At 38.7% G+C, this 132,301-nt stretch overlaps 6 protein-coding genes across 9 annotated transcripts; 3 read left to right on the top strand and 3 right to left on the bottom strand.

Annotated features, from left to right (window-relative positions):
* Nucleotides 1-789: 789 nt before the first annotated feature.
* On the top strand, nucleotides 790-16,693 carry pold1 (polymerase (DNA directed), delta 1, catalytic subunit). Its single transcript, XM_079822130.1, has 27 exons — nucleotides 790-956; nucleotides 1,792-1,989; nucleotides 2,475-2,588; nucleotides 2,681-2,821; nucleotides 2,914-3,039; nucleotides 3,547-3,715; nucleotides 4,357-4,471; nucleotides 4,553-4,682; nucleotides 5,102-5,268; nucleotides 6,051-6,155; nucleotides 6,272-6,412; nucleotides 6,509-6,619; nucleotides 6,731-6,922; nucleotides 7,010-7,098; nucleotides 8,615-8,731; nucleotides 8,848-8,961; nucleotides 9,084-9,231; nucleotides 9,312-9,407; nucleotides 9,493-9,630; nucleotides 10,019-10,194; nucleotides 10,393-10,545; nucleotides 12,190-12,292; nucleotides 12,371-12,503; nucleotides 15,875-15,988; nucleotides 16,095-16,147; nucleotides 16,242-16,339; nucleotides 16,455-16,693. Exons 1-27 carry the CDS (start codon nucleotides 806-808, stop codon nucleotides 16,540-16,542), a joined length of 3,480 nt encoding a protein of 1,159 aa, XP_079678256.1. The 5' UTR covers nucleotides 790-805; the 3' UTR covers nucleotides 16,543-16,693.
* A 671-nt stretch (nucleotides 16,694-17,364) lies between these two features.
* LOC307130433 (GTPase KRas) lies at nucleotides 17,365-25,975 on the bottom strand. The gene is made up of 5 exons (XM_079823398.1): nucleotides 25,667-25,975; nucleotides 24,945-25,056; nucleotides 23,064-23,242; nucleotides 22,498-22,657; nucleotides 17,365-18,745 (listed from the first exon to the last, which is right to left on the bottom strand). Exons 2-5 carry the CDS (start codon nucleotides 25,053-25,055, stop codon nucleotides 18,632-18,634), a joined length of 564 nt encoding a protein of 187 aa, XP_079679524.1. The 5' UTR covers nucleotide 25,056; nucleotides 25,667-25,975; the 3' UTR covers nucleotides 17,365-18,631.
* A 1,053-nt stretch (nucleotides 25,976-27,028) lies between these two features.
* On the bottom strand, nucleotides 27,029-63,371 carry slc17a7a (solute carrier family 17 member 7a). The gene is made up of 13 exons (XM_079817826.1): nucleotides 63,218-63,371; nucleotides 44,184-44,436; nucleotides 42,905-43,023; nucleotides 42,404-42,518; nucleotides 42,171-42,258; nucleotides 41,887-41,973; nucleotides 35,376-35,518; nucleotides 35,068-35,217; nucleotides 30,948-31,080; nucleotides 30,093-30,203; nucleotides 29,118-29,245; nucleotides 28,935-29,004; nucleotides 27,029-28,792 (listed from the first exon to the last, which is right to left on the bottom strand). Exons 1-13 carry the CDS (start codon nucleotides 63,277-63,279, stop codon nucleotides 28,503-28,505), a joined length of 1,749 nt encoding a protein of 582 aa, XP_079673952.1. The 5' UTR covers nucleotides 63,280-63,371; the 3' UTR covers nucleotides 27,029-28,502.
* Nucleotides 63,372-66,739: 3,368 nt separating this feature from the next.
* On the bottom strand, nucleotides 66,740-88,092 carry slc6a16a (solute carrier family 6 member 16a). Its single transcript, XM_079823251.1, has 12 exons — nucleotides 87,818-88,092; nucleotides 79,601-79,832; nucleotides 79,362-79,519; nucleotides 74,697-74,823; nucleotides 73,703-73,878; nucleotides 73,260-73,370; nucleotides 72,919-73,160; nucleotides 71,079-71,262; nucleotides 70,742-70,943; nucleotides 70,497-70,656; nucleotides 70,223-70,385; nucleotides 66,740-69,592 (listed from the first exon to the last, which is right to left on the bottom strand). Exons 2-12 carry the CDS (start codon nucleotides 79,830-79,832, stop codon nucleotides 69,263-69,265), a joined length of 2,085 nt encoding a protein of 694 aa, XP_079679377.1. The 5' UTR covers nucleotides 87,818-88,092; the 3' UTR covers nucleotides 66,740-69,262.
* An 8,070-nt stretch (nucleotides 88,093-96,162) lies between these two features.
* eps8l1a (EPS8 signaling adaptor L1a) lies at nucleotides 96,163-111,081 on the top strand. 4 transcript variants are annotated; one of them, XM_079820585.1, is made up of 17 exons: nucleotides 96,193-96,277; nucleotides 96,604-96,648; nucleotides 98,331-98,418; nucleotides 98,545-98,597; nucleotides 99,051-99,102; nucleotides 99,206-99,293; nucleotides 99,383-99,471; nucleotides 99,598-99,672; nucleotides 99,803-99,951; nucleotides 100,194-100,338; nucleotides 100,418-100,461; nucleotides 100,542-100,653; nucleotides 107,727-107,864; nucleotides 107,956-108,082; nucleotides 108,730-108,895; nucleotides 108,975-109,107; nucleotides 110,550-110,862. In XM_079820585.1, exons 5-17 carry the CDS (start codon nucleotides 99,082-99,084, stop codon nucleotides 110,634-110,636), a joined length of 1,374 nt encoding a protein of 457 aa, XP_079676711.1. In that variant the 5' UTR covers nucleotides 96,193-96,277; nucleotides 96,604-96,648; nucleotides 98,331-98,418; nucleotides 98,545-98,597; nucleotides 99,051-99,081; the 3' UTR covers nucleotides 110,637-110,862. The 4 variants fall into 4 exon arrangements, with proteins under 4 accessions (XP_079676709.1, XP_079676711.1, XP_079676712.1 ...); XM_079820583.1 differs by lacking the exon at nucleotides 99,051-99,102 and having other exon boundaries at nucleotides 96,163-96,277; nucleotides 99,152-99,293; nucleotides 110,550-111,081; XM_079820586.1 differs by lacking the exon at nucleotides 99,051-99,102 and having other exon boundaries at nucleotides 96,199-96,277; nucleotides 98,331-98,428; nucleotides 99,152-99,293.
* Nucleotides 111,082-118,333: 7,252 nt separating this feature from the next.
* Nucleotides 118,334-130,482, top strand: LOC307127633 (uncharacterized protein). Its single transcript, XM_079819018.1, has 20 exons — nucleotides 118,334-118,483; nucleotides 118,594-118,678; nucleotides 120,041-120,455; nucleotides 121,024-121,117; nucleotides 121,942-122,062; nucleotides 122,522-122,626; nucleotides 122,792-122,848; nucleotides 122,959-123,027; nucleotides 123,119-123,208; nucleotides 123,310-123,419; nucleotides 123,742-124,249; nucleotides 124,851-127,271; nucleotides 127,355-127,502; nucleotides 128,384-128,489; nucleotides 128,667-128,826; nucleotides 128,901-129,008; nucleotides 129,287-129,373; nucleotides 129,628-129,733; nucleotides 129,836-129,909; nucleotides 129,993-130,482. The coding sequence occupies exons 1-20, from the start codon at nucleotides 118,467-118,469 to the stop codon at nucleotides 130,053-130,055; spliced, it is 4,944 nt and encodes a 1,647-aa protein (XP_079675144.1). The 5' UTR covers nucleotides 118,334-118,466; the 3' UTR covers nucleotides 130,056-130,482.
* Nucleotides 130,483-132,301: the final 1,819 nt, after the last annotated feature.

The following is a 132,301-nucleotide window of genomic DNA, read 5'->3' as shown; positions in this document are numbered from 1 at the left end:
TAATGAACATGACTGATACCTTATTGCAGGGGTTTTCAAACTTAATGATGCCAAGGACCCCCAAATATGATGAACATTTTACGAGGGACCCCCTTCCTAAAATCCATCAATTTATTTGTATGTGCGAAAAAAACATTTAAACTGTTTGATAAATAGTAAGTGTGACATTATAAATACAACATACTTAAATTGGCTGTACTTAAATGTTGGATGTGTAAACCTGAAGAACATTTTCAATTAATAATTATTTGTATGAGCAGCTTTCACAATAAATCTATGTAATCAGCTTACGTACTGCATTAAGAATACTGCCTTACAACCCCAGTGAGCGAGATAAAGGGGACTAATAGTGAGAAAAACTCACTAGAAAGATACAAAGCAAACATATACAATTCTGGAAAGTATGCATATGGCAAGAAAGAAGAGAAAAGTTTAGAAATTAAACAGTTTAAATGTTCGGTAGACTTTATACATTTTGCTTTGTCTTTTTCATCTCTGAAATTTTCTGGGAACTCCTTAGAACCTTCTGGAGGACCCCTGGACCCCAGTTTGAAAACCCCTGCCTTATTGTATTTTTTCTTGTGACTGCTTTTAATGCGTATATTGATGCTTTGGCAAAATTGTATGTAAAACACTCATGCCAAATTAAGTACTTTGGCTGTGAAAAAATATAACTTGCATAGTATATAATAAGGTAAATCTAACTATCAATTAAAATTACAGTTTTTAATCACTTTTCTTAATCACGACCTTCTCAACATGGGAGTTTTCGTCGTCCATGCATTGCAGGCGAATCACTTCCTAAATGTTGGCCAATTGCAGTCCTCGGTGGGCCCTACGCAGATTTGCCGGGAAAACGGATTTCCGGTGGAAACTGACATTCAACAACACTGTGAAGTGGCGGGAGATTTATCTAGTGCATATATGGTGTACTAGAGCTCGAGCTGGAATAAAAGGTGAAATATTGTCTTTGTTCCGTGTTTAGAGATCACCTCAGTATCTTAGACTGCCTGATGCAGTTAGTTTTGCGATGTTGCATGAATTTGCTTGGCGTTCTTGTTGTTTGCACATTGCTAACATGTTCTGCTAGGTTTCTTGTTTGCCCAGTTCGCCTAGTAACGTTATATTTAATACGCAATGTGAAAATAAGCAGCATATGAGCCTGAATCATGTTTATACAATCTTATTGTTGCTGTATGTTACTTTTGATTGCTGAATTAACAGTTACGTTTAATTATAGGTTAAATAACACGTGTGTGTAAAAGTTAAACACATTGCTTGGCAAACGAAATATGAATGCTATGATTTTTAATAATTGTGTTGCCTATACCTACTCAGATCATCAAAATTTGATTCTAGCTGGAAGTTGAAACAGTGAAAGGAAATAGTTTTCCAAATCACTATTTTATAAATAACGTGTCTCGAAAAACAAGCAGTACGTTTGCTTCGTTAGCCCCGCCCCTTTTATGTAAATTATGTAGAGCTGTCACGCGCTCCATTTTAATGTTATTTCTACGTTGTTTTTGTTATTCTTTACCTTTGAAACGTGAGCTGAGATGTTTAATCATGTGACGTGTACTATATCTTTATTATTCCTTTATACTCTATAAATATGTTATAGCTGACATATTCCACACAAATTCAGTTGACCAGATTGAAGTGATCCTAAGTGTTTTGTTCAGAATCAGAAATTGTTGTTGTTGTTGCTATTTTTAAAGAGTCATCTCAGGAAGTTTTAAGTGTTTTTGAGTGTTTAATTTGCTCATAAAGAGTTTAAATTGTTTCTGCAAGGCTGCTTCAGAATGGACGTTAAAAGGCGCAATGGAGGCCCAGGAATGGGCGGGCTTTCACAGGCCAAGAAGGTGAAAATGAGCACAGAATGGGAGGATAGTCCCTCCCAGTTTGAGGAGGAACTTGCTCTATTTGATGAAATGGAAATGGAGGTGGAGTCAGGGGAGGGGCAAGCTGGCCATGATGTCATTCCAGTGGGTAAGTATATTTTGTCTGTTTTTCTTAATTAAATTTAATTCATTATTATACACAAAAATATCTACAAAATATTCAAAACAACATACCAACCGATGCATACAATTACAGTACAAAACAAAAAAAGAAAAGAAGCCAGTTCCATAACAATATATTGGACAAAGAAAATACATGCAAAGTGGTTGTATGTGTATATACAGTTTATACTGTATATATATAAAATCATAAACTAATTGACATTTCAAAATAATTAAGTTATTCAGCACAAGGTTCCATTTTCCACATCTTGTTAAAAGCTTCTTCTCATGGTATTGCATCTTGGATCTGAATTTTCCACAATTATATGATATCAATTTTCTTTTATATTTCCAGTTTCGGTGAATAATTCTTTTCACAGACTTTGTCGTCTTTTTATTTTGTTCTTTGAATGCAAGGACTAACATTACTCGCTTTGTGACCCTTGACATGACCTGCCCTCTTTTGCTCAGGTGACTTATTCTCCGCTGATCTTAATCCACGTTGGAAACGACCTCATGCACCGCCTCTTCAACCAAACTCGGACACGCTCATTTTCCAGCAGATTGACCTGGAGTATTACCTGGGTGAGAAATGCATGCTCTCTCACAAATGCACACATAAAAATTCATGATTTCAACCTGACCTCTCCCTCAATGTGCTGTTGTCTGGTGTTTAGGATCAGCGGTAGCAGGTATGCCCGGGCAGGTACAGGGCAAAGTGCCCATAGTGCGCATGTTTGGTGTGACGGACAGTGGAAATAGCGTGTGCTGCCATATTCATGGATTCGCCCCGTATTTCTATGTTCCTGCCCCCAACGGTGAGCTGCCAATTACAGGATGTTGCTCAGTGTCATTGAGACGTAGTAAGTACGTCTTTCATGATTTCTCACTATGTCTGTGTATCCCTTAGGCTTTTCAAATGCACACTTGGCTGAGTTTCAGAGAGAGCTGAATTCTGCTGTATTGAAGGACATGCGCTCCAATAAAGACAACATAGCGGTCACTGTGCTGGCAGTGGACATCACCAAAAAAGAAAGTAAGTCGTTTTAATGTAAATTTGTGTGTGTATAAACTACATTTCAAAAGATTAGGGTCGCTAAGATTCTTAAAAAAAAATTTCAGAGAAGTCTTTTCTGCTCGCCAAGGCTGCATTTAGTTAACCAAAAATATAGTAAAAACTGTAATATTGTGAAATATTATGACAATTTAAAATGTCTTCACTTTGAATATATTTGCAATTTATTCCTGTGATGTCAGCTGAATTTTCAGCATTACCAGAAATTATTCTGATATTGCTGCTCAGAATACATTATCTTATTATTGTCGTATGCTGTAACAGTAATATTTTGTGCAAACCCTGATACATTTTGTCATTTTCTTTACTGTCCCTCTTGATCAATTTAATGTATCCTAGCTGAATTAAAATATTAATTTATTTTTTCTCAAAACCAAAAAAGAAGCCCCAAACATTTAAAGGCAGTGTAAATGCAACTGTTTGTATGACCTGTTTGTAGCTGACTAATTTTTCCATATTTGTGCTAAGGTATGTATCATTACCATGGAAACCGACCTCTTGACTTTCTGCGCATTACCATGGCGATGCCGCGTCTGATTGCCCCAGCGAAGCGTATCCTGGAGCAGGGATTTAAATTTGCCAATTTCACCACCCAGAGCTACCAGGCTTTTGAAGCCAACATTGACTTTGAGATCAGGTGTGTGTTGTGTGTACTTGAAAGTTTCTAAAAACTGGTGATTGGAGCTACATGATTAATCGTCAAAAGATCGCAATCTCGATTCAGACTCCCACGCAATCTAATTCCTAAATGACGACAATTCAGCCTTTGACAAGTACAATCATAGCGAACATTCAAATCTGACCCAGAGAGAGCAGTTGTCATGTAGGCTGTAGGTATAAAACAGCTTCACAAAGGTCTCGTTCACACAGCAGCGGAATACGGTTGTCAGTCCTATATTCAAGTCCTTAATACGGTTACGATCACACACAGTTCAGTTATTTACGGGAGTGACGACCGCATTTTATAATCACACCTGTACATTTTCAGGACTTGCAGCCACATTCTCAGAAACCATGCACTGTGTGAACGGAACCGGACCGGACAACTAGAGTTGCTTTCTCATTGAATCATTAATTCAATTATAAAAAAAAAAGGCTTAATTCAAATGAGTAAAATAACATTTAAATAGACTGCAGCAATGAATGTTTTGTCAGAACCTCAAGTAAATTGCATGTTGTTTCTTTAGTTGTCTATTCAGAATCGTTGATGTGTGGTAGACATTGTTTGCTTGACCTGATAAAGCATGTAAGGTCTGCTGTGTGTACATGCGACTGCAGGTTCATGGTGGACAGTGATGTTGTCGGTTGCTGCTGGATTGAGCTTCCAAAAGGGAAGTACATGCTGAGGGAAGAGAGACGTGAAGGACAGACCGATTCAAAACATCCAGGAAAGGTAAAAAGAAACCAAACAACAACAGTCACTTAAGGCCTTAGAGTGATCCATTGAATTGTCTTTAATTGATTTCTCTCTCAGGTTTCCCTGTGTCAGTATGAGGTGGATGTGGCATGGAATGATCTGGTCAGTCATCCAGCTGAAGGAGAATGGCAGAGGATCGCTCCACTCAGAGTCCTAAGCTTTGATATTGAGTGTGCTGGCAGAAAAGGTGTTTGTTAAGGCATCATACCTTCTGTTTCTGTTAGCTTAGCTTATTCTAATTTCGCTGCATTGGATTGTTTGACTTCCCATAAAACCATTTGGTAGAAAGTTGTGAAATTTGGCACACTTATATCAATATTTCATTTGGAAATTGTGGGGTCAATTAAACTATTTAGTGCCCCCACAAGTTGAAATTTGTATTGTTTTTAGTTAATATATATTTTTAAAGATTGTAAACAAACTGTATTAGGTTTTGTTGAATTTGTCCTTCATATTATTTGAGATTTCTGATATACCAAACCATTTGTCTACGTAAAGTATTAACAAACCGCTTACTGTGTGTCACACTTGTTCTTGGCCTTGTAATTGCCTGCAAATAAAAGTATTATATCCTGCTGCATGAGTAAATTTTTTTGTGTGTTACAGGTGTGTTTCCAGAGCCGGAGATCGACCCCGTGATTCAGATCGCCTCTATGGTGCAGCGTCAGGGAGAGAAGGAGCCATTTATCCGGACAGTCTTCACCTTACAGAACTGTGCCAGTATAGTGGGCTCCCAGATTCTCTGCTTTACTCAGGAGAAACAGCTACTGCAGGTATTGAAATTTGTACATGTGTATTGTCTGTCAAATGTACATAGTTCCACTTCAGGGCTGACCCTAATAGTCAACTTAACGTTAGAAAAAGGTTAGTTGCAGAAAAAAAACTCTGCAGGAATAGTGAAGTCATGTAGTGACAGTTTGTTAACACGACTGGTCCATGCGGTAATATGTCGGGCAGAAAATCCAAACTGTGGAAACATTTCGAGAATGACGTGCAATCTTAAACATGACGAAACATGTTAGTAGCCTAACGCTAGCCACTTTACATGGCTGCTCGCTCTATTGTCAACGTAAACTATGGTTCGTGCGGAGTTTGGTAGCTAAATTTGCACCGCGATTACTGCACTACATGTTTAACTTCTATGTCCACACCATTGGAGCGCATCTTCTCAAAGACTGGCTTCATTGTGAACAAAACGGAGCTTACTTAGTTCTCTCTGACAACATGTAATAATATGCAAAGAAATTGCGACTGTGAGTCAGGTATAGCCTAATTGTCCATATTGTGGTAGGATTTTAGTTTGCAGCTATTTATTTTGTTTATTTGTTTTTATATAATGCACATTTATTTTGTTTGTTCAGACCTTTTCATTCAATGTTAAAGCGGCTTGTGCATTGGCTTGATTATGTTTGGACTTTGGTTTTCTGTATATTTATTTATTCACTTTTTGTTGAATTTTGTTTTTGTATGATAAGGCTGTTTTTTATAATATAGGTATTATCTATACACACAAACTCACAAATATAATGTAAAAAATATGTGTGATTTATCTCAGAGTTGGGCTGAGTTTGTGAGGACAGTGGATCCTGACATCATCACTGGCTACAATATCCAGAACTTTGACCTTCCGTACCTCATCAACAGAGCTGCCACCTTAAAGGTAAAGTGATTTTGTATGTTTTATCACAAACGTGAAAGTGAACACAAACCTAAAGGCTTTTTATTAAAATTCAGGTAGAGGGATGATCGGAGTCACTCGTTTTTCTGTCTCTGTAGGTGAAATTGTTCCCATATCTGGGCCGTGTGTGGGGCATCAAATCAGTTTTAAAAGACTCCAGCTTCCAGAGCAAGCAGATGGGCCGCAGAGAGAACAAAATTCTTAATATAGAGGGACGTGTGCAGTTTGATCTATTACAGGTATGCACACTTTAACTCAGACTCTCACATTGTGCCATTAGATTGATTCATGACTGCTCTTGCTGTGACTCACCCAGTTTTTTTTCTCTGTTGTAGGTGTTGCTGAGAGATTATAAACTGCGCTCTTACACACTAAATGCCGTCAGTTTCCATTTTCTGCAGGAGCAGAAGGAGGATGTGCAGCATTCTATCATCACAGATCTACAGGTGCAGCCAATCAGATCTCTCTTCTCCTCTTATAGCCAATCAGATCCCTCATCTAAGACGTCCAGTAAACCAACAGAAAACCCTGTTTCCTCTCTCTTTGTTTTTGATTAGAATGGGAATGAGCAGACCCGCAGGCGTTTGGCTGTATACTGTCTGAAGGATGCGTATCTGCCCCTTCGCTTGCTGCAGAAGTTGATGTGCGTCATTAATTACATGGAAATGGCCAGAGTAACTGGGGTGCCCCTGACTTACCTGCTGTCTCGTGGACAGCAGATTAAAGTGGTTTCACAACTCCTGAGACAGGTCTGCACATGTCTCTCTGTAACGTGTTTATGTAACAAACCTAGCTACGATTTAATGTGTATCGCTTAATAATTGTTTATTGTGAAGGCTATGAAGCAGGATCTGGTGATGCCAGTGGTAAGGGCAGAGGGAGGGGAGGACTACACTGGAGCCACTGTCATAGAACCAGTGAAAGGGTTTGTACCCACTTTTGCATATATTGACTTCTAGAAAGAAAACATCAAAAAGTACACGCTTCTGTTCAAGTTTGGGGTCAGCAAGAGTTTTAAGAAATTAACTTTTAATCAGCAAGGATGCATTGAATTGATCAAACATTACAGACATGAAAAGACATTTATACAGTTACAAAAGAATATTTTTTAAATAAATGCTGCTATTTTCCACTTTCTATTCATCAAAGAATACAGAGAAAATGTATCATGGTTTCCACAAAAATATTAAGCAGCTCAACTGTTTTCAAAATTGATGATAAAAATGTTTTTTTGAGCAGCAAATCATCATATTAGAATGATTTCTGAAGGATCATGTGACACTGAAGACTGGAGTAATGATGCTGAAAATTCAGCTTTACCATCACAGGAATAAATTACATGTAAATATATAAAAATAGTTATTTTAAATTGTACACAATATTACAAATGATTACTTTTTACTGTATTTTGTATCAAATAAATGCAGCCTTGGTGAACATTTAAAAATCTTACTGACATCAAACTTTTTACACATAAATAAATGAAAATCTTTAAAGGGTTAATTCACCTAAAAATGAAAATTATTTAATTAATTACTCCCCCCTAACTCATGAGACCTTTGTTCATCTTCGGAATACAAATGAAGATTTTTTTTTATGAAATCTGAGAGCTCTCTGACCATCCATAGACAGCTAAGCAACTACCGCTTTCAAGGCCCAGAAAGGTAGTAAAGACACCGTTAAAATAGTCCATGTGACTCCAGTGGTTCAACCTTAATTTAATGAAGTGACGAGAATACTTTTTGGGCGCAAAAACAAACCAAAATAACGACTTTATTCAACAATTTGTTGTAGCCTGTGTCAGACTCTTACGCAGTTTACATTGTAAACGGTGCAGCGCTTTCGAGTTCTGGCAGCCGATGCTGTTCACGTGAGCACCACGACGCATGCGTGTGCTGTATTTACAATGGAAACTGCGTTGGAGACTGACACATGCCGGAACGAAATTGTTGAATAAAGTTCTGTTTAAAGTTTTTGTTTGTTTTTGCGCACAAAAAGTATTCTAATTGGTTCATTAAATTAAGGTTGACCCACTGGAGTCACATGAACTATTTTAACAATGTCTTTCCTACCTTTCTGGACCTTGAAAATGTTAAATTGCTGTCTATGGAGGGGTCAGAAAGCTCACCGATTTAATCAAAAATATCTTCATTTGTGTTCCGAAGATGAACGAAGGTCTTACGGGTTTGGAACGTCATGAGGGTGAGGAATGAATGAATGACAGAATTTTCTTTTTTGGGTGAACTAACTCTTTAAGTCAGAATTATTTATTCCAAAAACGTTCTAGTGCGTGATTTTTTCTTCTGATAGTAAATAAAAACAAAATTGACATTAACTTGGATGTTGGTAGTATGTAAATTAAAGCAACATTTAGATTTTGCAGATGATTCACTTTGTAGATGATTCACAAATGCAGAAGCTGTGTGTGTCTGTGTTTACAGGTATTACAGTGTTCCTATAACAACTCTGGATTTCTCCTCACTGTATCCCTCCATCATGATGGCTCACAACTTATGTTACACTACACTCCTGCAGAAGGTCCAGGTTGACAAACTAGGGTGAGAGGAGAGTGTGTCATGTGATGTGTTCTTTGATTTACATTCATTTTAATTGTGATATACTCCATTTTGTGACTAATTGAAGCTGGACTTCTTTTTTGTGTGTGCATTTTTAGTCTGACTCCAGAAGATTTCATCAAAACCCCTACAGGTGATCTGTTTGTGAAGAGCTCCGTGAGGAAGGGCCTTCTCCCTGAGATCCTGGAAAACCTGCTGGGTGCCAGGAAAAGGTGATAATTTCAACAACAAAAAATGAAGATTAAATAAATGTCTTGTATTCATTACCAAATAGTTCTGCATAATAAAAAATGTATTATTGTACAAATAATTGTATTATTTGTTGTGCCTCTAGGGCGAAGGCAGAGCTGAAAAAAGAGACAGACCCCTTTAAAAAGCAGGTGCTGGACGGAAGGCAGTTGGCTTTGAAGATCAGTGCGAACTCAGTGTACGGGTTCACTGGGGCTCAGGTGGGCAAACTGCCCTGTCTGGAGATCTCACAGGTCCGTTTCAGCGCTCCCACATGGGTAAATACTGTCAGCTTTAGACAGAGATGCTTTAAGTTTTTCTCTTTCATCTGTAGAGCGTCACAGGCTTTGGTAGGCAGATGATTGAACAGACCAAACAGCTTGTGGAATCAAAATACACAGTCTCTAATGGTTACCAGGCAGATGCAAAGGTATTTCATCGCTTGAATGTTTTTGTTTTTTCTTTAATTTCAGTGCTCCGAAAACATGCAGTGATGCAAATCAAATGTGTTTCAGGTTGTCTACGGAGACACAGACTCTGTGATGGTGAAGCTAGGTGTGCCCACAGTGCAGGAAGCAATGAACCTGGGAAAGGAGGCAGCTGATTGGGTCTCCTCCCACTTCGTTCCACCAATCAAATTAGAGTTTGAGAAGGTACAGGAAGCAGGCCAAGATTTTGTAACAGACCCCATCTAATGTTAGGATGGTAACACTTTATAATAAGGTTCCATTAGTTAGTAACTACATCAGCTAACATGAACTAACAATCAAACGAATTATAAAGCAATTATTATTCTTATTTGATGTTAATTTCAGAATTTACTATAACTTTATTTAAATCAAAAGTTGAATCTGTTAATATTATTGAATGGACCTGAGCTAACATGAACTAACAATGAACAGTTGTATTTCTATTACCTAATGAATACTGTATCAAATGCATTGCTCGTTATTAATGTTAATACATTAACTAATGGAACTTTTTTGTACAGTTAATTATTAATTATTCTTAATAACCTCTGTCTCATTTACACTTTTTCAGGTTTATTACCCATATCTGTTGATCAATAAAAAGAGGTATGCCGGACTGTATTTCTCTTCCAATGCTGAACAACATGATAAGATGGATTGCAAAGGAATAGAGACTGTCAGACGGGACAACTGCCCTCTAGTGGCCAACCTTATCAACACATGCCTCCAAAACATCCTCATTGACAGGTACAAGCATTGCCACATTCAGAAAACCACCATGCGCTCAGATACGCAACAGTGACGCACAAACTAGCATGCGTAATAGTGAAGACATGACTCTACAAGCCTTAATAAAAGCCTTTTTTGTTTGTTCTGATGGCAACACCATTCATTTACCAACATGCACATTAATTCACATGAATAATAATGTGTGTTGTGTTTTAGAGACCCTGATGGAGCAGTAACCCATGCTAAAGAGGTGATCTCTGACCTTCTGTGTAACCGCATTGACATCAGTCAGCTGGTCATAACAAAAGAGCTGACACGCACTGCACAGGAGTATGCCGGCAAACAGGCCCACGTCGAACTAGCTGAGAGGTGCGTGTGTGTGTTATTGTCTAGACTGTATTTATAAAAAAGTCGCCCTTCCGACATTGAAATTGGCCATTCTCATGAGACATGCAAATCCAAGTTTTTATTTAGGGTGGGGGTGGGGGGGGATTAAATATGGAAGCTTGTTTACGCTACTGAATAAAACATTTTAAAAGACAATTGCGACTTTTTATCTCACACTCGCAATTGTGACTTTATATCTGCTGCTGCTGATTTTGTTCAGACTTCAGATAACCAGAGGCCCCTGGACTATAGCATTACAGTAGGACCCCTTCCTCGAATAAAATTGTCACTAGGCCATTAGTCATTTCAAATTGTGCTAATGTATGAATATTAAAATGTCATACCTTTAGAAACTTTCTTTAGAAAAGTCCTTGATAACTTTCAATTTATAAAATCCAATTTCTGGAGAATGTGACTCTTAATATACATTAGTAGCTGTTGTTTTTTGTTTTGTTTTTTATACCATGGCCAGCTTTGGAATGACCACTGGCTATGTTCACACTGTCAGTGTTTGGAACTGATAACCGCATTAGTGATTCTTGAAATATCCTGTTCACAATCAGCTTCCAAAAGTGTCTCAAATACTGTCTGTATGAACATGCAATGGGATCTAGCAACTGTAACCGTAGTGACAGTAGCAATATCAAAGACGGAGACCGATATAAAATGTATCACATTTAAAATGACAAAAGTTGAGGCGCAAGTTCATTGGTCAAATTAACCGGCAGCAGCTTTAATACCCGAGTGAGAGTTGGAGCATTTCATTTGTGTGAAGACTACGTTTTAAATCAAATCTTTTTATTTCTGTCAAAGCTTATTTTAATTTAAGTTGTTAAATGTATAGTTTTTACAGTTTAAGAATTTACTACGGATATTATTGTTATTACAAAAGCTTGTTAACGGCAAACTTAACAGCACATGAGCGATTTAATCAAATTTATTTTCTCAATATTTCACTTGTGGCCCAATGTGTGAATTTTATTTTTGAAATGAGGAGTAAGCTGATCTAAATAATATTTATATCCTCACAGCGCATCGGTTATGCGTTGATGTGCTGTGAAATATTGCTGGGCAAATTAATTGTAATATTAGTTTAATAATAAAAGAAGCTTAATCATAATAATAATTTTATATGCCTTGCGTGCCCACTGTGAAAGGGCTAAACGGTGTCCACAAACACGACATCAAAGCGATTAACTGTTTTATCTAAATCCACATGAATGGCCCATTCAAGTTTCAGTAGCTTACTGCAATGTCCGAGAGTCTCATAGTGTTTCTCGTTGTGTGTTATCAGTCGTCGCAAGCAAGAAAAATGTATTTCACACGATGTGGTGCTCATCCACACAGACAAGAATAACTTAAAGAGGTTGCCGTTTACTACTGTAGACTAGCTTGACTCTCTGTAAATCGAGTTTTTCTTGCTTATGCTCTGAACGGGCCATTCATGTGGATTTAGATCTCGCTCAGAGTCAGGACACGCGCTGTCTGTGGAGGCCTGACTAACCGCTCCAACTGGTAGCGGAGATGACGGCTCACATCGGGAAACTCCATGACTACAATAAATATAGGGGCCCAATGTCACCCATGCTTGCGCATATAATCACCTTCCACCAACATGGGTTTTAGGATGCGGAAGCGTGATGCTGGTAGCGCTCCAAACCTCGGAGATCGAGTTCCGTACGTCATCATCAAAGCAGCAAAGGGAGTGGCGGCATATATGAAATCAGAGGTCAGTATTGTGTATTGTCCGTTTAGATGTGGTTGATTTTATGTACTGTAGTTATAACCACTGAGTTCTGTATCTCAGGACCCAATCTATGTGCTGGAGAACAACATCCCTATAGACACACAGTACTACCTGGAGCAGCAGCTTTCCAAGCCTTTGCTGCGCATCTTTGAGCCCATACTGGGAGAGACCAAAGCTGAGAGCGTGTTACTGAGTGAGTAAACATCCTCTGTTTGTAAGCTTAATAGATGATAAAATCGGCATGAAATGAAAATGATCTAATTTGTGAATAATTCATCCATGTATGTTTAATTTCTTGACCTCGTAATGTTTATTAATCAAAATGTCATAACTCAGTCTTCCAGTGGAACAGCAGACTTCTCTCTGTTGTCTGTTGATCTTCTCTAATCGTTTAGTCCGCTCAAACCAGGGGTGTCCAATCCTGATCCTGGAGGGCCACTGTCCTGCAGAGTTTAGCTCCAACCCCAATTAAACACCTGAAACAGCTAATCAAGGCCTTACTAGGCATACTAGAAACTAGGGCTGCACGATTCTTGCTAAAATGTGAATCACGATTTTTCTCCATGGGAATTGAGATCACGATTCTCTTACACGATTCTCATTTTTTCTTATACTTAAAAAAAAAGAATCAATTTTAAATAAAAGTAATTAGTTACAATTAAATTAAAATGTAGAAACAACAAATGTAGACAGACTAGATGTAAATATATGCTTATTACTGTTTATTTCTATTTTTATGATTATTTAATATCTTGCCTTGTGGAGAGAGGGTGTTTTTGTTGTCTTATTTCGTTGTTTCATTTGGTTTTTGTAAAAAATGAAAACTATAAATAAAATATTTAAAAAAAAATGTTATAAGAAAACGCTTAACGTGGCTTAATGTACTAAGACAGTGTTACAGACATCCCAAAACACCCCCCCCCCCCCAAAAAAAAAAAAACATGACAGGAGGAAAATTATCCCGAATTTCACCACAGAACATGACTTTACTTGTATATTATAATATAATATATCATTAATATATAATTTCTATAGGCCTATGCAATTATTTGTAAAAAAAAATATGTAAAATTATGTAGATCACTTTTACTATTTACGCTGCTTATACTATTTATGTAAACTGCTTTTATTTATATTTCATTGCAACTTTAAACAGGTCTAAGGAGTTTGTTGTTTTCATGTAGCCTTGGCAACTAGCCGACCTGAAAAATATGCACATGAAATGAAACTTGTTTAACTCAAACATAACATGTCAGTAACAAACTGTACAGCGTGCAAGATTGTCATTATGTTTATACTTTATAATTTCGTTTTTTGGGGCACTCTCCCTCTGCCATGGCGCTCCAGTTTCTAGATATACTGAACTGATTAATTCGGTTCGGGAGAAGAGATAAAAGCCCGCCCACACTGACAATTGATTGGTTGACTTACCGAAACAAGCCAATCAGGATGCTCTCCGTCTTACATGCGCTTCATTAGGTGCACACCAGCACACACACGCAAGGTCTCTCGCTCTCTCTCCCTCTCTGCCGTGCGCGCGTGCACAGTTTGCGGTTAATTTTTACATCTTACCGCTACAAATCTGACTCCGTTTAGGTCTGCTCTGCCGTCTTGTTACACGTCAGTAACAGCGAAACATGGCCAATGAGGGAGAGGAGAGAAGTGGAGATTTATGATTGATTGGTTAGTGTTTTGTTATTGTGTGAGTGTGACGAGCTCTGGTGTGACCAATAACGCGTGAACGCAGCATGATCTGAGGGAAATACACGGAAGTGAATCGCCAACATTAAGAAATGAGATCGCATTTATGTTTGAATCGAGATCGTGATTTTTTTTCGATTAATCGTGCAGCCCTACTAGAAACTTCCAGACAGGTGTGTTGAGGCAAGTTGGAGCTAAACTCTGTAGGACAGTGGCCCTCCAGGACCGACTTTGGACACCCCTGGCTTAAACCTTCACAATTGACTGTAATGTCGCAAATCTGTCTTAATCACATATTGTCATATGAACAACCTGTCGGTAATGATATTGATTTAAGTTTCACAAACCTTAAAGGGTTAGTTCACCCAAAATTGAAAATTCTGTCATTAATGACTTAGTCTCGCGTAGCCAGACCTTCAGACTGACGGCAGAAAGTCTGGACTCCACCGCAGCTTTCATTGGCCAAGGACTGCCCAAGAGGACGTTTGACTGACATGTTACACAGCCAATCACAGTTCGTTTTGTCCCGCGTCATGTTTAGGGGCGTAAAGTCGATGTCCCTGCAATAACAGGCTGGCGTGCATCTACAAATTATTAATTCAAGAACGTTGTTCAAGTTTACTGCAACAATGGAGCCGCAAACTTCACATACTTTTGAAAATTCAGCGTTTAGTTGATCCTGGTATGCGCTCATTGTCACTGTTGTAAACACAACGGCGTTCTTCCACGAGGGAGTATGGAGTCGCGGCATTTGTTTCTTGGTGGACCATTAAAGAACGCAACACCCAAGTCTCATGGACATCCTGTAGAATTCAACCAATCAGATGACGACTTCGAAACTCCTGAAGTGTTTCATATGCATCAGACGTTCAGCCAACGGTCCGTTGTCGTGACATCTGAGGCTGAAACTATTAATGACTCACCCTTGTGTCGTTCCAAACATGACTCCACATAGACAGCATCCTTATTACCACTTTCAAGGTTCAGAAAGGTAGGAAAGACATCGTTAAAATAGTCCATGTACAAAGTGTTTTTTATCGTCACTTCATAAAATTAAGGTTGAACCACTGGAGTCACATGGACTATTTTAACCTTTGTGAACCTTGAAAGTGGTAGTTGCGTAGCTGTCTATAGTGGGGTCAGAAAGGGTTCATCAAAAATATCTTCATTTGTGTTCTGAAGATGAAAGAAGGTCTTACGGGTTTGGAATGACATGAGGGTGAGGAATTTTACATTTTTGGGCGAACTAACCCTTTAAGTACACAAAGCAGTTCTTGCTTCATTTCAAGTTGGACATCACCGAAAGTAATGGTGTGCAGTTTCATTACAGGTGTGATCACATTAGCAAAATTTCGAGGGCAAAAAATGTTTTATTGTCAATAATGTAGCCATATGAAGAAAAACTGCAGCTTTATTTTGGTCAAATCTGCACAGAAATCTTTCACCATCATGCAAAATTCTTGTTTATGTGAATTCCTACTGAAATGACTGGTTTTCGCCTGTGAAAATTCACAGATCATAAATGCGTGACTGCATTTTCAGTTAGATATTAGTTTAGCTCTGGCCAGTTCAGCAAGTTCATTCTTTGAAGGATTTGTCAGAGTTTGTGTGTCTTTCTCAATGTTAAATTAAAAGAGCTGGCTCATGAGTCATTTATTTGCGAAACTACACTGTGTATTCATGTTTTTTAGTGCAGTCAGTAAGAACTTCACAATAGAAAGACATTTCTATTGTTTTGTGATGTGTATATAACCTTTTTATCTCATCACATTCAATTCAAACTGCAAACTCCGGTAAAATAGAATTTCTTTCACCGTGCCTCAGAGCTGATGATAAACTGTTTTTTGCTGTGTATTGTTTCAGAGGGAGATCACACACGCTGTAAGACGGTCTTGACATCCAGGGTCGGGGGTCTCATGGCTTTTGCTACGAAACGAAGCACTTGCATTGGCTGCAGAGCTGTGCTCAAAACTGATGGTACGTATCGTGTGTGTGTGTGTGTGTGTGTGTGTGTGTGTGTGTGTGTGTGTGTGTGTGTTCAGTAGTATCACAAAATTACATCTGATGATTTTCCTCTCTACAGCGGCTGTATGCGACTTCTGCAAAAAGAAAGAGTCAGCGCTTTATCAGAAAGAGGTGTGTTTTTTTTATATATACACAAAAAATATTTGGTAAGTGGGGCAAAATATGTTCTTACTGTTGCTAAAGATTGTCTGTGTGTATCTTTTAGATTGCTCATCTGTCAACTCTAGAAGAGAAATTCTCTCGTCTGTGGACTCAGTGTCAACGCTGTCAAGGCTCTCTCCATGAAGACGTGCTTTGTACCAGGTGTTTGCACACATGCATGTTAGCCCTACACAATATATTGAATATTCACTATATTTTGAATTTTGTTGGTGATAGCTGATATAACAGTGGTTATAAAAAAAATTCTCTTTTTCAGTCGAGACTGCCCCATATTTTACATGAGGAAGAAAGTGCAGAAAGATTTAGATGATCAGGAGAAGCTCATTTCCCGTTTTGGCTGGTGATGGATTGGGATTTTTTTTTCTTTTTGTCATCAGCTCTCTCAACATTCATTAATCCTCTTACCTCAGTGAAGGAGTCTGTCACACTCCAGATTGTAAAGAATCTTAATTTTCTAGTGGTTGAATAAATAAAGTGCATTTTTGTAAAATGGTTGATTTCTTGTCTAATTTAACATTATACATACAAGATGTAAATTTCTTTTAAACTAAATCCATTTTAAATGTTCGGATTAAAAGCAATATAATTTCAAGTCATGGACATTTCTATGTTTAAAATTTTGTCAGATAGAATAGTGATTCTTTACCATAAAAAAAAAGATGCTACAAAAAAACAAATTAAAATGGCCCTAGCCAATATTTAATATTCGATTCATGCATGTTTGGGTTTTAGTCATAAGTCCAATATACTGTATATTAAGGGTTACATATAGTATTTGAAATACCACATGGATCATACCAGAAAAATAATCTTTCTCAGGCAACCTAGATCATATGGACAAATTAGAAATATAGGGTAATTTCTTGCTCCGTTCCTCATTGTTTAAACTTGTTTTTGTTTTTTTTTTGTCTCGTCTTACCTCACTTGCTACCATATGGGGCCATCTAAAGCCGATATATCATCATAATGACATTGTGAGAATGGCATTTCAAAACTACACAATCTGATTATATCAGAGTATATCCAGTAAAGATGATGCAACTGCCCCAGCATTCCCACAATAGGTGTATCAAAACATACCTGTTGTAACACTTTATAAAGCAAATAACAGGTTATAGTTTCAACTCCAATTTGAGGTTTGAATATTAAGGAAGTCACACAGTCGTCTAGCCAAAAGTCTCTTTATTCACAAAACATATAACTACAGATGTCGATGTGGCAAAGGGAATGCATCAATCACAAGTTTTGGTCACATGTTTAATCTGAACCAAAACTATTACTGTCTCCTGTCAAACTAAGGGGGGGGGGGGGGGGGACTCTCGCCTTCCTCAACCAAGCCTCTTCACTGGTGGGAACATCTGGCATTTTACACACTTCATCATAATACATGAAATTGTAATGTCCAATACAATGCCGGTGTGTGTAACGAAATCCAATAAAATAAAAACTTTTACAAAAATACAGAACTTTACCATAAAATACTGCTGGTAAAAAAAAAAAAGTTAGAGAAGAGAGCTTGATTTATTTGAATTTCATAATTATAGAAGGGCTACATCAAGTGAAGGACAGCTAAGTTATAGTCCAAGCCATAACAGAAACCTGGGGATAAATGGATTCTGGGAAGGTGATGAATGTATGAAATGTACATTTTTGTACAAACTCCCCCAAAAAAACATAAGGCAAAAACTACAGAAATCCCCTTTGATGATGAAATGACAGCATTTTTAGCAAGTACTGAAAATCTTTGCTGGATAAATCCCACAATGCGTGAGGTGGAAACACTTTTTAAGGTGTGCAATACATTATGTTAGTGGTTTTGAATGTGGCGACCACTTGCTCTAATGTGCTTTCCCACAGGCCACAGAAACTTTAGGGGACTTCTTAGCTTCCTCATTCCAGACCACCGCTAACAGAAGCACGTGGACATGTGATTGGCTCACACAGTTGGAGATGAGACATAAGGCTTACTTAAAAACAGTTACCCATTACCAACTTAAAGTATATCCCTTCACCACCTAATTAATTTGTTATGAAGGTCAAAGTTCCTTGCTGCTGTGGTTCTAAAGTACAACTGTAAAACTATTGACATACGTCAGGTCTTTTTAGCACAAAAGGGAAGCAGCAGCGCAAGGTGGACTAAATTATCCAGCCGAATATCATAATGTGGTCAAAATATGTCTTTTCCAAAACAATTCCACAGTTGCATGGTTCTCCTTGAGGTCTCATGCGCACATACACACACATACAACGGCCAGTCAGGTTCTTATTCCTCAAAGGCCGGTGGTGTAAGACACAGGGAGCGGTAAGAAAAGGAAATAGGGTTTGTGTATGTGTGATGCTACAGTAGTGTATGTGTGTATGTGAGTATGTGTGACCTTGAGTGCATTGCTTTCACAGGGGGGGGGTGCAGTGCGAGGCTGTACGCGTGTATCGCTATAAAAGAGTGCAGCGTCTCTGTGTGTGCTTTTTGCTCTTCTTATTGCTGCGGTTCGTCTCCTTGTATCTTCGGATCTCCCGCACGAGAGAGTAAAATGCCTCCTCAACTCCCTGTAGACAGAAAACAAGAATTAATGGTGTTAAAGGGTTAGTTCACCCAAAAATGAAAATTCTGTCATTAATTAATCACCCTCATGTCGTTCGACACCCGTAAGACCTCTGTTCATCTTCGGAACACAAATGAAGATATTTTTGTTGAAAGCTGATGGCTGAGAAAGGCTTCAGATAGGCCTCCATTGGCATTCAGTACATTTTCACTCCCAAGACCCATAAAAGGCACTTAAAACGTTGTTACAAAGTCCATCTCACCACAGTGGCTCTACAATAATTTTACGATGCGACGACAATAGTTTTTGTGCGCAAAAAAAATCAAAATAACACCTTTATCCAACTTGTTATTGTCTTCCGTGTGTGCCTCCACGACGCATGCGCGAGAATATGACGTAGCGCCAGCGTTCGGGAATCCATGAAATGCACACTTAAGCCGCATTTTGAGAACTATGCCAAGACCTAAAGCACGATCAATGTAGAATCCAACAGCTTATGTGGCGTTCACACCGGACGCGTGTACATTTTGAGTTTACTCGCGTGAAATTCGCGTGAATCGCGCGTGACATTCACTGCACAACAGACGCGAATTCGCGTCATGGGCGGGGCTTCCGCCAGCAGCTCGTCTCGTTGAGAAATGGCTGACATGGGCTGTGTTTACATGTCTTTTTTTTGTTAAAATCTACTGTTAATGTGTGACAAAACGTAGTTTTAAGACTTTTTCAGTCGATAATGTAGTTGTTTAAAGCTCAAATCTGGGATTTATTTATATAAAGAGTGCCTATTTGAACATTTTATCTGCTGTTGTCGGAGTTGTGAGCTCCAGCAGACAGCGGCGCTCAGCGCACGTGAAAGCCGGCGAGGGCATCCTTTCCTCGGCCAGTCCTTCTGCCGTCTACCGCTGGCTCTGATGTTTCTGTGGTGTGTCTCGAGCTATAATTCGTCTTGTAACGGCCGATCTTTGGTCTCATGGATCTATAATTTGTTCCCTGGCAAATCGTTTAGGCTGAGGGCAAAGATAAGTTTCATTACTTTATATTTTTAGGCTATAACTGTGCGTTGCAGTTGTAACGTTAGCCTACTAGCACTGACTTTGAATGTTTGACTGCATTGTTTGCTTTATTTCATGTATAGCTTGTTATACATTATACTTTTGGATTATTGATCATACATAAACTTGCATTTAACAAAAAGAGACTGGGTTGTGTTTCATGTCATTTAATGTTATCACAGTGATAATCATATTGTCTGAACCAGATATTAATATACAGATTTTCTCCTCATTGTTGTCACTACTAGAGCAAGCTCCTGATTGGTTAACGTGGCGCGAAATATCCGCCAAAGTTCAGATTTTTCAACTTGAGCGTTTCGCGCGTTCAAAACGCTCAATTCGCGCCGCAGAATGCCATTTCGCGTCTCTGCATTGACTCAACATGTAAATCACTCGCGCGAATCGCGTCCGGTGTGAACGCACCATTAGACACGCGCGTCTTCCTCTGCTTGTAAACAAATCGCTTCTGGGTCATGTGTCCGAACGCCGGATCTGCGTCATATTCTCGCGCATGCGCTGTGGAGGCACACACGGAAGACAATAACAAGTTGGATAAAGGTGTTATTTAGATTTTTTTTTTTTGTGCACAAACTATTGTCGTCGCATCGTAAAATTATTGTAGAGTCACTGTGGTGAGATGGACTTTGTAATGACGTTTTAAGTGCCTTTTATGGGTCTTGGGAGTGTAAATGTACTGAATGCCAATGGAGGCCTATCTGAAGCCTTTCTCAGCCATCAGCTTTCAACAAAAATATCTTCATTTGTGTTCCGAATATGAACGGAGGTCTTACGGGTGTCGAACGACATGAGGGTGAGTAATTAATGACAGAATTTTCATTTTTGGGTGAACTAACCCTTTAATTAAGCGTTATGAATAGGGATGTGAGTACTTGGACGTGACAGCAACGTTCAATTATGACATACATTTCTTTTTTATGGTTGGTTATTGCGGCATTTTGGCCGGTACCTGAGGTCTGATTGGTTAGCGTTAGGAAAGCATGCCGTCCAAACAGGCGAAATAAAGTGAAACTATGGATTTGAAAGCGCGCAGTGATGCTTGGAATCACTTTGATCATGAAAATACAGTTAAGTGCCATATATGTAACATAATGAGAAGACTTTAGTGCTTTAGTTGTCCGTGTTGTTACAGGAAGAGCGCATCCCCTTACGGGAGTAACACTTTCTGGCTAGCATGTAACTTATTACAAGTTCACTTGCTTTTGCGTCCTTTTGTGCGGATACAAGTTGTAATGCCATGTTTATGTTGTGTCTGTCTAGAAGATATCTAGTATATCTTATTAATCTTATATAGGATGTGTCATATAGAACAGGCTTCAGTTTACTGGTGTCCCTTCACTCTTCAGCTTCACCTCATGGAGCTATTCCTTTTCTATGTTTTTTTATTGAAAACACTGATGCACTCTTGATAATCTAGCAGTTATTTTTCTAGTCATATTTTCATGTCAGATACATTTGTCAAAATTAAGTGTTTTAATCAAAATTAGAGATGCACCAATTGCAATTCTTTGGCTGATATCCGATTGTTTTGTAAGTGTGACCTACCAATATTGATTCTAATTAGGTTTGTTGTTTCGAATGTTTTCGTGGTGGTTTGCTGAAATATTTCTGGTGGGTTGGGTTATGGTGAGCCTGGGAAAAGTCTTGTTTTAAAACCTCTAAATTTAACCAACTGCTGTGAATATTTCTGATGGATTATTAGTGTGGCGAGGTTGGCGAGGGACATGGGAGGAGCAGGTGGGACCGGTGGGCGAATGAGCACCACCTGCGAGTCACACCGGTCTCGAGTCCTCTCATGAGGGAGCCCGGAGACATATAAGGAGGAGCGACATCAGTGGAGGAGGGGAGAGGGCCAGGCCTGGAATTTTATGTTTTGTCCGTGAGGGGCTGCCGCCAATTATTTTATTTTGTTTATTTATTTTATTAAAGTTGTTAAACGTTCGCCGGTTCCCTCATGAGAGGACTCGAGACCTCGCAGGTGGTGCTCAATCTCAATCACCCACTGGTCCCGCTCGCTCCTCCCATGTCCCTCGCCAACCTCGCCACAATTAGTGTGCCACAACTAAGTCTAATGCAGCAACATTCATTCATTCTTAGGGATCATTCACACAGAACACATTTTTGCTTTAACCAGGCTGCTTTTCCATTGTTTTCCCATGTAAAATGTACTACACTGACACGTTTGTACGTTGCGCTCACATCTCGCGCATGACACTGTTCTAAAATGTGGTAGTTCAACTTTTAAAAAAAGAGGAGGGGGGCTCTAGGTTTTGGCACTCTGTGTGAATCCCTCAATGTTGTTGTTCTGAATGATATGATGGTATTCAGATCAACAGCACATTCTGTGAGTGTGATATTGCTTTTATACACCAGTTCAATAAACAAGAAGTTATTATTGAGTAACTTATGCAAGCACAATATTGCCAGTTATCTCATCCATTTTTGCTCCGACATCAAAAATGATCCCAAACACAGTCAAAGCAGAATCAACTGGAAGTGGCCATTCACACAGAACACGTTTTTCATTTAAAAACACAAGGCACAGGGCCGTGAAAAAACTAGAAACAAAATACGCAAGCACACAACGATCAAACATGTCTGTCTAGAAAAAAAACAGTGGAAAAGCAGCTCAGTGGAATGCGTTGTGGGGAATGGTCCCTTAAACTTTCAAATCAGCTTCACCCACCTGTCGCGTCTTTGCAGATGTTTCAACGAACGGGACCCCGTAACTTCTGGCGAGCTCTTGAGCTTGACGTGACTCTACAGTACGTGAAGCCAGGTCACTTTTGTTCCCCACCAGCACCATCGGGACATTGTCGCTGTCTTTGACACGGTTTATTTGCTCCCTGCACAGACAACAAAAAAAGGTTAATTTCTTTTTCACACAGCCTGACTTTGGAAATTCTGCTTGGTCCTTCTCTAATGCCACACTGGTTTCCTTACTCATCAATTTTAAGGGACAAAAAAGGAAGTTGGTACATTAATACAGTGCAGTGACGTCATTCTGCTGAATCGACATCTCTGAGCTGTCATTTTTAGCTCAAATCAGTCTAGCAACTTTTCCATTTTCAAGAAGCAAGAAACTTTATTGGAGGTTATATGACACCGACCCAACCAATTCCTTTTTCCAGTCCAAGTCCACAAATCTCAAATATAATATGGGAGTATTAAGTCTGAAAGACTATTGGATGGTAACTGATTCTGAATATACATTACGTTTATTAGTTTGTCCATTTTTTTTTGACTATGTACCTGTAAAGGTGTACGTCCTCAAAGGACTTGGCGTTGTTGATGGCAAACACACAGAGAAAGCCCTCTCCTGTCCTCATATACTGGTCTCTCATGGCACTGTACTCCTCCTGACCTGCAGTGTCCAGGATGTCCAGCAAACACGTCTCCCCATCAATCACAACCTGTTTTCTGTATGAATCCTGCATGGAATAGATGAAAATAAATAAATAAACTAAAAATTATCCATTTTATGTTCCCAAATAAATTTTTTCCCATTTAAATTTTTCTGCACTCTGACTTAAAGCTACACTATGTAACTTTTCCGTCCACTAGAGGTCGCCTGTTCAAAACAAAGGCGTAGTTTGATGACGCCACGTTTGAGCGCAGAATCTTGGGACATGTGGTCTTCACCTCACAGCCGGTGGAAAACAGTCAGGAAGGATAGGACTCGGGCAGAAATCATGTTCATGGATGCGATTATTAACATTACTGTAGTCTGAAGCAGAGCAGGAGCGAGTGTTGTGGAGCTGAGCAAGGCCGCAGGAGCGATTGAAGAGCGGGACTGTTATTATGGCATAGTCGCCTGCGGGACTTTTATTATGACACGGTTGCCGGCGCCACTTCCTCTTTTCCAGTCATGAGTATGAGGTAACGCAATTCTGTTTATCGTATTAGATATATCTGAGTGTGTTGAAAAGGACGTTATGACGTTCGCTCGGCAGCTGCTATGACACTTGTTCACACTGCTGTGAGAGTAAAGTGTTTCACTGAATAAAACCGGAAACCGAGGGTGACGCAGATATGGCGCAATCGACAGGCGACTCCCTCACACGCATAGCTCACAAGTCCCGGTTCCTTGGTTAAAGTCCTCATGAAATCAAAATCGGTCTTATTTACTTTGTTAGCCCACATTACAGGTCTTAGGGTGAACAATTAATCCGTGCAAGTTAATACACATAAAAAAATTGTTTGCCGTGGTAATCTTTAATCAAAATCTGAAAAGTAACTTCCGGTCTTGAATGGCGTTCCCTTTCCGATGACGACTATGCGCCGGCTTGGGTTTGAATATCCTTAACCACTCCCCTCCAACCGTTAGTCTGCTATGAGCGAGAGATGGGGAGGAGGAGCGCTGAAGTGAAACCCTGCCCTCTATTCAATATTCCGTTTCGCTTGGAAATACGTCACAGCACTGAAATAAAATCAGTTGCAACTTCCGGTTCACTGGGACTTTAAAATAGCAATTTCTCATGATTTACAAATAGTTGGAAACATTTGGGATATTCTAAGTACTCAACTGAACAAAATATATAACACTGGCCCAGTGGTTTCTGGATATTTTACTGCAAAAATCCTACATAGTTCACCTTTAATGGTAATAAATGTTAGCAATAAAAAAAAAAAAAAAACATGTCTAATTAATTGAAATCATGAAACTTACAATTTAACAACAAAATTTTTAATGGTTTAAATAAATTTTAATAATCAAAAAAGGATGTCTAATTAATTTAATTCATAAAACTGGATTATTTATTTTTACAAAGATAGGAACATATGAAATGCTTTATTGTTTTTCCAAAAATTCTGTGTTTTAATTTTTATGAATTTAATACAAAAGGTATTGTTAAAGAATATTGGTAAACAAATGAATTTAATCTTTTAAAGTGTAATCAAATTCAAATTGAGCAATTCCTTTTATTTTTGGCACAGAAAAATGATGCACAACAGCGGTTTACTGTTAAAACAGAACAAATAGTGTGATTATTCCTTGAAGTTTTAATAATTGTATATTATTATTAATATTTTATTACTTTGAGAGGTACATTCTACTGTACAACAGCAATATGTGTGTGACAATTTCTTATAGCCAAAAAAAAGATAATTCTAAAGGTAATGAACTCTTACCTCAATAGTGGGGTCATACTCATCTACAAAGTGGTTTTGAATGAGCTGGATGGTCAGTGCACTTTTCCCAACACCACCAGCACCCACAACTACCAGCTTGTATTCTGTCATTCTGGATGGAAGAGTGAGAAAGTGAATGGAAAGGGGGTTAGAAACTGTTCTGACTGGATTTATTCAGGAGTATCTTGGGGAAAAACATAACCTTTAGTGATACAAGCTAACTACTCGGACTGGTACACTTGCATATAAATCATGGCAGTGTTAAAGGGCTGAACACAAAAGAAGATCTGTCACTGTTCACTTTCATTGTATGGAAAACAACTGCAGTGAAAGTGAATGGGGACTTAGGCTGTCATTCTCTCTCTTTTGTGTTCCATGGGAGAAAGAAAAGTCATACTGGTTTGGATCAACATGAGGGTGGGTAAATGATGACACAATTTTCATTTTGGGTGAACTGTCCCTTTAATAACCGGAAAAGAACATACACATTACATAAGATGGTTAACTGAGATTTTTTAAAGTCGGTGCATCAAGACAACAAATCATATTCAAATATATTTAAGAATGAGGTTGAAGATAACGTTTAAGTTACTCAGTTCTTATCTAATTGTTACTTAGCCGGCAAGTAGCAGACTGAAACAACAGCAGTTTTTACCTTTAGCCCAAGTAACGTTACTATCAACAGGTAAGAAGTTATTTATCAGCTTATTTGTGTATTTTACCTCGCGTGTGGTTGTTAAATCAGTTCGGCTCGCCCAAACGAAGCGCTTCGGGATGAATTAGTATTGAATGAAGTCCAAGGATTAGCCCCTGAGCCACATTACGATCGACCAGACAAACTAAACTCTCCAGAGAGTCGAAGACGGGGTGGAATTATTCGGGCTGATGGAACTTCAACCGTGAGAAAAAAAACCTAAAAAGCTTCGTATTTTAAATATGTTTCTCCACTCTGTTCAAATTTTACGATAACCCAAATAAATCCGCCCGTGGAGTCATTAGCTCCTCTCGGCTAAGACTCTCCCAGATTCACTGAGGGCGAGGAGGAAGGTGGGATTAGCGGAGGAGATAACCAATGACATTCAGCCGGTCCGTCGAGTTTTTAAATTCTATTGGGCGAAGAATAAACGGAAGTAAGAATGGACCAATGGTAGTGCAATGCCTCTTTCCAATTTCTCCATCATGTCCCACCCCGTGAGAATGGGCCAATCAGGTTCGTTTAACATATTAAAAGGCCAGAGATGCACGTCAAACATCAAATGTCTCTGTAATCTGTGGTGGATCCGTTCGTACAGGTATAATGTTATTGCTGAACCTTTCACATCGCTCTTAAAAAGCATAAAATACACATTTAGTGCTATTTTTGACTGTCAACGCACTTGCAAATAACGTATTTCACAAATGTATTATCGGTATCATTTAGTGTTTACTTAATGCCTTCCTCAGAGGTGTAAGGGATTCGAATGAGTAAGGAATTAGTCAAGGGTTAACGTATTCAATTGGTAAAATCTAATAAATAATTAAAAAAATAATTGTGTAAAGTAATAAAACAAATAATTGTTTTTGGGTTTCCCCTCTTGTTGAATCATCTAGCTTTGTTCTTTGTGTTAATGTGTATGTCTGTAACAATGCTTGGGCAATGTGAAGCCTTTTGCCAACAAAGCTACTTGAATCTAAATCTGGTCAATTTTAGCTAGAGTTTATGTTTCAATGTTTCATTTTACCCACTAGATGTCACCGTCAACACGACACAAATCCCTCTTGTGCTTCCTCTATGGATGTCTGACAGATGGATAGTGGGATTATCTTGGTGATTTTAGGCAAAGATTAAAGGACAGCAGATGCCCTCTGTGGATAGATAGGAGCATGTGGGAGTGGAGAAAGGAGAGATGAATAAAGGTATAAGCAGAAAACCTGATGAGCGTGCACATGGGCAAGTAATCAGAGTGATGCTGATGGGGGAAAAAAACTAACATTTTTTTCTTATTTTACAAAGCAGATTCATAATAACACATTGCATAGTCTGCTGTCTATAGCAGTGTCTTGTGCCTTTCATTATTGCAATGAATAAATAATACACAGTTTATACATTTAATTTGTTTTATTGTACACAGGGAGTTTTCACATATACAATTTGTACACATTTTTTACAATTATATATTTTTTCTATAGTTTTTTTTTTTTTAATCTTTTTGTTGTTTGATGACAAGTCAAGTAACATTTAGGCAAACCAAATAAGAAAGAAACAAATGAAATGTTTAGGAAAGAAGAGTGAAAACAAAATACAAACACATTAAGTAGAATAACATCAGATTATGTGTCAGAATCAGAGAGTCACTAATTTACCATCATCCTCTCTCCATTCCCTAATGCTGTTCTCTGATTGGTTCCCTAAGCTCGCACTGCACTCTGATTGAATGGCCTCTAAATGGATGTACATGATGAGGAAAAATCTGCACATGCTGGATTACAACTCCATTCATTTCTCACACCCATCTAGAATCTCTGAATTTCGGCACTTTCACCTTGAAATTTACCTGATATTTTGTATATTTCTGTGTTTGTGCGTGTCTATATATTTGGCATTCCTGTAGCTGAGACAGCAGAACATGACATCAGCAATGCCAAAATAATGGGTTCCCATGTGTACATCTGGGATAAAAGCATCTGCCAAATGCATACATGTAAATGTAATGTATAAATGACTCTGAATTAGCCTGGCAGTAGTACAAGGAAACCTTCAACGTGCATAAAACAGACTCACCACGGATTTATAGAAAGTGTGTGTGCATCTAAGCTTGTGAAAATGTGTGTATGCAAGTATAATATAGTATGCCAGAGGACAAAAACACGCTTGTGATCACTTGTGCACTGACCCAATGATGAGGATCTGGGTCGTTTGAACTCACACACACATTCAGTCATGTTTTAAAGGAACAGCTCACCCCAAAATTTTATAAATATATATCCACAGAAAAAAAAACATAAAACATATGACATGTGAAAGTAATTAATGGCAGAATTCTCCTTTTTTGGGTGACTGTCCCTTTAAGAATATTGTGTATTTGTGCACAAACCTATGATCAAATAAATGTCTACACATCCATAGATTTGCTTGAACCCTTTTACCATATTTAAAGCACTGGATAAAACAAAAGGAATTGAGCACAGTAAGGAAACACACATACACACTCACCATGAGCACACACACACACACACACACAAGCTCATTTACTGTATACTCTTACACGACAACCATGAACATGTTTAATATCGCTGTCATTTTAAGTGCATTACAGTGATTTTGGCAGGAAGCCTAAAATACTGAACATATAATTAACAGAGCACCGCTGTATTCTCAATCTGACTCACACAAAAAAACGTACATTTACACACACACCTTAGTGTGTATGTTTATAGAACAATCATCACATAATCTGATTACCAGTTTGGAAACGCATTTGTTCTTTTACTCACTCACTCACTCACTCAGTATAGCCTATTTATTTATTCTGTATTGATCTTTATTCCTTCAACTCGACTCATATGTGTTTCTTCCCACTATGTGAGCTCTCTCTCTCCCTCTCCACCATATAAATAACTATTTGTCCCAACCGGTTGAACATATTCTTCTGTTTTATCCCAATCCGATACCCATCCTGCCCCAGCGCCAGCTCCTCCCCCATTCGGACCACCAGCATGCGGATTGTTTATAGCTCCGTACTGCCCGCCAGTCCTGTACAGCTCTTCCGTTTCATTGGCCAGTTCGTCCTCTCCCAGAATGCCACACTTCTCCTCACTGGTATCCTCAGCATCCGCCCACGGCTGCTTCTCACCTGATGCAAAGAGCCCTGGGAACATGTTCAAATGAAGTAAGCGTCATTTTATGAAAGATATGACAAAAGAAATTTAGAATATTCATTATTTGTGAACTGAAAAAGAGATATAGCTAGATATGTTTGCATTATGTTACTTTAATTGAACACAACATACCATAAAATATCACACCCCCATAATGCACAAGTGATGCAATGAGGAAGACATATTGCCACTCTTCACGTGTCTACAGGCAAACAAATAATAAATAAATCAATGAATAAAAATGTAATAAGTTCAATAGTACAAATCATTTCTTTTTTTTGCATGTGAAGGTTGTGTGATATTATTTGTATGTACCTTATGTTTGGTCATTGCTCCAACTATGAGAGGACACACCATTCCTGACAAAGTTCCCACTCCATTGGAGATTCCCATCAGGATGCTGGCATAACGTGGAGCAATGTCTAGATGATTCACATTAAACCCTGAGAGGGAAAGAATGTGAGAGGAAGTCTGCCATACATGTATCTTAACAAGTATTTAAAATTGTGAATTTATTTATATCTTACAAATGCAACTTGATTTTTTCATAATTGCGACTTTATATCTTTCAATGTAACTTTCTTATAATGAAACTTAACAATTTTGTAATTGCGACTTCATAGCTCATAATGTGACTTTTATTTTTGGTAACTTCTTACAATTACCTTTGTATTTTTTTTTTAAGTTGTGCAGAAAAAGTGAGAAAAAGTTCCCTGAGAACTAAGGTTAATATTGGCCTCAATGGATGTGGCGCAGTGATGTACACAACAGTTTGTTTAAAAAATAGTTTTATACTTTTATTCAACAAGGATGTGTTAAATTGATCAAAAGTGAAAAAAGACATGTATAAGGTTACAAAATAATTCTATTTCAAATAATGTTCTTTTGAACTTTCTATTCATCAAAGAATCCTGAATCCTGAAAATATTAAGCATCACAATTGTTTCAGATAATAATAATATTGATAATAATAATAAATGTTTCTTGAGCAGAAAATCATCATATCAAAATGATTTCTGAAGGATCATGTGACACTGAAGACTGAAACAAATCACAGAAATAAATTACAATTAAAAACATGTTTTACAATAGAAAACTGTTATTTTAAATTGTAATATTATTTCACAATAATACTGTTTTATATTATTTAATCAAATAAATGCAGCCATGGTGAGCAGAAGAGGCTTCTTTCAAAGAACATTTACAAATCACACTGAGCCCAAACTTCTGGACAGTAGTGCTAAATGAATTATTTAATTTGGTTTGTCTTTGTTCTTTTCTGCTACTTACCTGAAATTGCAAATCCACTGAAGCCAACAGCCAGTACAAGGAAAGAAATGGCTACTACTTTGGTATGTGAGAAACCAACAACCAAGAGTAGAGTGGCTTCCATGCCAAACCCTAAAACACATACAGACACACACAACATTATTGAATAAGGAAGAAAACATACAGTACACAGCCTATTGTCGCTCATGGTGTACCTGTGTACACCTGAGCTCTGTGCCGTCCATTTCTTAGATGCTGTGGTGCATCTGTCTGTGTGGGTTTGTTTGCATGTTGTATGTGCAGATGATTGTGAGAGAGTGAGTGTGCCATGCACTGATGCCTCAGTGATTATTGGCCCAGCTGCCATTGCAGGACCAGACAAAACAGCAAAATAGGCAACTCACACACATGCAGTTTCTGACTCTGCAAACCCTCTGTTGTTAAAAACTTACATTTTGTGCTGGATTCTATCCCCCAGTTTCACAGACAAAGCTTAAGACTAGTCTCAGACTAAAATGCATGTTTGTCAATGTCAGTGCCATTGTTTTTTCTTAAGATTCACACTATGTTTTGTTGTAAGACATGTTTATATTAAATGTCCTAACTGAACTAAGGCCTAATCCTGGCTTAATCTAAGCCCTGTCTGTGAAACCGGCCCTATATTTATTTCCTTTTTTAAAGGGGAAGTTTACAAAAAAGAAATGTAATTCTTTCATATGGCTATTTATTCAGGCTCATGTCATGCTGTTGGTCCTATAACAACAAAAAACGCAGGTTTGGGACAACATGAAGTTGAGAAAATAATTGAAATGTCTGAATGAAATTTAACGTGTTTTTGTTGTTGTTATTGTCTTCATCATTTTGTCTATATCTTACCTCCACAGTTCATGAGTTTACGGACATTTGTTGTGGTCATTAAGTTATGTGTTCTCAGGTAGTCGGCCAGTTGTCCTCCGATAGGCACAATGATGGTCATTACTAAATGAGGAAGTGCAGACACCAGCCCCACCTGAGCCACAAAAGGAATAAAAAGAGTAGCAATTGAACAGAACATTTTAATCCAGATGCATAATACTGCATTGTATCTGTGTGTAATTTTCACCTGTTCTTGAGTAGTGGTTCTCTCTGTTTTTTTTATTTTTTATTTGACTTACTAAAACTATTTTCAGTCTATCAAAAGTCAATAAAATTGTTCTTAAAAACCAAATGGTTACACTTCATTTCGATAGCCCACTTGAGATATTCTACTAACTGCAACACAAAATAATGCTGGATTAAAAACAACCCAAGTTGGGTTGAAAATGGACAAACCCAGCAATTGGGTTGTTTTAACACAGCGATTAGGTTGTTTTAAGCAAACATTTAACCCAACCGCTGGGTTAAAACAGCCCATTCACTAGGTTAAAACAACCCAATCGCTGGGTTTGTCCATTTTCAACCTAACTTGGGTTGTTTTTAACCCCGCATTTTTTTGTGTTGTAGTTATCTAATAACAGTAGAATATATAAAGTGGGCTATCGAAATAAAGTGTAACCATTTGGGTTTTTTTCAACTTGGGTTGTTTTTTATAGTGAAGTAACTTTGCAACTAAATGGCAACTAACTTGCATTAGAGTATTAGTAGACTGTACCCAGCAAGCAATTTTGCATTTAAAAAACGTCTAAGACATCTAGGCTAAAACAAGGCAAAATTTGGTAACTTGCATACTGCGTACTGCTGAAATCTGTCATGTTGCGCCACGTTATCGGCCAGGCAGAACAATCCTTCCAACCACTATAGATAGATTCTCAAATAGCTTACCGGATCTGTCTCAGCTGCTAAGTGAACCCAAACAAACAGATGAACTAGAGGAAATGACTAGCAGTATGAGCACCATTTTCTCTAGTACATTAGAAATTGTAGCACCAATTAGATTGAAAAAGGTTAGAGAGAAAAATAAAGCACCATGGTACAACAGTGCTACACATGTTATCAAAAGAGAAACTCGTAACTTAGAGCGTAAATGGAAACAAACTAATTTAGAGGTCTTTAGAATCGCATGGAAAGAAAGTATGTCACGTTATAAAAAGGCCCTAAAAGCAGCCAGAGCTGAGCATCTCCGCAAACTAATAGAAAATAACCAAAATAATCCAAGGTTTTTATTTAACACTGTGGCTAGACTAACAAATAAACAAGCATCGCCTGAGCAAAATATTCCGTCACAGTTTAGTAGTAATGATTTTATGAACTTCTTCGCTGACAAAATAGAAAGCATCGGAAACAAAATTGTAAATGTACAATCATTAATGATGTCTTATGATTCAACCGCAATTATCGCCCCTCAAGAAGTTCTACACCGCTTTACAACTATAGGACAGGAAGAGCTAAATAAACTTATCATTGCATCTAAACCAACAACATGTTTATTAGATCCAATACCCACTAAACTACTGAAAGAGTTGTTACCTGTAGTGGAAGAGCCTCTTCTCAATATTATTAACTCGTCTTTATCTTTAGGTCATGTTCCAAGAATATTCAAGTTGGCAGTCATAAAACCTCTCATTAAGAAGCCACAATTAGATCATAATAACCTAGCAAATTACAGACCAATTTCAAATCTTCCATTTATGTCTAAAATACTAGAAAAAGTTGTGTCCGCTCAATTGTCCTCTTTCTTGCAAGAAAATGATATCTATGAAAAATTTCAATCAGGATTCAGGCAGCATCACAGCACAGAAACCGCACTCGTTAAAATCACAAATGATTTACTTCTAGCTTCTGATCAAGGCTGTATCTCAATACTAGTTCTACTCGATCTTAGTGCTGCGTTCGATACTATAGATCATAAAATACTATTAGATCGACTTCAAAATTACACTGGTGTTCAGGGACAGGCATTAAACTGGTTTAGATCGTATTTATCAGACCGCTACCATTTTGTCTGTCTAAATGGGGAAAAATCAAAGATAACATCAGTAGACTATGGGGTGCCGCAAGGATCCGTGCTAGGCCCTCTGCTATTCTCAATATATATGCTGCCACTTGGTAATATTATAAGAAAACATGGAATTAATTTCCACTGTTATGCTGATGACACTCAATTATATATTTCATCACGACCAGATGAAAACGCTAAATTATCTAAACTGACAGCGTGTGTTGATGATATTAAACACTGGATGACATGTAATTTTCTGCTATTAAATTCAGATAAAACGGAGGTATTACTTATTGGTCCAAAAAACTGCCCACAAAACCTCTCACAATACAACTTTAACTTGGAAGGATGTCCTGTCGCTTTATCCACTACAGTAAGAGACCTGGGTGTTATATTAGACCGCAACTTGTCTTTCGAAAGTCATATTTCATATGTTACAAGAACAGCATTTTTCCACCTTAGAAACATTGCCAAGCTACGTAACATGCTATCTATTTCTGATGCAGAAAAGTTAGTTCATGCATTCATGACCTCGAGACTAGATTACTGTAATGCTTTATTAGCTGGTTGTCCTGCATCATCGATAAACAAGCTACAGTTAGTCCAAAACGCAGCTGCTAGAGTTCTTACTAGGTCAAGAAAATATGATCATATAACACCAATTTTATCATCTCTACACTGGTTACCTATTAAGTTCCGTATCAATTACAAAGTATTGCTACTGACCTATAAAGCCCTAAATGGTTTAGCTCCAGTGTATTTAACTGATCTTTTATCGCCCTACAATCCATCGCGCTCTTTAAGATCACTAAACTCGAGGCTTCTGGTCATTCCTAGGATATCTAAGTCCACTAAAGGAGGGAGGGCATTTTCACATTTAGCTCCTAAACTCTGGAATAGTCTTCCGGATATTGTTCGAGGTTCAGACTCGCTGTCCCAGTTTAAAACTAGATTAAAGACGCATCTCTTTAGCCAAGCATTCACATTATAAATAAGTTTTATACTACAGTTAAATCGCACCAACAGCATTAATATTCTGAACAGCAGCTATGCTAATTATTTCCCATCTGCTTTTCTGTTGTTATCTCGGGACACTAGTCCCGAGGTAACTAGTTCATCAGCTCCAGTTTGTATCCAGCCTCTCATGGAGACTTCAGATGCCCCTGTGATGAGACGACTCGACGCCTGTGAAGAGACGACTCAACGCCAGCGTTGTTATGGCCTAAAATAATACATGATTGATTAACTTATCCTAACATTTTTCTTTAACATTCTCTTTCTAACATTTTTCAATGTACATTTATGAAATGCACTTTCTGTGAAGCTGCTTTGAAACAATGTGTATTGTGAAAAGCGCTATACAAATAAATTTGAATTGAATTGAATTGAAAATTTGGGTTGTCAGTGAAAATTTTATAGCCGTCCAACCATAGTCCAAGAATAGACTAGTCATATTAGAACATGAACATGCCAAAGAATTGAAACCAAACACCTTGTAATCACTGTTGACTTTGCTTACATGATGGAATATCATACATCTAGCCACATATATCATGCATGTAACCAAATTCAAGGTTATTTTGGCTAGAAGTGGGTTACTCATAGCCGGACTATATCAGGTCTATAGTTAACTGAGGCGGTGAAATGACGGCTATTGCTTGCTGGGTAGTAGACTGTTAGGTCACTAATGACTGCTAGTAGACTTACTGTAGTTGTACATTTACTTATAGTTAGTAGAGTGTCTAAAATGGACCATCAAAATAAACTGTTATCCATCAAACATTGAAATACATGTATATTACCTGCATGCAACAATATGCTAAATTAGCAACATGACACAGCAACCATTCAACATTGACACAGACAGATGGTTGGCAAAAAACATGTTGATTCTGATTTCAACCTTTATTTAGTGTTGTTTTCTTATATATTTATTGATTATATTTAGCATTATTTTGTCCAGTTTTCCGCAAGCCTTCAGAACAGATCTGATTTATTTTTTGGTTGCAATCTGTCAGTTGAGAAGCACTGTTGAAGAGCGTAATGAAAATTGCACTAATTTGAGTGTGTGCGTTTCACCTTGCTGATTTCAAAGCCGAACACCTCTTCGAAGTAAGCAGGCTGACTGATGAGGAGAAGGTAGAAGGTCCAGCTTCTGCAGAAGTTGGCCACGATGATGGCATACACCGGCATGGAGGTAAAGAATTGCCGCCAGGGAGTCTTAAATTTCTGCAGGGTGGTGAAAAACCAGAGGTCAAATATATCCAGAACAGTACAGCACGCAGCAGTTAGAGATGAGAAATGAGAGAGGATTTAGAGTGTTTGTGTATGAGGGGGGAATGTGTGGACGAGTGATTAAGAGATAAAAATAATGCCTGTGTTTGTACCTGAAGGGGGTTGACCAGGCCGGCGGTTTCCCCGATGGCATCCTCAATGTACTTCCTCTCCTCTGGTGTGATGGTTGGGTGAGCAGCTGGACTCTCATAGGACACTAAAATCCAGAAGAGATACCAGAATATCCCAACACTTCCTGTGAGACGAAGAGAAACGTGCGATAAGAATGATTACAATGAAAATTATATATTATATATACACACTAATCTTTACAAATTTGGGGTGAGTAAGATGTTTTAAATTTTTCTGAATGTTTCTGAAAGTCTCATACTCACCAAGCCTGTATTTATTTGATGAAAATACAGTAAAAACAGTAATATTGCGAAATATTATTACAATATTTCTATTTTGCTATATTTTAAAATTTAATTTATTCCTGTGATGATAAAGCTGAATTTCCAGCATCATTATATGTACCATTATTATGATTCTTCAGAAATCATTCTAATATGATGATTTGTTGATAATATTAACTATTAAAAACTGCTTAAGCTGCTTTATATTTTTGTTTATTAGAAAGTTCATAAGAACAGCATTTATTTGAAATCTTGTGTAACATTATAAATGTCTTCTCTGTCACTTTTGATAAATTTAAAGGGTTAGTTCACCCAAAAATGAAAATTCTGTCATTAATTACTTACCCTCATGTCGTTCGACACCCGTAAGACCTCCGTTCATCTTCAGAACAGAAATTAAGATATTTTAGTTGAAATCTGATGGCTCTGAAAGGCCTCCATTGGCACAATGCACGGTTCACTCTCAAGACCCTTAAAAGGTACTAAAGATGTCGTTACAAAGTCCATCTCACTACAGTGGTTCTACAATAACTTTATGAATCGGCGAGAATAGTTTTTGTGCGCAAAAAAACCCTAAATAACGACTTACGTATATAGTGATGACGATTTCAAAACACGGCATCATGAAGCTTCGAAGCGTTATGAATCAGTGAGTCAAATCATGATTCGGATCGCGTGTGAAACCGCCAAACTGCGTGACTTTGGCGATCCAAACTGCTGAATCGACTCACTGATTCATTACGCTTCGAAGCTTCATGATGCCATGTTTTGAAATCGTCATCACTATATAAGTCGTTATTTTGGGGTTTTTTGCGCACAACAACTATTCTCGTCTAGCCTGGATGCCAGCCGAACTTAGCCCCGCCCACAACATTTTTACTCGGGCAGTTCGGTCTGGACTTGATCCATAGAGAAGTAGTTATGCCCGAACAGAAACTGTTCGGACCAATGAAATTGTCAGGGCGGGCTTTAGACGATGATGGACAGATGATCAACATTAACGTAATCATCCACGTCATCAAAGGCGCTTGGGTTGAGTTTGTTCTAATCCTAAACGGAGAACTTGTTCGTATATGCATTCACCTTTACTATTTCTCTCAGAAATGATGATCGTGTGGGTAAGTACTCTGTGTATCCTAAAATTATTTTTTTACAACACCAGCAAAGATCGTTTACACTCATCTTTTTCTTCTAACGTTAGACTACTTATTCCAGCGTGCGTGCAGAGTGGGTTGCCAAGTTTTTACAACAAAATCCGCCCAATTGCTAACATTCCTCAAAACTAGCCAAAAACAAGCCCAATAGCTTTCCAGGGGGGTTCTCTGGGAAAAAAGCATTTGGGGGGTAAAATATGTGTTATTTTGGCAGGGCTGGCAGCTAAAAATCGCATTCCTGGGTCTGTATGTCACATAATTGGGCGCAGACTTGGCAACACAGTGTAGTTGAGTTCTGTTGACATTTGACAACTAACGTTATGCGTCGCTCCGTTGCTCTGATTGGTTGTAGGTCTATCCAATTGAGGTCTTTCCTGGTTCGGTTGAAACACGCCCCATAATCACAGCCCAACGGAGCAGTATCAGACTCATATTCTGACTAGAATTGAGTATGACGACGTCAGGCTAATTCTCGTCACTCCATAAAGTTATTGTAGAACCACTGTAGTGAGATGGACTTTGTAACGACGTCTTTAGTACCTTTTAAGGGTCTTGAGAGTGTACCGTGCATTGTGCCAATGGCACATCAGATTTCAACTAAAATATCTTCATTTGTGTTCCGAAGATGAACGGAGGTCTTACGGGTGTCGAACAACATGAGGGTAAGTAATTAATGATCTGATCCAAGATGGCGGCGCGAGTAGTTCGCGAGGCTCTGGGTCTCTCCAGATTCTGCAATTTTGCGGTATTTTTCCTGCTCATCTCGGGTCTGTTCGTTCAGAATAGTTGTGCCTTAACATCGTACACCCGTGGTGAGATTTTGGATATTGGTTTGCGAATTTCCGACAGTTTTATGGACAATCTTCGACTCCTTCCTGAGATCGCTAGAACACCCGAGGCTATGCACTCTGCCCGGCCGGGCGGAAGTGCTCGCAGGCGGCGCCGAGATCGTAAACAAAGGCGGGGAATACGCGGTGGTCTGAGAGCTAAGCTAAGGCTAAAGCTAAAGCTTACCCCACATCGGCTCTCTTTACCCAGTATTTTCCTTGCCAATGTACGGTCGCTAGTGAACAAAATGGAGGAGATTCGACTCAGCATCACACACAGTAAGAAACTTTTGAACTGTAACGTCCTAATCTTCACGGAAACCTGGCTAAACGGCGGAATACCGGACACCGCTATTGAGCTAGCGGGATGCCACACACTCCGGGCGGATAGAACATTAGATGGCTCCGGTAAGACCAGAGGTGGTGGATTGTGCATTTACATTAACAAAGCCTGGTGCACAAACTCTGCTATTGTTGGGAGTCATTGTTCAGCTAACCTCGAGTTTCTCATGGTTAAATGTAGACCGTTTTATCTGCCGCGAGAGTTCACTTCCACCATTATAACTGCAGCCTATATTCCCCCGGATGCTGATGCCAAGCTTGCTATGAAAGAACTTCATGCAGCCATCAGTAAACAACAGACTGATCACCCGGAAGCTGCTTTTATTGTTGCAGGTGACTTTAATCATTCAAACTTAAAGTCAGTGCTACCCAAGTTTCACCAGCATGTTTCCTGCCACACCAGAGGAAACAAAACCTTAGACCATGTTTACACAAACATGGCTGGTGCTTACGTTGCGACACCCCTCCCCCACCTGGGACAGTCAGACCACATCTCTTTGTTCCTCATCCCCAAATATTCACCCCTCATCAACCGTGTGAAGCCATCAGTAAAGACCATCAAGGTGTGGCCTGCGGGGGTTGATTCCACACTCCAGGAAAGGTTTCTACACACAGACTGGAGTGTGTTTGCTTCTCAAGCCACCAGTGGCGCTCACACGGACATTGACTCCTACACCTCCTCTGTATTGGATCATATCAATACCACCATTGACAGTGTTACAACCCAGAAACAGATCACCACATACCCAAATCAGAAGCCATGGATGAACAGGGAAGTGCGACTCCTGCTGAAGTCACGCAATACTGCCTTCAGATCAGGAGATGCACAAGCCTACAGCGCATCCAGAGCTAACCTGAAGAGGGGCATCAAAAAGGCCAAGCACTGCTACAAGCTAAAGATAGAGGGTCACTTTTCCAACTCTGACCCTCGACGCATGTGGCAGGGCATCCAGGCCATCAGTGATTACAAACCCCCCCACTCCACCCCCGCAGCCACTGATGTCAACTTCCTGAACGAGCTAAATCACTTTTATGCTCGCTTTGAAAGAGACAACAGAGAAACTGCCACCAAGCTCAAACCCTCAGCTGACCCACCAATCACACTCTCCTCCACAGATGTCTGCAAGTCACTGAGCCGGATCAGCGCGCACAAGGCTGCTGGACCAGACAACATCCCTGGTCGTGTTCTCAGGGCATGTGCGGAGCAGCTCGCTGAGGTTTTTACAGACATTTTCAACCTGTCTCTTGCCCAAGCAGCTGTACCTTCATGCTTCAAACGCACGTCCATTGTGCCAGTGCCAAAACACTCTAACCCGAGGTGCCCTAACGACTACCGCCCTGTAGCACTCACACCCATCGTCATGAAGTGCTTTGAGCGGCTGGTCCTGGAACACCTAAAAGACTCTCTACCATCCACATTGGACTCACACCAGTTTGCCTACCGCAGCAATAGGAGCACAGAGGATGCCGTTTCCATGGCACTGCACTCTGTGCTCACTCACCTGGACAATAAGAACACTTATGCACGCATGCTGTTTGTTGACTTCAGCTCAGCATTCAACACTGTCATCCCAACCAAGTTAATAGCCAAACTTGGAGACCTGGGCATCAATACCTCAATGTGCAACTGGATTTTGGACTTCCTAACTGACAGACCCCAGAATGTTCGTTCAGGATTCACCTGCTCCACATCCATCACACTCAACACTGGTGTACCACAGGGCTGTGTGCTAAGTCCGTTTCTCTACTCCCTCTTCACCTCCGACTGCAAGCCTGTGTATGGATCTAATTCTATCGTCAAGTTTGCGGACGACACAACGGTGATTGGGCTCATCAGCAACAACGATGAGACTGCCTACAGGGAGGAGATCCAGCACCTGGCCACATGGTGCACCGAAAATAACCTGCTCCTCAACACCACCAAAACGAAGGAGCTCATCGTGGACTTCAGGAAGGAGCCAAGAGGCACACACGACACCATCCACATCAATGGAATGGCTGTTGAACGTGTCTCCAGTTTCAAGTTCCTGGGGATCCACATCTCAGCGGACATGTCGTGGACGACCAACACCTCCAGCCTGGTCAAGAAGGCTCACCAGCGCCTCTTCTTCCTGAGGACACTGAGGAAGAATCAGCTCTCCTCGGCCATCCTGGTGAACTTCTACCGCTGCGCAATAGAAAGCATCCTGACCAACTGTGTTGCAGTGTGGTATGGGAGCTGCTCTGTTGCGGAGCGCAAGGCACTGCAGCGGGTGGTGAAAACTGCCCAGCGCATCACAGGGACTCCACTGCCTGCCATCGAGCACATCCAGAGGAAACGCTGTCTGCATCGAGCTCGCAGCATCCTCAAGGACTCCTCTCACCCAGCCCACAGACTGTTTTCTCTCCTGCCCTCCGGCAGGCGTTTCAGGATCCACCGGACCAGGACCAGCAGACTTAAGAACAGTTTTTTCCCCAGAGCTGTCTCTTTATTGAACTCAAACCCCCGCTGATCCACTCCCCTCATATACTGATAACTCTCCTACCTCACATCTTCCTTCACTTTGTTATTTGCACTACCGACTCTTTATTACAGTAACAACTGTTTACTTATTCATCTTGCACTACCACACCGTAACTGGATTATGCTCATTTGCACTGCCGACTGTTATTTACAGTACCTACTGTTTACATTTGTATTTTGCACCGTACTTCTAACTGTAATATGCAATCACTTCCACTGCACTTTACACTTTTTTTCGGATAGCTTCTGTCCATAATTTATTGCACTACCTTAATCCACTGCCATATTCCTAATTTTAGCCTAACATATCATTGTATACCTCTATCTGTAAAATTCTGTTTATAGTAATAGCCATCTGTATATTATATTATATTCATAGTACATATCCACCTGTAAATTCTGTTTATAGTATTAACCATCTGTATATTATTCACTGTACATATTCACCTGTAAATTCTGTTTATAGTAATAACCATCTCTCTATTTATAGACATATTTATATATATTCAGTACATATCCATGTCCTGCACTTATGCAAACGTTGTATATCCTGCACTTGCTGCTATTGCACTTCTGGTTAGACCTAAACTGCATTTCGTTGCCTTGTACTTGTACTTGTGTAATGACAATAAAGTTGAATCTAATCTAATCTAATCTAATGACAGAATTTTCATTTTTGGGTGAACTAACCCTTTAATGCGTCCTTGCTGAAAAAAGTATAAATTAAATACAAATTTGAAGTGTAGTGTATGTTATATACTATTTATTAAAGTGTCTGGGTTTACTTGGTTTATTAAATAAACAAAACATTTCTATTAAATAGTATTATGTATAATTAAAGCTGCAGTCCGTAAGTTTTACCTCTTTGTCGCCATCTCTGTTTGAACCCTGAAATTGCAGTTATTTGTAGAGTTATCTGGGTTGTGCGTTGGCACGGCTCCTCAGCGCGGAAGAATCTAATGTTTTGAGGAGGATGTGTGGGTTGTCTATCAACGCACCAGTTGTCAATGATGATTGTCATTTTGAACTTTCTGGATTACAAGCCGCCATCGAAATGACAAGTTTAATTACATTCCAGCTGCTGTAAGAAGAAGCCACAAATGATCTGCCACCTGCAGCATCCACACACACAATCTAGCCTACTATCCAGGACTCCTTCTTTATGTATACAGATATGACGTAATGGCGTAAAGATGAATGGCGGAAGCTTGTATTTCCCGCGGAAAGCTACCAGTACCACTCAAATTATAACACATTATTACAAGCTTACTGTTGTGAATCAGGCTAAGTTAAGGAGATCGTTTTGAACACTTGATCATGTACTTATGTACTTGATCAAAAATGGATTTTGGATCCTTTTTAATAACGTGTATGTTACTTACCGTACACATAAAACACTGAGGACCACCCGGTGTACTGGACCAAGACTCCAGCCAAAGGCATTGCAACAACAGCGCCAGCATATGAACCTAGAACATAGAGACATCAACATACAGTTCTTAGCATGCTTAGTATTCTTATTAGTACTAATCATTAACATTATCATCAATTTCAGCTTTTCACAGAATCAAAACTCAATTCAAGGTTCAAATAATCACAAACTAAATTCTACCGATATTATCGCAAGGTTGGTATATTTCATGGATTCAAATGATTGACATCTCACCACAGAACGCTGTTGTTGCCAATCGACTTCTTTCAAGGGGTGGAGCCCATTTGGCCCAGATCCCGTGACATGCAGGATATGACACGCCCTTTCAGTAGAGAAATTAGATGAATTCATATTTATATAACCATAATGGTAAAAAAAAAAACCTTTCTTAGCATGATGCTATGCTTTTAGATAAACAATACACAAATATTACAGACTAAATCCACGCATGCACACAGATGGCATACCTCCACAAGGCCCTGGCAGATCCTGACCATGATAACACACCCGTAGTGAACTCTAGCTGCTGCTGGGATCAGCATGTTCAGTGTCGACGTGGCCACAATGGCGAAGCCAAACACCCTGACACCAAACACAATATAATATGTTTCTCAGAGTATTTTTTATTTCATTTATTATTATTATTATTATTATTTTGGACAGTCAATCTCTGTATATACCATAAATTAAAGTCTTTACTACAAAATAGTTTTTAATAATTTCCACCAGGGTCAAAAAAAAAATCCTTTTCGAATTTAACTGAACACAAACTGGTCTTTTCTCATAATATATGACATAATATATGGGATAAGTTGCCAATGCAACAGTCAACACACAATTGTGTAACTGGACATTTGACTCAAACCCCTCATAGGAGCCCTTGTGACTCCTCACACCTAAATAGCACAATTTGCATTCATAAACTCCAGAGCGTTTGAGAAAACATGTCAATTCGCTGATCACATTACCGGTTAGCAGCAAACTTCTGACAGATGAATCCCCCGGGGATTTGTGTGACAATGTAACCCCAGAAGAAAGAGCCGTGTATCATCCCCACTGTCTCGGGGTCCCATGTGAACTGAGCAGCCTGTCAGGAAAAAGAGAAAGTCAAACTCTTCTCATCCAACGTAAATTCGACAGCATTCTGTGCAAAAAGCTGAGAATATTGCAGTCAAAGTGCACTGCTTGTATATTAGAAAATGATTACGCATCATTCTTCGAGGCATCACATAACCTGAACCATCTCTTTTTCTGTGCAAAAACAAAAGTATGGAGGGAATGTGAGAAACGAGAGAATTAAGTAATAAAGTAGTCAAATCAGTCGCTAAAAGTAAAAGATAAAGTAGCCTAATATAATAAAATAAAACTATTTTAGGTAACACTTTAGTTTAGGACCTCACTATTAACTAGTTTCTTATTAGCATGCATATTATAGGCTATTGACTGTTTATTAGTGCTTATAAAGCACATATTAATGCCTTATTATACATGACCATATTCTAAATCCTTGATCCTATACCCAATACATACTAACTATTAATAAGCAGTAATTATAAGTTTATTGAGGAAAAGGTCATAGGTAGTTAATAGTGAGGACCCTAATCTAAAGTGTAACCATATTTTATAATAGTAATATTAATTGATCATAAAATATGTTTTTAATATGAATAATTTTCTAAAAATCGTATTTCTCTGTGCGGTTTCTGAAACAAATCGCTGTGTGGGGGTAAATTGCTTTGCTGGGTGAAGCCCTGCACTTTCTGATGAAATACTACAGGGAATTAATCAAATATGATCCCCTCTCACTGTGCAAACTGGGTCGAGATGCAAAACTAACTGGCTAATGATGGTAAACTGGGATTTGAGGGGGCCAGATTGATTTGCATATATTTATGTATGCATGTATTTAGATATTGACATTATACTTTCTATTCTAAAAGCTAGAAATCTTTTATAGCATATCAAACTATTTGTTGTTTTACCTTAATTATTAAAAAATAATAATAAAAAAATAAATAAAATTGTGTTGTATTTATCCATGCTGAATGCATCTCATTTGAATGCTAAATAAAATAACAACAAAGCTGCCTAAAATATGCCCATGCAATAATAAACTCCAAAATGCCCAATATATCTTCATTCGGATATCAAATAACATCTAACTCCTATCAACTCTTTATATTTATTTTCTTCAACTCGAGGGGATGCTCTTTATTTGTTAAGTTGAATTCCAGCACTGATACTGACCACTATGACAGGTTTCTTTCCAGCGTAAACCGTGTGTTCGTTGACCATGCTGACGATAGCCACACCCAGGTTACAACGGATGCCGAACGAGATGCAGAAGCCCAGGCCTGACAGGATGGCGATGATGTAACGGCGTGGCAACCCGAAACACGTGCAGTCCACGACGGGAAGCTCCTTCTCCTCCACCAGCTCTGGACGCCCTTCAGCTGACAACTCGATCGTCTCGCCATTCTGCTGACGTTTCTCGAGGAGTCTGGATGTGGATACAAAAAGTGTAAGGCCAACGTAAGTAGAGTAAAAGTAACAGTGTGCAAAGATTTTCTCAATTCATATAAAAACACTAAAAAACTTTCAAATTATCTGGCTTTGATTAGTGAGAATACTTTAAGAGGTTCAAAAGGTCAAAACTGCTTTAATCCAAAGCAACTTTCAGGACACATATTATGAGGAGTCTTGGATTAATCTGAGGTTAAGTGTCTTACTCCAGGACACAATGATAACAGTTCATGGTCAAACCAGGTCCCGCGTTCTACCCACTACAGCTCAAGCCAAAAAGTTACTGATTGGGGAAATGTTGTCTACTGCAGCTAGTTTAAGAGTTTAGACACCATATTATTGTTTTTTGAATATTAAAATATTTTATAAGCCAGATCAGAACTGTGTTTTATTACACTTAAAGTCACCATGAAATCAAAACCGACTATTCTTGTTTTTTATGGAATATGGCTAGCCTGACGTCGTCATACTCAATTCTAGTCAGAATATGAGTCTGATACTGCTCCGTTGGGCTGTGATTATGTTTCAACCGAACCAGGAAAGACCTCAATTGGATAGACCTACAACCAATCAGAGCAACGGAGCGACGCATAATATTAGTTGTCAAATGTCAACAGAACTCAACTGCACTGTGTTGCCAAGTCCGTGGGTTGAAGCGACCCCAATTATGTGATATACAGACCCAGGAATGTGATTTTTAGCTGCCAGCCCTGCCAAAATAACACATATTTTACCCCCCAAATGCCTTTTTTCCCGGAGAACCCCCCCTGGAAAGCTATTGGGCTTGTTTTTGGCTAGTTTTGAGGAACGTTAGCAATTGTGCGGGTTTTGTTGTAAAAACTTGGCAACCCACTCTGCACGCAAGTTGGAATAAGTAGCCTAACGTTAGAAGAAAAAGATGAGTGTAAACGATCTTTGCTGGTGTTGTGAAAAAAGAATTTAAGGATACACAGAGTACTTACCAACACGATCATCATTTCTGAGAGAAATAGTAAAGGTGAATGCATATACGAACAAGTTCTCCGTTTAGGATTAGAACAAACTCAACCCAAGCGCCTTTGATGACGTGGATGATTACGTTACTGTTTATCATCTGTCCATCATCGTCTAAAGCCCGCCCTGACAATTTCATTGATCCGAACAGTTTCTGTTCGGGCATAATTACTTCTCTATGGATCAAGTCCAGACCGAACTGCCCGAGTAAAAATTTTGTGGGCGGGGCTAAGTTCGGCTGGCATCCAGGCTAGAATATGGCAGTATTTATTTAAAAAAATGATCTATCTACATAATTAGCATCAATTCTGGCAGGTCATGTTAGTCAAGCTCAAATCAGCTGACTGTCAGCTGATCACGTACCTATAGGGATATAATGTCTATCCCAGCATGCATATATAAGCTCCTTCAGTACTATCAGGAGCTATCGCGTTTCTCCAGAGCTCATTTACCCTCCTTCATCCCCAGCTCCTCCTCTCATCCAGTCAGGAATTGGTATTCTTATTCCCCTTGAATCAGACTAAATTCCCAAATTATTTTGTAAATTATGGTAAAATGGTAAATATATAGCGCTTTTTAACAGACCTACGGCCATCCAAAGCGCTTTACATTTGCCTCACATTCACCCATTCACACACATTCACACACCGACCGAAATTAAATATTGACATAAATTATATCTGCAATACATTATGTTTACCCTTAGGGGGGTTATTGCTGCTCTCCCTGCTCGTATCCATGCTAGGCTGCATGGATGCGCAGGGAGTTCTTGCCCAGAACAGAACCATACGTAGGCTATGTATGATTTTTGGATTAAAATATCCAAAAACCACTAGAACACTGTTATATACAGTATTTTGTTGACTTGTGTACTTACATTATCCCAAATGTTTCCAAAAATGTTTAAATCCAGAGAAATAAGCTATTTTAACCAGGACACGGAGCGTGTCTGTGCGTCACCCATCAATGACATCATACCCGCATTACCCTCGATTTTTATTTTGTATAAACCATGGAAACACTAAAGACGCTTTAATATATTGTGTTTTATTAGACAGATGAGCAACTGCTTGGATACATTCATTTACAGAAAACGAATCACTGTTCTATAGCTCAACACAGTTAGTCTTTTTGTTTAAATCTTGTTTTATGATTTACTTCGAGTTTTACCATATATAATATCGATCTCGATCTAGCTTCCTGCAGTGTGCAACAAATGTCTCATAGTAGCCGCCGAGCGAATGCATAGTGTAGCATTATAACATAACTTTCAACACCCAAACAATGTATCTAATATGATAAAACAGCGCTGCATTACCACACATACGCATGACCGGAAAGTGGTTGTCTGTGGCATAATAAAAGCTCAGCAAAATCAAGGCGCCATCAAGCTACGCCTTTGTTTTGAATAAGCGACCTCTAGCTGTGAAAATATACATTTTGTGGCTTTAATTCATGTGCCCTCATAATCTTTAAACAACATAACTTCCCCTCCTACTTGCAGTCTCTTCTCTTCTCTGATGACGTGTTTACTGGCGTGAGGGCAGGACAACCTGTCACTCTCATGAGATCACAGCAATAGCAAACCACAGCCATCCAATTAGTTCCCAAATTAATAGTTAAAAAATGTTCTTGTTTGAGAAGCCATTTCACGCGGATATATGTTACAAAAGTGAAGAAAAGACTATCGCAACTTCCGTTTCATGCCAACTTTAACAGGCATGGAGCTAGGATATGAGTCACATACACTAGGGAACCCTCATAGGCCATGAAACTACATCACATACACACCTAAAACCAGGTGGGATGCAGAGGGAAGACACAGAGGGAGAGAGGACATGGAACAAGAATGAAGTGTCTCACTGGATAGCAGTACATGGGAGTCCAGCAGAGACCATCTGCGTATGCAACCTGTCTGCAACATCTACAGCCAATAAAAACACGCATACATACAAGAACACAAGCAAACACTTTCACAGACATGCTCTGAACCTTAAAAATAAATATATGAATTTAATGTGCAAATAAAATGAATGCTCACAATTAAATGTGTCCTTTACACTCAGTGTGGTTATATATATATTATAAATATGTATAAAAACAAAAATTACTATTACTATTTACTATAAAAAATGTATCTGTCACGATTATGCTTAGTTTCACCCTCATTGACTCTTAGGCCTTGTCGACACTAATACGTTTTCGTTTGAAAACGCATATTTTTCTCTACATTTTGCCCTTCCATCCACACTGAGACAGCGTTTTTAGCAAAAAGCTTTAACAAAGCTTTTTGGAAAATGATCCTGCCAGAAGAATTGCATGATAACTCTATGATGTCTGTTCTGTCTGTATCATCTCAGTGAGCTGTTCTCAGTTTCCCACCACTTGTTCATCTCCTAGGTTACTCGTTGCATTCTAGTTTGTTACGGTTACTCATTAGTTCCCTCATTTGTATCACCTGTGTTTATCCAATCATCTTTGTGTCCTCGCAGTATATATTCTGCCTGTGTTTTAGATCTCATGGTCGGTTCTCGTACAGTGTAGTATGCTACACTGGTTTGGTTTTGTGAAGACTGTTAAATAAAGTCTTTCATATGATTCTTCTTCTTCTTCGTGCTCATTCACTTACTATAATAAGCAAGTGTGACAGTATCACAGTTTCCACCATTGATAATAGGAAATGTTTATTGAGTCGCAAATCAGTCAAATGAGCCGCAATAATTTCTGAAGGATCATGTGACACTGAAGACTGGAGTAATGAAGCTGAAAATTCAGCTTTGCCATCGCAGGAAACATTTAAACTGAATTTTTGCCGACCACACACTTTTGAATGATAGTATATACACTCACCGGCCACTTTATTAGGTACACCTTAGACCTTTCTTGAGCATGCCATGAAGAACTGCATTCATTCTCTGTGGCATAGAATCAACACATTCCTCTGATATTTTGGTCCATATTGACATGATAGCATCAAGCAGCTGCTGCAGATTTGTCGGCTGCACATCCATGATGTGAATCTCCTGTTCCACCTTATCCCAAAGGAGGCCATTTGAGTAGAGTGAACTCACTGTCATGTTCAGAAAATCAGTTTGAGATGATTTAAGCTTTGTGACATGGCGTGTTATCTTGCTGGAAATAGCCATCAAAAGATGGGTACACTGTGGTCAAAGGGATCATGGGACATGATCAGCAACAATACTCAGGTAGGTGTTTAAATGATGCTCAATTGTGCAAAAACAAAAAATCCCCAACACCATTACACCACCAGCCTGAATCGTTGATACAAGGCAGGCTGTCATGTTGTTTATGCCAAATTCTGACACTACCATCTGAATGTCACAGCAGAACTTGAAACTCATCAGACCAAGCAACATTTTTCCAATCTTCTATAGTCCAGATTTGGTGATCCCATGCAAATATAGCCTCAAGTTTCCTGTTCTGACAGGAGTGGCATCCACTGCTTTAAGGTTCTAGGTGTTGTGTGTTCAGAGATGCTCTTCTGCAGACCTCGTTGTAATGAATGGTTATTTGAGTAACTGTTGCCTTTATATTGGCTCAGACCAGTCTAGCATCCTCTGACCCCTGGCATCAACAAGGCATTTTCACCCACAGAACTGCCGCTCACTGGATATTTTCTTCATTTTTTGACCATCCTCTGTGAACTCTGATGGTTGCGCATGAAAATCCCAGCAGATCAGCAGTTTCTGAAATACTCAGACCAGCCCGTCTGCACTAAAAACCATGCCATGTTCAAAGTTTGAACTTCAGCAGATCATCTAAATGCATTGAGTTGCTGCCATGTGATTGGCTGATTAGATATTTGCGTTAACGAGCAATTGAACAGATATACCTAATAAAGTAAGTATATATATATATATATATATATATATATATATATATATATATATATATATATATATATAAGTGGCCAAAATTATTAGAACACCTGACAGATCGGAAAATATTGACCTTTTTTTGTCTCCAAAACATGATTTCATTTCATAATGTTCATGAAACATGCAGATGGCTGCTCAGTCAAATATCAGATGAAGTGAGTCATACTGTTTTCATCCACTTTTAACTTTAATATTTGGTATGTCCATCTTTTGCAGCAATTACAGCAGCTCATTTCTCTGGCATAGTGTCAATATATTTCCTCTGAGAACTTCAACACTAATGTTATCCCATGCCTTCTGCAACTGAAGCCAAAGGCTTTCCTTTGAATTTACAATAGATCTGTCCAGTTTATTTTCCAATTCGCCCCATATGTGCTCGATGGGGTTGAGGTCCAGACTTTGAGGGGGCCAGTCCATCGTTTTCAATGTTCCAGCAGATTCCTTCCATTGAAGGTATGTTTCGGGTCATTGTCCTCTTGGAAAATAAATCCATAAGATGACTCTCAGATGCCAAGTGTTCTAATAATTTTGGCCACACATATATACATTATATACATTATATATATATATATATATATATATATATATATATATATATATATATATATATATATATATATATATATATATATATATATATATATATATATATATATATATATGATAGATATCACAATACTGAACTCGCAATACTGAACTCACAATACAATATAATTGCGATACTCCAAGACATATGGTAAAAGGTTAACAAAAAATGTACTGTTGATTAAAATGCTAAATTTGGCATTACATTGGAGTTAGAAATGAATAGGCTTGGACTTGGTGCTGGTAACCCAATACACAGAATAAAAATATTCATGATTCCCAAGCTGAAAATACAGAATTATTTTAGACGAATATGCTTACACCATAGTAAACTTGAATTTTTTCTCACACAGTATTTTCATTTTGGGTGAACTATACACAATACAGATTGTCACTAACCACAATACATATTGTTGCATTTTTGTATTTATCACTGTGTGTTTGGGTTTTGTTCATGCTTCCTGTTTGTCATGTGATCATTGTCATGTGATTCCCTTGTCCTTATGTTTTATGTTAGGTGTGTTCGACATCGGCTGCGGCTGGATGCAACTGATCGGCGAGAGTAGCCGCGTGCAGGCGGGGAGGAGCTGCAAACACAGACGTGAAGTCGGACACTTTCTGCTTCCCGCGGTGACGCTCGCGCTGTGTTTGCACACTTTATCAGCTGAAGTGAAATAAATGCAATATCTGGCAATACACAGATGTTTCAGAGACATTATTGTCATGTAATACTTTATGCACTGCTTAATACAGCGTGTGTTTTTACAAGAATAAAGTTCAACATATAAGCCTACACTATCAATGAAGTGGGGTCTATGTTTTTAATCAGTTATATTTTGATAAACATGACAATATAACATCGCGACTACATGAAAGGAGGTTTTACTGTTATAAAAAACAGATTTGTGCGCATTAGTGGAGCTGAAGGTTTTAGAATAAACACGAAACACACGTGATCGCTGTCATGCGGTGAATCTGGCCAATCGTGGAACGGCTGTGTCGTCATCAGAGCCTGTGCAGCCTCATGCAGTCGCTCTCGAGAAACTGCACCGGCTGTATTAGCCGGCTGCTCTCGAATCGCTCTCGCGGCACTTTGTTGACATACGTCACTGTCACGTGGCGTCGGCGCTGCCTCAAGTCGGACAAAATTTCTAACCGGCATGCACTGCTTCAAGTCAGCCGCCGATCGGTCTGCGCATCGCTGGGTGAAGTCGAACAAGCCTGTTCTCATTGGTTTTTTAGTCATGTGTTCTCAGTTCAGTTCTGCCATTGGTTCATTGTCTTGGTTGTTCACAGGTGTCCCGTGTTTTACTCATTAGTCTTTGTGTATTTAAGCCCTCATGTTTGCCATGTGTCCTTGTTGAGTATTGTTACCTGTAAGCGCTGTTGGTGAATGTTTGTCATGTTTCAAGTCAAGTCTTAGTTTGTTTTGTATCTCTTCACATTTGTAAATAAAACTGCACTTGGATTCACATCAACTTGCCTCCAGTGGACTTACAGAATTATATCACGATATATTGTGATACGATACATTGTTACACCCCTAATATATTTTGTTTCTTTTTGTTTTAAATACCCACAACAGTATAAAATAGAATAGCCTGCAGAGAACTACGTCTGAGATCCACAAATCTCATATACACGTATCACAATATTAATCTCTCTCTCTCTCTCTCTCCCTCTGTACATCTTTCTCTCTATTTCTCTCATTCTGTCACTGCTCCTACAAAAGCAGATCCCTTATAATCCCTTCAACCTCAAACAACATACAATCAGAAAGTGAAGTGAAATAAGCAGGAGATGACTGCATATGTGTGTTTGCATGTTAGGGAGCAGATTCATTCTGCAGCCATATACTGTGTTTTAATGTGAAAGTAAAAAGGGTGTCTCATGGAAAATAGCAATGTGTTTTATTTCTAACTAAAAACCTCTCGCACCCGTGATTCACGCAAGTCCCTTCCCTTCAATTTCCCCCTTCCATCTCTTATCCACTGATAATCTGTAGCCCCACCCTCAGATTAGGATTACAGAAATTATAGACTTCCGGAGATAAATATGAGCAAGAAAAAAAGAGTCACTGAGTGGAATGAGAAAGAGAGATGGACAAAGAGAACGAGAGGGGAGGAGCGTGTTTGTCCACAATTTAACGCACACACACATTCACCCAGGAAGATGTGTAATTAAGGTCAAAACTAGTTAAAAACAGATTGCTGCCAACAGCGGCACATATGCTACCTACTAATGAGAATGACTGTTGGCTGTAATTAATATTTATTTTACAGTGTATTTTAGCTCTTTCTCTTTATCTGCATTTTACACCATGTTACCATTAAAAAAGGGGGGATTACAGATCATGCACTTCTGCATCTCGTTCCACGGTTCATGACGCACCAGTTGACCTGTATATGTGTGTGCGCGTGAGTTTAGGCCATCTACTAAGAGACAGGTGTACCGCAGAAGGGGGTGGTACGAGGACTTTTCTACGACAAACACGCTCACAGAATCCTGTCCAATAGTATGTAGTTCTATGTCAGCATATTATAAATATCTTACATGGGTGCCAACTACCAAGTTTTATCATAACCTCCAATGCACATCTGCTTACCCATTATAACAGCACTATCTCAGCAAATGTTTAATAGTTTTATTGATCTCATATGCATATTATACACTCGACCTCTCCACATATATCAAGGTCAGTTTACTCTTTCCAAGTATACACACATCACATTCACTTTCCCATCAGCCCTGCCACTTACCTGATTTTGAAATAAATGTTAACCAAAATAAAATAAAATATTTTTAAAAAACCAAACATTTTATTTCAGCTAGTTGCTAATTATGGCAGCATTTCTCATTCAACTTAAAGTACTAAAATAACAAAAAAACGTTTACAAAAAAAGTAAAATAAATAAATAAATATGAAAACACACACACACACACACACACACACACACACACATATATATATATATATATATTTTTGTTACTTTTTTGTAAAACATTTTGTAATAAATATTGTTTTCGTATTTATTTATTTTTGTTACTTTTTTTGTAAAATTTTGTGTTATTTTAGTACTTTAAATTGAATGAGAAATGCTGCCATAATTGGAAACTAGCTGAAATAAAATGTTTAGTTTTAAAAAATATATATAGTAAAAATAAAACACACAAAATTACTATAGCTAAAATTAAACGAGAATTTAATTCATAAAAATAATACTTAATTCAAAATACTAACAAAAACTGAATACAAAAACTAGTGTCCTTCAGCATCTTGGTGAAAGTCCGGTTAATTTTCGCATACTGATTTCTGAATATTGGCTGCATCTGAATATGCATAATTCCCTACTAGTAGATGAAAACAGTATATGAAAAGAGTATGTATTCATCAAACAGGATAGGCGGAAATTACCGGACTACTTCCGACGAGACTCTGATGTGTGCCTCTGATGGATGCTTTATTATCCCATGAGGCCACAGGAGAGGAGTTTTGAATATGCAACTGATGCTGATAGGTCACATAAAAATGACAACATGATGAATGTAGTACATCTGGATTACGCAGTCTCATACCACACGCATACATAGAATATACTTTTTTAATGGTAACAAAGTGCTTATTCAAAAGAAGTACCAACTCGAAGAGTATACGATTTCAGACTAGCCACTGAGTACTGAATTATAATTTTTTTATGTGATCCTTGATTAATCACCTCTGAGTATAAAGGCTTGGTGGGTAAAAACTTGTATTTGTCTGACGAAGAGCATGCGAGCTTGAAATGTTATTTGTGTGTGAGTCCACTATTCATTTTTGGAGCCTTGGTCTTGGTGTGCTGACGTTTTTAAAATGATTATTTTTTAAATTATTTTCTTCTTATTATTAGCACCCAATTTAAGTAATTTTTGCCGGTTATGTGCATGCTTTGATGCTGTTTTTGTACAGTTTTAATTTATATCATATGTGATCTTATTGGGTTGCCTGTAATTACAATTATTTAAATAAATATTTGAATTTTAAGCTGCAGTCCTAAAGTTTTGCCTCTTTGTCGCCATCTCTGCTTGAAACCTGCAATTGCAGTTAGTACTACTATCGTCACGGCTCCTCAGTACGAATGAATCTAATGTTTTGAGGAGTATGTGTGGCTGTCAGTCACCTCACCGGTGTGGATACTGTACTTCGGAATCGCAGATTCTACGTCTTGGAAGTATAACCAAAATAATACGTTTCACCAGAAAATGTCATCTGAACAAGTAAGTAACATGTCTGCCACTTTTGTCCTGACCAACTGTGAAGAAAAGCATAACAATAAATTGCGCTACCAATGGTGATCAAATCTAACGATCGTTTAGCTCATATCACATCTTATTATTGTTATACTTTGTTTTCAAATTGTTAATGTTAACAACAACAGCATTGCGTGACTGTGTATTTAGTGTGTATTAGCGTTACCTGTAGATTTCATTTTCTGTACAGTCTAATCTTTTGCTTTTGCCTACGGGTGAATCTTCACTTGTCACCAGTGTTGGGCACGTTACTTTAAAAAAGTAATTAGTTATAGTTACTAGTTACTTCTTACAAATAGTAACTGAGTTAGTAACTGAGTTACATCATTATAAAAGTAACTAATTACCAGGGAAAGTAATTAATGTGTTACTTTTTTTTTCCTTCAAATGTTCAAATATGTCAAATAACTTGGATGCCCCCAATATTAAATATGTTAAATGAATGAATTGGACACTAAATAGAATAAATTATTATTATAAAACATTGTACATTAATGTACACTATTGTAATGTTGCTGTGGGACAATGTGAGAGACACCTGTCAAATTCAATATATTATTGTAAATATTATCAGTAGACCTACTATAGTGTACATATTGTGTAAATATTATCAGTAGACCTACTATAGTGTAAATATTGTGTAAATAGTATCAGTACTTCTTTACTACTCCTCTGGTAGTGGAGCTCACGTTATCACCTGGGTTTTTAGCCACTAATGTTGTGGCTGTGATGACGTGAGGCTTCATTAGATTAGAAATAGAATTACTTTCCACCGACGTGGAGAGACTCTTTCTTCTTGGGCATAAGCTGCACGTTACAATAAACATTCTTACCTTTCACCTCAACGAGGGAAAAGTAGCGTTTATACTTTCAGTTTGCGAAAGCTACCTTTGAAGTCGTTGGACTGCCATCGCTGACTGGGCATATGCGTGTGCGTCATAGGTGTGTGTGTGTGAACTCAACCTATCAACGCGCGCGCGTTGCACGTTGCAGGTCCGACTGACAGAGAGCCTGTTCGGATGAAAACCGCTTCAATGAGCTCAATTATAGTAACGCCGCATTTTTTTCCCTCAGTAACGCTAACGGCGTTGTAACGGAAGAAACAATAATTCGTTTGATTACTCGTTACTGAAAAAAGTAATTCCGTTAGTAACGCCGTTTATCTATAACGCCGTTATTCCCAACACTGCTTGTCACTGATGATTGTCGTTTGGACCTTTCTGGATTACAATCTGCCATCAAAATGCTAAATTTAATTATTCCTGCTGCTGTGAGAAAAGGCTATAAATTATCCGCCACCTGCAGCCTCCTCACATGCGATAGCCTACTAGCCGGACTCCTTCTTTATGTATACAGACATGGGTGTCGAAAACCATTGTATGTGGGTGGAACAAGACCCACCCACTTTTTAAGACCAATGATATTGGACCCACTCACTTTCACCATCTATATGTCTGTTCACCGACCCCCAACCAATAAACACTTTATTATTAAACACACATAAGATGATTTATTTACACTTTTCGAACATTTTCTTCATTTTTATGAAATTAATGCCTTTCCGATTTGATATGTGATGGGAAAATAGCCTGGCTCCGCCCTCCTACGTACTTCCGCTCAATTTTTATTTTCCTTCAGTACTCCGTCTGGGACTGCGGTATAGTCTTAGGTTTTCTCCGAACAAATTTTTACCAGTCCAATCAGCGAACAGAGGGAGTGGTTGAGAACGATGGTGTTGATGTCGTGCGCTAGTTTGAGTTGTAGTTCAGTAATGGCGGCGGAGAAAAGATGCAAGCGAAGCCATTCTTTCCGTTGTGGCACCGCTGCCGAATATCCAGAAGTTAAAGCCGGAGCAAGAACAATCTTTGCTGAGTTTTGTTGGTGGCAATGATGTTGTGTCCCGGGAAAAGTTTGATTTTCCAGCTCGCTCCGTTAGTGGTGAAGGAGTTGGCTGAAGCCCTATTCGGATGGTAATTGTTTCTCGTGGGGTCGGAAGGTATTGTCATCATTTACAGGCCGGGGCAAATCAGTGATTTTATTGCCGTCCGTCTCCCACCACCCGCGTCAAAATCCCTGGTCGAATTACCTACTGTTTTAGACAAACATCAAGGTCGTGTGGTCATTTAATTGCTGTCCGAATCCACATCTGAGTTTTCAAGAATATATCACTTCAAAATTCACTGTTTATATCCTTTTTGACCACTGCAGAGCACCATACGGCTGCGCTTCGCTGTAATTTGGATGCATTTCTAGACTTGTATTTCTTTAAATGCGGGCAAGTATTTTCAAGAGCAATATATTTCATCACCACTCAAAAAATAAACAGAAGAAAAGCACGTTAACATTTGAATTGGGCCGCTATTTACGGCAGCATTTATTCTTATCATACCAAGCGTATGATATTTTATTTACAGTATACAGTCATGTTATGGACCACAAACATTACACACATGCACAAGGTTTTATCACTGAGTTGGTGTGCACATTTATTTTTACGGACTTCCATGTGAGAAATAAAGGCGAACGGCGCATGACATACGTCACGACCAAACATTAGCGATTGGTTATGGCAGATCTGAGTGACTCAGGGCAGATCCAATAGTTTTAAACTTCAACAGTGTACCGCCTTCAAGGAAGTTAACGCTTGTCAATGGATAGTGGCCAGACTCTCTGTACAAATGAAATGTACGAGAGTCTGGTAGGACCAGGCTAATAGGAAAAGGGAGTAGAGCGAGTTCGGCAAAAGGCGGATTCGAACCTCGGGTCGATTTGCGTCAAAACTTTCTGCCAAGTGCCCTACCCCTACTCTATTGTAATACTGTTAATGATTTGGTGACTTTTGTCATTTTGTCTGGCCCAACCAGACGTTTAGTAAACAATGCAGACTATTTGCACTGTAAATTGCATATACCCCAGTAAAAATTTCGGGGGGACCCACCCACATTTTTTTTTCTTCCGACAACCATGTATACAGACGTGATGTAATTATGCAAAGACATGCATTAATTTCCTGCAGAAATCCAACAGTACCATTCAAACTATAACACATTATTAAAGGCTTACCTATGTGAATCGGGCTACGGTAAGGAGATCGTTTTGAACACTGGCTGGTTATGTACTTGTTTAAAATTTGATTTCGGATCATTTTTAAATAAAAAAGTTACAGACTGCAGCTTAAAAAAAATTTTTAAATAGCATTTTTTTAATTATTTAAAAAAAATTATAATAATAATGACATTTTTATTATAACTGACTTTCATATTAAATGTTTTGCAACATATTCACCTGTCAACATATACATAATTTTCAACAATGTTGCAGGACGGCAATATGTTTATTCATGATGAATGTGTCAATGAATCGCAGACAAAAAAAACAAACAAACTCAGAATTACAAATCATGCACTTCATGCATCACGTACCGTAATGCAAGTTCACATTCCATGGTTCATTATAGTTGCAAAATTGTATTTAAGTTCAGAGATGAGATGTGTAGATTTCTGCTGACACTAAACTCACACAAACACATCAAACATTCACTGACACACATGCACTTTTCCCCATTTAATCTTGCTATAAGAGGATGAAGGCACGACTGTAAAAAAAATGACATAATCCTATGTTATCTTCCCCCTCTTCTATGACCATCACTGTGACAATTATGTTCTGTTCATCCTTTTAACATCTTGGCTCACTATAGTCATTTCATGTATGGAGAGGTGTTATGAATCTAGTCGCCTCTCTGACCTTTGGTTAATTTTATGAAAAATTCTGATGACATTGTATAAATGTAACAGATTAAATCTGATCCACAAATCTCCCCCACCTCTCCCACGTTTGTTTCTGTTCTATAATCAGTGTTGTTCTATGATTTTTATGCCAAACTCCTCTGACTCTCCCCTGCGTCTATTGAACAGATTGGGTCTCAGTGGGACCGTGTCACCTGGGGAGATACTTCCCCCCTCCTGACACACACACACACACAAACGTATACACATCCCAGCAGCCTGACCTTCGCATGCTTTCAGATAAGCAGCCTAGTTAACATGCAAAATACAAACGACAAACAAGAATAAAAAATCTGAGAGTGAAAAACGGTACAGGAGAAATGACCTTATCGCCATTAGCTGAACACGTCATATTTTTGTTAAGTTTTACCTTATTGTTTCTCTTGGAATTAGAACGCGCCAGAAATCTGAATGAAAATTGTATTTATAGAACAATGCAATTGATGGGGCACTTCAGCTGGGGACACTTGCTTGATTTTAGTTAAAACGGACTCAAAAAAATCTTAAAACGTATGTATTCATATTTAAAATATGACAATAATAAAATGTTAATTTAATTTAAAAACTTTTTTTGGCATCACAAATCACATTTTATCGAAATTTATTGAAAGTTAGTGAACTTGGTTACCAATGAAACTAAAGTGTAAGTAAAGAGCCTTTATTAAATCGTAAATATACCTATAAACATAATCTTTAATTATGTTATGTCAAATAAAGCTGTAATTTTGTCAAATTATTGGACATTCACATATAGCTGTTGGACATTGTTAATAGACAAATAAACTGCGAGAGTGAAATGTGTGTTTTAAGAGAATTTACCTTATAAAAAAATACAAAATACCACAGGGCTGAAATAGCATCTATTCTTCAGTGAGGAATGGCAGAATGAGAAGGAGGAGAGATGGAGTATATGACACAGGGAAAACTGCAGGTGTGTGGTGTATTGCTTGCTGGCGTGTGAGGTTGAAACAGTAGGAGAAGGAGATGCATTGCTGAGCTTTAAATGATTAATCAGCTGCTGATGCTCTCTCTACAGTGACGGCGCTACACCGGGGCTAGGGGGGGCTAAAGCCCCGTCAGAATTTTGAATAGCCCCGGTTTAGCCCCCCCAAGCAGTTGAGAATCAAATGGACCGTTTTTTGATAAAGAATACAGAGTGCAGGCCGAAACCCTGTCTCTGATGGGGTCCAAAAGGAGAAAAGAAAGAGGAGTCAGAGAGAGAAATGCCCTTATCGAAGGCCATTAGGCTACAGAAAATACACACAGTGCTGCCGCTCCCACCATGCATCACACGCGATGCGTAGGGCACCACAAGAAAATGCTCTCTCTACCTAAATGACTCTAAGTGATCACGCTTAGGGCATCAAAACGGCCAGCGGCGGGACTGTGTACACACTTTAATCTAACTACCGGTAAATCTAATCTAATCCGTTAATACGACGACGAAGTGACTCCGCAGGATTTGTGACATACAATGCGCATTAATGGCACTTACTGACGACCACTGTCGTTATTGTGAGCATGTATACAAATAAAAGTAGACAATCTAGCCTATAATTTATAATTATGTCTCAAGCACAGTAGGCCTATGGCCAAAAATTATGCAGTAGGCTAAAGTGAGTTTTTCCCGTAGAAAACGTATAGCCTATTTAGTTTCATATTTATGTTTAAATAGTAGCCTATATTATAGAGCCCTGCATTTCTGCCCAAGCCCGACGGTCCCGACTTTTTTACACCCCTATAGGGCCGGGCTTCGGGCCAATTGTCCCGTCATACCTCAAACGCGGGCCGGGCTTCGGGCCTTTTTAGGCTTCTCCTTCATTTTATATTTTAGACATTCAAGAATTAAAAGAAACAATGAGATATGCTGCGCTGGTGGAAACAACATGAGACCATGATATCGCGAGTCCGCAGCTGTCAAGACTGACTCGCGCAGTGTTTAGAGGACGGTGCTATGCCTACACGTGCCCACAAATGAGTAAAGCAAGCCAACACGCAAACTGCCGCAAGTGATACTGAAAATAAGCCAAGTCTGAGATGTTCAAAAACACAACCATCTTCATTAAAACTAATGAGACTAAAGGCTCTTACCAGTGTTCAGGTCGCTCTTTCCCATAATGCGGTCTTTGATGTTGAAATGAGCTGATGAATAAAATGCTCATATCTGTTGCTTTCGTTGACATGAACTCCGTTAAATGTGCATATAGCGCTGGAATTGAAGATCGGATTTATATTCATTTCACGGAGAGGTAGGCAAGACAACCATGTTTTTTTTATTTATTATTTGTTTAGATTGTGTAGCCCGTTTCATTTGCGCGCGCCGTTGCGATCTGCCTGCCTCATCTTTTTATTGTGATGGTGGTGATAGTAGGCTAAACGTTTAAACGATGCTTTAAGTGTTTATATGGATTTTATAAGCAAGAGAAGTCAAGTGTTGATTTGAGAGGCTAAAGTGTTGGGTTAACTCACTGTCGGCCAGGGCCGCTTGGTCGTCACTTTAAATAACAAAAACTTTAATTTAACAAGCAACAAAATGCTTCAAATATTTTTCTAAATAAACTTAATAAAGAAACAAAACGAAATATAACTACTTTGACATTAATAACAAAACTGAAATATTTTAATGGCTGCAACTAATGTGTAATAGGGAGGATAAAAAAAAAAACACGGGATCCAGTCGGGCTGATCATTTTGATGAGCTGTTGGACACGGGCCGGGCTAGGGCTTAGTTTTGAGGCCCGTGCAGGGCTCTACTATATTAAAAAAATATATATTATTTCATCTATGTTAAAAAAGTGAACAGCTTGAGCAAGATCACTACATCATAAGACTAAGATGCCCAATATGTCGGGGGACATGCGGATCAGACATGATTTTGACTTCATTACGTTTTGTTATGCAGAAAGCCATTTTTTTAAAGTGAATTTCGTTTTGTTTAAATTGTATCTTTACTTGAATCAATAAAGAAGCAAACCAACCAAGAGTGTTCGGAATGGATTGACATGCTTAACGAAACCTGCCTGTTTCCGCGGCCTTTAAGACTGAAACAATATGTCTTTCTGTTTTTAATAGCCTACATTTCTTATATAGGCTATTCATCTAAACGCAATCGTACTGCAAAAAATGTTCTTCTTAGTATTTTTGTCTTTTTTCCTAATCTAAATATCTAAACATTCTTAAATCAAGATGCATTTACTAGATAAGTAAAATGACAATATATTTTTTCTTCTTTTCAAAATTTTGTCACCTTTGCATGTAAAAGGTTTTTGTCGTTGTCTTGTGGTCACCTAAATAAAAAATCTATTTTGTTGAATATGCCTATTCTTTGACCATATATAATTTTAAACTACACTTCTGATGAATGTGGTGTGTACCATAGCTGCTTTTATTTAAAAAAAGAAAACGACAATTTCTTTATGAAGTAACTATGACGTCATGAATACTGATTATTTTCTTAGCACCCCCACATATTGGTCTAGCCCCCCCTTAGCACCGGTAGAGAAAATATTCTGGCGCCGTGCATGTCTCTCTAAAATATTACCAGGGACACAGAGTCTCACAGCTAAAGAAAAGAGTCAGAAATCCATATCAGCAGTTTAGTTTTAACACAAACATTTGCACACATATCATAGGCTACCTTTAGTTTCACACTACACTTAAAGGTGTGGATTATTTTAAGAAAAAAAGAATCTTGTATTCAAAAAGTTATAGCTATTATAACTACAACGCATCGCGAAAATGCCCTTCATTTAATCCCGCGAGCTCGCGCACTAAGGACGGAGCTGACTGGTGTGCGCGAGAGACGAGGAAGTGATGGGAGGGGGCGTTCGGGGATTTGTTGAGCCGACAGCTGTGTGTGGGTGTTTTAGGCTATAGGCCTGTGTGTGTTTCTGATGGGCTATTTCGGAGCTGGATTTGAATGTTTAGTTGTTACCTAAACGCGTGGGACTTTGCGTTTTAACACTAAACTAAAAACGAAACTTTAACACTAAAACTAATTCCACCAGTGAATATTGACATGACTGTAAAAGGCTACAAAAACGTAGCTACGCTATATATTTTGTAGAATATAAAACTTTTAGAAAAATATCAAATCCAGTATTAGTAAAACACTGATGCTAGTGGTTATCAAACATTTTTTCCAAGCAGTTAAACTTGTTTGAAAGGGATGTACTTTGACCTTTGGGATAGTCCATCCTGTCTGAATGTGGGCCTAAGACTATCGAATTAACAGGATTTTACAAGGTATTTAAAATGCTCCCCCGCCAGCTAAAAGTGTTCAACACCAAATCAGCCACGACAAAATACTTCCTGGTCTTAAATCGGTTTAAAATGATACATTTCAGTTGTTCAAATAAATTACGTTATATCATTCTAATTATAAGCTTTTTCCCCTCTAGCATGCATATTTATGTGTGTTTTACACAATTTTGTGTTTTATAGACATTTTTTTTTTTTTCATTAATAATGTTGTTTTAACAGGTATAGACTTGAATCGAATAGGCTACGCCTAGAAGTACTTGTCGTATGAAGACCAAATTTGGTCAGTGTCTTCCTGTTCTCTGAGCGCGGTCTGCTTTGATCAACTAGGGCGTGGAATCAGAACTTGTGTCCCGGGACGCGCGAGCTGTGTGCAGTGATGCGCGCGATTACCTGACGCTCAGGTGGAATAATGAAGTTCATCTGATTTGAACTTGCTCACGCGCACAGATAGCCTACTAAAGTGAGAGAGAAAGCGACCAACGCCACGCGTCGGATGTCTGTGGCACCGGGTTAGCCGCGAACTAATCTGATCCATCTGGACAATCTTCTCAATCGGACAGAGTGGATGCACTACGTGCAAACACATTACATAAGAACACATTTGACTGTGATTCAGTCACGACAAGGGCTTGCACATGCATGACATCTTGAAGAAGAAGGATAGACGCAAATATGAGGAACAGAATAACTTTTTGGCTATAATAGAATTTCCACTAGCATTTCCACCCTCACTAAATGTGCTGTCAGATGCAAACTGACTTCGCATTTTAACTCGACGCATTTTAATTTTAATATTTTTCAACACCTCAGCTTCTACAAAAAAAATCTCCTCTGGGCAATATTTATTTAGGCCTAATTAAAATAAACCAAGAGAGAAATTTAAAACAAGTAAATGAAAAGTTCTCATAAGTACAAACGTGCTTTGAGGATAGTAAGATGGTACCTGTGTATTTTTCCCAAAGTTTTTCCTGCCTGAGCCTTAAAGCGGTCCGGACGGATCTCCATCCTCGCGACTTCCGAGTCCGACCGGTGTGCTCCTGTCTCGTGTGCCTGCCTCTCTCTCTCTCTCTCTCTCTCTCTCTCTCTCTCTCTCTCTCTCTCTCTCTCTCTCTCTCTCTCTCTCTCTCTCTCTCTAACATCCCCTCCCCGCTCTTTCTTTCTCTCTCTGTCCGTGGTCCTGATGATGAATAATTATTCATTCATTCAAGTTCGTTTTTGTAATTATTTTTGCGTTGTGAACTTGTGAACAACACATTACACAATACATTTTACACAACTACACATTACATAAAATAAGTAAAATAAATCAAACCATAGCAGGCTATATAGGCCTATGTAATTAAAGGAAATATTTTGGCTATATCATAAAGCACACATTTATTTAAAGTCTGGTCTATTGGCACATTTATAATTAATCAATAAAACCTTTTCATAGCTTATATTAGGTTATACCTTATTTTTACCTCGATCATGTAACTAGTCTATAGCTAGCCTATAGGCTACATATCACAATTTGTCACCTGTAGCCTAAAAGGGCGCAGTTTCCCAGCATGAACGTTTTATGCGCAGTCTGTCGCCACCTTGCGTTTCCTACTTGCGTTTGCAGTTCATCAATGGTATTGGATAATAATAGCCAAGTCAAATTCTTATTTTCATAACAACAATATACTAACAGACTAAATTAGCCTTGGTTTGTAGGTTACACCAACAAACATATATTTTAGGATAAGATTAAGGATTATGTCAGGTAAAAATAGCTCGGTATCAGCTGCACGGTTTCACTTTGTACAGGTGAGTTTTTTTATATATTTCACAAGTGGTCGCTATGGAGTCCATGGAAAATTTTAGAGCTGTGGAAGTTCACATTTTCCCCTTAACATTGTATAAACATTGATCTGAGACCAGGGGGGTATTCCAGAAAGCAAGGTTAATTTACCGTCACATACTTGAACTCTCGGTTGATTAACCCAAACCTTGCTTACCGGTACTCGAGGTGTGCTGGTTCCAAAAACGCGTCTATGAGTAAGTTCAGACAACTCAGAGTATGTTCACGATTAACACACAAGACATTTTCAACAGAGCAACAAATCGATGTTTCACCATGGAGACGATCAGTCTTTAATTCTATTTTGTTTAATGGCGATTTACAAAACCTAGCCTAGTGCACGTCTCCACCTATTTGGTGGTTGTGCAATCATTTTTTCAATCTTTTCGTTTAACCCTTAATCGTCCTTTGGGGTCCAGCTGACCCCGCTGGAATTTTCCTCCATTTTTAAAAAGTGTTCTCTTTATCTCAGGGCCATTAGACTCTGTGACTTTTCCTAAATCATCTATCTAAACATGCACAAAAAATCTGGGCTTGATTTGGTTGTTCTAAAGGTGTGTAAAAAATTTTTTTTACCGTTTAAGTCCCTCGGGGTCAGATTGACCCCACATTGAAAATGAATGGGAAAGTGTAAAAAATAAAAAAAAATCACTTTTTTTTGTCAAAAAATTAACTAAATCCAGTATAAATCTGAAAATGTCCACATTTATATCAAGGTCTGGTCCTAGAGCATAAACACAAAGTAGAACGAACTTTCTATCTCATACACACACGTACACACACACACAAACACACACATGTGTGTGACTGCAACAGAGAGTATTTTTATTGAAATTGGCAAATAAAATCAACAAAACTGGCATAAATCTGAAAGATTTTCATACATAAACGAAGTACTAATACTAGAGCACAAATGCAATATGGAACAAGCATGTTCACTCACTCACTCACACACAGGCACGCACGCACGCACACACACACACACACACACACACACACACAGGTGTCTGGAGTATTTTTTTGAATTTGGCAATGAATGGGAAAATGTAAAAAATGCTTTTTTTCACTTTGTTTGTAAAAAAAAATCAACTAAATCCAGTATAAATTGAAAATGTCTACATTTATATCAAGATCTGTTCCTAGAGCATAAACACAAAGTGGAACGAACTTTCTGTCTCATACACACACACGCACACACACACACACACACACACACACACACACACACACACACACACACACACACACACACACACACACACACACACACACACACACACACACACACACACACACACACACACACACACACACACACACACACACACACACAAACACACACACATGTGTGTGACTGCAACAGAGAGCATTTTTAAATCAACAAAACTGGCATAAATCTGAAAAAATTTCAAACATAAATGAAGGACAAATACTAGAGCACAGATGCAACATGGAACAATCATGAGAAAGAGAGGGAAAAGGGCAAATAAAAGAAAGATGAAAGGCAGCTTAACTTTTGCATGACCTCCCTATGGACCTCTAGTGGATAATGGGGTCATTGCACTCTCTTTTTCTTTAATCCTAAAGTTTTTCCACAAACCTACAGATGGCGGTATTCTATCCCTAACACATAGAGCAATGTCCAAAAACTATTTATATTTATTTAAGATCATCATTCAAGTGATTTTTTCATAAAAAAAATATTTTTAATGAGCCAGTTTATGACATAGTTAATTATTTGTGCAGTAAATAGGTAAAAAACTACCAAATACCCACAAAAACACAGCATAAATGTATAGTTGAGAAGTAAATAAAAAAAATGATACATAGTTTTCCATGTAAAAAAATTATATTTCCTTATGCAATCGCTCTGTAAAAGTTTGGAGTCTATCTGACCACAAGGGACTCAAACGTAAACCCTACTTGAGGGACGATTAAGGGTTAATACGTAACCTTTATTCACTGAGAATAAGGATTGTTTGTTTGATGCTAATTAAATGAATGCAGATCCATGTGTGTGATGACAATAAAATAATAAATATATTTGAATTGAATCAACATTTAAACTTATTTTGAATTACTTTTCGGTATTCTAATTCTTTAGAATTAATATATAATATTGTATATTATATAACAGAAACAAATGTGGTTATATTAATAACTATATTAATTATATAAAAATCATTTTCCTTCTATTCTGCTCTACACCCTCCCTACCCTAGCGTGTGATGCTCTGTGTAATGTCCAAATTTAGTATTTCAGGCACTTTTTGTGTTTCGTTGCCTCTTCATGACAGATTGCTTCTTGTACTCCTCCGTTGTAAATCGCTTTGGATAAAAGCGTCTGCTAAATGCATAAATGTAAATATAAAACACATCTGAATACCTCTTAAGCAAACTAACCCTGGAACATGAGCTGCTTCGGAGTATGTTATGTTACTTACTTACCCTGAAAGTTACCCCCCCCCCCCCCCCTTCTCTGTCTCTCTTCCTCTCTCTTCCTTTGGAACAACATTTACTGTGAAAACTGAAGAAATGTATTTGAATTGGACTTGGTTATCTGCAATTTTATACATAACATTGCTCTATGATATGCGGTCAAACTAAATCAATATTAAGGAAAAAAAGAATGTGCTCTATGTGATCTATGACCAAAGAACTTTTTATTTGGCATTGACTAGATATACAGTGATTCCTCAGCATGGCACAAAACTGCAATGGTAATTACAAAATCTTTGTTTTAACACACATAATACACACACACACACACACACACTCAGAAAGTACCCAAATGATACTGTATACTGTCATGTTACATTACAACAGAAGTGCATGAACAAAGAGAAGTGAACATGCAAACAACCCCTGCTGTAAACACACAAATCCAAGTAAAAAAAAAAAGCTTTCATGTTTAGTCTAATGACTAAAACCTCACATGTGGATCAGTCTAAAATATAGACTAAAATCTTTAAGGTCAGCCTGAAACAGACCAAAAGCATTCTGAGTTTTCCCACCCAAAAAAACCCCCAAACAAAAACAAAATGAAATGAAATGGAGCTGCCTTCTGTATTTGTGTTCACACAGCGGATGTAACCTGAGGCCCCACATAGCAGTCATTTTTTGATCGGTTCTACATTGTTCTTCTATTATCACAGTATAATTCAATGTTATTGCATATGAATGTAAACCCTTTTCTCCCTGTGCAGTCGTAGTTTGGCATTGTAGAGTAATGGATGAAATTGCATTGTATTGAGTGTTATGTTTTAAATTGCAGCATGTGTGGCAGTAAGTTTGCAAACGTCTCACTCCTTAGTGTTCATGCCTGTCTCCTCAAGCAGCACATTGGCTAAAGACACAATGACATAATCTGCAATAATTATGTGGTGTTGGACTAGTTTATCTGCTGGGTGTTAAAAACCTGAAAATGAAAACATATGTAGATATTCAGAGCTGAAGGGTAAGTGATGTTTGGCTATAAATTGTGCTTCCTCCTTGACATAGTACCTTTAACCTAATATTTGTTCAATATGCAACATTTTGTTAGGCCGTTTATGCTAGGACCTGTGGCTTTAACAAAAAGAAAAAAAAATAATGGCATTTTACTGTCACTGAATACTACAACAATCATTTACTAAATTCATGTCAGTAATAACTGTTGACATAACTCTATCAATAATAAACAATACCATTTTCTTTTGATATTACAACCAATTTTAGGCTAAAACTAACTTATTAATAAAGTTAATGGCTAATAGTTCCATACTCAAAGAACATTTTTTAACCTAAATACCATTTCTTAAAATATTAGTATTCTATTAATATGGATAATTCTGATATTTTTTTAAAAAATGTCTAACAGTCTTCCACCATTTACCGTATTTTCAGTAACACTTTACAAAGAGGTTTAATTAGTTAACATTAGTCAACTACATTAGTTAACATGAACAATACATCTACAGCATTTACTAATACATTTTTAAGATAAAAAATGATAATGGTTAACATTAGTTAAGGCACTGTGAAATAAACAGTATATAAACAGTTCACGTTCGAAGTGGAACTTCAACACTGCATCTTGGATTGACACTATGGGGACTTAACCTGTGTTTGAAGCATGTCATTGCCTGGCAACAGTCCATGACGACGTGAGTATAACACCGTGTCAACACTGGACGCGAGCGGTGCGGTGCAACGTAACAAAAGACAATAATGATGTCTACACTGGATGCAGCGCGGCACGACAAATACCAACAGTAAACTGATGCCTCGTTCTATTTATGACATTATGACATGTCGCTTTGACACGTCCACTGTAGACAGCTTCTAGCAGTTGCGGCGTGGAGTGTCAACGGTCACGTCCGGTGTAGACACGGTGTAAGAGGGCGCCCATAATACAGGTCATCAGCTTTTTTTGTCTTCAGGAGCCGTTTGTAAGTAGCGCATGGTAAAGGTGAATTAATTATGGAGAATTCAGGCAAGCGTTTCAGGAAGTGTGTGCCTCCGTGTCCCAGGTTTCTGGCACCTGAGGACACACATGACCTGCGTAAGGAGCACGCACGTTCAGTTCTCCAAGCAGATCTTGGCAGCCATTGACTACCATAGTGGGGGGAAAAATACTATGGTAGTCAATGGCTGCCGAGATCTGCTTGGTTACGAACATTGTTCCAAATATCTTCCTTTGTGTTCAGCAGAACAAATAAACTCATACAGGTTTGGAACAACTTGAGGGTGACTAAATGATGAAAGAATTTAAATTTTTGGGCAAACTATCCCTTATTCTAATGTTAACAAATTGGAACTTATTGTAAAGTTTTACCCTATTTTACTCAAGTAACTGTAGTAAAAAAAAAAAATGTTTTACTCTAGATGACTAGAGTAATCTGATATATAATTAAGTGTGGATACTCATTAAGAGGCACTTTTGGTACAGTCCACATCACTTAGGCCAAGTAAATGTGGGGATTCAAGAACAAAGCAATTCAATAATTGGTGCACTCGCAAAAAGTGTCCCTCTTAAATAGGGCCGCAGTTGACACATCGGTATTTTTCATGAATGTTCATTAGCATAATGAGAATAAACGGAGTCTGTCTACCTCCACTCCATTAAACAAATAAAATACTGATGATTATCTGCTCAAACACCTGTTTATATCCATGTTTTCCCTTACACCCTAGTGTCTTCCTCTTCCTCTCCATCTTCCTGTTGTGGAAGTAGCCTGTAGTGTTCAGCACCTAGTGGAAGGAAGGTGGACCGGGGCCGATTCCTGTCTTCATCCACTGGGGAGTGATGGTTATTTGGCTCTGGCTCATCAGAATTGCATTTGGAGTATCGCTCTCTTGGAGGCTCAACTTCGCCCTCCTCCACTGGTAGGCTCCGCCCCCCTCTGAGAAAGGAGAGCAGGTAGCCAATGGGCACCGGGAGAGATGCTACGATGATTAGCATGGACAGCATGATCAGAGCCCATCCAGGATACTCGAGGCTAGCTTCAGAACCCTGTCAGAGAGAAATGCTGCTCATCACACCGGGGTAGATAATCTGTAGCAATATGATGAATATGTTTCAATGCTGTCCAAAACAACACTGGAGCCCACTGACTTTCATTGTGCATTACAGTTTCATTTTACAATTAAAAATTCATAAAAGAATCATTAAAATGTATCAAAAGTGGCAGTAAAGACATTTATAATGCTACCAAAAAATAATATTTCAAATAAATGCGGTTCTTTTGAACTTTCTATTCTTCACAGAATCCGGGAAAAAAAAGTTATCAAGAGTTCCACTAAAGTATTAATCAGCACAACTGTTTTCAACATTAATAATTAATGTTTCTTGAGCAGCAAATCAGCATATTAGAATGATTTCTAAAGGATCATGTGATACTGAAGACCGGAGTAATGATGCTGAAAATTGCAGCCATGAGCATGAGACTTTTTTTCAAAAACTAGTATATGTAAAAAACACCAAGACATTTTTCAAAATATATATCATACAGGTTTTTAACGGCAGGAAGGTGAGTATAAATGATGACAGAACTTGTATTTTTTAAGTTATCTACAGTCATCGTTCTTTTTTTACACTTAAGTTAGTTCATAACGTCCCAACTTATTTCAGTTAGTATAATACCGTGGTGTGGTTCCAGGCTGTGTAAGTGGGCCGTTTGAAGACCATACGGAGAAGACTAGCAGCCAGGAGTCCCACCATGCTGAACAGGCACACATACTTCCACAAATAGCGATAAACCACCGGAGGGCGCCAGTGTAGCATCACCTCCACATCATCCAAGAAACTGCAGAACAGTGAGCAAATACAAGGATAAAAAAACAAACAAACTGCTAACTGATCCCACAAATGGTATTAACTTCAGCATATAAATAAATTATTTGACATTTCATCTCACCGATCAGCACCGTAAACCCATGCCACGCTGAAAGTTTCAAAGATGACAACGATAATCAGCGGCAATGTTGCAGAATAATCGTCAAACATGGTCACAAAATAGTTGCCACTTCTTTGAGTGAAGAGCAGGCCAATGATGAAGCCCAGGATACAGCAACACACTGCATGTTATACAATGACACAGCCAAGTTACGTAACAGCTAGGGCACAATATCCTATAGTATTAGCACATCTATTTGAGTGTACCCGTCAACATGGTCTTGTGGCGCCCCAGCACTCTGAAGTTGTCCATGAGTGGGGTAAGAATCCCCTGCATGGTGCCAAACATGGTGGACAGGCCCAAATTCAGCAGCATGAGAAAGAACAAAGCAGACCAAAATGGACTTGCAGGAAACAACGCCATGGCCTCCGTAAATGCTATAAACGCCAAACCTGTGCCCTCCACTCCCTGAGAGAAAAAGAAACAGTATAGATGGATGGACTCGCATAACCAGAAATAATTTCACTATGACAGTTAGATACATTTAACTGAGTAGTAATAGAATATGCACTGAAGCGCATACATACAGTACGTTAACCCTACCTTGCTCATTTCTCTTTCCAGGTCACAGTCAGTGATATTCGACCCTAGCATGCTTCCATAGTGGCTGTACCATTCTCTGTAGTCATGAAGAGACACTGATTTGGGGTCAGAAATGTTGAACCATGGCCACCAATCCTGCGATGAACCTGCTGTTGTCGTCATTTCCGCCATCCTGGCCACATTACTGCAAAGTGACATTTGAAATACAAATATGAGGAAATTATACAAATGTTAATTTTAAATTGTAATAATATTACACAATTCATTTTTACTGTATTTTTGATCAAATAAATGCAGCTTTGGTGAGCAAAAGAGAAAAGAAAAAAAAAATCACACCGACCACAAACTTTTGAATGGTAATGTGTCCTGCAATGGACCTTTTCAAGAAACGTTCATAAATGTAATTAAAGGGTTAGTTCACCCAAAAATGAAAATTAGTCGGCGAACCGTCTTCTGTATTCAACTTACGGAAAAAGTGTAGCGCCCGCGCCTCTCGCAGTTCAAAATGCTTACGCTACATCTGACGAGCGTAACTGGTGTGCAATGCATTTTGAACTGTGAGAGGTGTGGAATACAGAAGACAGTCCGCCGGAAGTTAGACATTTTACTTTATAAAGTATTAAATATGGATATTTTCCTTACACAAACGCATCGCTTCGCTTCAGAAGGACTTTTTAAACCCCCCGGAGCCGTGTGGAGCAGTTATGATGGATATAGATGAACTTTTATGGACTTCAAAAACAGAGCAACATTCACTGCCATTATAAATCTTGGATGAGCCAGGACATTTTTTAATATAACTCTGATTGTGTTCGTCTGAAAGAAGAATGTCATAGCCTCCTGGCACCCAGGAATAGACTTTTGTCCACTGTAGTGGACATTATATGTTAGTGAATTTCTCTGACATCATACATGTCACAGTCTGAATGTCCTGTAAAGAACACATTCGGGGCTTTGCAGGGAACTTGTTCTTGGTCTTTAAAAACGGCTGACATTAATGTTTAGCACTCAAGAAATATGATAATATTTTGTAATTATAATTTAAAACGGATTAATTTTCTAATTGTTTGTTATAAATCATAAATCTCAGGAAAATGTTATGGGGTTTCTAATCAAAATATGACTTTATGTTACAAAACAGGGCATTGGTTTCATAAATGTCCACTGTAGAGGACGCCAGGACTTAATAGAAAATTATTAGATATTATTATTAATTACACTTTTTTTTTATTACACAATTTTCCTTACATGTTGCCCCAAGAACACATTAATTTGCAAATTAGATGCAGTGTATAGATACACGATTGCATTGATTGGGAAAATCCCAGTATGGCCATTTTACCCACATATTGCATAAATTAAAATGTATATCAATGCATTACATTATATATTTCATAACATAGTTCAGAATCATCTTTAAACAAAGTTTGTTTAAAAAAAATCCTGAAACCTAAAAATTGATTGTGAATAAAAAATAAATTCCATTGTTTTTGCCTATACATGCAATTTCATGTCATTTTATTTTTTAAACAACTCCTGTTTAAACTCCCGTTTGAGTCCTGGTCCCAACTACAGAGGACATATCATAACATATGAATAAAAAAAAATTTTTTTTCATTTCTTTCTAATGCTCTAAACAATGTAATGACATGAAAAAATACTAAATTCAAAAAACTTTTTTTTCTGGGTCCCAGGAGGATATACACCTAGGATGGCTTGAAGGTGAGTAAAGCATGGGATAATTTTCATTTTTGGGTGAACTAACCCTTTAAGGGTAGAATTTAAATACAATCATATTTCAAGCAAAAACGAAAGAAAACGATCACAGATTCTTTCTTACGTTGCAACACAATCCAGAGCAATGTTCTTGGCTCTGAAACCAAGAACCACAAAGACAACCAGAGAGGCCAATACTGAGGTCATGAAGTTGATGCCAGAGACCATAATAGCGTCCCGGTGGCAGTTGTTATGCACAGGGTTGTAGGATGAATAAGCGATCACAGAGCCGTAACCCAGACCCAGTGCAAAAAACACCTGTGTGGCAGCCTGACGCCAAACCTGCACTTCTCCCCAAGTCTCCAGCTAATACAAACAGAGAGAAATACGGTATGATTACAAAATTACATTTGAATATAACGTGATTTGGCATGCCTTTATGGGAGTGGTGTGAGCTCTTGTCACCTTAGGATAAAACATATATTTGATGCCCTCAATAGCCCCGTCCAACATAAGCCCTCTGATGAGAAAACAGATCAGCACAGCGTAAGGGAACACAGAGGAGAAATACATCACCTGGAGAACAGGAAGAGACGGATCAACTTTTTTAATTTATTTCACCAAGAACATCTGTTGATTCATTTCAGTTAAACATTTTGGCAACAATTTTGAATACAGTATGGGGACAAAATGTCCCTTCAGGAATAGTAAAACCTCACAAGGATAGTGAAACACCCTACATTGTGAGGTAGATGGCTTAATAAACAATTAAACACTTATTTTTGTCAATGTAGAAATGCAAAAAGGTTTGCATGAGGGTTAGGGGATAGAAAATATAATCAGCAACAGGAGATGTACCAGAAAAGTCCCTACCATGATTGAAAAACAAACGTGTGTGTATTTTGTACCTTGGCAGAAGACTTGATGCCCTTGATCATTGCGAGACACACTATAGCCCAGGCGGCGAGGAGGCAACCGGTCATGATAGGGTTGAACTCTCCTGACTCATCTATGGAGTCTGAGATATCCAGAGCTTTCCTGAACCAGAAATATGAGGTAGGAGAGCTTGCTGCACATTCCTTTACTAAGACAGGAAGATGAGATCAACACAGCTGTACATAAACCTTTTGTATCAAAGACACGCAATATACAAAGTGTGTAATTATTAGGGATGTGCGTGAGTAACTGACTAGTGGAGTGTTTACTCTGCATTCATTATTTGACACTAGTAAAAAACGTTTATTTATTTATTTTAAAAAGAAGGGTAATTTTCCTTTGTGCATCTGTCTGGCTGAAGCAACAAAGAAATGTTCTCTTCCATTGAATCCCTCACCTAAAGTTTAAATGCAATGTGTTTAACTGTTGTTTTTAAAGCTTGATGTTTTCTTCTATGATTTGATTTTTTTTTTTTAATGTACACTACTGTTCAAAAGTTTGGGGTTGGTAAGATTTTGTTTATAAGGAACACACACATATTTCCATAAAGGCTACATTTATTTGATCAAAGTAAAAACAGTAATATTGTGTGAAATATTACAATTTAAAATAATTGTTTTCTATGTGAATATATTTTAATGTAATAATTCCTGTGATGGCAAAGCTGAATTTTCAGCATCATTACTCCAGTCTTCAGTGTCACATGATCCTTCAGAAATCACATCTAATATGATGATATGGTGCTCAAGAAATATTTATTATCGATGTTGATAACTTCATATATTTGTGGAAACCATCAAACATTTTTTTCAGGATTCTTTGATGAAAGCTCAAAAGCATTTATTCAAAATAGATTTTTTTTTTTTTTACAATATAAAAGCCTTTCCTTTCACTTTTCATCAATTCAATGTGTCATTAGTGAATACAAATGTATTCCAAGTGATTTTGTGTATGTGAAAAACATGCCTGTCTGGTTTGAGATCATATCTACAGGACACCGTTCCCATGGCAATGGATACTGGAATGAATTCCCCATATAGAACAGAGACCACGCAATGATCACATTATAGTACAGGGCCACGAAGAAACAAACCTGAGAGAGAGAAAGAGCACAATGACATCTTATGTCTGTATAGATGTATAATTAAAAAACAAAAAGAGTGAAAGTCTAAACATACACAGTGTCAATATCTTCACTTGTTACATTACTGTAAAGCAAAAATAAATCCTCTCATATTGTGCAAGATGCCAACATTGTACAACTTCTACCTCCTGATCTGATAATGTTATAATGATGAGCTGATAATGTTATCATACAGGCACACATACAACTGCACACAGGAAATCCTCTTATATACTCATACAGAGAGCAAATACTCCTCCTCCTCACATACAAACACAGAATATACGTCAACATGTATGTATGGTTTGCAGCCATTTTAGAAACACTTCTCACAACAGTGAACTAAAGCTGGCTGCATTCTTTAAGGCAGTCTCAGAATAAAACTGACACTTCTGTTTTGACAATTCTAGCAAGCATGACAAATATTTTCTCAAAAATGTCTAATTTTATTATGTCAACTACAAAATATTTGTGGCTTTTTTGCCTGTGTGCAAGACGCATTTCCTGTTGAGACTGTGGCATTACAGAAGCTGAAGCTCATAAATCAAGTTAAAAGTATCCCATGCCATGTAACCACCAGACGAAACATGATACCTTTCAGCTCATTTTAAATATAAACTTACCAATAATATCTCTGGAAAATATAAACACACTATTTTTATCCATCTTTGTTATAATGTCTACTATGAACTAGAAAGAAAGAAAAAACAGGCAATAAAAAATAACGATGCTGTTACTTCATAATGTTAAATTATGTCAAATGAATTATGCTGAAGCAATATATATATACACATACTGTACCATGGAAACTGTACTATTTTGATTGTTTTTGAAAGAAGTCTCTTCTGCTCACCAAGGCTGCATTTATGTTATTAAAAGTACAAAAAAAGCTGTAATATTGTGAAATATTATTAAAATGTAAAATACCTGTTTTCTATTTGAATATATGGTAACACTTTATAATAAGGTTGTATTAGTTAACATTATTTAATGTAGTTAATCTTTGTTAACGTTAGTTTATTAAAATCCAGCTGTTCATGGTTTGTTCATGTTAGTTCACGGTGCATTAACTAATGTTAACAAGATTTTAATAAAGTATTAGTAAATGTTGAAATTAACATTAACAAAGATAAATAAATGCTTTAAAAGTGCAGTTCATTATTAGTTTATGTTAACTAATGTAGTTAACTAATGTTAACTAATACAACCTTATTGTAAAGTGTTACCGGACACATTTTAAAATGTAATTTATTCCTGTGATGGTAAAGCTAAATGTTCAGCATCATTACTCCAGTCTTCAGTGTCACATGATCCTTCAGAAATCATTCTCATATGATGATTTGCTGCTCAAGAAAAATTAATGATTATTATCAGTGTTGAAAACTACGGAAGCCCTGAACCACAAAGTAAAAAAAAAAAAATAATCTAGAATTTCGAGATTAAAGTCTAAATATTTTGAGAATAAAATCGAAATATTTCGAGATTAAAGTCAAAATTACAAACACAGCCTCTTTGAAGTAACACAGCACTGCAGCCGCTCGTGTATTTGAACAGGGGGCTGAAAACTTTCATCATCCATCAGGTGGCCTAATTGCCCTTAACGTACAGTAAATATCACTAAACATGAGATAAAATTTAAATATAAAACGTAGTCTTCAGATTATCTTAACGTTCATGAAACAGATCAACTTTCAAACTGCGAGCGCCTGCTCAAGATGAATGATTGGTTTAGGCCAAAACTGCTGTAATTGTGAATATAATTAAATAAACCCTTTTATCACTATTATCTTATACATTATTATCTGCTTTATGATTATTAATATGATTTATGATGTTCCAGTAAATTGAAAAAAACATCCAGCTAAGTTCAATAAAAAGCAGTACAAATTATATTATTAATTATAATAAATTAAGACATCCAGATTTCATCATGGATTTTATACAATTAAAACAATTATCACAGAATAATGGTTTCTATACTGTATTAAAGGATATGGCAATTAACATTGCATTATTCATATAAATATGGAAATACGCCAAGATGGCTTGAAAAACACAAAAAACATATATGATCACATCATGTGTTAATTGTCCTCATGTTTCATCAGTCAAAAGGTTTCTTCTTTTTATTGAACTTAGCTGGATGATTTTTTCCATTTTGCCCACTGGAACGTCATACATCATTACTTCTACGAGACCGTTTTTGGCGTTGTGTGAGAGCGCCCTGCGGCTTCAACCCTTGGAGTTCCATACATAAGGCTCACATGATCATCTCATTTTGGATAGGAATAATCCAAATCCGTCAGGTCACGCGCTGGTCTCTCTGAATTTAAATCTAGATTTATCCACATTGACCCATAGAAATCTTTACGTGAACACACATCCGAAAAAAGTGCGGAAAATTTGATTTTGCTCTCAGAGCAGATATTAATGTATAAGATAATAGTGATAAAAGGGTTTATTTAATTAAATACACAATCACAGCAGTTTGAAAGTTGATCAGTTTCATGAACGTTAAGATAACCTGAATACTACGTTTTATATTTCAATTTTATCTTGTTTGGTGATATTTACTGTACGTTAAGGGCAATTAGGCCACCTGATGGATGAGGAAAGTGTTCAGCCCCCTGTTAAAATACACTAGCGGCTGCAGCGCTGTAGTGTGTGTGTTCCTTCAATGAGGCTGCGTTTGTAATTTTGACTTTAATCTCAAAATATTTTTTTTACTTTAATCTCGAAATATTTCGACTTTAAAGGTCCCATGGCATGAAATTTTCATTTTATGAGGTTTTTCAACATTAATATGAGTTCCCCTAGCCTGAATATTGTCCCCAAGTGGATAGAAATGTTGATCGGTGTAAACCCGAGTTCTGGCTGTCTTTCTCTGCCTTTGAGAAAATGACAGGCCAGACGAGCCAATCCTGAAGTCTCCTGGTTTGACGTCCAAGCAGGAGCGGCTATCGGTTCTAAAATGTGCATACAGTCATGAGTTTCTGCTCAACATCGGCCTCACACACGCCGAAGCTCGGGCTGCACTGGCCGGTGGCCTTCAACATCCCCGACCCCCAGTACTGCATCTGGCCCACAGCGGAGGCACCAAACGTGGCGTGAGATTAAGCAGACGGGGGGTAAGCGTGAGCATATCAGGGCTAGCCAAACTAGCCCCACAATAAACTGGATTACATTAGATTACTGCTGTTGTGTCTTTGTTTGCGCTGTGTACTCAACGCGCGTCACTGACGCTTTTATTTTATTTTAAAAATAATGCTATTATCAACACTTACTTTTAACTCGTTCATCTCGACAGCTGTAATGGTACTTTGCATGTGTTACAAAGTTGGTAATAATGATGAAGACGGGCTCGGTGTGACTGGGACTCGTGTTTATTCAGAACTCTCAGATACAAACACAATAAACTCGCGCTGACTGACAGCGCTCTCATAACTCAGTAGTTACTATAAATAACTTTGTTAGCAATTGCTGAGCTCAGTCTCTGGTACATTAGTGATGTCCGGTTCGCGAACGATCTTTCTTTTGAACCAGTTCTTTTTAGTGAACCGAATCAGTTCACCAAATAGGACTGAATCGTTCTAAACGTTTTGCGTCTCCAGTCAGCGCTGATCCATAATTTACTAAAGTTACTAACTTTCTGACATGAGTGACAGTCCCTCCGACTAGAAATAAACTAATAACCTGAAGTATATGCTGTAACTAAAACAGTTCAGACATGCTGAGAACTGATGTGAAGTGAACTCGGGTCCATCCGTCTCTCTGGCAGCAGCTCGTGCCTGCTCGTGCCTCGTAGACCTCGTTAAACCACGCCCCCTCCGCTCATTTAAAATGCAAAGATGTCAGCCAATCACAACAGTGGGCGTTTTTACTGAAGTCTCACAGCAGACACGCCTCTTGAAGCAGGGCATTCAGCCACAGGGCAAACATCAGTATAGACAAAATGCCTTTTATTTCTAAATTATGACATTTTATGATTTAAAAGTCATACTAACAATATAAGTACACCTCAGGAAACATTATAAAATAATAGAAAAATGCCATGCCAGGGGACCTTTAATCTCGAAATATTTCGACTTTAATCTCGAAATATTTCGACTTTAATCTCGAAATTCTAGATCATTTTTTTTTTTACAGATTTTTTTTTTTTTTTTTTTTTTTTGCGGTTCAGGGCTTCCGTAGTATGCAGTTGTGTTAAAAAAAATTATTCTTTGATGAATAGAAAGTTCAAAAGCTGAAATAGAAAGCTTTTGTAACATTGTACTACCATTCAATAGTTTTGGGTCTGTAATCTATCTATCTATCTATCTATCTATCTATCTATCTATCTATCTATCTATCTATCTATCTATCTATCTATCTATCTATCTATCTATCTATCTATCTATCTATCTATCTATCTATCTATCTATCTATCTATCAGCCTGATGTTCTAATGCAATATAATAATATAATGCTATAAAAATATTTGTCACTCTCATACAGAGAGTATGTTTTACCATGCAGCTGGAGTAGCCAATGCCTGCGAGGCGAGGTGAGATGTGTTTCCAGACCCCGATGCTGCCCTGACGGATGCTCTGGCCAGCTGCCAGCTCCATGAAGAACAGAGGAACCCCAATAATCAGCAACAGCACCACATACAGTAACATAAAGGCACCTGAAGAAAGAAAGTGTGTGATTACATTACCAATCATTCAATTTCACAAACACACACATAAAAATAACAAAAAGTTCCCACCTCCTCCATTTTGGTGGCAGAGGTAGGGAAACCTCCAGACATTGCCCAGGCCGACGCTAAAGCCCACCTGGGCAAGCACATACTGCAGCTTACTGTCCCACGCTGGCCTGTCATCCTCCTGCCCATCAGCACCGGAAGACCCGACTACATCGTCTGCTGTCACCAAAGCCATCTCTGAACGGCTCTCATCCAATACACTCCCATTCTCATTGGTCAATGGCGGCTTCTCCATCTAGAAAGGCCACAGTATTTGTCACTGAATATTGGAGAACATGGACAACTACTAGTCAGTGTTATTTTAGTTCATATACTTTTGTTGTATTTATGAATCATTTTAATTATCCTTTATTTTTATATTTCCAGTTTTAATTTTAGCTGAAGTTTTAGTTATATTGCAATGTGCTTTTGACATTTGTATTAGTTTTTTTATAAAAAAAAAATTTTCTATTTATTTTTATTCCAGTTTTAGTACATTTTAGAACTTCAACTTATTTTATTTCAGTTAGTTGTCAAGGCAACCGTTCTCATTTAATACATTTTTTTTTTTTACATTTTTCATTTAACATTTATATTTTATTTCAAAAACTTTAACAAAAACTATTTTTAAAAGCTTTAATTATCAATAACAGCACTGCTTTTCTGTATAGCTCCTTGTTTTAACCACCATAGGTAAATGGTGAATCGATTCTTTTTTTTTCAAACTTTCCTTTCAGGTTCTCAGCAATTATCATGTCAACATAAGATCTAAAACTGTGACATACAATAGAAAAGTACCTGTGTTCAACATGTTTCTGAGTTAACATAATGTGCAGTGTGTGAAGACACTTTCTTGGACAAGTACACCCGTTTCGCAGAAAACCACAGGGAACCGCTAACCCTTTATCTAGCTCTTCCCTGTATTTACTTCTCTCGTTTCCCTCAAACTCTCTCCCTCTTCCCTGGAGAGAAGTGAATAGTTTCATTGTGTTCTTTACGTAAGTTGGAGCTATTAAAGTCAAAAAGTCAAGTCCACCTTGCCATCTCCCGCCTTCCCTCCAGCTATCACTTTTCTTCTCACTTCAAGGTAAACAGAAGATAATAGTGTAGAATGTACAACACAGAGAGCAAAAAAAAAAAAAAAACAGAGTGAAGAAAGTGTAGCAAGGATAAATAAATAAGTTGTCTTACATTACTACCATGTATAGGTCCATGTACTTGTTCTATTCAACATCAAGGTGTTACAGGTAAAAATAATTTTAAAAAAATAATTCTGTTTTTTACGGAAACCCTGAACCACAAAGTAAAAAAAAAAAAAATTCTGTAAAAAAAACAACAACAACTAGAATTTCGAGATTAAAGTCGAAATATTTCGTAAATAAAGTCGAAATATTTCATGAATAAAGTCAAAATATTTTGAGATTAAAGTCAAAATTACAAACGCATGAACACACACACTACAGCGCTGCAGCCGCTAGTGTATTTGAACAGGGGGCTGAGAATGATTGGTTTAGGCCAAAACTGCTGTGATTGTGAATATAATTAAATAAACCCTTTTATCACTATTATCTTATAGATTAATATCTGCTCTGAGAGCAAAATCAAATTTTCCGCACTTTTTTCGGATGTGTGTTCACGTAAAGATTTCTATGGGTCAATGTGGATAAATCTAGATTTAAATTCAGAGAGACCAGCGCGTGACCTGACGGATTTGGATTATTCCTATCCAAAATGAGATGATCATGTGAGCCTTATGTATGGAACTCCAAGGGTTGAAGCCGCAGGGCGCTCTCACACAACGCCAAAAACGGTCTCGTAGAAGTAATGATGTATGACGTTCCAGTGGGCAAAATGGAAAAAATCATCCAGCTAAGTTCAATAAAAAGAAGAAACCTTTTGACTGATGAAACATGAGGACAATTAACACATGATGTGATCATATATGTTTTATGTGTGTTTTTCAAGCCATCTTGGCGTATTTCCATATTTATATGAATAATGCAATGTTAATTGCCATATCCTTTAATACAGTATAGAAACCATTATTCTGTGATAATTGTTTTAATTGCATAAAGTCCATGATGAAATCTGGGTGTCTTAATTTATTATAATTAATAATATAATTTGTACTGCTTTTTATTGAACTTAGCTGGACGATTTTTTCAATTTACTGGAACGTCATAAATCATATTCATAATCATAAAGCAGATATTAATGTATAAGATAATTGTGAATATAATTAAATAAACCCTTTTATCACTATCACAGCAGTTTTGGCCTAAACCAGTCATTCTTCTTGAGCAGGCGCTCACAGTTTGAAAACTCCTGTCTTATCTGTTTCATGAACGTTAAGATAACCTGAACACTACGTTTTATATTTCAATTTTATCTCTTGTTTGGTGATATTTACTGTACGTTATAGGGCAATTAGGCTACCTGATGGATGATGAAAGTTTTCAGCCCCCTGTTCAAATACACTAGCGGCTGCAGTGCTGTAGTGTGTGTGTTCATGCGTTTGTAATTTTGACTTTAATCTCGAAATAATACTACTTTATTCTCGAAATGCTAAAAAAAACTATTTTACTTTGCGGTTCAGGGCTTCCGTAGTTTTTACTTTTCTGTGCATAAAAAAAAACAATAAAAAAAAAAACAGTTTAATAACGTATTAAATGTTTTTGTGCAAACTTTCATTCCTTATTTGTCACTGAACTTTAGAGCACATCTAAATCTCTTTATCTCAGAAATAATCCAGACATTCACCAGTTAAGATAAAAAGCTCAGCTGAACACAGACAAAAGACAAACATGGAAGTGTGTACTTCAAAATCGGGCTTGTTAATTTAGCAATTAATAAATGTTTGCAACTTTACATACAGTTCAAGACAAATATTTAACAGCAAAAAGAGGGCAACCACAACTACAGCACCCGAGTCCCATTGGCTCAAAACTAATTTTGACATAAAACTGTAATTCACATGATATATATCAACATACAGAGGACCTCCTTGTGATTGTGAAACACACAAGCAGGTCTGTACAAGAATCTGTAATCGGAGTTGTAGCTAGAAGGAAACTTACTTAATGTTGGGATATGCATTACAGCATATACACCGATCAGGCATAACATTATGAACATTATGAGCAAGTGAATAACACTGATTATCTCTTCATTATGGCACATGTTAGTGGGTGGGATGTATTAGGCAGCAGGTGAACATTTTGTCCTCAAAGTTGATGTGTTAGAAGCAGGAAAAACGGGCAAGCGTAAGGATTTGAGCGAGTTTGATATGGGCCAAATTGTGAAGGCTAGACGACTGGGTCAGAGGATCTCCAAAACTGCAGCTCTTGTGGGGTGTTCCCGGTCTGCAATGGTCAGTATCTATCAAAAGTGGTCCAAGGAAGATGTGTGGGAGCGAAGGCTGGCCCGTGTGGTCCGGTCAAACAGACGAGATACTGTAGCTCAAATTGCTAAACAAGTTAATGCTGGTCCTAATAGAAAGGTGACACAATACACAGTGCAATCGCAGTTTGTTGCCTATGGGGCAGCATAGCTGCAGACCAGTCAGGGTGCCCATGCTGACCCCTGTCCACCGCAGTGTAATGCTTTGGGCAATGTTCTGCTGGGAAACCTTGGGTAATGCCATCCATGTGGATAATGTGCCCTGCCACAAAGCAAAAATTGTTCAGGAATGGTTTGAGGAGTAGACTTGGCCTCCAAATTCCCCAGATCTCAATCCAATCGAGCATCTGTGGGATGTGCTGAACAAACAAGTCCGATCCATGGAGGCCCTACCTTAGGGGTGGGCGATATCTCGATATTTAAAATATATCGAGATATTTTTTAAACACGATATGGATTTTGACATATCGTATATATCGATATATTGTTTATATTTAATTCTGATTCCGCCACTTTGCTTGTTTGCCTTCTCTGTGCTGTGCTCGCGCCCGCTCGCTCGCCCCCCGCCTCCTTGCTTTTGTTCCCCCTCCCCTCGCGTGTTGTCATGGCGGCGTCCGCAACCAGCTCGGAGGCTACAGAACTCGTCTTAAAAACAACTGGCTCCATTATATGGTGATACTTCGGTTTTAAGGCGTCGGACGAACAGCAGACAGATGTCTACTGCCATGAATGCCGACAGTTGGTTCTCAAACACTTGATCCAAGATACAGTTTACCTAGGCAGCATTACTTTGCGAGACAAGAACTCCCGCGACTGTACACTACGGAGAGAGAGCGGATTGCTTGCTGGAGAAGGTTACTTACTATGCCCTTGATTTGAGTTGTTTTATTTTTGAATGAAAATTCATTATTTGCATGCGTTTTAAAGCCTTGCGCGTAGGGCACCATGCGCTTTCCCGAGCGCGCGCACTAAAAGCCTGGCAAACAAGTGATTACTGGACTAAATCTTACTGCGCTAATACTGTCAAATACTCACAAGGTTAACATAACACAGTCGGTTGTCTAAAGTGAAAGTAAAATCGGCGTGTGTCTGTATATTAGATGCGTGAAAGTCTTAAATTGACAGCAGGGCAGCCAGTGAACACGCTGCCGCTTGTCCTTAAAGGGACAGTTCACCTCTAAAATGATGTCATTATTTACTCACTCTAATGTTGTTCCAAACCTGTATTAATTTCTTCTGTTGAACACAAACAGCTGATGGTAGTGATTGACATTCATATTATTATTTCCTACAATGGGGACCAGCAACTGTTTGGTTTCCAATATTCTTCAAAATATATGTTATGTCCAACAGAAGAAAGAACTTTATTCAGGTTTAAAACAACTTGAGCGTGCGTAATCAATGACAGAATTTTAATTTGAGTGAACTATTCCTTTAGTGGTTAATAAAATAACAAGACAAAGACAAAATCACTCACGGCTCTTGACTGAAAAACTAATACAGTAGCTTTAATAAGAATCAGTGTATATTTTATAGGGAAGTCTATGTAGTGTTTTATTTTTACATTTACATTACATTTACATTCATACATTACACAGCTCTGAGCTGCCAGTGTAAATCTTTATAAATATATATTTATTTTATATTATACAGTACACTAGGAATGTGTACAAGGTTTTTTAAAAGTAAAGTTTTAAGTTTAACTAAGGTTTTTCAAGTCTTTTAAGTAAAATAAAGAAAGAGTTTGCAATAAAAAAATAGTATTTTTTCCTCCTTAAGCTCTTGCGGTTCGGCTAAGAATAGAATAGCAAAAATCTGATGCGACTAGCCATCAGAACCAAACCGAACCGAAAACCGTGGTAAAAAAAAAAAGGTATGTATTGAACTGTGGACTAACTGTATTGTTGCATCCCTACTTTGTTCCTACATGAACTGCCTACCTATTTGCATTTCAATAAAAAAAAGACTGTGTGGTATTTGGCATATTTGTTTTTGCAGTAGTTTTTGGGGGGTTATTTTTCCTGTAAAGATATCGAGATATATATCGTATATCGAGATATAGCAAAATATATCGAGATATATTTTTTGCTCCATATCGCCCAGCCCTACCCTACCTCACAACTTACAGGACTTGGTATAACTGATGCAAAAACAATTAAAAGGACGATGGAAAAACATTTTATTCTATAATATACAAATGTGGAAAGATTTCATACCATAGCACTATACAAAAAAAACTGCAGATATAATTGATAATATATTTGATTTGAATTCAAATATATTTTACTAATGATTTTATAGTAGTTGGCTAATTTAAAGTGAAAGTACTTCAAGAGCAAAGTGATCATGTAACCTCACGTTAGTCTACCAAATAAAGTCATTCTTCATCACTAGATCAGTATTTTGTTAGCAAGGGCTACTAGGGATACAAAAAAATAAAATCTGACAGAAAAAAAACATGCATGTAATTTTGTGGGAAAAATATTTGTATTAATTTCTATTTTTTTCTATATCTCTCCAAACAAATAAAAAGAAAAGTACTATACAAATAAGTTAAATGAAAAATATTTTATATTCTAATTTGTGTAAATATATAAATTTAAAAATAAAAAAAATTAAAACATTTTTTTTAATTTTTTTAATTAATTTAAAAATTAAAAATAACATTTTTTTTTAAAGATACACATTTCAATTAATTGTAAAATTCCATTCAATGATCCTTAAATATAATTCATATTATAAATTAAGAATTTTAAATTAGTTAAAAAAATGGAGCTTAAAAAACATTTTGTATAAATCTTAAAATTAAATTTAAATATATTTTCATTTTTTTAATTTATGAATATGAATAACAAACTAAATGGTCCATTCCCAAAACATTTACACAAATTGTTTTATTAAGCTCTATTTTTTTTTACTCATTTAAAATTTGTAATTCATAATATGAATAATATATATACAATTCAATTTGATGCAATTTTACTCTTCATTGAAATGCAGGGGCATAGCACAAGATCCCGGGCCCTATGCATAGGCAGTCCTGACGGGCCCCCATGTTCCATGTTAAAATATATTACAGACTTTTCAAGGGCCCTCTCTCCCCTTGTGGCCCTGGTAATCAGAACTGGTTTTACCCCCGGTCCGACGCCCCTGTTGAAATGCGTCAATTAAAAAGGCTTAAAAATTGAATGCATTTTGGCTGAGTACCATGACAAATAACAGACTTGTCTTTATAATCAAATGCTTTTCACACAAAATATAAATGGGTCTGTTTACATGATAATATAGCTGCCTTTATTTCATAAAAGGGGTATTGAAAGTATTAAAAGGTATTACAAGGCATTAAAAAGGTTAAAACCCCCTGAACTGTGGCATGACATAGTCATAAGTCTGCATACAGTTTCACTGCTAAAGAGGCCATGTGGGTAAATGCTGACTTAAAACAGTCGGGTCCAGCAGTATTTGCCCAGTCTGAGGAAGGGCCCAGCTCGGGGATCTATGTGCTCTCCACTGTGAGAGTGGAAAAGTACAGATGTCCAGAACCCTCTCTAGCAAAGAGAGAGTGAGAGAGTGTGTGAGAGAAGGAGAAAGAGGTGTGTTAATGCGTCAGAGCTGGAGCAGCTAGTCATTCTTTAGTTGACTGATGGCCTGACATTGTGAGGTGGAAAGTTTTCAAGGTGTCCGATGCCTCTATGACGATCTTGTGATCTTCTCTGTGCCCTCGCATGTCTAGGTAGTTGTTTAGAACAGCTATATACTGTCAAGTTACACAATAAAGAAAGACAAAAGGCCAACTGAAAGTAGTGGGAAAGTGAGCAGATTGTCTTTGACTCTTTGTTATTTCTACAAATGCCTTTTCTACGAGTGCCAGTGACCGTCCCACTCAACCCGTTATTTGATTGGCTGTGCTATTTCTCTGTCAGTCTCGTTTGATTTCACTTAAGCCACACTATGCATGAGAACACATGACTTGTACATGCAGACAGAATCTACACCGTGTCAAAGCCATTGATTATTAAATTGAAATATAGAAATATCACTCTTGCTCTCCTTGTGGGTATGCTGTTTATATTCATGTCACCTTGAAAGAAGCAGAAGTTTACTTTTGTTTCTTATCACTAATTTACCCTGAAGCACAACTTTACATTTTCAAACGACACAAGGAAATGTTACGATAAAAAAAAAAAAAACGTTTTTCTCTTTGCAACAAATGCTCAACTTTTATGTTTTTGAATTATAATGCATTATGTTATTAAGATGGTCTTTTTTGAAAATTAGTTTTTCTGAATTGTGCTGCATTTTGGTCAACGCCTGTTGCTTTTATTGTGCTATAGGCCTATAAATACGTTTCGACTTGATTGTTTGACAATGCAATATTATAGTTATAATTGTAACTAATACCCAAGGTATATTTTTGGCTGAAATTTATGCAACATCACCAGCGTGGTGCAAATTTGGCAGCTGACAGTATTTTAGGGCATGCCATTCCAATCAACCAGGAATATATTGGACAGCCCACCAGTGTATTACACTCAATGATCCAACTGTAAATAAACAGTAAAACCTGATTAAACTAGACACAATTGATCTGATAAACATAAAAAAATATGGCCAATTGAATGTATTAAAGACACACAAAAAAACATTGACCCAGTTCAAACTTTTAAGCCAAGGCAAGTCTCAAATGCAACTGGACACAATTTGCTACCTATTGTTGGGTTGTTGTTTTCGGATAGAAACTGGTAAACAAGAACCTTTAAAGCTAATAGACAGCTGCATGTAAAAGTAACTCTTGAAACTAACGAGACGAAAACTTGCAGCAACAAATTCTTTGAGTCTTACCTTGCAGCCCGTTTCAGGGGGGGAGTTGCCCTTTTGTGGTTTTTGTTATTTAAACCGCTAATCTTAAACTGGCAGGCTCTGCGTTATCGGTTCGGCTAAGTCGTTCAGACCCACAGCAATATTTTTATCCCACTCTTCGGGTGGTTGTGAGATCGCCACGTTGGAGGGCTCCGAATGTACAACTTTGGTAAAAGGCAAATGTTGACGCCAGACCCTGAGGTAAAGCGCGCTGTCATTGGAGACCAACTCGTGAACTGTTTTACCAACGCTGGAACGAGGCCCCGCCCCTTCTTGACAGATCTTTGTGTCACATTACAGAACACGCGGAGCTCCCCTTTTGGGGTCTGCGCTCGTCCCTTTATTATCTGATTGATAAAATAACTATTGGAGTGTGTAAAGCCATCTAAACTGTTATTGTTTATTACGTACAGTAGGGAGCTTAGTTATGTGGCAGCAAAACGAGATTTATGCATGGTAATGCACGACTGCTAAGCTCCACCTCGCGCCCCGCCTCTTGTTTATATTTTGCGAAAGCGCACTGCTCTTCACGTGCGTCGAGAGCTCACTGGTGGTCTATAGAAAGGATGTGGGTAAGTAAAGATAGTGCATTTGCTACAATAGCAGAAGAGCAGTGACAAATGGTTCTAGACGTGACAATTACATAACATAACTCATTTCTGCCAAGACGTATTGCACTTTCCTAACACACGAGGGCGCCATGGCCTTACCCGAGGACCTCTCTTACATTTACTCTTGCTCTTACATTTGTGGATGCATCTTTTTTATTTATTATCTATTTTTTTTGCAATTTTAACAAAAATAAGATACAATAACACACAAACAAAAATTTTTCAGACAATAAACTAATTATGGCTCAGTAGTCAACAAGGAAAATTAGATAAAGAAGCCTAATCCGAAAAGAAAAGAAAAAGAAAAAAGGGGTGAGGCCAGGCATACAATAAATAAAGCATATTACAAAAGAATATTAAACACAAAATCTGGATTTTTTTGTATCATTCTTATTTACAGACATTGAAATTGTATTTAAGGTGCGGTATGCAGGATTGGCAGTGGTTGGTTGAAATAGGTACTGCAGTCCAAATTCAAAATATTGGAGAGCGTTGTTTCCCCCGCCCCATCCTCCTCAGACTCGACGCTCACGCGGGTTGCCAGCTTGAGGACCCAACAGGAGCGAGTGCAATTGACAATGAAAGCCACACTGTAAGTTGATTAGTTGATTTATCCGCGTTTTAATGTGCTCTCGTTCATAGATGTTTTAGATGAATGCTGAGGCTTGTTAGGTCAGGTAGAATCTGCGATCTCTGACCCAGTTTTCGCTGGCTTCCATGGCTGCAATACGCTGTGTTTCCCGCCAACTGGCAACCTGCAGTGTCGAAATACTATTGGGTAAACAGCAGGCAGCGTGCGGTTTCGCACAGACCAAATCAAAAACAGACATTCTGACACGCACATTTCAAAGTAGAATAACTGGCTGTAGCATTGTTTTTCTGAGAAACAAGTAGGTGAATTTATCATGTTTCCTACATATCTGCAATCATATTAAGGTATGTGTACACCAGTGCTTGAAGTGGAAAAAATAAAGTGCCGGTGTCCTGACATTTCATCCTACCCGTCAGATTGTCCTACCAAGGCTTACTGCGCATGCCCACATCAACATTTTTTTTTTTTTTTTATATTTACATTTTAAGGGTAGGTTTAGGGTAGGGATAGGGGTAGGTATGGATATTAATGGATATTAATAAAGCAAATCACATTAATATGATTCTGGTAGCACAATCTGATAGGTAGCATTTTACATCCATATTTAATACTTATTTATTTAAAATATTTACATAGTTTTAAGGGTAGGTTCAGGGTAGGAGTAGGTATGGATATTAATAAAGCCTCAAATCAGATGAATATGATGCTGGTAGCACAATCTGATAGGCAGCATTTTTTGCTGTCGAATCGTGCTACCTACTGTTTTAATGGGAGGTAGCAAAATCTGACAAGGTAGGACAAATCGACAGAACACCGGTACTCACCAGAGGGGGCGGGGCTTTGTTGGGGGCGTGGTTATGGGGGGATTGTTTAGTCAATAATTCAAGAAGGTCCGTATTTTAAAGCTCTTTCTAACTTGTTCTCAGCCTTAGAACTAACATATAGTTCTTGTAATTGTTTAACTATATCATTTGTTACAATAGAGTCTGGGAAACTACGTCATTGCGCATTGCATTATGGGTAGTCGCCGCCATGTTTTAGGACACGCTCAGGAGCGTACAATGATAACAAATGCGAATCACCAGAGGAAAAAACGACTGTATTTACTTTAATACTTTTTAAGAACTCTTGCTTGCACTCACTTATAATAAATGGACTAATATTTGAATCTCTTATGTAGGCCTACATGAGCGCTCAGTCGTGCGGCCAGGATACTGCACATATTCATCACGTTTCATACAATGAGAAATCAGACGGCCGATTTCTATCGCACCACACATTGGTTTGTCTTTTGCAGTTTATTTTTTAATAGCCTAACTAAAAAGTCTGTATCTTATATATAAAATAGTAAATATACTTATAGCTTGATCTCAGCCAGTGGATCATTTATTCAATCAACATAGCCTATATCATATCGCCCTAATTCCTTAACGTGCATTAAAGGATAACAGATTATGGCTCGTAATGCAGCTTTGAAATGATTTGTATTTGAAAGCGCTTTAGACTACAGTACTAAAAAGTTTTACTGGACTTAAATGGAACAAGTACAAGATTTCCTTCTACTGAGAGAAGCTGAACAATGAAGCATTTCCAGACGCGTTTCATGCATTATTTATGGTGTGAGCACATTCAAGCGGTTCAGAAAATATTCATCTGTAATATATCTGTTATAAATAATAAATACAAATTATAAAGACACATTTTGGCTAAGTTGTTTATTTCCGAGTGTTATGCTGCCTTCACGTGCTCTCGGAATTATCGTGAATAGGAGTTTCCTTGGTAAAAATTGCACATGAACGCCCTCCACTTTTGAAATATGAATGGGATGAGCTCGTAATCACCACTTCAGAAGTGGGAATTGTCAAATTTCCGATAGCACGTGAAGGTAGCATTACTTTCACTTACTCTTGTTATTTCCAAGCTGGTAAACTGAAATATTGTGCGTGATTTGAGATATGTTTTCCACGCAGGTTGTAAAAGAGCGGCTATGACAGTTCATAACACAGCAAGCGGTGACCATTCAAATGTGTTTTTAACTGTATAATACAAGTTTTAAAGTCTACCTCCACTACTACTCATTCTCTAATGTAGTGCAGTGTCCTAAAGACCACGAATGCATTGCGTTGCTGACGTCACGTTCCCATTCTCTATAAGGGTTTATTTACAAAGCAAGACCATTGACGGCTCCTCATTAGGCTACCATGCAGGCCAATGTTCACTTTTGTCTTTCTTTTTTCAAATAGCAACACAGTTAGAAACTATAGCTGGGTCATTCCTGGTATGCGGTAACATTTTGGCTTCATAAATGTTTGAAAAAAAAGTACATGATTTTCATGTTTTTAGCATTCTACCAAAATGGTGACATGTTTAACTAGTCGGAATACATATTGGTCAAGCTCAGGTACTAAAAAAATTATAATTATGGGTAGATTCATTGTTCAGACATGGGCTGTGAAGGTGTTCCACCCTGTTAGGGACATATACATAGTTATCACAAAATGTTAATAATGTAAATGTTAAACAATAACAAGTTTTTCTTGGATAGTATATGTCCCTTATGCCATCATGTTTTTTTTTTAATTCTTGAAACAATAACAAAACTATTATTAATGAATAGAATGTCTTGATTATTAAGAACAGGTACTTTTTGTACCCATTTTTGCCAACAGGATGGTAAATAATAAAAAAATGTGTTCAAAAACATATATTGTATATGCTGTAAATGATCCTCACCTCCCAAAATAAAACATAAGTATGCAAAACATTTAACGTTGCTGTCAAATTATTATTTAAAAATGACTCGCCTAACAGGGTGGAACCAAGTATAACAGTGGATGACTTTTCCGTCATTGTCCTGCATGATTTGCAATCAGTAATGTGTGGCACTGTACCTATATAACATGGTTTTATATATGATATTTATATATGCATATGTGTTTATAGAATTTGCAATATACACTAAATACGATTTATTCTATTAGAATTTCCACCCTGTTAGGTTTATAGATCTAACAGGGTAGAAATTTTTAAGATAAGTTAGCCGTAGCTCTTTGAGGGATCAACATTTAGCTAGCTAACCTTCTACAGATAAACAGAGCTTTTATAACTATGTCAGATATGTTTTAACATTTTTTTGACCGGACAAACATTCTTCATAACAGAGCCTAGCAGGGTGGAACTTTAAGAGTGGGACAAGCAGGATAACATTTCAAAAACTAAAAAAAAAGGTAGAGGTGAGTTGAAGCTTACTTAATTTTGTATGGTTGAATTCCAGCAGGAAAACTAATTATGTAATTTCCTGAAAATTGTCTCAATGAAATTGTGGTCTTTTTTGGAAGTCGAGAAATACATACTAACAGGGTGGAAGATGACTTCAGGGACACAGTAAATTAAGACAGTTGTAAAAAAATAACTATAGTTTCACATGATTTATATGTATAGCTAGAGGTAGTTTAGCCTATTCTATAACATAATCTAAAAATATTTTGAGATTTTTATCATTTCATGGTTTATAGTTCTTGTGGAAGTTGATTACTTTGCACTGAAGACATGATAAAATTGAATGCATATATCAATAAAAAGGTGTGTAAAATACAAAATAGTATTTTTAATACCGATTATATCTGTTTAAGTGATAAAGAAGACCTACATTTATAATTTAAGGCGTTTCTTATGTGACTCATTTTATAGAAAATATGAGTAAGTAAATCATAAAAAGACAGAAAAGTCACTGTATAACAGGAACGACCCAGCCTCGACATGCGGCTGTTGTCATCGGTAGAAGTGGTGCCACTCTCGTCCTCGTCGCGGCACAAGTGCTTTGTATTTTAACCATAGATTTTAAACGAGCAGCTGGTTGCGTGTTTCCAACCCAGTCTCACGTGGCGTTTCACACACCCTCTCCGGACCACTTTGAGTTGTTGACACTGACAGCGTCAAAAGCGACGCATGCGCTTTTCACTTGTAAAACTCAAGGGTGTATGGGTAATGTAGTCTCTGCTCGCAAATGAGCGTACCGGTACGCTAAAAGCACGTTCTGGGCGCACGGAGAGGTGGCGGTACGCTCAAGAGCTATATTTAGAAGTGGCCGTTTACCGGCGCGTACCGGCCCACTTAAAGCACTGGTGTACACTCTAAAAAAAAAAAGGTTCTATATTGCACTAAAAGTGGTTCTTGGCTCCTTTTTTGGTCCTTCAGTGGTTCTTCACCGGTTCTTTGACTAAGGTGTTATATAGAACCACTGACTAAGGTGCTATATAGCACCGCTACCATATACAGAACATGTTAAGATATGGTGCTATATAGCACCAAAAGTGGTTCCTCTATGATTACGACGAAGAACCACTTTTAGTGCCATAGCCTATAGAACCTTTTTTTTTTCTTGAGTGTATGCTTTAGTAAAGTGAAAAACTTACATACAGCACCTTTAAGTACAAATTCAATTCTAGTTTGAAGATGGTTTACTCTTTATATATTTACTTGGATATAAAACTTTCCAATAAATAAAAGGAGGTTTATACAAAACTTTCTTTGATTAGATTCTTATCATTAATGTAAAACCTAAAAAGAATGTGTGTTGTAGAACATGGTAGATGGAAGGCTGCACAATTTCCACAAGTTGAATTTATCAATTTGCTATCTATTTATTAAAACAAAAGTTGAAAATAATGTCATTTATTACTCACCCTCATGCCGTTCCACACACGTAAAAGACCTCAGTTCATCTTCGGAACACAAATCAAGGTATTTTTGTTGAAATCTGAGCTTCGGAGTGTATCGAATCAGCGAGTCGAATCATGATTCGGATCGTGTGTCAAACCACCAAACTGCTGAAATCACGTGACTTTGGCGCTCGGAACCGCTGAATCGACTCACTGATTCGTTACGCTCCAAAGCTTCATGAAGCAGTGTTTTGAAATCGGTTATCACTATATAAGTTGTTATTTCATTTTTTTTGGCGCACAAAAAAATATTCTCGTCGCTTTATAATATTGATATTGAACCACTGTACTCACATGGACGGATTTAAATATGTTTTTAGTACATTAATGGATCTTGAGAGTGTAAATTGTTTTGCTCCCTATGGAGGCCTCACTGAGCCATCGGATTTCAACAAAAATATCTTAAAGGGTTAGTTCACCCAAAAATGAAAATTCTGTCATTAATTGCGCACAAAAACTATTCTCGTCGCTTCATAAAGTTATTGTAGAACCACTGTAGTGAGATGGAGTTTGTCACGACGTCTTTAGTACATTTTATGGGTCTTGAGAGTGAACCGTGCATTGTGCCAATTTCAACTAAAATATCTTCATTTGTGTTCTGAAGATGAACGGAGGTCTTACGGGTGTCGAACGACATGAGGGTAAGCAATTAATGACAGAATTTTCATTTTTGGGTGAACTAACCCTTTAACATTGCATCATGTTTGTTGCAGTGTCCTAATAAATTCCAAGTGGTGCTCACTGCAGAGAAAAATGGCGTCCAGCTCCCCCTCTGGATGTAATGGGTGGAGTTATGTTTAGTGATAGCTGATAGGGTTGTGGGTAGAGTTAGGGTGTGGTTGGACCCCTCGCTGGTGAAGCTAGACATCAAACTCCACCCACTGGCTCTGCAGAAAGCAGCCTCATAAACTTTGTGTAGGGTATGCTCGCAGTAGGTGCGGCGATAAGCGACCTACCGCTTAGAAATTAGGTTAGCCCCTTCCCTGACCACTTTTAAGTCTCTTCTAAAAACACACTTGTTTTCCATAGCTTATAATTGGGCCTAATTTTCTTTGTCGTGCTTTATCTTGCTTTCTTTGGTTTTATTCTATATGTTCATTTAGTTTTGTTTAAATTGGGGTCCCACTTTGTTTTACTGTGTTTTAGTTGTGTTTATCGCTTATATTGTTCTTTAGTCTGATCCATTGTACAGCACTTTGGTCAGTCGTGTTTGGGCTGTTTTATAAGCGCTATATAAATAAACGGAACTTGAACTTGAACTTAATAAGCGAGTCTTTTAGAGTGAATCATTGAATAATTTACTTAACCTGTTTGCTAAACATACAGAAGCTGTTTATGAATGAAACATCTTTGTTCCGTATTAAAAGTTGTGTGTCTACAAATCTATTTTGAGAATCCGTTCACTTAAAATATTCATTCAAAACACATTCATTCACTAAGATGCAGCGTACCTTTGTGAATGAGAGGAAAAAGGAAATGCAATTACAGTAAGTGCCATGTGAAAGTTGATTTACAGTGGTAGGACGAACAGCATTTATGTTCTTCTTGGCCTGGTGGACAAGGCAATAGACAGAATTCATATCAAAATGACACAATTACTGCAAGTGAGAGGTTATGTAAGTGTGGGAAGTGTGTGAAGTTCTTCCCAACTAATGATAGTTGTTTCCTGATTATGTTGAAAGGAAATAATCAATAGATAGTTTTGCACAATTTACAATAATTGAACGACCTACATTTACAGAATTTCAGAAATATAACAAATATTTCATACCAACGAAAATGTATTTATTTGAAAAGCAAAAACAACAACACCATTACAGACACAGAGAAAAAGGGTGTCAAAATTGTACCTTTATACAACAGCTTGTCACTGGGGCAGTACCCTTAAAAAGACATCTTTGTACCTTTTTTACTCCTAAAAGGTGCATACGTACGTTACGGTACTACTATGAACCTTTTTGTGGTAAAAAAAAAAGGTACAAAGATGTCTTTTTAAGGGTTCTGCCCCAGTGACAAGCTGCTGTACCCATAAAGGTACACTGTAAAAAAAATTCAGGTCTCCAATTGAAAATTTTCTAGTGACCGATCACATCTAAATTTTTCAGTTGGCCAAATTGAATTTCTGTGAATTGATGCAATTTAATTCACAGAAATTCAATTTGGCCAACTAAAAAATTTAGATGTGATCGGTCACTAGAAAATTTTCAATTGGAGACATGATTTTTTTTTACAGTGTACAATTTTGACACCCTTTTTGTGCATTAGTAATACAAACTGTGCAACAAGTACTTTGTAGTAAGATATTATCACCCTAATTGTATTGGGTGATGACAGCAACACTGAGCGAACAGCATTTCTTAACATCTGCAAGTGACGGAGGAACAGCGGAGAAGGAGAAAAATTAAGAGAAAGGGAGGGTGAGAGGAGAATGACAGATCTAGACAAACAAGCCTAGCCTGAACACTCTGAACTGAAGCAGCAACTACGCAGTTCTTCGCCAAAGACAGCTTGTGGCACTGTGAGTATTAACTCATATTTTTTCACTTGTCTTTATGTGTAAATACATGTGTTACTTTTTACATTTTAATATTTTATAATCTAGTTCAGGCCCATCAAAGTTTCTTATAAAACTCTATCTGAAGATCTATTGCGTTCATTGCCTCTCAGAGGTATGTCAGAGGAATGCAGTCACCGGAATGTATTAACACACTTCCACCTATAGGTTTCTGTGCCCTTCATATCCTGAAACTAAGATAGAACGAGGGAGGGAGAGAGAGGAAGTCCAGGTTTTCTTCAAGTTAAACAGATCAACTAGTATTTCTTGTTCTTGCATTTCTCTATTAGGTGTAAACAGAAGATGTGACAGAAGGTGTACACGTCTAAAACACGGTAAGACTGTCTTAAACCAAACATTTCAATCTTTATAACACCATGGAATTTGAGACTTTACATTATTATTAGCAATAGGCAACTGGTCTATTGCTTTTATAGTCACATGCAGATGCTATTTGTAATGCACATTGGTAATGAATCAATGCTTTCCCCTGAAGGATTGAAAATGATTTGCCGAACTATAGCAGTGCACTGTTATCTCCTATCTAAGAGCTATATTTTGTGTCTGGTTCCTATTCTCTGGCGATACAATGACATGACAGTGTGAATGCAAACAAATCGTTGAATAGATCTCTGCAAATAATAGCACCTGTGTTAGAAATCCTGGGCATATATGCTGCCACTCCTCCTAAACAACAGAAGTGTTCAGTCAATGCAGTGATTGTGATTGTGTTGAGCTTTTAATGGAGTTTTCTAGGAATACAGTGGGAATCAGGAATCAGGCTTTTAAAACAAATTTAAAGCTTGAAAAAAAGAGATGTTTTAAACAAAGAATTACATTAAAAATGTTTTAGATTCTGCACTATTTCTAGGTCACTAATCAAACAAGTACATTTAAGATGTTCTTGCCTCCACTGAAGCAGAAGATGCTCAACAGGTCATTTCAAATCATGCTGAAGAACATGATCATTCATTTTCGCACAAACTTTACTTAACTTTTTATGTGGTCTAGTGGCTAATTTAATTTTCCAATCATCCATACATTTTTCAAACTGCTTGTCCTATGTAGGGCTGCAGGGAAGCTGAAGGAAACAAAAAATACACAAGACAAAAATATTTTTATGAGTGGCCTCAGACATTTGTATCCAGCTGTAAAAGTGATTATGAAAAACCTTTTGGAAATCATTCCTTGTAAACTCTGATATATTTATTTATATTTTTAATAACACTTTTATAGTTTTCTCAGGAAAAGATTTTTTTTTTTTTTACTTTACTACATTACTTGCAGAACTAAACATGACATTTTATCCTAAGAAGAAATATCCAGTGACTTTGTAACAGCCCACGACGCTCATTGATCACAAAGATCTGACAAACTTTTATGGCTTTTGTGCTAGTCAGAGGCCATATATGTGTATGAATGAGAAGTTAATGTGGAGTAATGTATTGGTTATGTGTGGAATGTCAACCCTCTTTATCCTAGAGTCTTAAGCAGCAAATGAGTGAAACTCTCAAGCAATCCTGCCAAGACCAGATTTACAAAAAAGCCATTCATTGTGTTTGTTTGGCAAAAAAAAGAGAAAACTTCTGAACAGGCATGTCTTAATTATAGAGAGTTGTGGTAGTCCAAGTCCTAAGGATTATTTTATTAAGCCATATATAAAGAGATTCTCTCAAGCTTCTTGGAACTTCTTCTGTGCCAGCTCAAATGAATGAAATTCTGTCTACAGCATCTAATGTTTTCTTCCCAGAAGTCCTTTACCTAATAATCATCTTTGACAATTGGACTGTGGTAACCTAATGCTGTTTAACTAAAAAATTGAAAGTTTGGTCACCAAGGAACTAGCGATATCATTTAAGTAGATTAAAAGAATAATTGTTCTCATTTAAAAAGGAACATATTGGTCCTTCTTCTCCATGGTTTTGGTGGCAAAATTGAATGACAGATACTTTAAATACTTTCTATTTATCCTCTGTATTCATTTCCTTTTATGTTTTCCATTCTTTCACTCTCTAAGATGGCTGCTCCCCCAGTTATTCCCAGGAGAATGTCAAAGTCGATCAAAGTACCTCCAAACGATACAGCTGCTAACCCCGGGCCCACAGGTATATCCACGTGTGTATATGTTTACGCTTTTATATCTGTATTTCTGTTTGATTAAAAGTGTACAGCAATATATATGTTTGACAATATATGTACATTTTATATATATATTTCATTGCTCATCTTAGTAAATGGAGGAGTGAAAACAGATACACATCTGATCCACGCGCAGAGAGAAGTTGTAAGTTTGACTGTTACATAAAACATTTCCAGTTTGAATGCAGACTACAGAAATCCATTAGTATTTTAGTTTTGTATAGCGGAGACCAGGCTAGTTTTTTTTATTTCTAAGGGTTATTTATTTATTCATTCATTCATTTAAAAAGAGTTTCTGTATAAACCCAAGTATTTTGCAATCTTTTTCACCATTATTGACCAGAAATAAAGTACAGTTCATTGAACGCCAATGTGAACCCTGTTATTTTTGGTAGATGTGGTAAGCCATCAATATGGACGCTGCTATTAAACATCCTATTATAGGTCTTTTTAGCAAAACAACAAATATAAAAAAAGAAAATTAATAAACTGTATGAAATTACAAACTGTTAAACACATGACACATGACAGCTAACCTCAATGGTGACAAGTTGCCCCAACCTGAAAAATAGGATGTTACTTTTATTTTTATTTTTAGAGGAAAGAGTAATGAAGTGCTTAAAAGCAACATGGAAAGCCACTGCATTTGTGTAAGTGGATTTATTGCTTAAAACCTTTTTCTATATCTTCCTCTGTTAGGACTTGGTAAATCATTGTTTTGCTGATGTGGAGCGTTTTATGGCCCGTCTGCAGGCAACAGCAGACGCTAAGAATGTTCTTGAGCAACAGAACGGGAAAAAGAAAAGCAAAAAGGGAAACAAGAAGAATAAAAAGCAGGATGGTGAGAGAGATGACCTCCATACTTCACAAGCCTATCCAAGACCTTCAGAAACATCATAAATCATACATATTAAACATCTATGTTTGTAGATGGCCTTCTCACACAAAAAGCGACCCCGCCATCAGAACAGGAGTTTGTGGATATTTTTCAGAAGATGAAATATTCTTTCTGTCTATTGGTAAGATGACAAATTCTTTAAAAAAATGTGTAGAGGTTTGGCTAGTGGTGCAGAAATCACAGCTTTAAGAACTTCATAAAAGTGCTATGCACTTGCCTAATGCGTATGTCTGTGTGTTTGTTGTAGGATCGCCTAAAGATGAAAATCTCAGAGCCAACCTCAGAAGAACTTTTGCACCACGTTTTCATCCCTTTGCACTTGGTAAGATAATTACACACACAGACATGAGAGACACACCTACAATTCACATACTTACTCCAAAAACTATTTGTAGTTTTTCCACAAAATAAAGGGATTTGTAATCGTATATGCTTTGTTGTATTTTCACCAGATGGTGAAGACCACAGGTGGTCCTAACTTGGCAGCAAAGGTCTCCAGCCCCGCTCTGACAAGTGGAGCGATCTCTCTACTACAGCAGAATCTAAATGCGCAAGAGAAACAACTGTGGATGTCACTCGGGTCAAACTGGACCCTGCCATTGTCAGTAACAAAACTGTGGCATTTTAATTTAAATGGAAATAATACCACTAGAACATCTACTTTGAGTTATTTACTCACCCTCATATCGTTCCCAACCTGTATGATTTTCTTTCTTCTGTGGAACATAAACAAAGACTAAATAAGTGCTAGTTGCTGTTTTCTATGATATTACATACAATGAATGGGGATGGTAATGTAGATTGGTTAAGATTGGTTGATCAAATCCAGTGTGTGTTTGTCAGCTCTCAACTCAGTGAGACTGTGCCTCCATACAAACCTATCTTTCTGGATGGTTGGCAGCCTATGGTCATAGACTCGTATGGACAACCAATCGAGGACCCCATAGAGTCCCAGCACAAACATGAAGCTCTTGTGCAGACTCAGCAGGTATGAGACCTTGCACTCCTTGATATAAGCACAACCACACTACAAATCACGTTCTTCACCTTCCTTTCTCTTTCCACAGGTACTTAATCAGGCACATCTAACTGTACACCAGGAACATGATGGGTTAGTATGGACCAGTCATCTGCGTGTGCGTTGTCTTTGTGATGGCACTTTGTCTTATTGTGTGTGTGATTATGGTGTAGGTTGGAGGAAGACTCCCTGCCTCCTAATGAAGAAAGGATGTATCGCTGCAGTTATGACTTTGTGGCACGAAACAGTAGTGAGCTCTCAGTCTTACAGGGAGATACTCTGGAGGTATCTTGCATAGTACACACCAACAATTTTTTTCAAAAGAAAGTAATGCTTTTATTAAGCAAGGATGCATTATATTGATCAAAAGTGACAGTAAAGACTATTACAAAAATATTTCCATTTCAAATAAATGCTGTTCTGTTGAACCTTCTATTCATCAAAGAACCCTGAAGAAAGAAAAAAAAACATACTACGGTTTCCACAAAATTATTAAGCAGCAATATTTTCAACATTATCATCATATCAGAATGATTTCTGAAGGATCATGTGACACTGAAGACTGGAGTAATGATGCTGAAAATTCAGCTTTACCATCACAGGAATAAATTACATTTTAAAATATTCTGAAATAGAAAAAAACAACAACTAGAAAACAGTTATTTTAAATTGAAATAATATTTTATAATATTGTTTATCACTGTCAGTAAATTCAGCCTTCGCAAGCATAAGAGACATATTTAAAAATAATAATAATTAATAAGCTACCTTTGGGTAGAAAAAGAAAAATATATATTACATATATTTTAGTATATAAAATTATTATTATATTATATAAAAAATAACATAGTTAAAGTATTTCATATATAAAAAGAAAACTTTCAAACTACATGATGGTTTTATCCATCTTACTTTTTTTAAATTCTATATATTTTATTATATTATGTAGGCTATATTATTATGTAAAATATAAATTATATAAAATATAATTTTATATCAAAAATATATCAAAATATCAATATTTATCTCTTGCCTAGTTCTTGATAAATTAGTTTTGTAATTGCTGACCAAAATTATTATTAATATTATAATTTTAAAAGAGTTCTCAGCACACATTTTACTGTAGCCTATAGATGATCTGTAAAGTGATTTTTACTAAAAATCACCACTGACTCATGTTCCCAGTTCCCATTCAGTCGGTCACTCTCGACGCCACGTCGGAGTACCGACGAATAGGAATCTCGCTCGCGAGAGCCAATCTACTTCGAGTGTAACTAAACGAGCCAATGCACATTGGCATGCAATGATTGCACCAGGTGCTCATGCCACGCCGTGCGGGTATAAATGAGACACAGGTGATTGCATCAAATCAACCTTTTGCTTCGGAGCCGAGTGGTGAATGGTTTGTCCTAAAATCACTCTCTACAAAGCGTGTGTTAACATTATAACGAGTCAAGCTCTTCGGTGGACCTCTCCTCGTTTGGTGTTGGAGTGACGGCACTGCAGCGGGGTTGATTTCTCTCTTTCTTTTTCTATTTTGAGCAAAAAAAAAAAGGCTGTTCTCACAGCTGGTTCGGTGCGCTATTAAGAGCGCTGAAAAGCCGTTTTCACGGCTGGTAAGAGATCGCCTTCTATGAGAGAGAGAGCGCGCATGTCAGGCTGCACTTTTTCCCTGTCTGTGTCGCCGCGACTATTCCCCTGTGTGCTTCAGCACCGCGGAGAGTAGTTTCCCTAAAAGAGCTACACAGATAGAGCTTGCGTCTTTTTAAAGATGACATTCTATCTGTGTGTTTCTGGATGCGGTTGTTTCCTGTCCTCACTGACGGCCACGAACACTGTTTCACATGTCTGGGCGCATGCTGAGACTGTGTTCGTGGGTGGTCATGTTTTCTAATGAGAACATGACCACGTCGGCACGCCGGTCGCGACTCATCTTTCTCCGGGAAGCTTGAGTCCCCTTTGTTGTTGGCCAGCCGCCGCTCGTGTGTAAAAGCACAGCCGCGGGTCTGCTCGACACTCTGGGAGACCGCGGAGATCAGCGAGAGTTGCCGTCGGGGAAACTCGAACGGACCTCTCGTTTCTCTGCGTGCCGTGTGCCGTTGAGTGCTAGGCTGTAGCGCGGGTTGTCACGGCAACCCAGCGCTCGCTCTGCGCTCGAGGTGCGCTGTCCCCTTGCCTATTTCTCGTTGTAGCGCCCTCCCTGGCAACAGGAGAGGTCTATTTCAGTGAAATGGCTGGGGTGATCTGAGGAGAGGAGGGCTTCTCCTTCGGGGAACCAACCCCCTAGGGCCCCTCCCCCTCTAGCGCACTGCAAGCTGTGCAGCTCTGGGTGGAATTGCTGGTCCTTCTTATGGGGGAACCTAGCATTTCATTCAGTGCTCCAGCTGAGGATCAGATGTCAATCGCTGCATCGGAGAGAGGGCTGTTGTGCTCTGGGAATGAGGATGATGCTGAGCCCACTGTAATGGTGTGTGCTTCGCTGAATCGGATTCAGAGTTAACAGCCATGCTTCCCGGGATCACTCCTGGATGTGCATGGAAAACTTGGCAGTGTGGCACTTCTTTGGATATGGAAAGCCAAAAGGGCCAAAACTGCATAAGTTTTTCCTCTCTCACTACCCTCAACGGTGGGGTGGCTGTGCGCAGACCACCCCTGCCTGCACAGGGTAGTTCTGAGTTGAGGTTGAGCTGTGCATGTTGACTAACCGTGATCAAAGTCATGGCGCAGGCCCTCGGCCAGACGATGTCCACCTCAGTGGTCCAGAAAAACCTCCTGGCTTGCCTTGCTGAGATGTGAGTGGTCGTCAAAGTACGCTTTCTCGATGCTCCCATCTCACAAGGTGGCCTTGGGCGACACTGTTGAGAACTGGGCCCAGCAGTTCTTCGCAGTCGGTAGCAGGCTGAGGCAATCAAGAGCCTCCCCCGACGTACCATCAGAGTGCCTTGTGGGCCGCCCCTCAGTCTGCTCGTCGCCAAAGGCGTCGTCCCCTGCAAAAAAAAAAAAAAACACTTGGCACAGCCTGCTCTACTGTGTCCTGCAGGGGATGACGCTACCTGTCTCTGCTGCTGTTTAAGCGGTCGGTGAAACATCACCTCTGAGACGGGTGACCGGGAGATGGGCGGGGCTGCTCTTCCCCGGAGGAGGGCCGGGTAGAAAATCTTGAGTCAAAATCCGTTCTGCCGCTGGTGTCACAACCAGTGGTACCCAAATTCTCAAAAAAAAAAAAAAAAAAAAAGAGCAGTTCTTCCCATCTCTGGGTCCCAAGGGGGTTCGGAGAGCTGTGGACGGTCAAACGCCGGACCACACTCATCCTCCTCCTTCGCCAGTGGACAGTAGTGGACGGTTCGAGGACGCAACCTAGCCTTCTCACGTACCCTCTGCTCTCTCGTGGAATCAGGTAAGTGTGCACCGCACACTCACAACCGCGCTGCGGGCCGCCTCCACGAGACAGCCGCCCCAGCCTGGTACCTGCATTCCACCTCGCTGCCCCACGGTGGGTACGCCGGTGGTCCCTATTGTCCCGCTTGCACGGACTCTGCGAGCCTGGCTAGAGCTCCCCAGTCCGTCTCGCTGGCTCATTCGGACCATCAGGCTCGGCTATGCGATTCAGTTCGCCCGGCGCCCCCCCCCAGGTTCAAGGGCGTCCGCTTCACCTCGGTGAATGCCGCAGATGCCCATGCCCTGCGTGCGGAGATCGCTGTCCTACTGGCGAAGGACGCGATAGAGCCGGTCCCTCCAGCCGATATGAAGACCGGCTTCTACAGCCCGTACTTCATTGTACCCAAGAAAACCGGTGGGTTACGACCTATCTTGGACCTGCGAGTCCTGAATCGGAGCCTCCACAAGCTACCGTTCAAGATGCTCATGCAGAAATGCATTTTCGGATGCATCCGTCCCCAAGATTGGTTTGCAGCGATCGACCTGAAGGACGCGTACTTTCATGTCTCGATTCTTTCTCGACACAGGCCGTTTCTGCGCTTTGCGTTCGAGGGTCGAACATATCAGTACAGAGTCCTGCCCTTCGGGCTGTCCCTGTCCCCCCGTGTCTTCACGAAAGTCACGGAGGGGGCCCTTGTGCCCCTGAGAGAACAGGGCGTTCGCATCCTCAACTATCTCGACGACTGGCTCATTCTAGCACAGTCAAGCCAGGGATCAGTTGTGAGAACACAGGGACCTGGTGCTCAGACACCTCAGCCAGTTGGGTCTTCGGGTCAACTGGGAAAAGAGCAAACTCGCCCCCGTGCAGAGGATTTCTTTTCTCGGTGTGGATTCGGTTGAACGGACAGCGTGCCTCCCAGAGGAGCGTGTCCAGTCGATGCTGAACTGCCTGAACACGTTTCAAGGCAGGATGGCGGTTCCACTGAAACAATTTCAGAGGCTCCTGGGGCATATGGCAGCCGCTGCGGCAGTAACACCGCTCGGCCTGCTTCATATGAGACCGCTTCAGCATTGGCTACTCGGCCGAGTCCCGAGATGGGCGTGGCAACGCGGCACTCTCCGGGTGAGCATCACACCGGCCTGCCGCCAGTCTTTCAGTCCATGGTCAGACCCCTCGTTCCTTCGGGCCGGAGTGCCCCCGGAACAGGTGTCCAGGCACGCTGTGGTTTTCACGGATGCCTCTGCCATGGGCTGGGGAGCCACGTACAACGGGCATGCAGTGTCAGGGGTTTGGACGGGCCCGCACCTGCATTGGCATATCAATTGCCTCGAGTTGCTAGCGGTGCATCTTGCTCTGGGCCGCCTCAAAGCGCGGTTACGGGGCAAAGATGTACTGGTCCGCACGGACAACACTGCGACCGTTGCGTATATCAACCGACAAGGTGGTCTGTGCTCCCGTCGCATGTCGCAACTCGCCCGCCATCTCCTCTGGAGTCAGAAGTGTCTGAGGTCGCTTCGGGCCATTCATGTCCCTGGTGTGCACAACCGTGTGGCCGACGAGCTTTCACGAGCTGCGCTCCTAGGCGAGTGGCGACTCCACCCCCCAGGTGGTTCAGCTGATTTGGAGACCGTTCGGGGTGGCACAGGTCGACCTGTTTGCCTCCCCAGAAACGTTCCACTGCCAGTGGTTCTATTCGCTGACCGAGGATACACTCGGCACGGATGCCCTTGCGCACAGCTGGCCCCAGGGGCTGCGCAAATGCGTTTTCCCCAGTGAGCCTACTTGCACAGACACTGTGCAAGGTCAGGGAGGACGAGGAGCAGGTCCTGCTGGTGGCGCTGTACTGGCCCAACCGGACCTGGTTCCCAGAACTTATGCTCCTCGCGACAGTCCCTCCTTGGCCGATTCCTCTGAGGAAGGACCTTCTGACTCAGAGACGGGGCACCCTTTGGCACCCGCGTTCAGACCTCCTTCATGTCTGGCCCCTGGACGGGACGTGGAGGTTCTAGGTGACTTACCCCAAGAGGTAGTTAACACCATCACTTCGGCACGAGCACCGTCTACAAGACAGGCTTACGCCTTGAAGTGGGACCTGTTCGTCGAGTGGTGTTCTTCTCGCCGAGAAGACCCCTGAAGATGTTCGATCGCGTCTGTGCTTTCCTTCCTGCAACAGGGGTTGGAGCGTAGGCTGTCGCCCTCCACCCTCAAGGTTTATGTTGCTGCAATATCTGACTATCACGACCATGTAGAAGGTAAGACGGTTGGGAAGCACGACCCGGTCGTCAGGTTCCTTAGGGGGGCGAGACGGTAAAATCCTCCTCGCCCTCCCTCCATACCCTCTTGGGTTCTTGCTCTGGTGCTAACAGAGCACTTCAAGAATGCCCCATTTGAGCCTTTGCAGTCAGCAGAGCTAAAGATTCTGTCTATGAAAACTTTGCTGTTGGCTGCATTGGCCTCCATCAAGAGGGTAGGGGACCTGCAGGCATTTTCGGTCGACGAATCGTGCCTAGAGTTCGGGCCGGGTGATACCCACGTGGTGTTGAGACCCCGGCCTGGCTATGTGCCCAAGGTTCCTACCACTCCCTTCAGGGACCAGGTGGTGAACCTGCAAGTGCTGCCCCCGGAGGAGGCAGACCCAGCCCTAGCTTTGCGCTGTCCCGTCCGCGCTCTGCGGGTTTACGTGGATAGAACTCAAAGCTTCAGAACCTCAGATCAGCTCTTTGTCTGTCACGGAGGCCAGCAGAAGGGAAAGGCTGTCTCCAAGCAGAGGATGGCCCACTGGATAGTGGATGCCATCACCTTGGCTTACCAAGCACAAGGTGTGCCCTGTCCGCTCAGGGTGCGAGCACACTCTACTAGAAGTGTTGTATCCTCCTGGGCGCTGGCATGTGGCGCCTCGCTGTCAGACATCTGTAGAGCTGCGGGCTGGGCGACACCCAACACGTTCGCTAGATTCTATAGCCTACGTGTAGAGCCGGTCTCCTCCTGTGTTCTCACCTCAAACGGGTAGAAGCACTGAGAGGCCCCGTCTCTTGTCGGCTTGCTGCGCTACGGCGCTTATATTCTCCAGAAGCAAACTCTGTGAGTCCTCCACCGCCCTCGGTGCCGGACGTGGCGGAACGTCTGGCATCAGGCCCCTTGCCGCTGAATCCTTGAGAACCGGTATTGGGCTCGGGTTATATGAGTGACCCTACGGGGATCCCATATATCTTTCCACGGTCGCTCCTACGGGAAGCCCGTGTCTTTCCCTTGGGAGAGCCTTCCCGTCAATGGGACTGAGCCCCCTCTCTCCGTTGCGGGCTACGGCTCAGCATTGTACTCCACATAACTCCTTCGGGGTACGATGTGGGCTCCGCAGCGTCCCCTTCACTAGGGCACGCTTCCCAGTGTTATCCAATAAATCACTGAGCGGGTCTTGCGGAACGGCAGTGATGGACTTCCCGGTGTGAGCCCCGTCTCATCAGGTAAGAGAGCTCAGGTGGCTCACACAGGGCACTGGAAGGGGGCAGCGGCCATGGCGCTTTGGTAGGGATTCCTATTCGTCGGTACTCCGACGTGGCGTCGAGAGTGACCGACTGAATGGGAACGTCTCGGTTACGTATGTAACCCTCGTTCCCTGAAGGAGGGAACGGAGACGCCACGTCCCGTCGCCATGTCCTCTGTACCCTGCTGGGGTGCCTGTCTACCTACTCGGCTCCTCAGCAAAAGGCTGATTTGATGCAATCACCTGTGTCTCATTTATACCCGCACGGCGTGGCATGAGCACCTGGTGCAATCATTGCATGCCAATGTGCATTGGCTCGTTTAGTTACACTCGAAGTAGATTGGCTCTCGCGAGCGAGATTCCTATTCGTCGGTACTCCGACGTGGCGTCTCCGTTCCCTCCTTCAGGGAACGAGGGTTACATACGTAACCGAGACGTTCACTCCATTTCCCCTCATTTTCAGTCACTTTGTCTCTCTTATCCTCTCTGTTTAAGGTGTTAGAGTCATCAAAGCGATGGTGGAAATGTAAGAATGATTACGGTCAGATTGGTTTTGTTCCACACAATATCCTTGAGCCGATCAATCATGCAGAAGTTGACTCTTCCAACGTAGTAATGCGCAACCAGTCCATGGTAAAGGAATCATATGCGCACACATGCAATCAGCAACACATAACACACTTGCATGCTCAGTCACAAACTAATTCTTATCATATTTTTATAGAAAGCTCCCATCTCTCCCCCGAGAGCAATCTCTTTTTATGCTGCACCCAATTCCTCAGGCGAAAAAGCAGTCCGCCCTGATCCACGCCCCAACAGTATGCCGCCAATTGGAGACGATGGAGAGAGAGGTAATGCCTCTTGCTATACAGTACTTGTAAATTAGTCACTTCTGACCAGTCACTACAGTCTAACGAATGCCTCTTTCTCAAAGTATGATAGAAATGTTAAGTACTTTGTGGTTATAGAGGATGGTCAAGTCATTATCTTTTTATTCGTAAACCTCTGACAGATTTTTCTCCAGAATTAGTACACGACTCTCAGGAATACTCGATTCTGATAGGTCAATCGTGACATTCTGCAATCAAATGTGTTTATAATGACCATTTCCTAGTTTCATATAGCATTTGGGGGTTTCCTTTTTCCTCACATAATTAAATAATTATCAAATTCAAATCAATGTTGATTATATGAATTGTTATATTGTAATCATTTATTTGGTTAGTTGTTTAATAAGCTGGATAATGTCATCTGGTTAGTATCACAAAATAGACCTCCTTCAGAATGATGATGTTATTTTAGTATTATTTATATACTATTATAGTTTTTGATGATACAAGATTTCTCCTGATGACCCTTTCTGGGATTTTTTTATAATGACCGACTGACTTTACATTGTCCCTTACATTACATTCATGAGAGAATATCATACATTTCCAAATATCACAAATGTATATTCTATTTTATTCCTGACTCTAATATGTATATGTGTTAACAGCACTATTGATGAATGATGAGCTCTTGCAGCGACTGGCCAATGGTAGAGCAGCATCAGTACGCCCAGTGGTAATCAATAAAGCGAATGACACAACGGCACCGCTGGACTATCACTCTCCCCCAGCTGAGGTTATGGAGTGGCTCAAGGCCAAAGGCTTCAAAGATTCGTGAGTAAAATACACACATCTGGACATGATGATCTAGAGCTGAAATTTGCTCATGTTGTGTTCTGTATCTCTGTCTCAGCACTGTACAGAGTCTGGGTGTCCTGACGGGAGCTCAGCTCTTCTCTCTGAATAAGGAAGAGCTGCGTGCCGTTTGTCCAGAAGAGGGCATCAGAGTCTACAGCCAGATCATGGTGCAGAAAGCACTGCTGGAGGTACATTACTCACTCCCAGAAGTATTCTCACAGAATACCTCTCGTGGCTTCAAATGTTTCCCTTAAAAAAAATAACACCCCCTCTATCTTGCAACAACTTCTTTTTTCTGACGATGTGTAGTTCACTGGTGCAAGAGTGAGACAAACTGTCACTCACATGAGATTACAGCAATAGCAAACCACAACAATCCAATTATTTCCAGATGGACAAAATTAAGTCCCACTCTACATTCCTGGGGAAAAAAAGATGGGCCAACCCCAAAATGGCTAAACACTAAGCTTTTAATTGTCTTAACCACAAATTAATGGTCAGGAAATTAGCTAAACTTAAGCAAATGCACTACTTGAAAAGCCATTGCTGTCTCAGAAAAAAATCAAAGACAGAATGAAGTTTTTGGAAGAATATGGGAAGTTGTGTGTGGAGTGATGAATCACAATAAAACCCGTTGCACTGTGATGCTCCAGAGTGATGTCTTCTAAAAGCAGGTGAGAAATATAATAATAAATGCATCTCTAGCACAGTGAAGCATGGAGGAAGAGACTGTGTCATTGTGTGGGAGTCTTTTTAGCTGCTGGTATGTGTGAGCTACCTCACTGTGAAAAGTCAATTAATGCGAGAATATTGCAGAATGGCTTGCTTCACACTAATGAAAAGTTGTGATCTAAAGAGGAATGATCAAATTGCAAAGACGACCAAGAAGTGGCTTGAGAACACATCCATTAGGCTCATGTTTTGGCCTGGCCAGAGTCCAGATTTTAACCCTATAGTGAATATTTGGTCTCACATTAAACTCATATTAACTGGGAGACATTTTTTCAACTACTCATGAACTACTTGAATCCATACATTGAGTGGAACAACACTGACTCTTTCTGTAAAAAGCTGTCTGCAAGTTTACCCACACAACTTAAACATGTAAAGAAAACAAAGGGGAAGGCTATTCCGTGCTACGTTACTTTATCTACAATCATTTCCTGACCAGTGATTTGTGATTAAAAGTTGAATCTTAATTAAAATTAAGACCATTAAAAGACCACTAAATATGTTGCCATTTTTGGCTTGGCCCATTCTTTTTGCCAGATAGTATACATATCTTGTTTCATACGTCCAGGGGCTGAAGCCCACCTAAAAAGGGCTTAGTGACACCCATATATAAGTCACAATAGAGAAGAAAAGACTATCACAACTTCCATTTCCTGCTGACTTTAAACAAAGAAACATTAAACAAAGTAAACTAATATTTAATTTCAATTAAATATTTAACTAGGTAATTCAAGCAAAAGCTAAATGAAGTGAAATAGCATTTTCGCTAACAGTAAAAGTATAAAAGAAGTTCTGTAAATGTTTAAGGTGACTGGAAATAAACAAAATAGACCAAAAGAGAGGGAAATGATAAGGATTGAAAGATGATTATCTTCATATCTGTATCACTCTTTTTCAGGATGTGCGGAAGGCCACTGAGTTGGAGGCTATAATGAAGAAACAGAAGATGAAAGTTGATCTGAAAGCAGAGGGTGGAGAATTTTAATGGATATCACTTTCACTCACATTCAGACGAGCATTTATGCTAATGCTTTAACAGACAGGCGTGGCATGAATCAAGATCTTTTTAACCATAATGATCTCTGTTGTTTTTATGTCATTGATAATATATATTTCATCATTACCGCTTAACACAACATATATAAATTCAACCATGTATATTCCTTTAAGTATTGTATTTTAGTGATAAATAAAATTAATGAAAAACATTTTGAAAGTATTACATTTTTTATTAATCATATTCATTTTGCAAACAATGTGCAGTATACAGAGCACACTGCACTGTTATTGTATCCCAGAATGCAATGTACTCAACTTGACCTTTCCATCGCTAGATTAATGAATTGAAAGTTGTATAAGTTCAGGGTATTTTAAGGAAAATTTTTAAACAAAATAAAATAAAAGTAGCAGGTAGCAGGATGTCACTCACTGAATTAAAGGTGCTGTGTGTAAGTTTTTCACTTTACTAAAGCATAAAAATACCATAATATGATTTCAGATATGTAGGAAACATGATAAATTCACCTACTTGTTTCTCAGAAAAACAATGCTACAGCCAGTTATTCTACTTTGAAATGCAGTGTCAGAATGTCTGTTTTTGATTTGGTCTGTGCGAAACCGCACGCTGCCTGCTGTTTACCCAATAGTATTTCAACACCAGGTTGCCAGTTGGCGGAAAACTATTGCTGCCATGGAAGCCAGCGAACAAACTGGGTCAGAGATCGCAGATTCTACCTGACCTAAAAAGCATCCTCAGCATCCTAAAAATGTCTATGAACGAGAGCACGTTAATACGCAGATAAATCAACTCATCAAGTTTGTTTCAAAAACACCCTTTTCCCCCCTGCTTTTTTCACAAAGCGCACCGTAAGTATACCCCCCTCAACAGCCAATGCTGCCACCAATACGATTGACTATTGTCAATTCTTGATAATTTGCACACCCAGTATCAATGTTAGTGGTTGTAGCTGTGTTGATTACATCATGTCTGGCTGTCATGTCTTTACCCTTATACGGTTTTTAAATGCAACAGTAGCAAACTCACAAGAGTGGTCAGGTGTTAATATTCAAAGCCTTACAGTACTACAGTTCAGAATGGGATATGTACTTTGTTTTTTTTTAGTAGTAGTCTCTTATGCTGAATATGCTCACTTTTCCCCAGGATTCTTTGATGAATAGAAGGTTCAGAAGAACAGCATTTCTCTGAAATAGAAAGCTTTCAAAAAATCCTAAAAACATTGTACACAACTGTTTTAAACACCCATAATCATACATTTTTGTTGAGCACCAAATCCTGATACGAGAATGATTTGTGAAGGGTCATGTGACACTGAAGACTGGAGTAATGATGATAAATTCAGCTTTGATCACAGGAATAAATTACACTTTACTATATATTCACATAGAAAACAGCTGCTTTACATTATAAAAATATTTCACAATATTACTGTATTTTTGATCAAATAAATGCAGCCTTGGTGAGCAGAAGAGACTTCTTTTAAAAACAAGAAATGTTGATTTCTTTCAAACATTAAACAGAGCTTTTCTTTTTTGGCGGAAATAAAATAAAATATTTTTGCATTCCATTCGACTGTGTAGAAAGAACCATTTTATTTTCTAAATAAAAACTTCCAAAATGTAGCTAGGCAATACAACTTATAATTCCTAGGGGACGATATAGCACTTGCAGAAAAACATTTACTGAGAAACTGGAAGTACATGCAGCACGTCAGACAAGATATTTGCACCAAACCATAGCGCATTATCAAATCCATCCATTCACAAAAAGTTTACCGTTTTAGCGTCGATTTTTCTTGCACTTTGGACTTTGAACCCTGGCTAACAAGTGAATAGTGCCCGGCCGATGGCGCCGCGAGCTCGTGCAGTGCTGTCAGAATCAATCCGTGCATATATGAGAAAACTTATAAACTTAAATAATGTCATGAACTGGCTTTTTAAAAAATTTTATACTGTTGTCTGAGGTCAACTTATGATGTTCGCATGGTTTTTACATTCAGAAACATAATAATGAATAAGTAATAGGCTATTTCTGCCATGGTTTTGAGGCTCTCTCAAGACACTCTCAGTTTTGATGGGCGTGCCGCACTGAAGACTTGGAAGTAAATGCCCATGGCTAGGATTGGATAAGAGTTGCATATTTAATGAGCTTCAGCTCCCCTCAGTACAGTACATTGTTTTGAAATCGTGTGGAGAAACGCTCACAGGGCTCGCAAAATGCCTTTATCAAACAAACACAATGATTCATCTCTCATCCACCCACACTTGATTGGAATGTTATTTTCGCCCGTACACATACACACACGCGTGCGTGCGTGCACGCAAGCAAGAAAGGAATGTTATTTAACTATTTAAGATAGCCCGTCGGCAGGCCAGGCTTACGTTGTGGTAGCCCGTCTGAAAAACACATAGCTCACATAGTTGGGCTTTGCGAGCCCTGGGTCCATAACATTACAAGTCCAAGTCTGATCACGAATGAACCAATAACACCTCAAATAAAGGATTCTTCAGCCTTTGACAGCGTGCTAATGTATGTTCTATTTCACACGTACACATAATCAATACGATCGGTAACAATGCAATTCTATCACATATAAAAAAACATGTTTTATTCACAGTGTTGCACCGTTCCTGTCGGATCCAATATAGAAGGCACAGTATAGACCATTTTTTACATTTCCGGGTTTTTCAGAGCGGAAGTCGTCATAGTCATTATAGCTGTGAATGAGAGAATACAATAAATATTTTTTTGTGTGCCCATTTGCTCACATAGCAAAAGAAAAACGCCACAGTAGTGATTTCACATCTTTCAAAAAGAGGGAAAAAATAGAGTGAGATTGATAATGGCAGTGAAAAGAGAGAAATATTTTAATTTTTACCATCACTCCCATTGACGCTATTACTAAACACCCTCACAGCAGCGGTAACTTTTTTATTGTAATTTGATGCAAAAGTAATAAAATACAAAGTATTAGTGTTATAAATGTACATATATATTTTTTTTTAATGAAAATACAAAAAACGTTGCAGGATTTACGATATTGATGACCGTTAAAACGCGTCATCACAGTCTGTGAAAAGGGTCTATTGTGTTTTAATCTCAATCTGTCTGCAAATCCAGTCTCGACCTGTATCTTGTTTAGAAACGATTCTGCGGTGAAATGAAGCGAACAAACGCGCAATGTCTTACACACGTGAGCTGGAACCGGCATGTTTATTGCTGGTAGTGTGATCCGTTTAGCTCCACGAGTCAGTGGGCGGGGCTACAGAAGCAGGCGTACTTATTAATCTGTAGAGGCGGCGTTTCTACATTCTATGAAGTCAATGGTCGACATATTCTGAGATCTCTCGTTTTCTGGGCCTGTTGTCAATAAAAGCTTTTCTTTTACAAACAAGGAAGTTTTCAGCTCTGAAACTTACAGGATATTCTTTATCACGATGAACTTTTATTTATCAAAGGCTCTCAATTCATCACCCCTTTAACATTTTGCAGTTTATTTAGTAATTGTTTAAGGCCATTTCGCGATTTCAATCATCATAAAATAACATGCAGCAAAAAGTAATTTCATGTGCTCTTGGGGGGCCCCCTGGTGGCCAAGTGGGACCTAAGCAGCCGCTTAGTTCGCTTATGCCTTGGGCCGGCTCTGGATGAGAGATAACACATGCAGCGTGTTAAAGTTATTAAAGTTATTACACTCAGTCTGCTATCTAAATCAGTTTTTGGGTCATTCTCATTTACATCTCATCTATTCTCATGGCCAATGTCAGTGTTAGTATAGAGTGCAACAGTGCCCACTAACTTTTTCAGTGGCATTGGTTACAGAAGTATTGTAATAGCCTACATAATGCAGCAAGGTTTATTACATTACAAAGTTGGATTGCTGATTATTGTTGTTGTTTTATATGATGTGTAGTAGTGTCAAAAAAGACAGAGGCAGGGAAGATAGATACACTGCAAAAATGCTATTCTTACTTAGTATTTTTGTCTTGTTTCTAGTCTAAATATCTAAACATTCTTACATCAAGATGCATTCAGGCTACTAGATAAGTAAAATGACATACTGACAAAATAAAATCCAAATGAAGTTAGATTTTGCTTAAAACAAGCAAAATTATCTGCCAACGGGGATAGAAAAATAATCTTGTTTCTGATTGAAATCTTGTTTCTTGTTTCTGTCCCAAATAGAAATAGGATTATTTTTCTCACCCCATTGGCAGATAATTTTGCTTGTTTTAAGCAAAATCTCACTTTATTTAGATTTTTTTGGACCAGTGTGATTTTGTAAAAAAAAAAAAAAAAATATCATATATGTTTTTTTTAAAAGCATGTAATATCACTTTTTTTAATAGCCTAATGTTTTTTCTCTACAGTTGTGCAGTTTTAAGGGGACATATGGCAATTTTAAAATTGTATTTGCTGAAATTAGTAAGGATATTTATATACAGGTTTATTTAAAATAGCAACATTTTATGTAAAATTCACATTAAATATCTACATTTCTCAGTTTAATGCATGGTGAAAACATGAATGTGCATAGTTTAGTGGAAGAATGCTGCCATCTACTGGAAAACAAACACTTTTGCTAGTTCTCAATGCATAGTTTGTGCATGAATGCTAGATGCAATTACTCTTGCTATTTATGTTTAGGCTGTAATGTGGCGTATGTGCTATTTTTGTATAGTTTAACTATCATCAGCCTTTTAGATTGGACTGAACATCATATAAAACAACAACAATAACATTTTTTTAAAAACATCAATGCATTACAAAAATAAAACAGTGCCAGTGTTTCCACAACTTAGATTGATAACATAGTGCTAAACCTTGATACAAGGGGCACCAAGTAAAATCTTGCCTAGGGCAGCACATTGGTCAGGGCCGGCCCTGTGTAACCCGTATGAAACCAACGAGAGGTAACGTTACTCAAACGTAGATGTATGAGCGCTTCCCAATGAAGAAAGGACAAGGCATAGGAGTAAAAATCTCACTCCAAATAATGTAAAACGCTCTGAATTAAAATGTCAAAATGGATAAAATTCTTGTCAAAATGCTCCAATATTGTTTCATTAAAGTTAATAATTATTCTATAAAGGTAACTAGTTTAACGATTTATTTTCATGAATAAAAAAACTTTCAAAAACACCCTCCCTCTGCTTTTTTCACAAATCGCACCCTGCTTTTAAGTATACCAACATATTATTTTTTACATAAAAATATGTGTTCCTTAAACTTTTCAGCATCCACAAAATTTAGAATTACAATCTGCAGAAATGGTCAATGCATGAATGTAAATGAATCTTTCTGGTGAACGAAGTCAGAAGAATCGAATCATTGGGATGAATCAAAATCCTCGCCGCTGAATAAATGGCGCGACATGATGATCAACAACCACGCTTGTGGTTTGTTTGAGCTGCTAATTTAAGTTCTGTGGCTCAAAACGTTTCGCGCAGAACTCTCCGCCAAATGTTTATATCGCGTTTACATCGGTGTATCACTCAGGTATCCCTCTACTTAGAATCCACAAATTATCAGTACCGGCGTAAAGTGGTTGAAAGGCTTTTTGCACGCAGGGCAGAAAGATAAACACATGAACGACACGAACACCATTTATAAATGAAGGCAATGTGAACTCGCCTTGTTTTTACAGAAAATTAAAACCACTGTCGCCAATTTAAATGTATTTTATTTTATTTTATACTATATTATAAAAAGGTAAATTTTGTCGACACCTGCAAATAAGCTATGTTTTCTTCACGCGAGAATCGGTGTCATCGCTTTCAGGCCAACATCTTTAATAAAAGTAAATGTCAAAACTGCTTTAAAACCGTGGATTCACACAAACTCAGCGAAGCAGATCTGTATCAGGTGAGGATATACTTTCTTAACTTTTTAAAATGCTGGAGAAATAGTCATGATCCCTCTCTATCCCAGACGAAGCTTGTGCAGGTGGGGTGGCTCCTCTTGGCCCCAGAGGACACTGACTTCAGCTGTTCTGGCCACAGAAAACGGGTGATTATGACACTGGCAGTTCTAGAGATTTTTCCATCAGATACAGCAGGCCCCAAATGTCATGTTGTAAGTATAGCATTGATCTTTCTTTGCTATCTCTGTTATAGAAATGGCAAAGGAGATATTTTGTGCTTTACGAGCATGGGCTTCTACGCTACTCTCTGGATGAGATGGTGAGGTTTAACTTGTTTTGGATGAGATGGTGAGGTTTAACCTGGTTAGGATGAGATAGTGAGGTTTAACTTGATTTTCATGCAATGTTTTCCAAATTCTTTATCTTATTTACCCCTCTATCTCAAGCTTATGAAACCCCATCACTGATACCAGACCAGAAATACATACTGAATGGATTTTTGTAGGCCAACCTGGTAGTTAGCATCACCCCTGGTTACCTCGACAAAAACCCAATAGGCCTTTTCCCACTGGCTTTTGGATTATTGCAGTTTTGATAGCAACAAGTTTATAATTCTTACATCTTCACAAATTAATAACCTTTAACCATTGACTCGCTAACCATTAGGCAGTTGTGGCCTAATGGTTAGAGAGTCGGACTGGTAACCCGAAGGCCCACTTTTCCGGGTGTGTGTTCACGGGTTTGCAGTGTGTTCACTACTCACTGCTCCTAATGTGTGTGTGCACTAACTTTGATGGGTTAAATGCTGAGGACAATTCTGAGTATGGGTTACCATACTTGGCCTTCACATGTCACTTTCACTTTTTCTATAATAAAAGCTCAACATTTTATGAAAATCGACTACGAGCAAATACACAGACATTGTATTTAACATAAGATTTAATTTATTTAAATGATTAAAGTTCATGAAACTGAAGAAGCGATAGTATTCGGTTTCTCGAACAAGAAAAAAATGTTGGTCGGGACTTGATTTTGTTTATGGGGAATTGATTGGATGGTTGTGGTTTGCTGTGATTTATCATGTGAGTGACAGTTTGTCCTGCCCTCATGCCACTAAATGCGTCACCAGAGGGACAGGAGAGAGGGAAAGTTATTTTGATTAAATATTAAGGGTACATGAATAATAATAAAAAAAAAATAATGATGTGCACAGATAAATCATTTATAATAAATACAGCAATACTCCATAAAAAGCAAGAATTGTACATTTTGTTTTCATGGTGACTTTAAAATCTTTCCTGCTCTGTGCAATGTTTTATCTAGCCAGGTACATTGCCCCAAGGAAGTGTGAATATGATCCAGTGTTGTGAGATTCTTGATGCTTCATCTCAAACTGACTTCCAGAACTGTCTGAGATTGTGCTTCACTAACAGAGACTACTACATCCGATCAGAGAATACAGACAGCTTCAGCATCAGTAGGTAATGCACTCACTAACCTGTGGTGTGAACTTAGCCACACGTAACAAATACATTGTCATTAGTTAATTTTTATGCCACTTGATATATACAGCCATATTTATGGAATGCAATCATACTGCATGTTGTGATGTATATAATGGCACAAACGAGGCTAAGTCAAGCTGTTAAATGTCTCAGCTGTTCACTAGTTTAATTGAAATCATCTCTCTCTTTCTGTCTCATCCCTCTGTTTCTACTTAAGTGTTATAAGTCAGTAAATCTCAGCCAGGCTGATCTAATCCCTTAAGAGTGTAATAGAAGGTGTCAAGGAGTCTTGGATTAGTCTGTGTGTGTCTTTCTGTGTTGAGAACACCAGATTTAGAACTGTTTCTTTTGGGATTGTCCAGGCTTGTTCTTTTATTGCTCGTAATTCTCTGCTTCTTTGCAACCGGAGGTTTTTAGTCTAGAAGAGTGATGTCCAAAAAGCAGAAGTAAGAGAAATCTGAAGGATTGTTTGAGCTTGCATATATTTGTGATTTCCATTCTGGGTCCTTTTTTGGGGTCTGTCCTGTATATGAATTTGACTATTTGTTTTATTTAGGTGGCAGGAAAATCTGATTGTTTACCCCAAAGCTGCTAAATCAAATCAGAGGAAGAAGGGGAAGGAGACAGCCCACTCATCGCAAGTGAGTCTTGATCATATTTAATGAATGCATGTTCTATGACGGGCCTGTATCCTGTCTAATATCTTTTTAACACACCATCTGGTTATTTGCTTTGGTAAAATATGAATATGAACAGAAACATTAAATGTAGTATTCCTGCGTGTATTTTTATTTAAAAAAAAAATTGCAGTGAAATTTATTTTACTGTGGTTTTCAGATGCAACAGATTTGTCAAAAAGTTCCAGTTTGGTTATGATTTTTTTTCTACTATACCTTGTCAGCATTTCATTTGAGATCTGAAAGGTGTAGCTGCACTAAACATGTAGCAAAATTTAGGACTATTGTTTAGCGTTTTTATAAATATTCATTAAGGCAATACCAGCCAACCTCTTCTAACACAAGAGGTAGATTAGATATCCAAAAATGGTGATAATAATATCTGAAATCGCACTTAAAGTCATTTTAAGTAATTAACATTGTTTTATAAAAATGGACTTTAAAATATTTTCATACAGAGCATGATTGGAAAAGGCAGATCTGCCAAGCTCTGTGCGTTAAAATGAGTCTTGAGTAAAAGTTTTCCTGTTGATCTATATATGCTAGAGCACTATGTCAGCAAACTAGATATGTTAATTCTTATTTTAAAAGCTTTACTGGTTAAGTTACCTGTTACCTCAGTATATATGTTTTTCCTCCTTAAGCACAGTGAAGTCCATTCTGTCATTTCATATACATTACAAGCGTGTACAATTATTTGTTACACCAGATTAGTACACTTCAAAAAAGTGCAATTGAAAGTTTGTTTTTAGATGGTCGCAGACAGTAATGTTGATAGAATAATGCTGTTTTGGAGCACTGCTCCTTTAAATGCCCTCCTCCACCTCTGTTCTTTTCTTTAATTACATTTCTAAATGCTGTGCCTGTCTTTCTGTCCAATTGATTTACTAATCCCTCTCTATCTTTCTTCTGCAAAATCTTTCTGCTGACAGCAGACCAAATTGATCTAGTGTGTGGAAGTACCATTCCACTGTGGTGTAGCAATTAACAGCATGTAAATGAAATGCTGCCTTCCTGTATTTTGTGTGCGCACTTTGTTTTTTTGTGTAATTTGAAGCATTAGTCAGATGGAAGTTTAATAGAATTAACTTAAGTGATCAGGACAGGATTATTAAGCATCCCCTGGGGAGGGTAAAGAGTTTGCAAAGTGGGAGGCGAGGGCAAAAGACATGTGTGCTTGTTTGTCAAGCAGGTTGTATATAGAAAGAGAGAGGCTTTTCCTTCACCGTCCATGCCAATTGGATTTTGCTGGCAGAGCGCTCGTGTGCAACCTGTCAGTCTCTGATTTACTCGCCTATATTCTTTGTCTCTCTCTTTCTTTCTCAGCAGACAGCAGAAAACCAAACCTCTAGCAGCAGTGGTGGTGCTAAAAAACCGAGCACTTCTGGAAGTGGTTTCACCAGCAGCATTAATAGACGAGGCAGCATCACTTCTAGTAATAATAGTGGTGGTAAAGTGTCCATCAGCGACAGTGCTGACACTAGTACTAGCAGTGCCAATAAAGGCAGCAGCAGAAATGGCAGTACCAAAGGGGCCACCAAAAAAGACAATACAAGTAGCGTGGTGAGCACGGTGGAGCAGGGCTTGTTGCTTTCCTCAGAGAAAGAGCTGGAGGAGGAGTCACTCAACGGTGAAGTCGGGGTTCCTTCCAGCAGTGGTAATGCTTCAACACTCAATACCACTCTTGGCTCCTGCCTCTCTTCGTCACTCGATCAGCTCCCGAGCGGCTCCAGCACAGACGGTACGACCTCAGAGTGGCTTTTGTGTGTTGGCTCATGACATTAACTGGATGTACTTGTTTGTTTTAGTGGTTACTGATTTGTTGGCTTAATAAATAAAGGTAGGTAGTAGCTAAAACTATTGTTCATTTTTCTATTAAAGAATTAGAATAGTTTTCACGAAAATGTAAATTGTCATTTACTCATTCTAATCCTGTATAAATGGATCAGATCTTTTCAATGAATCAGTTGATCAATGTACCACTTTGGTTTGGAGCACTTTTATGATAATTTTATGGTACTTTTCTTTCCTTTTTAAACTTGAAAGCTCCAGTATTTATTAATCATTTAAACTTTTCTTTTGCGTTCCATGGAAGAAAGAAAATCATACTGTTTTGGAAAGACGTGAGGGTTAACATTTTTCATTTTTCGGTGTACTATGAAACCGTTTTCTTTTTTACATTGCATGTGCTTGACACAAATATGTTACTGCTCAAGTTTTTATTTCTTGTAAACTCCTGTCCATTGGATAAGTAAGAATAGGAAATGCAGATCTGGACTGAGTTTGCTTCGCTTTCATTGTTCTCTCAGGTATTAAGAGTCGATTGGGCACTGAAAGCGGCTATTCCTCTCTGGAGAAGACAAGTCCTCGTGTTGCAGATGAACAAGCACACACTGACTCCAGGTGTAACTGTGATTCTGTTCGTTCACCTGCCTCACATTCTTGTATGTTTCCTACCTTAAAGTCCCTTAGCTCCTGCCCCTTTCCTCCACCAACCAATCACAGTTCACAGGGGACATGCGGGGGTGATCCTGAAAATGTGGTAGGTTGCTCTTGGGAGAAAAGTTTGGAGTCCAATGGGGAGAGACAATCACACACATCCATGACACACTCACTCAGACATGAAGCACATCACGCACCCAGCCCAAGAAGAAAAGTAAACCGGCTGTTTGGAAATCGGAGGAGGTAAGACGTGTACATTTCGCTCTTGATACCCTCATTACAACATTCAACTGTACTGAGTTGGTTTTCATGTATAATGTGTGTGTCTCCCTCTAGTGTTCATCATTTTATTGCTATTCAAAAGCATTTTTCTGTTCATCTTTCAGAAGACCTCATCCCATCTCCATCAGTCAAATCAAACCAGGCCTGCTTTCTGTCCCAATTGCCGTTTTACTACAAATATATTCTGCAAGCCACAATTCTTAATGTGCTTAAATGTTAAATTGTGTTTTGTTTTCCTTAACAAATGTCTGCAATTTGTTCATATTTTTCATTTTCGTTTTCATTTCAGTTTTAGGTGTTGTATATATTTTCTATGTATATCTTGACTTTAATGACACCATTATATGTCTATACTGCATATTACAATCCATCTCTGTTTTGTCTTCTCAATGTCTATCTTTCTATATCAGGCTCAGAAATGTTTTGTAAAGCTCAAAGTTGAATATGAAATTGATATCAACTGTTTTAGAATATCCTTAATATTTGTACATGTTTGTTTCTAGGAGATCTCAGGATGTTGATCAACAGGAGAGTTCATTTCTGGATAACGTGCTTGCCCCCTCAACCTTCACCTCCTCGTCTACTGCACAAAATGACAATAAGACAACTGTCAGTACATCTCAGGTGAAAACTCATTCTGGATTAATTTAACCAAGTACACTAAAGATCAAAAGTTGGAGGTTTGTAAGAATTAGTAAATGTTTTTTAAATAAGTCTCTTGTTGCATCCATTGCACTTAGTAGCAGTTTTTTAATATGCTCAAGAAACATTTCTTATTGTTATCAATATTGAAAACGGTTGTGCTGCTTAATTTTTTTGTGGAAAACAGTGATTATATTCATCATAATTAAAAATGTATAATATAAATATTTTGTAACATCATAAATGTCTTTTACTGTGACTTTAGTTGTTTACTGTATAATAATGTATACAAAAGAAAATAACTGCCCCCAAACTTTTGAACGGTAGTGTATATGGATCATTATTGAAATAAGGTAAAATGACATTTAATAGTTTTATGTAAAACACTTTAATGTGAATTATTTTCTCATTCGGTTACTCTGCTCTTTTGGCTCTAAGTAGGAGTCCACCCCTAATGATGACATTACTGATCACTCACGACCCTTTACATCATGCTCCAGCCGCTCCAAATCACTGGAACGCAGACAGCCTGATCCCACACCCACAGTAAGTACAATCAGTACAGATCAGAATGACCCTGATGTGTGTTTTTATTATGCCAGTAAAGTAATTTGAAACAAATGACTTGTGCGACATGGTGACTAATCTATCTAGTTAATCATAATTAACCATGCATATCACACGTCATTGCTAATGCTCTGTTCCTCTCAGCCTGACCTCCTTAATTTCAAAAAGGGATGGATGTCTAGATTGGGAGAAGATGGAAAGGTGATTTTGAAGTTTTGAGTGTCTCAGGATGCATATATTTGAAGGTTGTCAATCTATTTGTTAGTTTTTTTTAATATGTAAAGTGGTCTGATGTTCTCTTTTTTTTCTAGTGGCGGAAACATTGGTTTGTTCTTACTGACCAGACTCTGAGATTCTACCGTGACTCTGTAGCAGAAGAGGTAAATTGATTAATAAAGAATCATCATAATAATTGATTTTCCAGTTGCTGTTAAGAGAAATTAACTGGTCTTTCTCTGTTTTGTCACTTAGGCAGCTGATGTGGATGGTGAGATCAATTTGTCTACTTGTTACGATGTTACAGATTACCCTGTACAAAGAAACTATGGCTTTCAGATTCATGTGAGTGTATATTAGCTAAACTTTAAGCTTATATGTTTGTGTCTATTTCATTGATTTTTTTTTATTTATTTATTTATTTTTTTATCCCTCTTTTCATACAGACAAACGATGGGGTCTTCACTCTCTGTGCAATGACTTATGGGATACGACGGAACTGGGTCCAGGCAGTAATGAAAAATATTCATCCCAGCACTGCCCCTGATGTCACATGGTAACAACTTTAAAGCTAGCTGCCATTAATCCAGTTGTTACAAACATTTTGTATATGGATATCAAACGCTAAAACATTTATCGCTCTATTTTGCTCACAAAACAATCCCATGTTGGGGGATTGACTTTTTCAATCTGCCGTTTTTCTTTTTCTCCAATGCTATACAAGGAAAAACCCTACTATAAAATCCAGGTTTGAATGTTTTCGCTGTAACCATAAGTGTTTTTTTTTTTCATTTAAATGAACACCTACACAAACACATTAAAATATATTTTAATTTAAATAACTAAATCATAGTTTGCTACACCTTTTCTTTCCTCAGTTCTATTCCTCAAAAGGTGCCATTGATTGGTGCAAATCCTCGTACAGGCTCCTCTCAATACAATACAGTTCCCCAAGAGGGGGAGCAAAGGAGTCGCATCCGTGAGCGCCGTAGAGATGGACGTTACAGAACCTTTGATTGGGCTGAATTAAGTTGTAAACAGCACAAGGAGGAGTTGTCAAATGATCTGTCAGGAAGGCAATGGAACCATAACAGTGAGCACTCTGTGCCTCCAGCACCGAGATCATCCCCTGAAGAGCCGATCATACGTTCTGTATCTGAGGCATCAGGGAACGAATATCCTCAGAAGACAAGACTCTCTCAGAGGCGAAGCTTGAACATCATGTCCGCCGATATACCATCGCACTTATCACTTATGACAGTGTCAGGTCGCACCTCCCCAGAATCAATCAGCCCAGACAGTTTAGAGGTTGATGCAGGGACAGTACGTGTCCACTGTGACAGTGTTGGTGAACTACTGGAAGCTAAACCCAAAGAAGAAAAGAAGGTAATGTAACAAACAAATATGGTTGTGTCCAGGGTTTGAAATTAACACCAACCAACCCGGCAAATGCGGGTAAAAATCCACTGTGGCAGGTAACGCATATCAACACTAGCCAATTTGTTGGGTTATGATTAATAAATTATGTTCTATCACTTTGCATGGCATTGCTGTCAGATACCCTCCCCTCATACGCACACCGGCGATACCCAACTACGACTCCGGCTGTTCAAAATCATGCCACACCACAGTGTCACTAACATAGTTTTCAATTAAAATGCAACAATTTAGGACACATGTATGTACATACAATTAAGAGAAGTCACAGAGAATTTGGTTATCTTTATTTTATTTTAATGGTAGGCCAATCTTCAAACAGTGATTGGCTGTTGTAAAGCTGAAAGCAATACAGTTATTAAGAATCAGATTTAATAATAAATGTATTTAAATCGAAGATGTGACTTTGATAATCTGGTTTATTTCATATGTTTGTTTTGACTATTAGCAGTTGATTTTGTTTTTGCTAGTTGAAGTTCATCTCAAACCCTGGTTGTATCATTACATATCATTTGTCATAGTTGAAACAAAGTCTTGCAATTCATTACAGGTTGATCGCTCCACTTCTCCATTACCAGTCACCTTTTCTCCATCCTCAACACAGACAGAATGGCAGTGGGATGTGGAGCTTCAGAGCCTGCGCAGAGAGTTGAGGGCTGAGCATGAGAGGAATCAGACTAAAGAAAGGGAGTTACACCATAGTGAGGCCCGACTACAAGCTGAGCTTAACGATAGCCAGGAATGTCTTCAGAGGGCAGAATTAAGGATTCAGAAGGCAGAAACTTTTCTGAAGGAGCGTGAGGAGGTGCTAGAGAGTCTGCATGAACGGTTGGAGGAGGTAACAGGGCGTCTTAAAGCAACCGAAGAAGCTCAAGCCTTAAAGGAGGTCCGGCTGCAGAGGCACCTGCGCCTCCTGCAAGAGAGCCAAGAACGAGAAAGGAGGAGCTTCAGTGACAGCCTCGACCAATCGGAACAGCGATCGAAAGAACTAGAGGAGCGCTTGAGGGAGAAAGAGGCTGACCTACAGAAGTGGCCAACAGGGGAAGTTACTGATGACATTCTAAGAAAGTGCCAGGAGCTACAAAACCAGCTGGAGGAGTCCGACAGTGAGGTCGGTCGTTTGCAGGCACGCCTCCAAACTGAAGAGACTCTTTATTATGACATGGAACATGATTATGAAAGAGCTTGTGAGGAGATCCAGAGTTTACGAGGTGCTCTGCTGGACTGTGAGAGGGTAAGTGAGGAGCGCTTCCAAACCAAGCTGGTGCAGCAACAGCAAGAGCTGCACAGGAAGGAACGTGAACTCCAGGAAGTGCTTGTTAAGATGGCAGTCTTGGGCAGTAGTCTAGAGGAGACAGAACTAAGGCTCAAGGAAGCCCAAACCCATCCTTCTGAAACTAATGTTCTCTGTGAGACGCTGATTGAGCCGCAACAGCACAGACAGAAAAGGAAAAAAGATTTGGACACGCAACCTACTCCTCAGGGAGATGAGTCACACAGAGTGATCTCTGTCATCCAGGCACTAGAGCGCAAGTTGTGTGACACTGAAGAGCGACTCCGGGAGCTTACCATGCATCTTCAACAACAACAACAACAACAACTCAACACTGTATCACACACACTTAATGATTCTTGGTGCTTCCACAGATCCCTCCAGAATCCAGAAAGCCGACTCTCTGTTGATGCTCTGCCGAGTTTTACTGGAGCTTTGCATAGCCTGCAGGGAACCACTTTAGGCAGAACTTCGGACAAAGCTAATGTCTCCCTTTATGATGATGGAAGTCCAGGGAGAAGTCCAGCTCTGGACATGGCCAGCAGAGTGTTGTCGCTGGAGGCACTGGTTGTCCAAAGGATTGCCTCTGCACTTGAGCATCCCAGTACAAAGTTGATTAATAAATTGTCAGAGGTGCATGTCCAAGTGCTTAGAATGGCTAAAGGAGGCAGTCATAATGGGGCTGTGGAACCTAGTTACTCTCAGATCTTCTTGGACCCTCTTGAGCAAGATCTGATAGACAATACGCTGAGTGAAAGTGTGATCCATAGACTGTGTGTAAGAGCAGAGATGGCATACCTCCAACATAGTCTGTGCACTCATCTCTCAAAGGAGCAACAGGGATTGAAGCCCTTTTATGTGTTGCCTTGGCCAGTATCTGACAGTTCCTCATCTGGAACCAAAATGGAAAACTGTTCCAAGCAGGGGTCCAAACTTGCTGACATTAGCCCACCAGAACTTGCACCTTACAGTGAACAGATGGAGGATGAACTGGCGACCAATTTACTCCTTGAGGAGTCTGAGGTACAGCTTGCTTGCAGAAAGAGTCTGGTGGTAGAGCTTCGAGCTCAGGCCAAGTCACTGCACAACCTTTCAACACAGCTACAGTGTGATGAAAGAGAGGCTGACCTTCCTGGTGAACCACCTGCAGCCATTCTGAGGGCTGCAATGTGTCAGGCCACTTTGGCATACATGGCTTGTCGTCTGCGTTCGGCCCTGCAGCAAGAGATGAGTGCCCTACGCAAGCAGAGAGAGCAGGCTGAGTGTGAGTGTCGTGCCGTGTGTCGTAGTATGGAGACTCTTTTCCAGGAACAGACGGAGCGTTATGAAGAGAAGCTGTATGAGGAGCGCATTGTTGTCGAAAAGGCAAAGCAGGAACGTGTTTCAGCTGAGACCAATGCTCAATTGAGGACGGAAGAAGCTGATAGATTGCAGGTAGAGTTTGAGGAGAAGCTGCAGGAGTTCCAGAAAATCCATGAGGAGGAGATGGGCCGTCTCCATGAGTACTACATTCAGAACATGTCAAAGCCAAAAGCTGCAATCCCTTCAGAACTAGACGAGAGTGACAAGACTGAGCAGGTTTCTGTGACTACTCTGCAAGACCGAATCAGAGAGCTTGAGACTGAGGTCACTTGTTTGAGGGCGGACCTCAGTAACCAGGATGTCAAGACCTTCCAGCTTGACCTGGAAACCGTCAAGGTGCCCACATCCTTCTTGTTAAAGCTTGAGATTAACATGTAATTATACCTAAAATTAAAGTACTCCATATTTTTGTGTCTTAGGCCACATATGAGCATGGTTTCAGCATTATGGAGGACAGCCACCAGCGAGTTATTGAGGATATGCAGAAGCAGCATCAGAGAGAGGTGGAAAGACTGACAGAGGAAAAGGAAAGATTGCTGCAGGAAGAGACTAATGCTACCATTGCAGGTGCTCCTCTCCGCATTAGCTCCTATTCATTCAGCTCACATAGCGTAACACAGGGGTGACCAGTCCTGCTTTTGGAGGGCCACTGTCCTGCAGAGTTTAGCTCCAACCCCATTTAAACACACTTGAAACAGCTAATACAGGTCTTACAGTGCATACTAGAAACTTTAAGGCAGGTGTGTTGAGGCAAGTTGGAGCCAAACTCTGCAGGACAGTGGCCCTCCCGTAGCAGGTTTGGACTCCCCTGGTGTAAGACAACAAGACCAGACCAAGTAATTTTGACTTGCAGCAAAGACTACAATACAGTACATAGCACCATGAACTAAACTGAACAGAATTAAAGGCATAGTTAACCTAAAAAAATGGAATGTCTGTTTTTTACTATTCCTAATTTTCATTGTAAACCTTCATAATGCTCTTTTTCAATACTGGGAAATTGTATGGGAAACGGGGATAGCTGTGGTCACCATTGACTTTTATTGTGAGAAAAAGAGCAACTTGGACAACTTCTATATGCCTTTTTTACATTTATATTGAAGACACGATTTAGGTACAGTGATTTTCAAACTTTTTGACTTAAAGGCCCCCCAATGTCCAACATTGTTTGAGTTAATGACAATTTACATTTTTGGGTGAACTGTCGATTTTAACACTCATGCACCATACAAAAAAAGATCAGAAACATGCATAAGAAAACTACAGAGCTAAATGTATGGGGTTTGTTCTAAATTTGTACTATTCTCTTGTATTTAACTATGGAGAAAAGCATCTGCTAAATGAATAAAATGTAAATTTGTGCTCTGCATGCTTAGAAATACAAAGCATGATCTAGCATCTCTGCTTCTGTCTTGAATTTTTTTTTAATAATATTTGTTGTTGTTCAGCAATTGAGGCCATGAGGAAAGCTCATAAAGAGGAAATGGACAAGACTCAGAAAGCCCTGCAAAATGGATCCAACGTGGACATCCGCCAGCTTCGTGCACAATATAAGTGCGTGTGAGATGTCTATTATTAATCTGAGAACAGTCAGCCACACCATCAAACATCAATTTAGGGTTGCATAAATAATATAATAACCATATGCCTCATCCACTCATTATTGGGTTAACTGCATTTTTTTTTTTCTGTCCACTGAGAAGTGTATGTGTCTTGGTGCATTTTCTGCAGTGAGGAGCTTGAAACGTTGCACAGGGAGCTGGAGGTTTTGTCAGAGCAGTATTCTCAGAAATGTATGGAAAATACTAATTTGACCCGGACTATAGAAACCGAAAGGGAGGCCATGAGTTCAACCCAGAGAGAGAACCAGGAGCTTCGCACTCACAACCAAGTAAATGCTCATGCACACAAAAAATATGCATATTTATACAGTCATTGCTTGCCTCACATATGTTTGTTTCTAAGGAATTAAACGGGTGTTTGGCTGCTGAATTATCCCTGATGCATTCACGCATGAATGGGGAGGTGAAGCACCCCCAGTCTTCTCAGGAGAAAGACGTGTATCAGTTGGAGGTACAACTTGACACCGTTCTCGTGGCGAAGTGCCCAAATTTCACAGATGTGCAGTGACTTGTACTGCTAAAATTAGCAGGGCTTGGTTGTCTGAACACAGATTAAAATGATCTGCACTCTTGAGTTCACTACATTTTAATCGGCTTTCATAAAATAAACCTTCATGGGTTATATTACTACTCAGGAGAGATTTATGTTAGAGAATATTCCATCAAAGGTGCTATAGAGTCTATATGTGTAAAAACTGATGTGCTCTGTCTTGTTCTTTGATGCTGTAGGTAAATCTCAGAGTGAAGGAATCGGAGATTAAGTGTCTGAAACAGGAGATCAATTCACTTAAATTGGAACTCCAGGCAGGAAATATGGTAACACCTTTTTAATTAAAACAAATTAATAGTTTTGAGTTATTATACTATACTAGATATTACTAGGACTAGGGATGAGAATATTGAGTACTTTTGTAGTTGAGCAACACAAAAAAAATTAGTATGACACATTTATGAAAGCTATATTTTATTTGCAGTTTTTACCCATAACAGTTTCCAAATTTTAAATAGTGTTTTCTTTGTTTTTCTTTACTGTGTTTCTGTTTTACTGTTTTATTTTTATTTTTTTAAAGCATTTTAAAGAGCTAGACTCTGAGTTGAGCCATTTAGAAGTCAAAACTCAAAATGACTTCACTGAACTGAGGATGGCGCCAGCTCGACAGCAATGTTTACAATATGGTAAGTAAATCTACAATAGCAGACTTGAACATGTTACTGTGAAGGCAAACAGATAAGAGCATAAACATGCACTTATTCACAATTTGTAAATGCTTATTGCAGATCTGATTAAATCCAGAAGCACACCAGACTTCCTGAAGGACCGTTCAACACTCGCACAGCCTGTCAGATCCCAGGTGGGATTATCTGTGTAGTTACATGGTAGGCTCAAAATACTGATGTTCCCTAAAATTGAAACATTCTCTCCTATTTTCTTAAGGATGGACTCACTGTTCTGGAGAGGATGAAGCTCTTTGAATTAACTAGCATGCAAAAAATCTGAGTGCGTGTGTGCGTGTGTGCGTGTGTGCGTGTGTGCGTGTGTGCGTGTGTGCGTGTGTGCGTGTGTGCGTGTGTGCGTGTGTGCGTGTGTGCGTGTGCGTGTGTGTGTGTGTGTGTGTGTGTGTGTGTGTGTGTGTGTGTAAGTGAGAGAGGCATTTTAATTTATGTGGGTTAAATTATTGAATTACTTGTATATCTTTATTACACAATGAATTATAACTATACCTTTAGTCACAGGTGTGTGTATGTGTGTGTGTGGACGTCAGTCATTTTAATTTGTCTTTAGACCGTAAAATACATTTTTGATATGAGGGCGCCTCTCTAAATCTTAAACTGTTTGTTTATATTTACATGTGTATGCCTGATTGAGCATCAGTTTGATTTGCTTTTATCTCGAATTATGAATAAAGTCAAGTTTTCAGGTCTTGAGCTTCTTGTTTTTGTAACTTTTCAGCCCATATGTTCAGATATAGATAGTGTGTGTAGAAAATACAGCAATGGATAAGCTATTTTATTTTTTATTTCAGATTATTGTTAATCCCCAAGCCTTGATAAACAGTCCTCTTATACTGTAAATGTCCCAGTGTCTTCCTTTACCAAGCTTTTATGGATCTGTTTAACGAACATAAAGGTTACCTATTCATAGCATAGCATTTTTTTTTTTCAGTCTTAAAAGTGCTGCCATTACTTTGCGATTGCTTTAATTGAGTCACTTGACCGCCACAACTCTCTGTAGTGTTGTATTTGTTTACCACTAGATGTCGTGCTTTGCCTGGAATCTGGAAAACTTCAGCACAACATCTTTACTTGCTAACTTTCTGCTTAAATGAAGTGTTAATTGTAAGATCCCACTATTTCTATTTTTGGATGTGTTGTCGCAGATGTCAAAAGTCATATGTAAACCAGGTATTTGATACATTTCATTATGGGCTACTGAATGTGAGCGCGAAAGCATTTAGCCAAAAAACCAATTAACCGATAGCATCTAAACATGCGGATGGGCAGCTCCATTCCCCTGTTTAATACGGACTCGATATGGTTTCACATAATTTGTGGGTCTTACAATGTTTTGCTTGCTATAAGTCTCTGCAAAGCTGTTATTTCATGTCTGGGGTCCGTGTAAAGCTACAGAGAGCGAGAGGAGCTCGGCAGGTGTGCGCGCTTTCTAATTAAATTTCTGACTGCTTCTTTGTCAGTAATTACTTATGAATAATGCATGTTGCTTTAAAACGATGATCTCTTCATTGTGTTACATTTTCACAACACTGATTAATTTTAAAATGACAATCTAATTCTCTCTCTCTAACCAAACGTGTACAAATGTCCATCCTATTCAACTCGTTTCAGAGCATTTGAGTTACCTTGCTTGGGAACGTATTCCCATGTCACTCACTCACTGCCTCTTCAAGTTTTTTTTTGTCTCAGCACTCTCCATCTGAAACTTGTTTTTATCGTTTTACAGGAATGTTAAGTCCTGTTTTTATAACGGGTAAATTGACTTCATAAACACTTGTCAAGTACTGACAAAATCGTCCAATAAGCTCATGTTATGGATGGATGGAAAGCTTATGCTTTGAGGTTTATATTCTGTGCATTTTGTTTGTGTAACCTCTGCTTCCCACTTCATTTTAGTTTAGGCCAGATCTCGGGAAAGAAAGAAAGAAAGAAAATGGACAGAGAGAAGCCAGCGCTGGAAAAGTAGTTAGGGGGAAATTCTCTTATATTTGCCTGGCTATTAGAAAATATACAGATAGCCATTACAAACACACCTGTTGTGAATTTTGTAATGAATATATGCAGTATAATATTATAGTGCATTTGATTATGTAATATCACTATGTAGTATCAGAATATGTCCACACCAGCCTACTGTACCTATGAGGAAACCCACTTAATAAACATACTAAAACGGTGTTTCTCAACCAGGGGGCCGGACCCCACAATAGGGCCTCAGCAAGCTGTTTTTATTTAATGTTTTATATAAGAATAATAATAGTTTTATTATAGAATATATTTTATTAAAGAATATGCAGTTCTTGAAATTTCTGGAGTCACAAAAATATTTGTTTTATCAAGTGTTAATATTAGCAAATATTAGCAGCTTTATCATAAACAAAATGAACATCAGATTAAATAGTATAGCTTATGTGAGGGCCCTTTGAATATTGTGATGGACATTGGGGGGCCTTTAAGTCAAAAAGGTTGAGAATCACTGTACCTAAATCGTGTCTTCAATGTAAATGTAAA

Source organism: Gobio gobio, assembly GCF_949357685.1.
Source record: "Gobio gobio genome assembly, chromosome: 1".
NCBI lineage: Eukaryota > Metazoa > Chordata > Actinopteri > Cypriniformes > Gobionidae > Gobio > Gobio gobio.
Note: the sequence above shows the minus strand (reverse complement) of the source record. Positions and strands in the feature narration are given on the sequence as shown.

What these genes read in the sequence shown, in the direction of transcription:
- eps8l1a (XM_079820583.1), top strand. Translation starts at nt 98,331, where the DNA reads ATGGCTGCTCCCCCAGTTATTCCCAGGAGAATGTCAAAGTCGATCAAA. An exon ending in TCAAACTGGACCCTGCCATT is followed by an intron (nt 99,952 to 100,193) that starts GTCAGTAACAAA and finishes TGTGTTTGTCAG; the next exon opens with CTCTCAACTCAGTGAGACTG. An exon ending in TACAGGGAGATACTCTGGAG is followed by an intron (nt 100,654 to 107,726) that starts GTATCTTGCATA and finishes TCTCTGTTTAAG; the next exon opens with GTGTTAGAGTCATCAAAGCG.
- LOC307130433 (XM_079823398.1), bottom strand. Translation starts at nt 25,055, where the DNA reads ATGACAGAATACAAGCTGGTAGTTGTGGGTGCTGGTGGTGTTGGGAAA. An exon ending in AGTATGACCCCACTATTGAG is followed by an intron (nt 23,243 to 24,944) that starts GTAAGAGTTCAT and finishes TATTCCATGCAG; the next exon opens with GATTCATACAGAAAACAGGT. An exon ending in GAGGACGTACACCTTTACAG is followed by an intron (nt 22,658 to 23,063) that starts GTACATAGTCAA and finishes TTGTCTGTGCAG; the next exon opens with GGAGCAAATAAACCGTGTCA.
- LOC307127633 (XM_079819018.1), top strand. An exon ending in GACTAATGCTACCATTGCAG is followed by an intron (nt 127,503 to 128,383) that starts GTGCTCCTCTCC and finishes GTTGTTGTTCAG; the next exon opens with CAATTGAGGCCATGAGGAAA. An exon ending in ACAGCAATGTTTACAATATG is followed by an intron (nt 129,734 to 129,835) that starts GTAAGTAAATCT and finishes TGCTTATTGCAG; the next exon opens with ATCTGATTAAATCCAGAAGC.
- slc6a16a (XM_079823251.1), bottom strand. Translation starts at nt 79,832, where the DNA reads ATGGAGAAGCCGCCATTGACCAATGAGAATGGGAGTGTATTGGATGAG. An exon ending in TTGGCTACTCCAGCTGCATG is followed by an intron (nt 74,824 to 79,361) that starts GTAAAACATACT and finishes TCTCTCTCTCAG; the next exon opens with GTTTGTTTCTTCGTGGCCCT. An exon ending in AATATATGTTTTATCCTAAG is followed by an intron (nt 73,161 to 73,259) that starts GTGACAAGAGCT and finishes TGTTTGTATTAG; the next exon opens with CTGGAGACTTGGGGAGAAGT.
- slc17a7a (XM_079817826.1), bottom strand. Translation starts at nt 63,279, where the DNA reads ATGGAGATCCGTCCGGACCGCTTTAAGGCTCAGGCAGGAAAAACTTTG. An exon ending in CTCAGTGTTTTATGTGTACG is followed by an intron (nt 35,519 to 41,886) that starts GTAAGTAACATA and finishes TTCGTCTCACAG; the next exon opens with GAAGTGTTGGGATATTCTGG. An exon ending in TGGGGGTGTGATATTTTATG is followed by an intron (nt 28,793 to 28,934) that starts GTATGTTGTGTT and finishes ACATGTTCCCAG; the next exon opens with GGCTCTTTGCATCAGGTGAG.
- pold1 (XM_079822130.1), top strand. Translation starts at nt 806, where the DNA reads ATGTTGGCCAATTGCAGTCCTCGGTGGGCCCTACGCAGATTTGCCGGG. An exon ending in GGACATCACCAAAAAAGAAA is followed by an intron (nt 3,040 to 3,546) that starts GTAAGTCGTTTT and finishes ATTTGTGCTAAG; the next exon opens with GTATGTATCATTACCATGGA. An exon ending in ACAGAGCTGCCACCTTAAAG is followed by an intron (nt 6,156 to 6,271) that starts GTAAAGTGATTT and finishes CTGTCTCTGTAG; the next exon opens with GTGAAATTGTTCCCATATCT.